The sequence below is a fragment of the Balaenoptera physalus genome, assembly GCF_965194825.1.
Source record: "Balaenoptera physalus genome assembly, chromosome: 12".
Lineage (NCBI taxonomy): Eukaryota > Metazoa > Chordata > Mammalia > Artiodactyla > Balaenopteridae > Balaenoptera > Balaenoptera physalus.
This window is the reverse complement of record NC_138897.1, coordinates 50048373-50170268: the sequence shown is the minus strand read 5'-3', so window position 1 is coordinate 50170268 and position 121896 is coordinate 50048373. Positions and strand designations below refer to the sequence as shown.

At 39.4% G+C, this 121896-nt stretch overlaps 2 protein-coding genes and 2 long non-coding RNA genes across 4 annotated transcripts; 3 read left to right on the top strand and 1 right to left on the bottom strand.

Annotated features, from left to right (window-relative positions):
• The first annotated feature begins 6769 nt into the window (after positions 1-6769).
• DSG3 (desmoglein 3) lies at positions 6770-36545 on the top strand. The gene is made up of 16 exons (XM_082415999.1): positions 6770-7013; positions 14164-14199; positions 14721-14852; positions 16518-16673; positions 17262-17406; positions 18393-18559; positions 19423-19551; positions 19834-20019; positions 22487-22758; positions 23910-24049; positions 25127-25351; positions 27023-27280; positions 30864-31003; positions 31307-31370; positions 32750-32997; positions 33930-36545. The coding sequence occupies exons 1-16, from the start codon at positions 6966-6968 to the stop codon at positions 34494-34496; spliced, it is 2913 nt and encodes a 970-aa protein (XP_082272125.1). The 5' UTR covers positions 6770-6965; the 3' UTR covers positions 34497-36545.
• A 223-nt stretch (positions 36546-36768) lies between these two features.
• LOC309639209 lies at positions 36769-45582 on the top strand. Its single transcript, XR_014251509.1, has 4 exons — positions 36769-37777; positions 38543-38616; positions 42687-43908; positions 45473-45582. It is a non-coding gene; the product is annotated as an uncharacterized lncRNA (long non-coding RNA).
• A 6686-nt stretch (positions 45583-52268) lies between these two features.
• DSG2 (desmoglein 2) lies at positions 52269-100738 on the top strand. The gene is made up of 15 exons (XM_082415998.1): positions 52269-52416; positions 69843-69878; positions 72273-72407; positions 76483-76644; positions 76790-76934; positions 77747-77913; positions 80040-80177; positions 80292-80477; positions 84245-84510; positions 86902-87044; positions 87337-87564; positions 92378-92605; positions 94539-94660; positions 95876-96211; positions 97876-100738. The coding sequence occupies exons 1-15, from the start codon at positions 52378-52380 to the stop codon at positions 98896-98898; spliced, it is 3354 nt and encodes a 1117-aa protein (XP_082272124.1). The 5' UTR covers positions 52269-52377; the 3' UTR covers positions 98899-100738.
• Positions 70067-72414, bottom strand: LOC309639229. The gene is made up of 2 exons (XR_014251536.1): positions 72321-72414; positions 70067-70305 (listed from the first exon to the last, which is right to left on the bottom strand). It is a non-coding gene; the product is annotated as an uncharacterized lncRNA (long non-coding RNA).
• Positions 100739-121896: the final 21158 nt, after the last annotated feature.

The following is a 121896-nucleotide window of genomic DNA, read 5'->3' as shown; positions in this document are numbered from 1 at the left end:
GTGTCTGTGCGAGGGCTTTCTCTAGTTTTGGCAAGCGGGGGCCACTCTTCATCGCGGTGCGTGGGCCTCTCACTGTCACGGCCTCTCTTGTTGCGGAGCACAGGCTCCAGACGCGCAGGCTCAGTAATTGTGGCTCACGGGCCCAGTTGCTCCGTGGCATGTGGGATCTTCCCAGACCAGGGCTCGAACCCGTGTCCCCTGCATTAGCAGACAGATTCTCAGCCACGGCGCCACCGGAGAAGCCCTTGGGTTTGTTTTTGTAGGCCCTTTTCCTCTCTTGTGTTTCCTGCCTAGAGAAGTTCCTTTAGCATTTGTTGTAGAACTGGTTTGGTGGTGCTGAATTCTCTTAGCCTTTGCTTGTCTGTAAAGCTTTTGATTTCTCCATCAAATCTGAATGAGATCCTTGTCAGGTAGAGTCATCTTGGTTGTAGGTTCTTCCCTTTCATCACTTTAAGTATATCATGCCACTCCCTTCTGGCTTGTAGAGTTTCTGCTGAGAAATCAGCTGTTAACCTTATGGGAGTTCCCTTGTATGTTATTTGTTGTTTTTCCCTTGCTGCTTTCAATAATTTTTCTTTGTCTTTAATTTTTGGCAATTTGATTACTATGTGTCTTGGCATGTTTCTCCTTGGGTTTATCCTGTATGGGACTCACTGCACTTCCTGGACTTCGGTGGCTATTTCCTTTCCCATGTTTGGGAAGTTTTCAACTATAATCTCTTAAATATTTTCTCTGGTCCTTTCTCTCTCTCTTCTTCTGGGACCCCTATAATGCGAATATTGTTGCATTTAATGGTGTCCCAGAGGTCTCTTAGGCTGTCTTCATTTCTTTTCATTCTTTTTTTTTATTCTGTTCTACAGCAGTGAATTCCACCATTCTGTCTTCCAGGTCACTTATCCATTCTTCTGCCTCACTTATTCTGCTATTGATTCCTTCTAGTGTTTTTCATTTCAGTTATTGTATTGTTCATCTCTGTTTGTTCTTTAATTCTTCTAGGTCTTTGTTAAACATTTCTTACATCTTCTCAATCTTTCCCTCCATTCTTTTTCCAAGATCCTGGATCATCTTCACTATCATTATTCTGAATTTTTTTTTAGAAGGTTGCCTATCTCCGCTTCATTTAGTTGTTTTTCTGGGGTTTTATCTTGTTCCTTCATCTGGTACATAGCCCTCTGCCATTTCATCTTGTCTATCTTTCTGTGAATGTGGTTTTTGTTCCACAGGCTTCAGGATTGTAGTTCTTCTTGCTTCTGCTGTCTGCCCTCTGGTGCATGAGGCTATCTAAGAGGCTTGTGGAAGTTTCCTGATGGGAGGGACTGGTGGTGGGTAGAGTTGACTGTTGCTCTAGTGGACAGAGCTCAGTAAAACTTTAATCTGCTTGACTGTTGATGGTTGGGACTGGGTTCCCTCCCTGTTGTTTGTTTGGCCTGAGGCAACCCAACACTGGAACCTACCTGGGCTCTTTGGTGGGGATAATGACAGACTCTGGGAGGGCGCATGCCAAGGACTACTTCCCAGAACTTCTGCTGCCAGTGTCCTTGTCCCCACGGTGAGCCACAGCCACCCCCAACCTCTGCAGGAGACCCTCCAACAGTAGCAGGCATGTCTGGTTCAGTCTCCCCTGGGGTCACTGCTCCTTCCCCTGGGTCCTGATGTGCACACTACTTTGTGTGTGCCCTCCAAGAGTGGAGTCTGTTTCCCCCAAGTCCTGTCAAAGTCCTGCAATCAATTCCCACTAGGCTTCAAAGTCTGAGTCTCTAGGAATTCCTCCTCCCGTTGCCAGACCCCCAGGTTGGGAAGCCTGATGTGGGGCTCAGAACCTTCACTCCAGTGGGTAGACTTCTGTGGTATAAGTGTTCTCCAGTCTGTGCGTCACCCACCCAGCAGTTATGGGATTTGATTTTACTGTGATTGTGCCCCTCCTACCATCTCATTGTGGCTTCTCCTTTGTCTTTGGATGTGGGGTATCTTTTTTGGTGAGTTCCAGTGTCTTCCTGTCAATGATTGTCCAGCAGCTAGTTGTGATTCTGGTGTGCTCGCCAAGAGGGAGTGAGAGCACGTCCTTCTACTCCGCCATCTTGGTTCCTCTGTCTCAAATCTTATTATTATATCACCTGAGATGGTGAAAAGACCAGGATGAGGTTAGATCCAGGAGGGATGCCAGGTCTTTTGGATGTAACCACGATCCAGAAGTTACTTAGTCTGGGTCCAGTTTCTTAGATTGCTATACTCAGAATCTTAACTTTATTTCCATTTATTATAATCTGATAAATTATTAGCATTTAAATGAACATTTAAATCTCTTGGTAGAGCTAAAATATATTTTTTATACAAGTACTATTTTCTCATAAAAGAAGCAGAAAAGAATTACCTATAATAAACATTATGCCTGGGGGAGGGGAGGGAGGAAGGACAATTTCTTACACTATCAGTGGGAATGTAAACTGGTATAGCCTTCTGGGATGACGACCTATTAAAAACTGTACTACATGTGCCCTTTGATCCAGCAGATATACTTGCACAAAATTTTTAAAGGTATGTTCGTTTAATCACCCTGCAAATTGCTGGGAATAAGGTACTAAATGAAATAGACATGATACCTCCCAGATAGAGTGCACAGTCAAGTGGAGAAAGGCAATATAAGCACTCCAACTAAGAAATAACAATGGACACATGGTACTAAGCCCTATACAGACAACAAATTGGGATGACAGATAAAATAATGGGGATGAGAGTGCCCACGTTAGGGAGTAGGAAGAAAGGATCCCTCTGAGAAGGTCTCATAAGCTACCAATTGATGAATGAGAAGCAGCCAACCAGGCAGGAGAGAAACTGAGTGAAGACCTGAGGCAGGAAAGAGCTGGTGGTTTTTGAAGAACAACAGAAGGTGCATGTGAGAAGGAAGGAGTGTGTGAAGTGGCTGGAGAGGAACACAGGTAATGGACCAGGCAGTTCCCTGGAAGCCACAACAGGCAGTTTTGATTCTGTTCCAAGTACATTGGAAGCCACGATCCTTTCAAAAATAGCAGTCAGGTTGCTGAGTGAGAGGAGGATTGGGTGAGAGGCGAGAAGGGAACAGGAGCTCAGTCCTAGGCCCATTGCCTAGGCTGCCTGAGAGATGCCAGGAATCTGGTGAGTGTGGATGCCCAGAGAAGGAGGGAACTAGATGGATTCAAAATAGATTTTGTAAGTAGATTCCACCTGGTCAAGTTTATCTCCAACCAACCACAAGAACCAAAGAAAAGTTTCCTAAAGAGGCACGTTGTTGAAGTGAACATGAGGCTCATTTGGAAAATTCCTCCATTCGCACTCTTTATTACCTTATAAAAATATTCCCACAAATAAGCAATTGCCTAATAAGACTAAACAAAGCCAAAAGATGTTGACCCTAATCCACGGCATAAGTAAAAAATTTTTAAATGTGCATTCACCCATATTTACCCTTCCGAAATTTGGGCTTGAATCAATATATGATAAAAAAAATTGCACAAATCTTTTGAAAGAAAGAATTCCAGGAATTACAGAACCATGGTGACCATGTTGCATACTATCTAATAGAAAATTAGATCAATAGCTCTATTTTCACTGATTTTTAAAGTTGCAGACTGTTCTCTGCAAATGCACAATTATTGCATTCTCTGACATTTCTGGGTGCCTTCAAGTGATGATCCTAATGAAAGAAGTGTATGATTTTCGTCATCTTGAATAACAAAAAGTGATGGATCACTACGTTGGCAGGCCATTTCAGGATGTATGTATCATTTTGTTAATGCATGATTTGTGGAACTCATACTTTAATTAATGAATTTGTGGACATTCAAGAACAATTAAATATCAAGAAGTAGTGATGTCTGACATATAAGATATATTATATACATGTTTCCAGTCAGAACAAACAAAAACAAGTGAAGCCTTGCCAGTGAAAACAGTCTTATTAACATCCTCTACTTGGTGAATAATAGAACTGCTGTAGACAATGAGCATTAGAAACATCATGGAAACCTCTGAAGCCACTGCCTCTTAAATAAACACTCATTTTTATTGCTTCACTTCTTATGCCATGGTTCAGTTTCCAGCAGATTGAAGAATGGTCTCTTCTTAAACCTACGATGTATTGTATCTATTGTCCAATTCTTATATTTTTAATATGATGCATCAAATGAAGCACAATACACACATACAATGAAGCTCCTTTTTAATGATTATGATTATTATTGTTATGATCCTCATTTTTATTTCAGCTTCTTGAGTAAAAGCCAGTTTCAAGTTGGGCTTATGTTTCCAAAGCCATTATCTGGAGAGTAATAACATAACCACTCAACAAAAACTATTGGAAAATCCTCCCTTCTCTCCTTTTCACAAACATAAACATCAACAAAAATAGCAAGTGAAAACACTGCTTAGTCCAGAAGGCACAATGCAAATGCACTCCCCAGCAGGAGTAACCTCCAGGCCACCTTCCTATCACCATGTGAATGTGGCCCCAACACAAGGATGCTTTATTACCTTTATTACCTTTATTACTGAGGTTCCCAATCCTGCAAAGAAAAAGAAGTGTTGGCTTAAAACACTGTCAAGAGCACATAGAAAGAAGATTAGGGGAGTCCTGTCTGCCTACAGAATGGACAATGGGATCCGTCCTTGCTTTCTACAACCTTCCTTAACAGGGACAAGTAAATGGAGCCAGCCTGAATCAGGCCAAGTCTGGTACATACTCTCCTATAACGGTGCCCATACCCTATTTACACCACCCAACCAAGAATCCTTAGATGGTATTTCAAAATACAAAAATGAAATACCAGTTAAGTCCTTAACCTGTGTTCAGGTGAGGAAAGAGTGAAGCGATAATCAACATTTTTAAGGCTAATTAATTAAAATTGTCAAAGAAGGGACTTCCCCGGTGGTCCAGTGGTTAATACTCCCCGCTCCCAATGCAGGGTGCTCAAGTTTGATCCCTGGTCAGGGAACTAGATTCTTCATGCCGCAACTAAGAGCCCACATGCAACAACAAAGATCCCACGTGCCACAACTAAGACCCAGTGCAGCCAAATAAATAAATAAATAAATATTTATATAATTGTCAAAGAACTGGAGTTTTCGGAAAGGTAAATCAGAAAAAAAAAATTGAGTCATATCTAGAATTTAGTCCACAATACAACTTATGGGTATTCCTAGGAATATCATAATTCACTGCTATCATTTTTTTTAAATTTCTTTTGTCTTTAGCACAATAATGCTTTGAAGAAATTGCAAGATATTAAATTATGGAGAAGGAAGGCATTGAAAGCTCATTATGTTTTTCTCTTTTTCCCTGCCCCAAAGTTTAGAATGTTATTCATAAAAGCTTTCTGTACTCACATTATTTTTAAAGAAGTTTCTTTTTTAATGATAAAACTAATACATTCTCATGACCAGAAATAAGAAAATATATACAACCATAATGAAGAAATAAAATACATCCATAATCACTTCATTCAAAAAATAAGTTCTAGTATATTAAGGTGGTTCATTCTAGTCTTTGCCCATATGTATGTATTTTTCATTATGCTATAAGAAAAAAGCCCCAGTATACATACATATACACCCAAAACTCTCACCAATGTTAAAAAAATTCAGATACTAAATTGAGAAGCAACCAACACTTCAATTGCTGAATTCTGCATTATGCAAATCACTAATAAGTTCAATAAAGCTCATCCCAGCTTCTATCCCTACATTTGTTAACTAGTCCAGTCACAGACTAGTTAACGTACTTAATGCCACTCATCTGAAACTTAAAAATAGTTAAAAGAGTAAATTTTGTTATGTATATTTTACCACAATTTAAAAAAAAAAATCCCACAAGATTTTTACCTATAAGGTGGTTTTTTCCAACTCCTAGACTATAAAATCCTTTCTGTCTAAAATACTCTGATTAAATGGTTTCCCTGGTACTAAAAAGCTTCCAAAACCTGATGCACAAATACTTATAATATTGTTTTTCTACCAAACATTTTAAAAAATATTCTGGAATGTTAAGAGTGCTCTTAACTCTAGTGTTATAAGCAAACTAAAAAGGTGCTTTAGTAGCTTTTTCCCATCCCATAACTTGAGTTGGAGTCCAGGAGTTTAGAAGTGCACAAGTAAACAGCAGTGAGCAAGGTATCTGCTCTAGAGGAAATGTAATTAAAAGTGCACAGAGTTAACCTACTTCACTAGGCAAATTACTTTTTTAAAAAACTTATAAATGAAAAGAAATACAATAGAAAGATGTCATCTGAGTATTATCAGGGATCTGATTTTGCAATGCACAGCTTATATATTTCAAATATCCAAGGCACCATATGTGTTTAGTCCAGTTTTATTTCCAGTTGTTTTCATTCAAAACCTGTATTAATAACCGCTTGATGTGATGGTTTTCTTCTTCAGATTTGTAGTTTCTTTCAATAAAATATATTATTGCTTAACACCTAAAATATATTTTGCTTAACTTTAAATCTACTCACATACACTCAGGCTAAAAATAAATGCTCTTCCACAAGTTAGATTTGGGGGAATTTTGTAGGTTTTGTTTTATTTTTCAGTCTTAATTGGCACCATGAGAAGCAGCCAACTAGATCCTTTTTCAGTGTAGTCAAGGTTAACTTTTTCACTTCCACACCATGATTAATTTATCAGCTGGTACCATCCTATGAAAACTGGTTTTTAGCCTGCGAACTTTTCTTTCAGCTTCCAACAGAGGATTTCATTGCTTCAGGAATTGAGGTGTGTCTAAGTTTTTACCTGGGAGCAAAAGTGATGCAAGCGTTTCAGGTTTAGGGTGGGGAGGAGCTGCAGAACAGGCCATCTGCAGACTCCTGAAGACTCCTGCTGTCCTGAAGACAGCAGAGACGCTGAGAGGGCTTTCCTTAGACATCGCATGCAGGCGGTTGGAAGGACTAAAGCAGCAGCTCCCTTGGATTCCTTCACCAAGGAAATCAGAGACAATGGCTTGGTTCCTTTTCAGAACCACAGGGGCTCTGACCATTTTAATGGTAAGTCCTATTTTTTTCTAATAATTGCAAACTTTCCCTGTTTCCTTCCTTGTTAGAGAATGCTATATTTGACTGCTGAATCCCTATTATATATTCTGAACAGAGTTCAGTGGAAATAAACATTTTAAAATGAAATTGTAAAGATTACCGATTTCCCCCTTTTGTTGTTTTGTTTAAGGTTGTATTTTCACATAAGAAAATAAGCCAGATAGAAATGAATTTGAAAGTTGCTATTTAGCATTTCTTTAGGTAAATAATTAACTAAAGAATTAAATAATCCTGGTCTCAAGTCTATTTTCCACAACACCTTGACTTTCTTCAAAGTAATGCTTTTATTCATCTTTTTATTCATGCTTTTATTCTAATACACAAACTAAAACACATAAAAGAGAACGAGGTCTATTTTCCAAGGTTTTATATCTCTTAAGCATATGGCTAAGAATTGTACATGCCTGGTGTTGATTCCTGACATGTTTTTAAGTAGTCAAAGACCATGGAATTAAAATCAAAGCAATGTTTGACTCTAGAGAAGTTGGGAGGGTTATTAAGAAAACAGTGTTTTATGTTTAGCCTTTATGTGCAAAAGACATCCAACCTTTGGGTACAAAAGAAGACAGAATATTTTATAAGCCAGTTTTTCAGAAGAGTAATACTTTTTTGGATTGGGAAAGATTTATATAATATTACATAAAAGAGAAGTGGAATCTGGCGAGCAAAGCACTAGCCTGGATATTACAGACAAGTTTTTTCCTTAAATGTGTTATTTTAGTAAAGAAGAAAACTTGTCACAATATTATCAGTTACACAAAGATATCAAAATAGTGAAATACGCCATAATGAATATTTTTTAGATTCCTAATACTGATTCCTCATTTTATCAATAATAAGTTGGGTTGGCCTACACATCAGTTTACCTCATTTCCTCATCTAAAAAAACTGAGATAATTGAACTTCAAGAAGTTATAGGGAGATAGTTCTCAAGGAAGAACGTTCTAAAAATTAAATACATTTAAAATTAGAATAGACTGCCTGTGAGCCAGTTTCCCAGCCTTCCTTCTCATGGCAATGGTCAAGCAGAAAAATTGGTATCACACCCTTCTGTTTGAGTCTGTTTCTATTATGACAGTTTTATTCATCTTTGTATCCCCAATGCCCACCATAATATCTGTCTTACAGTGAATGCACAATTGTTTGAAGAACGGATAAATGAATGATTGAATGCGGCCTCTCTCAACTATAACTTCCCCTCATGGTGCTTCTATAATGTTAGTCATGGAAGAAGCTATGAGAGGTTAGAACATTTTGCTCCCTTCAGGAAAATTTTACAGGCACACATACACAAACACACAAGCTATTTAAACAACAATATAACTTCATACATAATTGTTAAACTGAGAGGTCTGGACCTGCTCTTTCCAATATGGTAGCCAGTAGCCACATGTAGCTATCAACCACTTGAAATGTGGTTGATCTGTATTGAAATGTGCTGTTAAGTATAAAGCATACACCATGTTTTGAAGATTCAGTATGAAAAAAAAAATGTAAAATTTATCATTAATAATTTTTATGTTGATTACATATTGAAATGGCAGTATTTTGGATATATTAGTTTAAAATATATTAATAAAATTAATTTCACCTTTTTAACCTTTTTAATATGGATAATAGAAAATTTAAAATTATATATGCAGCTCACATTTGTGGTTATTATATTTCAACTGGATAGTGCTGGTCTACTCTTAATGCTATTAGTGGAAGGCGGTGTCAGTCAGAGGTGAGGTAGGCAAACAAGGCTCCATGGACCAGGTGAGATTTGAGCCGCTTTTTGGTAAGTAAAGATGGGCCACAGGGAGATATCTTCGGTTGTCAGCCCAGCACATGCAAAGGCAGGCGCAATTACGGCACTTGCCTAGAGGCAATGGACACACTGATTTGGCTGGAATGGTAGTCTGCATTGGAGAATCTGGACATGAAGTTAAAAAGGCAGATGAGGGTCAGACTGAAAAGTGCGTTCTGTGAAGGGTAATGAAACCCTTTTAGAAGTGGGGAGCCACCCAGAGTTTCGAAATAGCTTGGTGATGGGAAAAAACAATGCTTTTAAAAGCACTGCGGAGTGGGAACGCACATCTTTTGTTATTAAAGGGTGGGGTCTGAAAGTTGGAAGACCTGTTTGGAGGTTTTGAGTTAATGCCACCAACCTATGACCATACAAGTGTTGCCTAGAGAGGTAATATATGAAAGCTAAGTCACAGACTTCAATCTATGCCTGTACCACTGACTCACTCCAGGCCTTGCTTCCTCAGCTGTCAAATAAGAATAATCATATCCCCCTGACTAACGAGAGTGACCACAGTAAGAATAAAGGAGCTATGTGCATAGGAAAGTGCTCTGGAAAACATAAAGTGCTTTGTAAGACTCTAATTCCTATTATTTGTAATATTTTAGTAATAAAGATGAATCTTGATTGATGAAGCAATCCAATTTCCAGTACTAATAAATATATGAAAATAAATTTCCTCCTGATCCTCTCCAAAAGTTAAGATTCTAAAATCAGAATAACCTTGCCAAGAAATTCCATCCAGCCCTGCCTGACTTGAGCAAAACTTAGGAAAGATGTCATTACTTCCACCTATTACCGCTCCCACTTACTTAATACCCGAAACCGGTTTTCACTTAGAACACTCAGTGTCCATGACGTTTCTCATAAACCTCTTAGCCTTTGTCTCTACCTTTCCTGTTAAGAGTCATTCTGATAGCCTAAGGTGAGGGCTTGCTTTGGGAAGTTCATCACAAGAATTACATAGGCAATTGGCTACTATCCATAATTATACTATGAATAATTGAATTTGTATAATATGCACATTTTTCTTGCATGGCCACTGCACAGTTGGCCAGGCTGTACACTGCACAATGCCAGGAAGTGCATTCACATAAACTACAATGTGAACAGTGCCCCCTGGAGTTGTGCAAGGAGCAACCCACACAATTGTACGGTGGAGCGCTGGTTCTTGTCTTTTTCTGATGCTCAAAAAAGAGAAAGTCCTTATGTGCCTTGACATGAATAATAATAATAAAAAGTCACTTAATATCACAGAGGCTCTTTTACACCATTTTTTAAAAGTCTGGACAGAAGTAATTAACACTTATTAAGCAGTTAGTGTAGGCTAGGGAGCATCTCTATGCTTTAGAGGTGTTAATTCATTTAATCCTTACAATAAACCTATAAAGTAAGTAGAATTATTATTTCTATTTTACAGATGAGGAAACTGAAAAATTAAGTAATGTTCCTAAGTTATTCAGCTGGTACATGGTGAGACTGGGATTTTAATTCAGGGATTCAGGATCCAGTGTCCAATTTTCTATTGCTACATTTGACTGCATCCTACACAGTCTTTAAAATGAGCTCTTGAAAACAGCCATGGGTATTTGTTTTTCTTATCACCTCTATCATGATACAAGGCTTAACTTTCTAAATTGAGCTTACTCTAAACATCAGTTATTAAAAATTGAACCGGGGCTTCCCTGGTGTCGCAGTGGTTAAGAATCTGCCTGCCAATGCAGGGGACACGGGTTCGAGCCCTGGTCTGGGAAGATCCCACATGCCGCGGAGCAGCTAAGCCCGTGAGCCACAACTACTGAGCCTGCGCGTCTGAAGCCTGTGCTCCGCAACAAGAGAGGCCACAACAGTGAGAGGCCCGCGCACCGCAATGAAGAGTGGCCCCCGCTCTCCACAACGGGAGAAAGCCCTCGCACAGAAACGAAGACCCAACACAGCCAAAAATAAATTAATTAATTAATTAATTAAAAAAAAAAAAATTGAACCGTCCTAAATTACTTTTTAAGTAATTAAACATATATCATTTTATTTCAATTAAAGAATTTGTCTTGATTAATACAAAGCTTATTAAAATACTTTCAGGTTTTTAAATTTTAATTTTAAAAAGTCTATATATATATATAAAGCTATGAGGTATCATAAAATATAAATCACTCATTTCTTCTGAATTGTACATATGAAATTTATTCAAACATGTATTGAATGACCTCTATGATCTGACACATAAATAATCATTGTTCTTAACCAATTATAAAAATATCACCAACCTATGTATATATATTTCATGAATTTTTCCAAAAATAATAATTTAAAAAAATCAAGTTTAAAATTTGTAATGATTTCTTTGAATTACCCAATTCATTCTACAAATTTCCCAGAGGGGAGTGGGTGTGATCCACTCTTATCCCATTCTGAGAAGAGTGGCCATTCCCTAGCCTGGCTAGGACTAGCTCCGTGGATCCAATCCACAGTCTAACAGTCTGTCCTTCCCCACACTAAAGTAACAGATTACTCTAAACAAAACCTTGGCCAGCTCAGTAAAAAGCAATTGTTATTATATATGATATTTAAAAATCCAGTCACCCATATCCTCAAAATATATTTATTGTTGACCTACCATACTCAATAGGAATCTTAATGATATAACTACATACATTTTAATTAGCATATAGGGCATGTGAATATCAAATCACTTTATGTCATACGCTTTTTAACCTAATAATCTCATTTGCTTTTAATAAAATATTTCTAATTCTTACGTATGCCAAGGTATTTAGACCATATCAATGCTTTAAAAATCATGTAGTCAAAATTATAAAAATAACCAGGAAACAAAGGGAAGAAAGAAAAGTAAAGAAATTCTCAAGATATGGAGTGTTTTCTCCACATTGGTACTTCCTAGACTCTAGGCCACAAAAAAAGAAAACTTAGTTGATTTACATTGTCAAGAAACTATTGAAATATTTATTACATATTCAAAATACGTATATGAACAAAGTAACTAAAACATCTAAGTAGCCACATATAAGTATTAATTAACTAAAATAGGAAAGTTTTTTAAAAACACTATTCAAAATAATGTAAGCCTATGATTACATGTCTCAATACATATATAAAGAACACTGCATTATTCAGAAGTGCCCCCGTATTCCTAGAAATACAAAAATAATCCCATTTTCACAATATTCCCTAAAATTGGAGAACATTCTTGTTGGTCTGACTTTAAAAGAGAGGATGGGAAACAGTAAAGGTTTGGCTGAGTAACTTCTCTAGGGGCTCTGATTCAATGAAATGATTGAACAAATAAGAAACACCTGTCTGCAATGCTCATTTTCCATAGTTTAGGGTTTGTCCTTCCTTTGCTTCCCAGGAAAACAGAAATCATGTCTTAATGTCTACTAGAAGAATCATTCTCCATGGGGCTAGTACAAACATGATTCATATTTTCTGGATGACTCTTTCTGGTTTTCCTGTCAAAGAGATTGTGCCTGGTCCATCCCTCCTCTCACATGTGGCTGAGTTGTTCTTAAGAACTGAGAAAGTAGTACAGTGACTACATTGCTCTGGTCTTTTCTCCCAAGTAACTCATGATATTGTTTAATAAAGAGCAGCAAAGCTGTAAAATCATTTTGAGACCTGTTAGAACCACAGTAATGGTTCTTTTTCATGACAATTTTAACAAACACCCTTTGAAATAAAGATTTTACTGAAATTTTTAGAATGGAAGGGTCCTGGTGTTCTATGTCTGGTATGATTATTCCTTTGGTTCAGACTGGGGCCTGCCTCTTTATTATAACCTTCCAAAATAAACAATGTAATAAATCTACATTGTTTCAGGAATAACTGCAGACTTTGCCAGGAAGAAATCTAAACTGACTATCATATAACTTTCTTTCTATGACTAGTTTTTTTCTATTTATCTATGTTGACTTTGGTTAGAATCTAGTGTAGTGGTGATGTGCACGCTTTAGAGTCAGGCTGCAGGGGTGCAAATCCTGGCTCTCCTGGGGCTGTTAATTGGGGCAAAGTACTCATTCTCTCATGTCTCCATTTCTTCATCCATGAAATAGGGATTACAATAAAAGAATCTCCTTCAGATGACTGCCATACTAAGTGAGATAGTAAACATAAAGCTCTATGAATAGCAACTGACACAAAAAAATAATCATTTTTTTCTTCTGATTTATTTTTCACAATCTTTTCCCTACCAGATTCTCTTCAGATTAGGTAATCAGTGAGTCACAAAATAGTGGTTAAACATCTGCTGAGGGACAGGTATTGTACGAATTGCAAGAAGAAAAATAATACAGAAGCAATGATTTGGGAAGTTTGCAATTCTCTTGGCTCGATATCACAATGCACATAAAACCATAAGAAATAATAAATCATGGTAAACCATTACGAGCAAAACTGCATGTTATAGAATATGTGTTGTACAAACTCAGAAAAGGAGACATCAGTAAGGACAGTTTCATGGAGACTGTTGGAACTTGAAATGATCTTAAAAGATGAGTAATATTTAAGTGTGTGAAGGGAAAGAAGAATGCATTCCAGGGGGAAAATGACACAGATGAAGGTCCTGTATGCTCTCGAGAAAGTGAAGACCCTGGCCCACCTGGCTTCATTTTATCTTTATTTTTAGTTTTTTTCCGATCAGTATGAATATTAAGCTCAAATTTAAATTGAAGTAGTAAGGCAGAGATGCGCAGATCCATGTCCCACAGAAAACAACACTAGTGACTGGAATAGCATATCCCGATCTTTTACGTTTCATTCTCTAAATTAGACTAGTTCCTTTCCACTCTCTCCACTCTTATATGACTAAGAAAATGCCTTACCCTGCAATTGCAACTAACTAATACAGCATTGCCTTTGTACAAGTCAGTAGCGTAGGTCATGGCTTTTAATAATCTCCTATGGCACTTTCTGAAGTTTATCACAATGATGCTCACCATTGTTTCCCAAAGCAATAGCTTCCATAGCTCCCGGGAAGTGTTTATAGAGCAGCCAGGTAAGAAAAGTCTGGTTGCTGCAACAACTGTTAGAATTTTGAAAAGTCCAATAGATTCTCCTGTGTATCATTGAAATGCTGTAGTCAGATTAAAGAACTGAAAGAACTTGTTTATACGAAGAGTATTTTCTTTTTTTTGGAAGGATTTTGCCCTTTGAATACTGTCTCTCCAAATCTACTTCTTTTGAAATAGAAACAAACTACAATATGAACAGCAGAATGTAAAAACCAGGATTATCATCTTATATAATTGCTTATTTGAAGAATTCACATTTAATTTGACTTTATTTAAATGTCTACAGGTGGTCCTTTTGGTTCATGGAGAATGGAGAATAGAGGTAAAGTATGAAAACGTTTTTTGTAATTAAAATAATAGTTTAGTTAAAAAATTAAAATTGTACTCAGGAAAAATAAATATTTAATGTTTTAAATTATTTAATAATTTAATTGTGAAAATATAATTAAAATTCTAATGGCTAACCTAATAATATTTAAATACTAGCAAGAATAAGTGTCATTATTGTAACTTATCGCATACATTCTTCTTATCTTAAATAAATCAACAGGTTTTCATTAAACCTGTCTTTTATGCACAGAATAGTTAGATGTTGTGGAATATATATAGAAAATATAAAATATGATTAAATGCTAATATTAAAAATCATATAGCTCTGTAGCTATTCTAGTTATTTAATGTTTCTTCTTTGCTTGACAGTGTGAGGGAGAGAAAATTAGATATTTAACAGTCTTAGAGATCTTGAAACATAGGAGGCTCCTCAACCTAGGTGTCTATAATTAATACTCAAAGCAAAAATTTCCAACAATGTGCATAATAAAATGGAATCCCTTTTTACATAAGACAAAAGGGCAACATGGAGAATATGAGACAGCGGTACAACAAGGCAAAAGGAGATACAAACGTGAATGGGTGAAATTTGCAAGACCCTGCAGAGAAGAAGAAGACAACTCGAAAAGAAATCCAATTGCCACAGTAAGTATTATGAGCAGAAGTAATGTTTTCAGAATAAATGTACTAGATGTAAATTAAAATAATATGGCAATTCCAATTAGCAAAATGCAGACTGAGGAGTTCACAGAACAAATAACCTGGTATCTTCAACAAAACAAAAAACACAGTAATAATAGTAATAACAATTTAAAAGAGAGACAGATGAAGGAGCTATAGCTTCTAGAGTAATAAAACATAATTAAGAGACATTTCAATCAATTTCAATGGATACACCTTTTTGGATTCAGATTCTAGCAAACAAATAGAAAAATTATATGGAAAGTGCTTTGTTTGGGGCAGCAAATTATGCTCCGAGAATAAGATTTTTACCAGTAATTTATTTAGCACGGGTTCACTGCAGGAGTTATAATAATTTCACAAGCCAATAACATATAAGATAATGTCTCCCAATAAACCAGTAAATACCGTACTCCTAACCACAAGTAGATTAATCACACTATTGTTCCAGGCAAGGGAGAGGTGAAAGGAATAGAGTACAAATGTAGTTGAGTTGTACTTTTCTACGAGTTGGTTCTTGGGAGAGTCAGTTTAGTCAACCACAAGCTGATGTCCAGTGCAAAAGCACAAGTCCCTTATCACTAGAGCACGTTACTAGGGAACAGAGGCGGTGGTACTGGCAAGCAAGATCGTGGTTTTCACCACTGCCAGGCAAAGAGCTGCCTTGCCCAGGCAGGAGCTAATAATGCCTCAAGGTCTTCAAGAGAGCTATTTAGATCAGCAAAGAGTTGCCTTGCCCAGACTGAACGCTCTCAAGAGAGAGCGTTATCAGTAATCTCCTGATATTTAAAGCTTAAATGTCCCTCAGCCATAATGGCTGCTCCACATGTTCGTATCAATAAGCTCCCAACATTGCTCCCCAATAGCTGAGCTACTGAATGTTTATTGACAGCCACGGATGTCCATGATGACATCCTGACACAGCTTCCTCAACGTAAGCAACTTCACTCTTAGAACAAAACAACTTTATTCTTAGATTTTTTTTTTTTAAAGTGGATTTGAAATCATACCATACCAATACACAGCAATAAGATAATTACAGATGGTTGAGAGTCAACATGGGATTGGCCATGTATTCAGAATTGTTGAAGCTGGGTGATGAGATATATCAGGTTCATTATACTCTTCTAACTTGATAATATATTTGACGTTTTCCCTATTAAAAAGTTTAAAAAATAATAATAAAAGCAATGCATTCTAATATTAACACTTACTATATAATCCCTTTCCCTTTTTTTCTCCAGCTCCTCCTTTTTAAACTAAAATAAATGTCTTTTTTGTTTTTTTAATGTTACCTGCGAAGGAAAGGAGCATTCAGAAGTAGGCTTGTCAATATTAAGTGTCCTTGACTTTCTCTCAACCTTTTAACATCACCATGGTGACCACAATCCGGGCAAATATTCTAAAGCCAGAATGATTAACGACACATTGGTCCCTAGTGGTCAACAGAAGCAAAAATTTGAATTTATTTCACATTCCTACTATCTATCAAGGCAAAAAAGTAAACAGCACAGTGTCAAGAAAGTGTGAATAAAATGAATAGATTGACTTGAGAGTATGGAGGAGAGGAGGGGAAGGAATAGGCCTGAGTGATGATCACCTTAACATTTTGGGTATTTTGGGCTACAGATTACTTCAGGTTTCCAAGTAAGCCAGGATATTACCTACCACATTACTGGAATAGGAATTGATCAGCCCCCTCTTGGAATCTTCATTGTTGACAGAAAAACTGGAGAAATTAACATAACAGCCATAGTTGATCGTGAGGAAACCCCAAGCTTCCAAGTAAGTTTGTGTCCTCGATATCGGCCACCCTTCCCCTCGTGCACAGTGGCTTTAGAAGGTTAATTTAGAAGAGAGATCAGTGCATGAATCCATCCACCAACAAATAACAATATTAGTCCCTCTACAGAGAGCCTCCCCTGGACTTCCCTGGCAGTCCAGCGGTTAAGACTCTGCGCTTCCTCTGCAGGGGGCGCAGGTTCGATCCCTGGTTGGGGAACTAAAATCCTGCATGCCTCGCGGCATGGCCAAAAAATTAAAAAATAAAATAAAACAAAGAGCCTCCCCTTATGGTTGTAGCCCTGAAGGAATACCCCAGGAGGGTGCATGAGCGCTCAACTCCAGCACGCTGCTTGCCAAGAGCTTCATGCTGCCAGGAGACACGTACCAGCCTGCAGGAAGGGGCAATTTGCCCAACTGGTACGCCCAGAGTCGGCACTTTTTCCTGCTTTGTCTCCTCTCTGGGGAAATACTTTTCCTCTTTGCACAAAAGCACTGTACATGCCAGGAGAGGCCTTATCTCTACAAGTTTTAATAGTAGGCAAACTAAAGTTTGTAAAATGTTAATTAACATTTCCCCTCCTTTTCTAGATTACCTGTCATGCTCTCAGTGCCCTGGGACAAGATGTAGAGAAACCGCTTATACTAACAGTCAAAATTTTAGATATAAATGACAATGCTCCAGTGTTCTCAACAAGTATGTTCATGGGTGAAATTGAAGAAAGGAGTGCTTCGAGTAAGTCTTTTGCAGTAACTACCATTTTAAATTTTTTTTTTTTCAGATACAAGTGTCACTATAGTACATCATTTTTACAAGCTAATTTATTCTCTTAGTTTCATCAGTAATTTTGAAGAAAAATTCGTCAAGGTAACCTGAGTCTTCCTTTCTAATATTTGTGGTTGAGCTACTTGTTCACTGCCAGTGTACTATATTTCCAAATTGTGATTGTGTTATCAAGTCAAAGCTTATCCTAGTCACAAAGATAAGGAGGTGGCTTTAGGCAACCTGGATGCATCAGCTGGGCTTTTTTAGGTTATAAGGGACAGAGATATACTCATTACTTGGATAATGGGGGGGAAGGGAGAATTATAAGGCCATCCAGCAAGGGAAAAACTAAAGAGAAAATAGCCCCAACCTCAACACAACCAACCAAGGCTTAGTGAGAAGTGGAGGATTTTTACCGGAAGGCACCGCAGCTCACCTGATTGAGAGAGACAGTAAGAGATATTGCAAGTGACATGTAATATTTTTTTAGCACACAGATAGTTTTAAGATTTTTTAAAAAATTTTTTAAATAGATTTATTTTATTTATTTAATTTTGGCCGCGTTGGGTCTTTGTTGCTGCGCACGGGCTTTCTCTAGTTGCGGAGAGCAGCTTGCAGTGCGTGGGCTTCTCCTTGTGGTGCCTTCTCTCTTGCGGAGCACGGGTTCTAGGCGCGCGGGCTTCAGTAGTTGTGGCGTGTGGGCTCTAGAGCACAGGCTCAGTAGTTGTGGCGCACAGGCTTCGTTGCACCGCGGCAGGTGGGATCTTCCCGGACCAGGGCTCGAACCCATGTCCCCTGCATTGGCAGGCATATTCCCAACCACTGTGCCACCAGGGAAGCCCTCTAGTTTTAAGATCTTAAAAGACAAAAATCAGTTTGAAATTGTGCTGAACATTTCATGTGAACATAGTGTCAATCTTTACATATTCCTTAATAAACTTCTTCCGTATTCCTAGACTCACTGGTGATGATCCTGAATGCCACAGATGCAGATGAACCGAACAACTTGAACTCTAAAATTGCCTTCAAAATTATCTCTCAGGAACCTGCAGGCACACCCATGTTCCTCCTAAGCAGACACACCGGGGAAGTCCACACTTTGACCAATTCACTTGATCGAGAGGTAAAGCAAGGCACTGGGGAGCGTTCAATAACTCAGGATTCGGTTGTAAGAATGTTAAGAGAGGTGACTCCTTTCTACCTGAGAATGAAAGGAGGAAGGAATAGAGGTTCCCAGGACTCACTTGGCCCAATCTAGGGAAACTCCTTGCATCCTAGTGTGATTCTGCTGGGGTAGGATGTGTACTTGAGACCTGCGCAATCAATTGTACCTAAGGAAACAAGTGTCAGCATACCCTTGGGAGTTAAAGCGGGGGAGTGAGGGAAGGCATTGCATGCACGACAGAGACTGAACTGGGGTTAATCCCTCATATGATGGAGGAGAAGGAAATTTCTTAGATGGAGGGAGAAATTTCTATCTGGAGTAAAGCCTTCTCTGGTGTCATGCTTTTTCTCCTGACTTCTCTCAAATTTACCCCTACTTCCGGAATACTAAAGAATCCCCTTCCTCTCTCTGCTCCATTGTCCTACCACCACATCTCCATCAATGCACGCTACCCCATCAGACTCGGTATAACTTTTATACAAGTGATTTTCCAAACAGACCAGCAGGGAAGCTCTGTAAGTGAGTTTCCCTCTGATAAACATCCCACCACCCTCATTGTCTATTTTTGCTCTAAGTGTACTATCCTGCCCTAAGGAGCTCAGAGAAAACTTGTACTAGCCTCATAAAGACTTCCACCCAACCATCCAGAGCCCCACATACCTCCTCTATGATGGACGATGAACGGTGAGTGTGGTCCTTCTAGAGAATGAACCATGAACTTGAATATTTTCACCTCCTTCCCGTAGGAAGCAAGGAGTTGTCATTCGTACCTCTGGCACTAGAGATTAATCATTTTTCTTTATTTTTTTCTCCAAATTTAGCAAGTTAGCAGGTATAATCTGGTTGTGCATGGTGCAGACAGAGATGGAGCAGGACTAGCAACACAATGTGTATGTAACATTACAGTGAAAGATGTCAACGATAATATCCCAACATTCAGAAAACTGCAGGTGTGCCTTTCATTCCTTGAAAAATAATTATATATTTTTTTATGTTATACCTTGCCATCCTAATCCAGGATTTGCCTGCTTGCTGGCTTTTATTTGAGCTCTCTGCACTTTTCTTTTAAAATAAGCTATTGTAAAACATAAGAATTCAGTAAACAGCAAAGAGGCAATACATAATTAGAGAATTAATGACTAATGCCATTCAGAATGAATATAATTCATTTAGATAAAGCCTGCCAGTGAGTCTTAAATTTCGCTTTTTTTTTTTTTTTTTTTTTTTTTTAGTATTCAGCAAGTATCAAGGAAAACACTTTAAGTTCTGACTTGCTTCGATTTCAAGTAATAGATTTGGACGAAGAGTTCACAGATAATTGGTTTGCAGTGTATTCCTTTACCTTTGGAAATGATGGGAACTGGTTTGAAATACAAACTGATCCCATAACTAACGAAGGCATCTTGAAGGTGGTTAAGGTAAGGTCTGATTTCCCTTCAGTGGGAAAAATGTTCTGTATTAACCAAAACTATTACTATATTTTAACCAAAACTGTCATAAATAAACTTTATTCACTTATGAATAATAATACCACTTCTTTATAGAAAACGTAAAAAACACATAAAAGTAGATAGAATTTTGAAGACACACATAGCCCCATTACCTAAGGAAATTCTCTTAACATGTTGATTTGTTTCCTTCCAAGCTATCACACTTTCTATAGAAACACAAACACACTAATATACATATATTTATCGGTGTGCCTGTTTTATGCACAAGAAAGTAAAACGCACTTCCCGACTTAAACTCGGGAACAGACAAGAATACATGGAATAGTTGCTTGTGAATTTGTCAACTTACTTTAAATGGATTAGCTACGGTCCTCAGAGGGAAAAAAAAATGCGACTTTTTCTAGAAAATGGAAATGTAAAAACTAAATCTGCAAAATAAAAAATAAATAATTGAGTAACACTTCCATTTAACAGGCTTGGCTACAATAGACCCTTCATCTGAAATAACATAAGGCTATTTATGCCTGGGTATTGTATAGACTAGAAGAATATTACCACTATTCTGTGACATTCCTTGTCATAGAACATTGGACTATATGGGAGCTTCTCTCTTTAATTCTGTGACTCCAGTAGAATGACAGATCCATAATATTCCTTAACAGGGAGATCCCTGGAATTCTAGATTGTTGGAAGCCACATAAGCGGTTGCTATTACTCTGCTTTTCAGAGTGGGTTACAGCCATCCTCAGTTGCAAGGGTTTTGTTATAAACTCCCAACAATGCCTAGGAATGAGATATTCCCAGTCTTCTGTGTTGGTGTCACCCAGTCTCCCAAACTAGAAACCTGGGCCTTATCCTTCAATCGTGGCATTTTCTCACCACCCAGAGCCAGACATCAAATTCTGCCCTAGAAACTGTCCTTAAAGTCTAGCCCTGGTCTTCCTTCTCACAGCCTGTGCTCTTCTCAGCCTTGCCCCCTCCCCTCCTGATTGACGTACCTACCTCCTGTGTATACTTCCCTTCATTCTCCTTCGATCACATTTTTCTTAAAGCCAATTTGGACCAGTTACTCTCCTCTTTAAAAACTTTCCTTGTTCTCCATTGGCTGTGAAAATGGCCCTCAATCAAGATTGTCCATGTGAATCACCTGCAGCTTCTCCCAGCCTGTGGCAAGTTAGGAACTACTGGTTCAGTTGGTCTGCAGGGAAGGCCAGGCATCAGGCGGCTCTTAAAGGCTCCTCAGGGGACTCTTAATATGCAGCCAGGGTGATGACCACCTGCTGGCCTTTGAGAATGACCTTCAACCCCCTCAGAATTGCATCCAAGGCCTCTCAGCAGCCATCTCCCTATCACTTTCTGTAACTCTGGTATTTGCAAGTGCTTTCACTCTGCCTGAATAACTCCTCCTCACCCCGAATCACTCTGCTCACATGAAAACCTCTCGGAAGCCTTTCCTGACTTTCTCCAGTACAAGTCTTCACTCGCTTTCACACATAGACTCTGTAATCTCTTTTGTCAATTACCCCTTATATTATAATGACCTATTTAAGCATCGTTCTCTTCTTCTCCACTAGGAAACACTTGAGCCCACAAAACCGGTCATTGCAAAGTTAAAACTCAAATCTGGATCTCATACCTTAATTATTTTCAGTTATACACAAATGTAACCAAAATGAACATTTCCTTATCCCATCACCCTTAAAAAATTTACTAGTGAATGGAAAAAACTATCCTGGGATACCTCAGGCCTTGATTTGGGCCACCTCAATAACAGGGTCAAACAAATAGGTAACACACAGGACTATCTGAAAGTGGTTCTATGAAGAGTCGGTGGGCTGCCCACTCACTGCTTTGCAGAGGCCTATTTGCCAACCAAGTTTATTAAGATAATTTATCTTTGCCAACAGGGAATTTTTAAAGCCAGAAAGGATATTATTGCACAGGAATCCAATAACTATTCTGTGAATGGACGTAGCTGCCATTTACAGGAATGTATTATGGGCCTTAACTAGTTCAGTCCTTACAACAATCTGATGAGGTAACTGTGTTTTACCAGAAGCAAAAAGTTGAGGATCAGAGATAGTAAATGTGCCCTGAGTCACATAGCTATTAAGTAGCAGAATCAGGGTTCAAACCACGTTACCATAGAAAATTTGTGATTCTTCCCACTGTACCACACAGCCTGAAGAAACTATAAAGGTGTTTTGTTAGTCTATAAAGAAGTACTCTGCTTCATAAGTATCTGTTACCAAACTGAGGTTTCATGAGTTACAAATTCTAAAGGATTCTCATCACAGCATTGCAATGATCTGTGAAACCGTTTCGCTGTATAGAAATAAAGGATTCATTCATAGCACGTAGCATAGAGCTCTCTTGTCCTCTTTCCAGATATTTTTGTGACGCCTCTTTCCTTCTAATTTTATTTTTACTCTAGTCTCTAGATTATGAACAACTACAAACTTTGAAACTTAATGTCACCGTCAAAAACAAAGCTGAATTTCACACATCAATAATCTCTCAATATGGAGCCCAGCCAGTCCAACTCATAATCCAAGTAATAAATATGAGGGAAGGAATTATATTCCGTCCTCCTTTCATGATATTTGTTGTCCCAAAAGGCATAAGCGGTATATACCTGATCGGTTATATCGTGGGAACATATGAAGCCATTGATGAAGACACTGGCCAAGCTGCCCTAAATGTCAGGTGAGATTTTATTTTAATATTTTATTATTCCTTGAATTTTTTTTTTATTTTATTGAAGTTTAGTTGATTTACAATGTTGTGTTAATTTCTGCTGTACAGCAAAGCAACTCAGTTAGACATATATAATCTTTTTCATATTCTTTTCCATTATGGTTTATCACAGGATATTGAACATAATTCCCTGTGCTATACAGTAGGAACTTGTTGTTTACCTTGACTAGTTTTAATTTATAAACTATTACAAAATAACATCTAAACTATTCTGAGCCAAGGATACAAAGGGATACAAAGGCAGCCAACTCAAGGAACCATATAACTCAAGAAGAGGCATGCTATGAGCAAAGGTAGCATAAGCATAAGTTAAAGTGGAAACTAAGAAAACAATGACTTAGCCTGTCTAGAGAGATCAGGAAAAAGTTTCATGGAGACTTTCAGTTGAGCCTTAAAAAAGAGTAGAATTTCACCAGAAGACCGTGGTGCAGTCAGATAGAACAGCACATACAAGACAATATGCCTAAAATAGTAGAGCACCATGCAAAGTAGCTGCTGCAGTATAAAGAACAAGGACACAGGGACTTCCGTGGTGGTGCAGTGGTTAAGAATCTGCCTGCCAGTGCAGAGGACATGGGTTCGATCCCTGGTCTGGGAAGATCCCACATGCCACGGAGCAGCAAAGCCCATGCGCCACAACTACTGAGCCCACGTGCTGCAACTACTGAAGCCCACGCACCTAGAGTCTGTGCTCCACAAGAGAAGCCACCGCAATGAGAAGCCCGCGCACCACAACAAAGAGTAGCCCCCGCTCGCCGCAACTAGAGAAAGCCCATGCAGCAACAAAGACACAACGCAGCCAAAAAGAAATTTAATAATAAAACAATAATAATAATCTTCATTAAAAAAAAGAACAAGGACACAGTTATTTTACTGAGCAGAGCAGAAAATTGAAAAACCAGGCTAACATATACTTAAGGATTATGAAATACTGCTTGTCTGTGCTAATATGTTAAGCTTCTGCTGCTTTTATAAAAGTATGTTTCATAGTCTTATATTAAGTATAAATATATTAAATACTAATGAGTCATTTTCATTAAATAGGTAACATTCCATGTTTGAAAAAAAAAAACCTATTCTTGTCTTCTATTACAAAACAGATACATCTTGGGACGTAATGATGGTGGTTTGCTAATTATTGGTTCAAACACTGCTCAAATCGAATTTGCCAAAACCATTCATTGGGATGCTACTTTCATGGTTAACAAGACAATCACAGCTGAGGTCCTGGCCATTGATGGTAAGAAAAAATATTTCATTTTTAGAGAACTGTTACTCCAACTGGCATTTCTTGATGAATAGATGACTGTGATTATTAACATATTACCTTTATCATTAGATGAAGTTAATTATCTTAGGGGCTCTGGGTCTCAAGTCTGAGGTGGCTAAATCCAGGAGAAGACTGAGCATCCCAGCCTCTCACTTGAGTTTGTTGGACCAGTGAATTCTGTGTTTGGTCCTGTTGTTTGCTGTTGGGGCAGGAATTTCTGGGTTTGAGAAGGTGGATAAAGATTGAGACAGAAAGCCTGTCAGGGAAGCTCAGCTCAAATGTGAGGAGCCTTTGTGAGTTACTTACACACAGAGTGAGTTACTTACAGAGACCTCAAGCACTTATATCATTGAACAATAAAAATCTTTTGAAATGTTTTAAAAATAATATTCACTGACTATGTGTGTTTCCCTAAGTGTAAAATTAATTTATGCTCAAGGCGATCAGCAAACATAAAAATAAAACAAAAGAATAAACACCCAAAATCATATTATCTGGGAAAACAGAAAAAAGCACTAAGGGAAACAACAGAAATAATTCATAATCCCACCACTGAGAGATTTTTATTTTATTGTTTTTGATAGTCAACATTAAAATTTTTTTCTTCAATAAACTTTTTATTTTGGGTAATAAAAATAAATCATAGTTTATTCCAAATACTTCGGCTCAAGCTTTAGAAGCAAAAATATTTCATACAGTCTGGGCTCGTGCAGTAGGATACGTTTAAGAAAACTATTATTTTTATGTTGATTTCATTCATAATCAGTGAATTTATCACCTTATAGGTCTTGGTTCCAAGCATATTAAATTAATAGCCATGCTTCTAATCAAGACATCTGCCAAGTTGATAAGTTTAAATTTGCTCTCAACAAGGTGTGGAAATTGGGTGACATCATTTTACTTGTGGGAATAACGAATACAATTTCTCATGAGTAGATACACTAATCTGGCTGCATGTGAGAGAAATTTTAAAGGTTTATTTATTTAGTTATTTTTTGTACAACTTGTTCTGTATATTTCTCTAACTCTAAAATGTTATTCTTATAGAAATAACAGGTAAAACTTCTACAGGCACCATATGTGTCCAACTACCTTATTTTAACGAAAGTTGTCCAATAATTGTCCTGGAAAAGGAAATAATCTGTAGTTCATCACCTTCCGTGGTTGTCAAAGCTACATTACAGGGCAAGGGTGAATATACTGGCCCCTACACATTTTCGCAAAAGGAGAAAACTACAGTACTGCCAGTGTGGGAGATCACAACACTTGATGGTGAGTACTTGTAAAGCTGCTTCCACAAATGAAAGTTGCTGCTTCTTTATATTTCCAGAAGGTTAAGAGAGAGTTCATTTGGGAGCAGTTCCTTTCCAAGAGTAGTTTTTAAAATTCTTTGTAATGAAGATGAGGTCCTAGCCTCATGAATTTCTTCTCTCTTCAGGAAAGAAGAGGGATGATATAATATAATATTAGCACTATTTAATATTTTCTGCTTGTCATGTGGACTCCAATTTTTGGATAGCTTTATATTTTTAATTTTTTATCTGTACCTTCACAGCACCCCAAAAAAATAAAAATAAGATTATAGTCAGGCACCTATTTTATTGCAGAGCTGTTTAGGTTTCTAAATACAGCCTTCATGTCTGCAGGCTGTCAACAGACATAAAGCATTGGCCGTGTCAGCCTGCTCAAAGCTGTCACTAGTCGGTCACTAGTCAGGAATCTTGAGAGCATGGTGGACTGAAATTTGTAAACCTATTAGCCAATGGGCAAGAGCTAATCCATCCTTCCTTTTCTCCTAACCTTTATCATGCTAATTTCACATTTCCTCTGTTTTCCAGGAGTCTCACGGAAAAAGCCATTAGACAATAAGAATCTTCTCCCTTTTAGGATTTTATAATGACCAGCAGGCCACTTCAAATCCTTTGTAAATGAACTCACTTATCTCTAGCTCTTTTCTGAACTAATCTTGCTTCCTTTCATGAATGTGCTTACTCTGTGGTACCCTAGTCATAGGGATCTGCCATTGCCAGAGTCACCAAAGGCATCTTGTTCTCCGTGGCCTTCTTTCCTGGGGTCTTACTGATCCTGGTGTAGGGATCTAGCTCCAAATTGTGCATGTAGCCAAATGGGTTTACCAGACACATGTCCAGCGAAAAGCCTACAAAAGAAACATCATAGAGAGACAGGACTTGGCACTAGACACGCCTGTGTGGGTGAGGGTGGGCAAGGTAGCAGTGGTTGGATGAGGTGGATCGGGCACAATGTCAAGGGGCATGATGGGGTCAAGAATGATTCAAGGGATACAACCCTACAGCTTATGAGAGCTGCTGCTGGAGCCCACTTAAGAAGGGAGAGCATAGCAATGAAGAATGGAGAACGATCATTGCTCTTGAGTCAGAGAAGCAACAGGCCTTCACCACAGGGAGTCCCATACAACTGGCATTAGGCTCATGGGTTGAGGACCGACAAGAGCAGCTGAAGTAGCAGCAGCCAAAGCAGAAACTCAGTCTTGATAAGTCAGGCACAAAAGCCTGGAGTGAGGCGGAAGGGATACATTCAGAGGTCTACACCAGGGTCCAGGGGTTGGTGCAGACGTACAGAAGAGTGGTTAAGTCCCAGAAGAAGGAGGCCTGGGATTTAAATGATGCCCATCTCCCCTCCTCTTTTGGGGGAAAATCAAAATAGGACTGAGTTTTCATGGGGGAGAATAATGGGCCCATCTGGGGCAGACAGGAGGACAAGGAGGCAGTACAACCCCATACACCCACTGATCTCCGATAGCCCTCATATCTGCTCAAGCCTCACCCTACTATTTGTGACAGTGATGTCTATGGCAACTCTGGTTCTGTTCACCAAAAAGAAAAAAAAAAAACCATAGTTTTCAGAGCAAGGAGCAAGATACGCCTTGTCCTACTGCTGATTTGTTTGGTTGTTTCCCTTCAGCCACCTCTGCAATACTACGAGGCACACAGCAGGTATCTCCCGGTGTGTACAGAATCTCCCTGGCCATCATGGACAGCAAGGGCACGTGGTGCGAGACCCCGGAGAGCTTGGCTCTGGAAGTCTGTCACTGTGACAACAGTGGCACCTGTAGAACTTTGAGCACGACCAAAACCCCTAATCCGCCTACTGAAGAGAGGCCTGTTAAGCTGGGGCCTGCCGCCATCGGCCTGCTACTCCTCGGTCTTTTGCTGCTGTTGTGTGAGTATGCCGCATCATCATTCCACTTGCACCGGGTGTCAGCACATGCAGAGGCCTTCCCGCTGCATGCACAACGCATCTCCGCAGTTGTTTTACAGGCAAAGCTGGGGGAAAATGGCATTTTCAGGAAGACTCGGAAATGGCATTTTCAGGAAGACTCGGAAATGGCATTTTCAGGAAAAATCAGAAATGTTTAAAGCTAACACGTCACCTGCCAACAATCTGTATTTATAATACAGAAAAGCAAGTCATATATGTTAGACATATAGAAAACAGCATGAGAGATTCAAGAAGGAAAAAAATGAAGCATGAATAGTCTACACACTGGCCATGATGTTCATGGTCAAAATAATGACTTTATCCATGAGTGTGGCACTTTCTAAAATGTCTTTTCCGTATACAAATCTCATGAAATTCTAAAATAAAATAGTACCCTGACCAAATAAATTTAGGGAAAATATATATCATAAGCCTTGAGCTTTACAATGCACATAAATATATCACAGACTCTGAGAAGTTATTCCTTAATCTAGAATTTCCTCAGAATAGCTTTCTACCTGAAAATATACTCCTGTAAGGCTCTCATACTTAATATATTAAGTTTATTGAACACATTGAGGGAAACTACATACATGTATTATTTTTCAATAAAACTAAAATTTATTTCTTTTTAATAGGTAGGTTTCAAAAAGTTACACTTAAAATCGTGTGAATCAATTAGTATTTTGAATGTAACAAGTCTCTATTTAAAAGAACTTCATGGCAAATTCTTATAGTATAAATAAAAGAAATCCTTGATAAATTCACAGTCACTTCCCTAATTTATTATAGAACCATAGACTTTTAGAGTTAAAAAGATTATTCAACCTCTTAATTTAATTTTTTTAAATTTATGAGATATTTTTAAGCCACAAAGAAGAACAGAAAATTGCCATGACAAGCACAAATATAACCACAACTCAGACTTAACAGATATTAATATTTGCACACATATAATCATATAACATATAACCATCACTCAGACTTAACAGACATTAATATTTGCCATATTTATTCAGATCTCTTTAAAAAAAAGAAATAAATTGCTATCCATACATTTAGCAGCCTCCTACACATGCCATATATTCTCCTTCCTCTTTCCCCTTAAGTGTTTACTATTCTAAAGTTATCATGCATCATTTCATTTAATAGCTGAAACTGACACTCAGAGTTTCAGTTTTCCAATGTCATGATTAGTCAATTTCAAAACCAAAAATTTTTCAAGTACCTGTATATGAGTCTTTATGGTACCTTCCAAGAAAGGGAACTTGATTCTGGTTTTCATGTAGTAGTAGATTTATGCATGTCTAACTCTATGGAAAACATATACCATGATAGAGCTGTAATATATTTAATAATATAATATAAAATAAAAGTGAACACTAAGGAATATTGAAGAGGTTTCACAGACTCAGGGGAATCGTCCATTTGAGCCTTGGAAAATGAGTAGGATATAGCAAGTACAAAAAGAGGGAAAGGTGTTTCCAAAGGGTAACAGCATGAGCCAAAGCCAGAAAATGCTTGGCAGGTTTTAGGAAGCACACAGCCTTGGGAGGCTAAAGCAAGGGGAAATTGTGGAGAGTGAAGGAGTTGAAACTGGAGAATGCTTTGGGACTAGTTTGAAAGAGCTTACACACACATGGAAAGGAGAGTTGCTGAGAGTATTTGAATAAAAGACTAACATGATCATATTTGTATTTTAGAAAGATAACATTGGCACAGTGTGTACTGTAAATTAAAAAGGAAAGAACAGTTAGGAGGTTATTGTAATGGTTCACAAGGGATGATGGAGGCCAGGTTTTGAGCCATGGCATAAGACTGGAAAGGAAAGAATTGATGTGCAAGGCACGATGCGGGTACATGGAGAGGATCTGGAGACAAATGGATGGGAAGAGTGGAACAGAAGTCCAGATGCACCACTGAATTTGGCTGCTACTGAAACCATTAAATGAAATAGAAAATATCAGAGGAAGCACAGATAAGTAGGGTGGCAATGATAAGTCTGATTTTGAAATGTTGAATTTTGAGGTATGCATATATCCTCTAGGCTACTGTACAGGATGGCTGTATAGTAGCTGTGGCTCAGGATGACAGTCAGAGGTAATATACTCCATTATTCCCACAATCACATTTGCTTCATGTGAAATATCACCATTTGCAAAATGTCGTATCTCGAATTTTGGGCAGGACAGAACTTTCTCTGGATGCATATGTAAAAACATAATACATATTGCACACACAATGATAAACAAGATTTCTAAAAGACTATTATGGCCACCTAAAAATACTGACCATACAGATATATATTCATCACTTTTCAAAACTAATTTGTCCATTTATAATATTCAACCCTTCCCACACATTTAACAAAGTCATAGAATTAAGAATGGCAATAAGTAAAGAAAACCTTTAGAAGTATCACTTATATGAACATTATGTTAAATTTTGAGAAAATGTATTATGTCCAACTTATTTTATTTTATATACTTGGCCTAATTTTTTTCATTTATGTATATATAAAATATATAAAATTGACCTAATTTGTACAACTGATGTAGCCCATCCAAACAATACTGGCAAGTCCTCATGGCACTCAGCACCATCCTTTATCTATATTATCTCATTTAATCCTCACAGCAATCTATGAGGTAGATACTATATATTCTCCCATTCTTTGGATCAGTTAATGGAGGCAAGAAAAGATGACATAATTTGTCCAGCTGGTGTCGGGTGGAACCAAAACTCAAACCCTAGAAGTCTGACTCCAGAGGCTATATACTCTTAAATCTCTCACTAAGCTGCCTGTAAGTGAACAGAATTCAAACATTAGGATTCAGGCGGCCTCAGCAGGCCAAAGGTGGAGGTGTGGTCACTGACTACCTAGACTGAGAAGTGCCTCCTTTCTCTCTTGGCCCATTAGCCTGAGAATGATGTTAATCTTTATTGCTAAAATGTGACTGATAAGCACAGAAAGAATGGTTATTACCCAGGCAGGAAGGCCCCTCCAAGCTAAGAATTCCTAAGTCACAATTAAGAGTGCAATGATATTAGATCATCACTCTAGTTGCTGAGGGAGTTTGCAAGTTAATGGCTATTCTCTAAGAGATCATTAGAGACCAGATTACCAAATCACTATAATGCCCACCTAAAATCTTGACTCTTCAGGTGTGTATTCACTTGACACCATATACATAGCCTCAACATGTACAAATAAATGCAATAATAAAAAAATATATATGACGGAAAATGATTGAGGAACTGAATGGCCACCTTTATCATTCATCAAACAGTGCCTATTTTAAGAAAACAATATACTTGTCTCAAGAATAATCTGATCTGTCTCCTTCAGTTTCATAATCATGCGAAATTTTAGTATGCTTAATTTACCAAATTTTATTTTGTAGAAACTAATTTTGCTTTCTATTAGATTATCCATAAGCGTTAAAAAATACTGTATTTTCTTTGGAATGTTTCTGACAATTGCCATGTCAAATTGTTTCCAAGTGATTCAAATGTGCTGATATTTTGTTTTCCTATATACTAGTGGCCCTCCTTCTGCTGCTGACCTGTTACTGTGGGACCGGTCCTTTCAGGGGAGTGACCGGTGGATTCAACCCAGTGCCTGATGGTTCAGAAGGAACAATTCGTCCGTGGGGAATTGAAGGAGCACAACCTGAAGACAAGGTGAGGATACACTTCGTAAAACATTTATTTCAATCATACAGAACAAAATTCGATTTATATTCATATAGAAAAAGAGGTAATGGGGTATAAAAATGATACTCCTGACCCTCAAGGACTCATGAGAGTCAGTACTAAAATGAATGGAGCCTTTTAGGATCTTAGCTCTTCAGATGTCAAATCATAAAAATGGTTACTCCTGGAAGAATTTGGAATTCTTGTAATGTCTCCATTTGCATATCTTACTTATATTGGTGAAATCTGGATAATTTTTAAATGTATTTATTTTTTGCATATGGTTTGTAGGAAATCACAAATATCTATGTGCCACCTATAACTGCCAATGGAGTTGATTTCACAGAAAATTCTGGTAAGTGAACATAAAATTTATTTTTGAAAGCAATAATGGGTTAAATAAGAAATATTGAAAAATAAGAAATGTTCTAAATTCTTTTCTTAATAATTTGCATATTTGTGCACATACTGAGAGATGTTACCCCTGAAATAGGGTTTCAATGAAATGGTTTACTGTTAGTATATCAGTCAATTCTGTGACCTAGCTCTGGCTTCAATAAGTTCATTTGTCCACTGATGTCACCATTTTTTACTAGCTGAAGATTTGTTATACTTTTCCAAACTTTAATAAACTGAAGTAGAGCTCTCAGGGGGTTAAATTATTAATTTTTTAATAAGCAAAGATTTCACACATATAGAAAAATGTAAAGGAAAATATAACAAACACTATGTACTCACCACCCAACTTTGCCTATCAACATTAGTAATATTTGCAGTTAAAGCCTCATGGGTGCACATCCTAGGTCTTGTTGCCCTTCTTCCTTCCCCAGAACTAACAGGATCCTGATTTGAGTTCAATTACCAATTCTTATATTTAATCATTATGGGACAAGGATCGCTTATTTGTCATATAGGTGAAATTATTTATTTCTTTGGTTTACCAGATGACTATTTTATTCATCTTATCTCAATGCTACAACTAAGGTGTAAACTAGAACCACAAGACCTAATGCCTAATATTCAATTTTTTCTTAATTCCATGCTTAGCAATAGATTGTTTTTAAATGTCCAGCCTGAAAAATCCGCATAAGATCTCCCCCAAAAATGTAACTGTCTTTCTCAGCTACCTTAATCCTTAATCCTTACCTGCTTCTCCCATTATAATTACATAGCAAAAACTATATTCAGAATTTTCTAGAAAAAATAGCTTTCCATGAAAACGTAAAAGTAACAGGCAAAATAGTCACAGCTTATTAAATTTTCATTAAGCACCAAGACACCAAATTAACACCTGCTAATTTGCATGATTACATTATGTATGTTTCCTCTTTGGTTTCCATATTGAGCCAATATGACAGCTTAATTACAATTTCTTTTTTCCTGAAAACAAACAAGCATTGCATTAGAAGCTTCCCATTGCTGTGTGCTGAATATTCTGTTTTTACTTTTCCATTTCTGGCCGTTGTCACTGAAAATCTATTTCCTTTGTATATTTTTTTCAATTAGTATGTTTTCAGAGCTATTTCATCTGCTAATATCCTCTGTTACGTCCTCACCTCCTCTGTTACTCTCACATAACAGACTGCGGGATGTTCTTATCACCTCGAGTCATAAAATTGTATTTTCTCCCACACACTTGCTTTACTTGGCAACTGCTCACGGATATCAAAGACCAGGAAACAAAACAAAACAAATCACAGCATGAGATGTTATCGAATTTTCTCCTGTTTTTAGAAGTTCGTACAAATACATACGCTGGAGGGACGGTGGTGGAAGGAGCTGGGAGAATGGAAGTGGCCACCAACCCTGGAGCAGCTTCAGCATCTGGAGCCGCTGCAGAATTCGGAGCAGCCGCTGGACTTAGCAACGGTTCCACAGGACGGTCCGGAACGATGAGAACAAGGCATTCCATGGAAGACACCAACAGGGACTATGGTGAAGGGGCAATAAACATGAACTTCCTAGACTCCTACTTTTCTCAGGTAATTTGGTGGAAAACTTTGTGGCTTTGTTATCTTGTTTACATTAGAGATCTTTCTACTTGACTCTACTTCAGTTTTACAGTTCGTTTGTTTGCAGCTTGGTGAAATACAAGAAAAAAAAAGTAGAGGCTCCTTGTAGAATAATACAGATAACCTAAGATGGCTGCCCAAATCAGGCTACTGGTCAAAAGGAAGAAGGGGCCGGTAGACATAAGATGAGAGAATATGGCACCTCATTCCTCCAACTGGAATAACAACAGAAAGCAAAACCTTTTGCATTTCAGATCAGCAGCATCCTCTTTAGGAATACAAAGCAGCTTATTTTCTATTTCCAATACCATGAAGTATGTCAGAATACATCTGCAAACATTTGTCTGAGAGGGTTATAGATAGTATTCTTCACATTGTCAAGGAGTCCATGTCCAAAAATGTTGAAGAACCATTGAATTAATGACCCAAACATAAAAGGGGGAACAAGGGCTGTGGTCCAAGATTAGGTGAACTGTCAGGAAGCATAGAATCAAAATGGGACAAGGGTGCAAGAACAGAGAGGACTTTGGGAGGCAGGTTGCTTGCCTCTTGGTTGGTGCATCTTTAGAACGGATCTCACCTACAGTTTCGGTATCAGAACTGGCAAGTGCTGGCATCTAGCCTGGTAGAGCAGATGAAGGCTGACACGGCGTGTGAGGAGAGACTGGCGGGAAGGGCTTGTTTAGGATGAGGATTCTAGGAATATTCCGAGGTGTGGCATGGGCCCTATTTACGGGTCAGGCTCTCACAAGATTGCTGATATAGAGGGTGCCTTTACTTCTATGGATTACCTAAGTCACGCATTCTTGATCAAACCTTGAGTTCTAAGAATGGTATAATATTACATTCTTCCACTGGGTGTCTCTTATGATTCATTTTTTCCCACTTTTCTCCACCTTTAGAAAGCATTTGCCTGTGCCGTGGAAGACGATGGCCAGGAAGCAAACGATTGCTTGCTGATCTATGATAACGAAGGAATGGGTGCCCCTGGTTCTCCCATCGGCTCCCTGGGTTGTTGCAGTTTTATTGCTGATGAGTTTGATGACAGCTGCTTGGACTCACTCAGTCCCAAATTTAAAAAACTTGCAGAGATAAGCCTTGGGATGGATGAAGAAGCCAAAAACTCTCAGCCACCCACCAAAGAGAGCGGTTCTGGGATTGAATCCCGTGGCCAATCCGTACAAGTCCAGCAGTCAGAATCTGTTAGGTACCAGACTTTGTCAGGCAGCCAGGGAGCGTCTGTTTTGTCTGCTTCTGGCTCTGTCCTCCAGCCAGCCATTTCCATCCGTGACCCTTTGCAGCATGGTGGCTATTTGGTAACGGAGACTTGCTCAGCTTCTGGTTCCCAAGTGCAGTCTTCCACTGCAGTCTTTGATCCACTTCTCACACAAAATGTAATAGTGAGGGAAAGAGTGATTTGTCCCAGTTCCAGTGTTCCTGGCAACCTACATGGTCTGGCAGAGCTATAAGGGTCAGGTAGTAAAATCTGTACAGAAGATCCTTGTTCCCTTCTGATGTGACCAGAATGAACTGGAATTATATACTGGCCAAATATGGATATGTGAACCAAATTATTCAAAATAGCATAGCAAATCTCACAGTATTGGTCTGATTTGGCACTTATTTGCTACTCTCATAAACTGATCATGATTACAGTCTAAATCGTCTAGTTTATATCCCCAAACTGGATGTGTTGTCACTCTTACTTCTCAAATACTATTCAAGGCCTAGTAAATCTTAATGTTTTACAAAAAATCTTGAGATCATATTCAGTGGGAAATTTTCCTAATAATTTTTAAACTGCAAATGCCATGTGTTTTAGTGGATTAAGTGCTTGGAGTCAAGGGCCCCAGTTGTTGAATCTTTCACCTTTTCTTATATCATTAATAATGATATGTCATAAGGTCTTTGCTAAAGCATTTTGAGCTGCTTGGAAAAAAGGGAAGTAGTTGCAATTGAATTTTTGCTATCTTCTTGGTGCTGGGAGACCCTGGGTACATCTTTTGCTCAAGCTAATGGTATTGGTTTATGCATTAAACTCGCTGCATCTATATTCCTTATATTCTCACAATAAGACAATTTTGAAATAGAAGTATCATAGGAAACTTAGGAAAGTTTAGTATGGTATAAATATTTTGTGTTTTTTTAAATCACCTTGAAAGGATCTACCTAAAGAAAATATTTTACATTAAGCTCCTCCCTCCACACTTCTCAGTAACAGTAATCCTGTGTACATAGTCTTTGAAAATTACTCTTTATTTTTTAAATGTCAGTAGGTAGCTGTAACTTACATATCACTTACAGTGTTGTTTATCATGTTAACCGTGTCGACAGACTTCACGGGAATACAAAACATGGCTTTTCTCATAAGCAAAAGAGGCCTCTGACTAGAATAACACACAGTGAAATTTGTGAATGTGTATTATGCACAGTGTTTCTGGTCAAAAAAGGATACAGAAAGGAATTATCAGTAACTCTGTTTTATTAAGCCTCACTCCTTTTAAATTAAGCTGCTACCGCAATTTAATTCTTGAGCATAACAATGTTAGGTAAGCGACGGCTTAGAATATGTCATTTCAGGGGTATTATCCTGATGGCAACGCAGTTCTTCAAATCATTTCTGATCATTCAAGGTCTTCAGCCTTTAGCCCATAGAGAGCACCCTACCTCTTATCAACATTTGTGTCCTTAACTGAGTCTTTACAAGGTCATTGTCTGGCTCTATGCTCTGTTATCTCTAATTGTATATAAAATACTCCTTTCTGGTTTTTGCCATATTCAAAACCTATATTTGTTTTTTAGACGGAATGCAAAGTAATGAAGTGTTTGTTTTTTAACCCGGAAGGGTACCGTCCTGAGGGTTCCTGGGGGTGGGGGGGAAGAAACCCCCTAAATATCCTTACATCTAGCCTTCTTCCCTCTCCCTGGTGCCATGACCACCAGGAAGGCATGTGCTAAGACAGCCCGAGAAGCACAGACAATCTGTTCTTCCAAGACTAGGCAGCTGTGGCAACAAGGCTTGCAGGGTGCCCATCTTGAAGTGAGGGGAGCTAGACCCTTTGGAGCAGCCTGCCAGGTCCTGAGGAAGTCACCTTGCTATTACCACTAGGGCCTCTTCTCAACAGAGGGGTCTTGCTCTGGGATCTAGAACACACAGAGTTGACTTGTGACTCTTGTTTATGCATGAGAATTAAATTATAATCAGAATAACCCTTGTTCCAAGTTCAAATGTGTTTTCAGGATCCTCAAAGTATTTTAACATTGCCTCTTAAAATCCAACTTATGAAATGGGAATTTTGCTTCGTTGTCAAACTGCAGAGGAAACTATGCCATAGTAGTAAAGACTAATAAGGGAAAAATTGAAATTAAAGGAGTTTTAAAATAAAAATAGATCAATCTTGTCTAGAAGGACCTAAAATTGATTTGCCATGTAAACGAAATTCAAAGCAAAAATGTATCTGTATTTTTTCACTAAAAATAAAAATTGTTTTCAACAGAAAAACTTTTTAAAAACTGTCTTTTGACTTAATGTATTATAATTTTTAAACAGTATATACTAAAACTTTAACAGTCAAACATTGTTATAATAAAACTGTTTTGCAACAAATTTATGAGTACTTCCTTAACCATTTAGCAAAAGCTGAACTACTCTCTGCAGTTAATAACTGTTAAGAAATATGATGTAAAAAAGAGATTGCACATGCATTTTTATCAGTATTCTACATTGTTTTTCTAGCTGATACTTTTTCTGCATCCTCCCAGGCAGGAAGGAAGTACTGGGGGACTCAGGATCTCTTCTTCGGGTAGAAATAGTGCTGGATAAGGTGCTGGACGAGGTCAGGGCAGACTTATTAACCGGATGATTTAACTCATTTATTATTTGTTTGGTAATTTGGAATGGTCTCTCAGGCAAAAAAAACTGACATTCTATGAAGACTCAGAGAGAAGTTGAAGTAAAGAGAAGGTAAGGTTTCCAGCCTAACATGGTGACCAAAATGTACCATGACCTTGGTGACAGCCATCAGCCCCTGCAGTGAGTTTGTCTCCCAGTAAATGCCTATTATTTTTATGTCTTCCTTTAAAGGGATGCCACAAAACAACTCCCTTCAGAACTCAGATCTTGCTTTGGTTGACCCTCCTCATTCTTAAATGCAGACAATTCAACCTGGCCCTGGGGTATGGGGAGCAGAAACTGGATTAGAGTGAATGTTGAGTGAAGAAAAGTGGATGGCTTAACTCAGGCTTCCAAATCAGTCTCAGGAAAATGAAAGCTATGCAGGTAAATTCCAAAAAAATCACCAGTTCCTCTTCTTCACAGAAAGTTGAACAAATAAAAACAGCAAGATCAGTTTCTCTTATCTTAATTTTCAGAAACCAAGTAAGAGTGTAAAGGAGTACATTCAACTGACTAGCTTCACTGCAACTAGCAATTAAGAAACAACTAGAAATTAAGTAAAAATTACGGATCTTTCCTTCTTGTTATTAGCAATCCAGTATTTTCTCAACTCCTTTACTGAGTCTATAAAGAGTAATTCTGAATCCGTGATCACATGATTTAAGACTTGCTCAACAGCACAGTCTGAGATCATTTTTATGTAATGGGGATAACTGATGAGAAAAGAAGATAATTATTTAAATTCCAGGTGCCAGAAACAACACGTTTTCCACAAAGAACACTGAGATTTCTTCTGCTTTGCCTGATTCAGAGTGCACTACAATTCCCTCCATGACAAGACATAGGCCATTCCAGGTTGGTGTCTTTGCTTTCTTTTTCTTTTATACATGGACTCTTTTTTTCTTTTTTACAAATGCAAAAAAGAATCTAAGCACAATGCAGGTGTAGTTACAACTCAAGATAATGATGGTCTAAAAGTGTAAAGGATGCAGTTACCAGAGCAGGAAGAAACATGACATTGGTGAGGTCTACCAGATGGCCAAGAGAGTTATATTCTAATTTATTTCTTACAGTAGCCCTGAGATTATAGTCGCAAAAACAGAGACCCAGAGAAGCAAAGTAACTTCCTCAAAGTCATGCAAGTGACACAAATCTAATTGTATTATTATAATTATTAATTATAATAATTATTATAATTTATAATATATTTCAATATATTTATAGTAATAAATATATAACATTTATAATATACTTTTAAAATATTTATTATAATAAATATATAATATTTATTATATTATAATAATATTATTATATTGCTGAATTATATTATTCAGCAATAATAATACTTATTACTCTCTCGGAATAATCTGTTTATTTTCAGCTCTGACTTGAGTAGAACATGAAAAATTGGAAAGAAAACAATTAAAATTATACAATAAAAGGATTATAAATCTAGATATAATTCTAAAGATTAAAGAAGCAGTACAATGTAGGCATATATATGTATACATATATACAATTGAAAGATAGAGACAGAAAGATAAAAAGGTAGGGATAGATGAAAGAATGCAAATACATGATTTGCTGCTGTTTTGAAAAATATTTGGGTTTATTTTTCAGGCCACAGTGAGCAGTTATCCTCCACATTTAATAACAGAAACAAGCTACCTGGAAGTCATGGAATCTCTTTTGCGGTAAGCTCCTGAAGACTTACTTTGACAGCACACTATTTAGAAGAGGTTATGTGACATGTGTCTAGATATAAAAAAATAACTTTATATTTAAAAATTTTTATTTGATATTTATATATATTGCAAAATGATCACCACAATAAGTCTAGCTAACATCCGTCACCACACATAGTTACAAAAAAATGTCTTTTCTTCAGATGAGGACTTTTAAGATTTTAGCAATTTTCAAATATGCAGTTCAATATTATTAACTATAGTGATCCTGCTGTACATTACATCCCCAGGACTTATGTATTTTATAGCTGGAAGTTTGTACCTTTTGATCCCCTTCACCCATTTTGCCCACCTCCCAACCCCTTACCTCTGGCAACCACCAGTCTGTTCTCTGTATCTATGAACTGGGTTTTTGTTTTGTTTTTTTAAAATAATAACTTTAAATGGTTCCTTCCACCTCAGTGTTTCCATGATTTGTGAAAAACAACACATTTTAACGACTACAACAAATGTTTTATTCCCACGAAAGACATGGGACCACTGTATTTTTAATTTTATGCCTCGGAACATCTCTGATGTTTTCTGTGAGCTGAATTTTTATTAAATTAGCAACAGTAAATTTTGTATGAAAACAGAACATCAAATTATGATAAAAGCCAAACATTGATATTGAAAGAATATGTCCTCATTTCCTCAGAAGTCAGAGGAAGTATTTATATTCTTTCATAATCAAGAGAAGATTGCAAAGAAGTTTCTTAATTATAAAGCAATACAGAATCAGGTAATCTTGGATTTATTTAAATGACATAATGGTATGGTTTCAATTCCTGCAAGGAGGCATTGTTACTAAGCCAAAAATGAGTATTTAAACACAAAATGTGAGATTAACTTAGTCATGGCTTCCCATGTCCTACTGACTAGTATTGATAATAAGATTGTATGGTCCTAACTAGGAGGAGAAACATAGACACAGACACACACACACACACACACACACACACACACACATATGCACACATATGCATACATATTTGCCTCCAGTAACTATGTAGCTTGGTATAGCTGAAGCAGTGTCTTTCCATCATCCAACCCATGGACCAGACACTAATGCTCAGTGATACTGCAGAAACAAAGTTTCTATACATACATATATATATATATATATATGTATGTGTATATATATATATATATATATACACACACACAATACAAGGAGTCTACTCTGTAGATGTATGATTAAAAAGAAAAGAATCACCTAAATTTTCCACCTAAATTTCTTTAGGTAGGACACAATGAAGAGGCCTTGCTTGACCAAACTCTTAATTATTCTCATCCAGGGCTGACACCCACAACTTTTGATTAGTAAAAACATGTGAAATAAGAAATGGAGCTATTAGTCAAAGGTACAAAGTTTCGGTTGTAACTGATGAATAAGTCCTAGAGACTAATGTACAGCATAGAGCCTATACTTAAAAATACTGTATTGTATACTTAAAATTTTGCTAAGAGGGTAAGTCTTATGTCAAGTGTTCTTGTCACACACACAAAATAACAGTAACAAACAAAAAGGTAGGAGGAAACTTTTAAAGGTGATAAATAGGTTTATGGTATAGATTGTGGTAATGGTTTCATAGGTTTATTCTTATCTCCAAACTCTTCAAGTTGCATGCATTAATTATGTACAACTTTTTGTATGTCAAAAAATTTTAATGTATAATAAGCCCTTAGTCTAATAAATTTTGACAATATTTTTCTTCATCTTCCCTTTTCCTCTCAACTGTTATAAACTGCTATGGATTCTCCTCAGAAGATATTTTATGGCTGCTAATGTTTGAAATCTAAGTTGATTTTCTAACTAGCCACTCTTTCTATACACATTTTCTTGAACCCTGGAACTGTCCTCTTTGTGCTGGTCTTTGAAATTCGTTTGAATTGCAAACCAACAACAAAGGCATATGCTGTCAGGATGATCCAAGACCTTCTCTATGCAACACTCTCCCAGGGCCTCCAGAGCAAGCCAATGCATGCTATTGCCACCTTTGCCAGCTCTAGCCAGGGAAGGATGTCTCCACTGAAAGAACAAGTCAGGAGGTGTTATTGAATATTTTGATAGGAAACTGTGAGCTGTCAGGCAAAGAAAACCTGCTAGTTTGCATAAAATGAAAACTTACTACTGGAGGACCTAAGAGAAAATTTTTAAATTTCATTCCATCTGTTAGTCAATCAAAAATAACTGTATATTATATTTTAATGACTAACAAAAGATAAACTTGAAATTTTTGTTTCGTTTTGTTTTTCAATTGTGGGTTTTAAGTTAATGGTTAAGAGTTCAGGCTTTGGAGACAAGTACTTGAGTTCAAATCCCAGCTTCACCACTTACTAGCTGTGTGTCTTTGGCAAGTTACTTCACCTCTTTGCACCTTTCTGGACTACTGTTATAGAGATAATAACATTCCCTACCTCATGAGGTTTCTGTAAAGAAGTTACAAGAATGCACTTGGGACACAGCACTCATAAAGATTTGAAATAAAAATAATTATTACTATTTTTTCAATCTTTAAAATGAACTCAAAAAGTTGAGTGGTGACATGCAAAACTACTGAAACCATACAAACTCAAAACATCTATATTATCTGATCCTAAGTCCTGTTTTACGGATGCTCAAACAGGCTGAAAAGTAATTTGTCCAGGGCTTCCCTGGTGGCGCAGTGGTTAGGAATCCGCCTGCCAATGCAGGGGACACAGGTTCGAGCCCTGGTCCGGGAAGATCCCACATTCCGCGGAGCAACTAAGCCCGTGGGCCACAACTACTGAAGCCCACGCGCCCTAGAGCCTGTGCTCCGCAACAGGAGAAGCCACCGCAATGAGAAGCCCGTGCACCGCAACGAAGAGTAGCCCCCGCTCGCCGCAACTAGAGAAAGCCCGCGTGCAGCAACAAAGACCCAATGCAGCCAAAAGTAAATGAATAAATAAATAAAATTTGAAAAGAAAAGTAACTTGTCCATCAAAGGTAGAGTTAGGAATTAACTAGGCCAATTCTCTTCTTGTGATTCCAAACTGCCACTGTAGTATTTCTTTTTCACTAATCTTTTGCCTTAACCACAGAGCTTGTCCTGTCTACTCTACTCTGCACTGGAAATTCCTCTGAATACACAAACAAATAGAGATGAATTCATTCAAATCAAACTGTGACTTGTAGCCAAACTAATGAGAATTTGACCAGGTGGCTGCAATATTTCAGTTGAGCTCCCTTGGAAAAGGACAGAATGGGAGGCTTTTTTACCCTAAGAGTTCTAACTATGTCATTTCCACCAAGTAAAATAGGGCAGCTAGGTGGCTTTGGGCAAAAAAAATCGTTACTTCCAAATTAGCATAAAAGGAATGGTGCTACTGACCCAGCCTCCAGTAGGATACGCATGTTAGGGAATGCTGGTAGAACAGTAATTACTGTACAAAGAAAACGACCACACTTTACATCCAATTTCTATAGGATTTATGGTGCCAGGTGAAAAGAAGTTTTATTTACAAAAGCTAGTTGACCCAACATAAAATAGAAGGAGGTTAAATTGTCTTTACCTTTGCATATTTTATTACCTTATTTCTAGAATAGGATATGTTTAATGTTTTCATAATCACTACTTCCTACTTCCTTTAAAAATCTGACCATAACTAGTTGATAAGTTTTTTAATTGTTTGATAAATTAATTCACAGCAAAGTATAAATCACAGAAAATGATTTATTCTCCTCCTTGGAGTATATACCTTTAATACTTAAATATCTGCAGACTCAAAAAACAAAGCGAAACTTCATTATCATTAGGTCATAGGTCAGGAGGTGGAGTGTTTAGTGCACAGACACTTTCCTGTCAAATCACATATGTGGCACCTATCTGTCCATATAGGACCACGGAGCATACCCGAGATTCAGGTTTCACATTCTGACCAATTGACCTAATGCATCTAGTCTCTAAGAAATAAAAGTAAATAAAATGTTCCATAGAAACTCCATCATCTTTTTATTCCTGAAGCCTAGAGTAAAAATTGTCCTCTGAGTTTTAAAATTTTTTTTTTGGTTTTAGATGGCTTATTCATACTTCTAAAGTGAAAATCCGAGTTATAAAGAACAATAAACGATACTCTATGGACTTGAGATTCCAATTACTGAAAATTCCAAGGTCCAAACAATGGAAACTCACAATGGCACTTTTATGAACCATAAAACAATTCTTCCATATGACCCTTCACATGGATTTTTCTTTGTTCAACAGGTTTTCCCTGTAATACTGCTCTGCTTAACTTGTTGAGTTGTCATAAATTTACTGATTACTTCAGATGAATGTTCTAATCCTAAAGTTAAGCAAGAAGTATAAGGATACACTCTCTTCTTCTTTCATACCCACAGGAGAGTTAGTCACAAGAAGTCTTTGTTGGCTGACTTGCCTTTATTGTAGCTGATTCTGCATGAAATGGGTGTGACTCTCTCCAAAGGTATGAATCATTCAGACATTGTTTCAGTAGAAGTTAAGAGAGGTCCGCCTAAAAAAATGTTATAGCAAATTAGCAGACAATTCCCTTGTAAAATAAGAGGTCTGCTTTCAAGGCATATAGTAACGTTCATAATAAACACTATGATTTTTTAAAAATCTTTAACCACAGATGTCCTCAGACCAGCTGGTAAGTGTTACTGTGATCGTTAAAACTAAAATATCAGGAGCAATTTTTTTCCCACTGCCTTTTTTGTATCAAAGTTTTGCTTAACTGGTGTGATAATGTTTGAACATATTTCTGTCTAATAAAATCTCTGAATGGGAACTAGAGGAGGTGATGAAACTCAAACTAGGTCCACCGCAAAAAAAAAAAAAAAAAAAGTACAGTTCAAGCAAAACGGGTTTAAGAACACTTTCCTGAAATGCTCACATACCAGGGACATTTTGATTTTCTTTCTTATGATATCTGAAAGACTGCTTCAACTCTCCAATTTCCTGGGTGTGTACAGATGTAACTGAGTTAATTAAATTATTATATATCATAGTAAAAGATTTTCAATTGCTTATGCTATAAAAGCAAAGTTACATAGAAATAATTTGCATTCGTAATATCAAATTTGGGATTCAAGAATAACAATATCATAACTTTTGCTCAGCAGGGTAGTAGTTCCCAATATTTCGTCTGTGTAACATGTGTGACAAATGACATTCACAAGCTCACACCCTCCCATGGACAAGTTCACCCTCAGGCTCCGTTTGCCTCCCCCGCTGGAATCAACCCTTTCTCCACCCAAGGGGGATGTCAAAAATGCAAGTAAGTAACATCATTACTGAATAACTTTAAATGTGCTCTAATGATTTTAACAAGTAAATGAATCACAAATTTCAGAACTTGATAATTAATAAGTTACTGCATCGACTTGCATGGTACAAAAGTTTTTTAAAAACCACCACCAACGTTAGTTTTGAAAGTAAATTAAAATCAGTTAATTTCTTTGAATCCTTGTTGTTTCTTTAACATGGAAATTGTTATTTATTTTTGAAATTTTGCTTCTCTCTACTACAGTATTTACAATTATCAATCAGATCATTTTGAAAAGGTCTTTAAAGCCAGTATTTTACTTCCACCTTTGCTCTCCAAAGCCATTGCATCGCTTCTATTTCACTTTTTCTTGATATGCAAGAATGTCACTTGTCTACGTGCAAATGAATGAAGTAACTGCCGAGAAACCAGTATTCTTTTCTGTCTTCTGAGGGGTTTTTTGGTGGATCTCCCTAGGCTCATTAGTCACATTTGGGTCAGCATGATGGTTTCTGTCTGACACTCTCAGTAAACACTCTTGTGCTGCCCTGTCACAAGTCCTGTCACACAGTCCAGGGCTGCTATTAGCAACCAAACTCTCCTCCTCTCTTCCCCAGCCACTGCTACTTCCCTTATCTTTCCAAGAATTCCTATAAACAAACCCTAGGGTGAAATCAAAGCTAGAGATTTATTCTGAAATTTTTTTCAGAAAACGTAGGTGGAGAGATAAAATCAACATTGTCAAGTGGCACACTCTTGTAATGAATGCTAACTTTGTTAACCTCCAGAGGGAAAAGGGATTTTCCATATTGTTTATGGTTTCTGGTTTCGCACTTTGTTCCCCCTGTAAGGAAGGGAGTCTTGAAAAAGAGGACGAACACAGAAATGTTCTCCAATGGCCTCTAAACTCCTCAAACTTTACACTGTTCGGGAAGCCTTAGCAGGCCCATCTGTGATAAAACTGTGAGGTAGGGGGATTTTGTCCACAGTGAAGCAGGCCTCCCAGCACACCCACACCTCAGTTTGGGGAAATTTACTCGTGTCCTTCCAGGAATATAATGCTCTCTTCTCTTTTCCCCTTTACCCTCATTTTACACACACACATACACACACTTATCCTCCAAAATAACCTTGAAAATATTGGGTTGGCCAAAAGGTTTGCTCGGTTTTTTCCGTAAAATGGCTCTAGTAGCACTTAGTTGTCTTTAACGTCATTGAAACAATTTTGTTAGATTGTATGTGACAGCTGTCATGTCAGCGTGCATTTAAAAAAACACTTGTGCTCGCTTTGGCAGCACATATACTAAAATTGGAACGATACAGAGAAGATTAGCATGGCCCCTGCACAAGGATGACACTCAAATTCGTGAAGCGTTCCATATTTTTTGATTCACTTTGTTATACGGCAGAAACTAACACACCATTGTAAAGCAATTATACTCCAATAAAGACGTTAAAAAAATAAAAAATAAAAAAAGACTTATCAAAGTTGGTGAATTTTTGTGTAGCCATTTTATTATTGAAGGTGGACGAAAAAAAGCAACATTTTTGGCATATTATACTTTATTATTTCAAGAAAGATAAAAACGCAATCAAAACGCAAAAAAAAGATTTGTGCAGTATATGGAGAAGGTGCTGTGACTGATCGAATGTGTCAAAAGTGGTTTGCGAAGTTTTGAGCTGGAGATTTCTCACTGGACGATGCTCTACCATTGGGTAGACCAGTTGAAGTTGATAGAGATCAAATCAAGACATTGAGAAAATCAATGTTATACCACGCGGGAGATAGCCAACATACTCAAAATATCCGAATCAAGCACTGAAAATCATTTGCTCCAGCTTGGTTAAGTTCATCGCTTTGATGTTTGGGTTCCACGTAAGTTAAGCGAAAAAACCTTCTCGACCATATTTCCACATGTGATTCTCTACGGAAAAGTGGATACTGTACAATAATGTGGAACAGAAGAGATCGTGGGGCAAGTGAAATAAACCACCACCAACCACACCAAAGGCCGGTCTTCATCCAAAGAAGGTGATGTTGTGTGTACGGTGGGATTGGAAAGGAGTCCTCTATTATGAGCTCCTTCCGGAAAACCAAAAAGATTAGTTCCAACAAGTACTGCTCCCAGTTACACCAACTGAAAGCAGCACTCAATGAAAAGCGTCTAGAATTAGTCAACAGAAAACGCATAATCTTCCATCAGGGTAACTCAAGACCGCATGCTTCTTTGATGACTGGCAAAAACTGTTACAGCTTGGCCGGGAAGTTCTGATTCATCCGCCATATTCACCAGACATTGCACCTTCGGATTTCCATTTATTTAAGTCTTTACAAACTTCTCTTATTGGAAAAAATTTCAATTCCCTAGAAGGCTGTAAAAAGCACCTGGAACAGTTCTTTGCTCAAAAAGATAAAAAGTTTTGGGAAGATGGAATTATGAAGTTGCCTGAAAAATGGCAGAAGGGTGAATACGTTGTTCAATAAAGTTCTTGGTGAAAATGAAAAACGTGTTTTATTTTTACTTAAAAACCAAAGGCACTTTTTGGCCAGCCCAATATATTCACTATTCTTTCAGTCACATGTTCCACTAGTATATACTGAAGACCTACAATGGATCAGGCACTGTTTAGGTGCTGAATACATAGCAATTCATAGAGAAAAACCCCAGCCCTCATGAAGTTTACATTCTAATGAATGGTGACAGATAATAAATAAGTAAATGCACAGTCTTTTAAATTTTGATGTGCCAAGAAGAAAAATGAAGTAGGAAAGGGCGATGGGGAGCCCTGGGGGGTGGGAGCAATTATAATTTTTATATGGGTGGTCAGAGAAGATCTCACTGATAAGGTAATATTTGAGGGGAAAAAAGTGAAGAGTAAGTAAACCTTGTACATGTCTGGAGCAGAACCTTCTCAGGAAAAGGAACAGAGAGTACAAGGGCCCTGAGGTGGAGCATGCTTGGTGTATCTGTGGCGTCATGTTATGATGTAAATAACTGATAAGAGATTAGCATGCCACCCTCCCAGGAACATGCATGTATCAGCCAAGGGAACCTTCAGCTAAAGGATTTCAGACCTTAGTCAGTAGGAGGGAGAGGCATTCTGATGGGCCATGAAGACCTTGCTGAGGTTTTCTAGACAATCGTTGCTTTGTACACACCTCAGTGCAGCATTATTATAGTCTCATCACCTTGTAAGACTACTGTATGATTTATTTCGAAAAAAAATCTCTGACGATGTTGGTTCAGCACTCTACTTAGACCCAAGGATAGACAATTTTGTTTTCTTTGCTGAGCCAAATCTCGTTTTGCAACTGTAGTGTCTTCCTCTAATTCTCTGGCCGGTGAACACTGTGGACAATTTCCTTAAGTCATTTTGGTTCGGCACTTTGCATCTGAGGAGTCAGTCGTCATCTACTGACTCACGAGGAGGAGCCTCTGGGCAACAGCTCAGCTAGAGCCTGTGACTCACCGAGCGCGGCTCTCTTATCAGGCAGGGTGCTGGCGGTGACTGTTCACCAAGGATGAGCTGGTTTCTTTGCGCTAGACCACGGGGCTGGCAGTCTACTGGGCTTGATTATTACTCTGCAAGTTCTAGCTCAGAAAGGCAGCAAAGCTTTTCCCACCCTGCTGTTAGAGGCCCCACCCCCCAAATCAGCCAGTGCTCCTCTCTTACTGCCTAAGGCAGAGGCAGCTCTTGGTCCAGCTAACTGGAGAATCCATGAAAATTTCAACATCCTGACACCTAGAGTCTGTGATGTCCCTCTTGCCTTGGCCTCTGTGGAAAAAGACCATGACTCCTTCTCCAGGGCAAAGGGGAAGGACGATCCTCTCCCATTTCTCCACCCCTAGTGTAATACACTCTCTTCTCAACCTGACCCTGAACTCCTCCAGCTTTGCCTTGTCCATGTCCTTCCTGCCACACTCAACTCTGGAGATACTATATCCCAGACACTTTGACCTCTTAGTTATCAGCCAGGCCACTGTGAAACTCTGACTCACACCCACCATCCGCTACTCCTCTCCAGCTCCTGGGCTGCAGTATCGATGGGGGAAACCAACACCCACCAACACACGTGCGTGTGTGTATGTGCACATGTATGCATGTGCATCTCACACACACACACACACACACACACACACACACACACACACGCACACACACACAATCCCAGACCAACATTTTCTGACCAGATCCACTATTAATCCATGCAGAGTGGATATTTCAAACACCTTCCCCCTATAACTCTCCTTTTCCACTTGTAATTAGTTCCTTCCATGCGGGCTTGGTTCAACAAATCTTTTTTTTTTTTTTTTCCCTTAAGGTAAAGTAGTTTTATCTTTTTTTTAAATTTAATTTAATCAATTTATTTTTTATACAGCAGGTTCTTATTAGTTATCTATTTTATACATATTAGTGTATATATGTCAATCCCAATCTCCCAATTCATCACACCACCACCCCATCTCACCCCACTTTCCCCCCTTGGTGTCCGTACGTTTGTTCTCTGCATGTATCTAACAAATCTTTATTGATCATCTAATATGTGCTGGACACGAGGGCCTGGGCCCACTATGAATATGATATGGCCTCTGCTCTTAAAGAAGTAACAATCTTGAGAAAGGAAAACAATCGAAGCAGCAGACAGGAATGAACTAACCATAAACCACAGTGACTGCTGCTATGCAGGTTGTGTGAGTCACTTTGAACACAGCCACAGAGAATGAAAGGAAAGTTAAGTACAGGAATTGGAGAGAATGCAAAAAGGAGAACTGAGGATGACCGTCAGTTTCCTGGCTTGGGTGGCCAAGTTGACAAGGCATATGAGGAAGTAGCAAGCTTGAGCTGCAGAGGTACAGAGGGATAGGGAAATCTTTTTTGTCAGTATGCTGAATTTGATATCCCTACAAAATTATTATGGTAGTTTGATGTCCCTATGAAATGTCCAAATGGTAATGTCCCATGTTCGAAGCTCAGAAGAGAAAGTTGTGATGGATCTGCACAATGGGAGTGGCTACAGAGTCATGCTAGGTACCAAGTAAGAAGAAAAGATAGAAAGGAAAGAACTCAAAAGGCATAAACACTTAACAGGTTGGCAGAGAATAAGAAATGTATTGAGAAAGAACAGTCGAAAAGAAAGAAAATTAGGTGACTCTTTCTGCCTCCTAAATCTACCTGCAAATGTGTTCTCATTTCAAACTACTTGCTAGACGTTTCTCATTGGATATTGCTCTAATATCTCAAATTCAATTTTCACACACACAAAATAGCCTTTACTTCTGACTTTTTGCTGTTTGTGTCAACGTTATGAAAAAAAAAATGCTTTTTTCTCAGATAAATCTGAAACCCCTGACTCTTCACCAACAGCCTTTATGCTTTGAGTTACTCTGTCCTGACAGGTTCAATGTCTCCTTCACAATTATTCATCCTTTAAGAATCAGCTCACCACACCACTCCATCCCAACTTCACGGTCCAAAGCGTGAGTTAGGTACTCTCTTCCCTATGTTCGCTTTATACCATGCAAATAGTTTTACCACTGCACTTATAACAGTTTATATGTTAGGTATAGCTATACTATTTCATAAGCATCTATTTTTGTTTCTTGGACTACTTATCTTTGTATTGACAATAAAATGCAAATTAAATGTTTGGTGAACAGAGACAAACTAAATGTTGAATAAATGAACAAATGAGTGGAACTAAACCAGAAAATAAACTCCTCCTCTTTTCACCCTTCTCCCTTTACCTAGATATATGTCATAGTTTTTCCTGTATCCACATACCCTTTATTTTTTTCATTTTTAAAATTGAGATATAGTTTATGTACAATATTATACAAGTTACAGGTGTGCCATATAGTGATTCACAATTTTGAAGGTTATGCTCCATTTATAGTTATTATAAAATATTGGCTATATTCCCTGTTCCACATACCCTTTATTAATCAACATTCTATGAGAAAGCCTCTTGACCATCATAACCAGTTTTTGTTGGTCTTTATGAAACCTTTTTTTTTTTTTACATTTTTGTTTTAGATAATACTAAGAGATGATTCTAATAAGCTAATCACCTGTGTGTACATGTGAAACAAAGTATGCTGGGAAACAAAACCCAGATAGATATTTTGAATATACCTAGATGTTAAAGCTAATTATTTGCACAAAGTACGTTTTTTAACTGATGCATTATAAGTACGTGTCTTAAAAGTACATTTGCCATAATGTTCAACTAATATAGGGGGGAAAAACCTGCAAGTTAAACCTTTCACATCTTGTTAACACTTCAATTTATTTTAAAGCAATCAGCACTTCATTGGGAATGGCATTTGTTCTTGTGCAAAGAGATTTATGAAATAGATTGACTCTCATGCCAGCAGAAAAAAGTCAGGACCTAGAGAACTAGCTGTGTATGATCTGACTTCCAACAAGTCCCTTCAACTCACTGAGTCATAAGTTTCAGAATTTTTAAAGAGGAACTAATTCAAGAATGACATACTATGGCATTGGATTGTACACGTATTGACCTCTTCTCTCAAAGTCTTACAATAAATGTCTTATAGAGGAATACTTTCCTGAAACTGCCTTTGACAGCCTCCAAGAGAGAGTAAATAATCCAACAGAAATAAAATTTGCATTAGCTTTTCTCATTCTGGAAGCTACAATTATCTTCATTACTAAACAGAGATCAAACGCTAGATAATGAAGCATAAATACTTGCCTATAGGAGTCAGTTGCAAGAGCACTAATTTTAGGTAGGACTTATGTATAGTTTCCAGGGATGATTTGTGAGTGTTTTGGTAAAGCCTGCCTTGTTTAATTAGTAACTTTCCCAGCAGTGATGGGGAATGAGAATTATCACCAAGGGTGCTACCACCCTCACCTAACTCAAGAGAAAGGAGTGGAAACTAGAAGACATTCTTCCCTCCTGACTCAGCTACGTAACCAACGTTTATTGAGAGTCCATGATGGTACTCAGCACTGTTCTAGTCACTGGAAACAGTGGGAAACTAAGCAGACACTCCTCCTAGATACTTAGTCCTCAGTTTAGCCACTGATACTTAAGTAACACTATGAGAAAAGTCACTCTGCATTTCCTTCCTAAAGAGAGGAAGATGTGGTTCTCAACTCAAAGAGGGAGTGGTCCCTGGCAGCTTAGGAAGAAAGGGACTAAGGCAGAGATGGCCATTGTACTGGATCTGGAAAAGGGGCAAGATTAGAACTGGGGAAAGAAGGGTAGGAGATACTGGGGGAGGGAGAGGAAGGCACTTTTAACCACAAAAGGAACTCTGCTATTTTGGCCAACTCTGATGCCAAATGTCTCGTTCTAGTAGCAAATCAACCCTTTATACTTTTATAGGCTCTTCCAATACTTCATTGTCAATAATTAGCCTTTCTTAGAAGTTTCCTAATCTGTTGCTGATGCTAGAGTTTCTGTTTTTACAAGAAGAATCCAACTTAATATTTACACTTGCAAAAATAATTACAACACCACCGTTTGTTGAACCCGGATGTGCTAGACACTACAGAACGCATCATATAGACTTTCTGATTTAATCTTCACAACAGTCCTATTTGTTGGATGCCATTAATCCCATTTGACAGATCTGGAAACTGAGGCACAGAGAGGTTGTCCAGGTCACAAAGCTAAGTAACTATTGCAGAGAGGATTCTGACCTCGAGTGACGCTTTGTGTAGGAGATTCTGTAAATCATATCGAAGCGTATATGTTTCCCTGAACCCCACTAGAGTTTTCTCCCGGTCGAGGCTAGTTAACAAGGGGTCGAAGAACTGTCCGTTTGGATCATGTGTGATTCTTCTAATAACCGCTTCTCCCTGAGCCAGACAAGCGGCAAACCTGTGGGAAGCACTGAAGGGGCCAGGGGAAGAGGTGAGAAGCCTTCGCGGAGATAACCACCTGAAATCCTGCTCCAGAACCTTCGCTCCCGGAGAGCGGGCCCCACGCACCCGGCCGCGGTGAGGACGCGGGTCCGAGCGTCACTCGTCTTTCTCCTCCGCGCCACCTGGGCCTCGCGCACAGTAACAAAGCGCTGGACCTTCCGGCGGCCTCGGGCCGCGGGCCTCGGCTGCAGAGCCGGGCCACCCTCCGGCGACGAGCGGGGCGGGGAGGGGAGGACGGCGGGGCGGGGCCTGCCACTCCAAGTCCCCAAGCCGGGGACGTCACGGCTCCAGGTGCGTGTGCGGCGGGGGGCGGGAGTCCACCGTGCGCCTCCCTCCTCCACGCAGGTCCCACCTCAGCGCGAGCAGCTCGGCCGGCCTTCGGGCTCCCGGCTCCGGGCTCCATTTTCTCGCGGAGGCCACACCTGGAACCGCGCCTTCGGGCAGGGCCGCGCGGCCGCCGCGGGGGAGGGGACCCTCGGGGCGGGGGCGCCGGGGAGGAGCGGGCGCGCGCGCGCGCGCGGGGACGCGGGGAGCCGGCGGCGCCGAGGGGTGCTGGCGGCCCGAGACGGAGACTGCGACGCGATGGCGCTGGGCGCGGGGGGCGCGCTGCTGCTTCTCCTGGTAAGTGCGGGGAGCAGGGGCGCGGAGCCTCGGGCGGGCCTGGGCAGCTGCGGGCGCCCGGCCCGCGCCCCGACCTGCCCGCTTCCGCCGGGCAGGGATCGGCCCGCCCGGCGCTCCCTCTTTGTGCCCCGAGGTGGGAAAGGGCCGAGCAGGCGGCGGCGAACGCGGACCCTGCGGCTCCGCTGGGAAGGAGCGGGCGTGGGAAGCTGGCTGAAGTTCCGTTTTTCTTGCCGCCACGCACAAGCTCTGGCGCGTTTCTGTATCTGCGATCCGCGGGTGTAGTGAGCCCTGGAGCGGGGACACCTTTCCTGGAGGTCGAGGGCTTTGTCCGGAGTCTCCTCAGACGGCAACATGGAGACGGCGGGGGCAGCGGCCTCGCCTCCTTCCCTGGGCTCCCGCCACCTGGGCGCGGCAGTGACCTGGGGAAACACCTGTATCCCTAGACTGCAGGAAAGGGCCCCAAATAGTTTCTTTAATGTATTTTACAAAGTGTAATTTTTTGGTTAAAGCCACGTTACTCTTGAAATCACCCACATATAGTCTGAACTTAAAGTTCTCAAAGTTGGTGTTTTAAAACAGTCGCCTAGTACTAAAGGTAATGAACATATGTAATAGTTTTAAGATTTTTTTCATTTTAAAAGATTACAGAAAATCTATAGGCAGCGCCACAGTCAAACGGGATTTTCAGAGGTTCTTAAAGGAACTGGCAAACAGTGTTCCGTCTCTCGATCTGCATTTCTTATGCCTGGCGTCTGCATTCAGATGGGTTTTTAAATATGTTTGTTTTGTTTGTTAAAGGAATTGTACATAATTAAGAAATGTATCTACTTTGTAAGGGTTTGCTAGATGGGTTTTGATAAAGTGACAGTTATCCTATTCATATAGGTGTGCGTTCACCTTCCAGAGACTTAACAAATGTATGTTCACAGAGATTAGGTACAAAATCATACTGCTTCCTTATATAATGGTGAAAATAAAAACTACAAGTACATTCTCTGTATTGAAGCCGCTAACTTCCAAAAGATTGCCTTCTCTCTATCCCAGAATTACAATGAAAGAGGGAAAATATTTTTTTTCCTGTATATATATGTATATATATATATATATATATATATATATATATATATATATATATATATATATATATATATCTCACACAGGAAGAAACATGACTAATGAAATCTAGGGATTTCAGTGAACTCTCACTTGCGTGCTGTTTAGGACCTGCGGACCTTTGGCACACCAGTTAATTTTCATGCTTTTTATCCATTTCATTTTGCCTAAGTCATTGAGGTAATTTTCAATTCAAGTTTATTTTGTTAATAAAACTTTTCAAAGATAATTTGTGGTTTCCTTTTTGGCCTCCAGAGTAGCAAAGCAACTAGTTCCCTCATCATGGTACTTCCTGACTAAGGAGATTACAAAACTAGCATAGCACCTAGCTTAGTTTGAGGGTTAAATATTAAATCCTAGAAAAGAAATTGCCTTTGTTCTCAAACGATATAACAAGCAGGCCAATTCAAGTACATTTACAGAGAAATAGGTATATAATTTAGGCATATTTTTTACTTTAGCAATTCAGTATTTTTACTTTATTGAGCAGTGATTGCTCCTTTAAAAAGTGATTATAACTAACTGAATACGCAAAATTCTTGGACACTTCTTTGTATTTTCTGCAATACTTTGCATGATATAAATCTGAGTATGTTTATTTTTGGTCAAAGAACAGTGGGCAGTTCAGCATTTTGCCCCTGATGTGTTTGAAGTTGGAAGTATAGATTTTAGTGAAGAATATTTGAAAGCAGCTATGCTGACAGAAGTACTTCTCCAGGACACAGCTCATTTATAGAAGGTAATAGAAATCGTAGTGCGTATGGGTCAGAGTTCAGTTGTAGGTCACAGAATTCACTCTAGCTAGTTAAAGCAGGAAGATATTTATTTCAGGGCGTTGTGTCGATTGCATCCGTGTGGCAAGGACTGGAAACACTCCATTTTGAGCTGTCAGTAATGACTTCAAAGCCATCCAGCAGAGCCTAAGCACTTAGGGAGCTGCTGCCTCTCCTGTGATCAGGAACCAACACCGCCACCCGGCAGTGTGGAAACGGCCATGATCCGGGTGCTACTTTTGCTGCCAGCTCCAGAACCATGCCACGTTTGCTAGGATGCATACCAACGAAATGTGCCAGGACTCTGCGTCTTGGTACCCATGAATCTCGTATGGAATCTACTAGATGAACACCAGAGCCCAGAGTAAGATAGCTGCAAAAACCCAGCTCCATCCACATCTATGCTGGCCAGCAAGAACAGCAGACACGTAGCTTCTGCTTCACTTCCTTCTTTCACATCTCATGTAGATGCTGGTTGTTGAACCTAAATCACATTCAGAACCTTAGCTGCTGGGAGTCTATGATACGTGGTCTCTAGGTTTCCTCTGAAGTTCAGGGAGATAAACCAGAAGCGAGATGTTGAGTGGCACCCACACAGCTATCACACAGATAGAGCCCAACTCTATCAAAATGGGAAATAGAGGTAATATTGTAAATAAAGTCAGAGAACCTTTCCTCACCAAGAGTTCTTTACCTGGGATTTACCGACTCCCAAATGGTCCATAGATAGAATTCAGAAGGTCCTTAGACATGGCTGGGAATAAATTACGTACCTGTTCTCACTAATGTTTAACTGAAATTTAACATTTCTTTAAATTATGTGTAGGAAAGACACTGCAATAGCATAGCAGTACTTGTGACTTTAGACAATAGAAATCACAAATATTTTCACATAATACTATAGGTATCTTAAAATACCATTTTTCTCATCATTAATAGACTTTCTACTATATTTTATTACTTAATGTGTTGATAATGAAGTACATGATATGACTGCATCACAAATTGGTGTTTTTTAAAGAATTCTGCTAACTTTCAATATAATTGCGTTCATTCATAATTCGATGTTTTTTATTTTATAAATTTAAAAACATTATTCTAAGAGGTCCACAGGCTTCAACACCCTGCTAAAGAGGGCACTTGGGGGAGAGATTTTCTGGTGGTTGCCTCAATTTTGCCTTTGACTAATTAAGCTTGTCCTTCAAAATCAAACTACATTTTAAAGATTCAGTGGGAGCAAATTATACTGTGAACGGTTGTGTCTACTAATACGTTAGTTTGTTAGGGCTGCTATAACAAAGTACCAAAAACTGGGTGGCTTAAAACAGAAATTTATTTTCTCACAGTTCTAGATGCCAGAAGTCTGAAATTAAGGTGTGGGCTGAAACCTACAGGATTCCTTCCTTGCCTCTTTCTGGGGTTGGGCGGTTGACCAGCAATCTCTAGGATTCCTTGCCTTGTCGGTGCACACTCCAGTCCTCTGTCTTCACGTGGCATTCTTCCTATGTCTCTTCATATCGACTTCGTCTGTGCATGTCTGAGTCTGTGTCTAGATTTCCCTTTTTTATAAAAACACTGGTCCTGTTGGATCAGGGCTCACACTAATGACATCAACTTGGTTAAATCTGCAAAGACCCTGTTTCCAAATAAGGTCACATTCGGAGGCACTGGGGGTTAGGACTTCAATATATCTTCTTTTGAGAGACACAATTCAACCCATAACAAGTAGGTTCAACTATCTATAAATTATCAACAACTTTGGAGTTATACTTAAGGTTCTAATATGCAAGTGGATAACAGATTTTAGAATAAACTCAAGTATAAGTGAGATGGTAAATATTGACGCTTATAAGAATAATCAGTTATATTCAGGGATTTTAGAATTGTATGATTTCACATTTGTTTTTGTTTCTAAAAAATTAATAGGTAATGGGGAAATGGCAACTCTTAACAGAAGTTTCTTTAATTTTAAACTTAGGGGAAAGTACTTTACAAAAAGACATGAGCATTAATTTCATTTACATTCTCCCTGATCATTAGAAATACCTGATGAGCAAAATTAAAATCTCCAAGGTTAAAGTCCAGAAATGTATATCGCTAGAAACTTCCCAGTTAATCTAATAACTAGACAGGTGTGAGAGAATTACCAATCTAAATTTTGCAAAATAGTTTATTCATGAATGAAGCATACAAATATTTATATGGAAAAGAAATTACACATTGAATAGGGGTTCATATTTTTAAAACCGCCAAATTGCAGTAAAAGTCAGAAAGCTTAACTGAAATTGTAAATGAGCTGTAGATCAATTTTAGCATTTCTCAATCACAGCTTTTTTTCTGTCTTTCATTGTGCCACAGACTTTAACAGCTGATAACACTTTTCAAACATACAGTCCACATATGATGAAAGATTGTTTTCTCAGTTAAGTTTATCATAAAGTTTCAGATGTATACCGCATACGACATTGCACTCTTTTTGTTTACTTCAAATTATTTTAAAATTTATTGAGATTTTTATCATATGCAAAGCTTGATGGTTAGGGTGAAGGAAGCTGGAACACCAGGATTTGTACCATAGTCTAATGGTAAGATGAATGATGCCCACAAGAAAATAAACTAGGTAGGAACTAACCCCATATGACCACTACTTAGTGATTCCCTGCTCAATTCTAGACCGTGTGCTAGACATTGGGAGACCAGTAAAAAGTCAGATGGGTTCTGCCCTCATGGTGCTTACAGTCTAGTAAACAAGTAAATGGCTAAATTCCAAATGGGTGATGGTAAGAAGGGTAATGATAAAAGAAGACACGGTGCCATGGAGCCTACAGAAGGAGCCCCAGCATTGAGCATCCCAGCTAAGACCTGAGAATAATTATAAATTGGTGAGATGATATGAAGAGAAAGAGGGGGAAGAATGTTCTAGGTAGAGAGAAGAGCATATGCAAAGGCCTGAAGACAAGGATGCACGGTTCCTTGAAAAAACAGAAAGAGTCCATGTAGCTGGAACACAGTATGCAGAGCAGAACGACATGCTGAAAGATGTCTGCAGCCTTCTTGATACCAAGGGAAGCCACAGAAGGCTTAATTGACAAGTGAGTGTTTTTAGGGAGGTGTTCAAATCATAAAGAAAATGGAAAGATGAATGTTAGTTGAGTTGGTCAGGAAGGGGTGGAGAAAGAAGAGATGGTAGTCAACTGGGTACAATTTTGCCTCATTATTAAAAAAAAAAAAAAAAAAACCTTCCACAATTTGGGATGCTGTGACCAAAGACGGCAGAAAACCCCAGACAGTCCTGTGGAGGGAGGGTGCAGCCTGGCAGGAGGGTTGGTTTGGGAACAAGGGTTCTCAAGAAAATGTCGGGGTCGGGGGTGTGGTGGGAAGGGTGTGAAAGGGGCGTTTTGATTGTCACAAGGTGCAGGATGCTGCTGGCATTTAGTACTCCAAATGCAGGGTGGCTAAACCTCCAGCAACGAACAGAACCTTCAAGAAAAAATTGGCCACTCAGGAAGACTTTTCCTATCAGAAATGCCAATAGCTCCCCCGCTGAGAAATGGTGATCGGCAAATAGTGAGAGATTCTAATCAGGGATTCATCTTACTTACCTCTGTCTTTTTAAAATGCAAATATCCTCTCAGTTGATTAAGCCTTGATACATTCATTTATTCAACAAGTATTACTGAGCACCTACTCTGTGCCAAACACTTTTCTAGGTCTTACCTCAAAATCGCACATTCGTGGGAATTCCTTTCATCAGTCTAGCAGGTGCCGCCTGGCTGATGGAATGAGAAGGCAGATTTGGGCGGAGACGAGAAGAGAGAGGTCCCATTTCCCCTATTCTAAAATACCTCCATCCCACTACTCTTTAAAGTTCCCTACGATACAAACTAAAAATACACAAATAAGTGGCCCATAAACTCCCTCATGTTGGAGATCCACCCTCCTTACACCCCAAAAGTGCTAACTGGGAAATGGGGCAGGGGGCCTTGCTCAATCGTCATCTTGTTCTAACACTGTCGATCGGCTCTTCTTTCAAATATCTCCTCCCTTTGCTTCCATACTACTCTGCTGGGGGTCCTTTCACCTCCGGGAGGCTGCGGTGGTTTTCCCACCCGGCACCGGAGGATATGCTGTACTCACATCACCAGGAGGCACAGCAGGTACGTGGGGGAGGCAGAGCGTGGCCGGTAGCAGCGGTGGCCGAGGGGCGCGCCCCTGGGACCGCGCGGTAAGCCCTGCCCCTTGAGCCGCAGCGCCCTGCTCTCGAGCCTGCTGCTTCCTCCTTACGCAGAGCGTTTCCCCAGGATTCTAGCTGAGCATTTCTACAGGCTGTGCTCTGAGAATCGCATCCTTCTAGCTCCTCAGACTTAAAATTTTGATACCCTCTGATCCCTTCCCCTATCCTCCACACGCAGGGCACTGCCAAGCACAAACGTCGTCCCCAGAAAGACTGTTGCCTCCACCCACCCATCCCGGTGCCATTACCCTATTACGGGTCCTCATCACATCTGCTCTGGCTTATTTAACCTTCAAACTGTCTCCTGCCTCTCGTCGTGGAGCACTGCCCAAAAAAATCTCTCCGAAGCTCTGGGGGCATAGTATCCCTCATCAGAAGCTGACCCTTATAGGATCAGTGAAGATCCTCAGCACAACTTTTTGTCCTCATTTTCTTACTCACTACCGACCCACGGTCTAGGTGTCAAATTGCACGCCTTCCTGTTCTTTGCCCTCCCTCTGCAAGTTCTGGCCGGTGCGGTCTTTAAAGCAGATCATTTCCTTCCGCCTCCCATCTGCTCCCGCACCTAAACCTCTCCGGACTTCTCTAGAAGGAGGTCATTTCTGCCTTTTCTGAGCTCCCCAGAACTGCTTTTGCAGCTGCCCTTCATACAATGAATTTTTTCTACCTCTGTTATAGTAATTTATGTACACTTTATCTCTCCTGCTAAACTTCTTTAGAACAGGATCTACGTACCATTTATCTATCTATACTAGCTCAATGCCTTGGACACAGAAGAATCCTTTAAAAACCTAAAAGCGAATGTATCTTTCTATGTTTGGAAAAAGGTGGAATAATAATCTGAATTTCATTTGTTTAGAAGAAACATTTAACGCTCAGCTAGTGTGGGTGGTTAAGTTTTTGTTTGACCTTTAACACATTCGGCAGTTACTAGGTGTGCTTTCGCTATATGCCAAACAGCCTTCTAGATGCTTGTGAGCTGTCCCACTATCATGAAGCCTACAGTGGGGGAAAGGAGAATATAGGGAAACTAATTTGACATTTTTTGAGCACCCACTGTGTGCCAGTAACTGGATTTACTGAATGTTATTAATGGATGAATCTGGGTAGAACCCAAGTCCCCCGACACCAAATGCCTCTCTGTCAATCGAAAGGCATCACTGTGACCTCCTTTACAAGCAGTTTTCAATAGTTAGTCATATGTAAGGCCTGAACTTCTGGAACTAGATAATTGGTTCAGTTTCATTACAAGATAGAATCATTCTAGAAAGGAAAAAAAGGAGAAGAAATGTAAATTGAAATTTGCCTAATTGCACAGTCCTGCAGAAGTATTCTAAACAACTTTCTAAAACCATTGATTTTTCACTGTTCAATTTTGCCAGTCCACTTATTTGAAGCCAATTGAAAATGCCTGTTTTTCACTTTGGACCTTGGAGTCAATTGTTGGTCAGTTTCTGGTAGTTCCTGCAGTTTGACTTACTGACAGGACAGTGCCATCTAGTGATGAAAAAGGACAATTTGAAGTTCTTGGTTTTCTTAAGCTTCTGTGGGGGGAAGAAATCTGGTTTTCTTCATTCTATTTTTTAGTGTAATTTTCAGGAATATATTGCAGCAAAAGGGTGGAGACAGCCCATCATTTTTGATTAAGAAATTATGTATTATGTAGATGTATCTGAAAAGATATATTTTACAGATTGACTTGTATTTTGCCTGATTCCAAAAGCATTTGTAGCAATTATAGAAAACACCAATAAAATGGTAAAATATTTCAGAAACGATAAATGCTCAGGATCAGTAAATCTTCAGCTAGAAGAAGAGGTATGAACCAGGAGGAAACACTGTTTAAAGCAGTTTTATTGTAGTTGATTACTACTTGTAAAGTGGAAAATCTTGTGATGGGAATAACTCAGTTGCTGAATTTCCTTATTTGGAATATATCATTTCACACATCTCTGTAATTAAGGGCTAATTCTCCAGTCTATGAATTATGCAGGCTCTCCTTCCCTTTCCTTTGCTACTCTGTGATTTTACACAATTGTTTTCAAAAGTGGGGTCTCTGGACCAGCAGCATGAGCATTACCCGGAAACTTGTTAGAAATACAGATTTTTGTACCCCACCCCAGCCCTACTGAATCAGAAACTCAGAAGTCTTGTGTTTCAACAAGATGATTCACGTGCCACTCAAGTTTGAGAACCACTGTTTATTAACATCCCTATTAGAAAATAATTGGGAATGGAAAAAGAAGATTAAATATGAAAAAGCCCACTTTCAGCTATTTATTAGCAACTCTGATTTTTTTTTTTTAATGTTTTAGGGGCCAAGGAAATTGACTAAATAAAATAATGTTGACTTTTTTGGGTCTTCTGTTTATTTGTCTATGCCAAGTTAAAAATAGGAGCTGTCCATGATTACACAAAAGGCAACTTGAAAGGACAGTTCACAACATGCTCTAACAACTCAAGTGTAGCACAGCATTGCTAACTCTGTATTTTAAAATTCTTGGCACCAATAAATGTTTCCAAGGAAAATATCTCCCCCTTTAAAGTTAACTTCAATATGACTCACCCCAAATCATATTTATTACATTAAGATTAGCCCAAACATCTGAAGAGCAGGCAAAAGATGATGATCATTTTATAGAATTTATGATCAGTTATAGAATTTATGTCAGACTTAAAGTATATAATTTTCCTATCTAAAATTCAAATTCAGAGTTGAAAAATTAAAGTTCAAAATATTGGTTTTCTTGGTTGTTGAGTTTTTTTTAAACAGCAGCCATGAAAACAAATGTATGTTTAAACTAGCTGAGTGAGGCTGCCCTAGGAATTGTACTTATGTATGGGTCATTTATAAGTTGGATTTTTAAGTTGGGAATTTCTAAATATGGTATAATGTTTAGCCATAAAATAAGAAATTTTATAGACCACCTCTCCTCCTTCAAAAAAAAAAAAAAAAAAAGACCAGAGGAAAATAGTATGATAGGTGAAATTCTAACATAAGTCTAACATCAGGTTTATCAGACCTTCTTGTGGATACAGGGTCTACTGAGGACCAGTTCTGTCTATACAATTAGAAAATTCAGGATATGTAATCAGAGGAAATAAACAAGTGGCATCCATGACCTTTATTTTATCTCGTTTTGTTTCCTTTAAATTATTTTAGCCAAAGCTGGAAACGCTTTAAGAATGGGTTGGGTGTAAGCCAGGGACCTTAAGAGCAATTTCTTATTCTGCCTTCTGTACAATGAAAGGGAGAAACAGAATTTTAAAACATTCTGCGTGGTTGGAAGGGTGGGTAGGAAAGGGAAGTAACAGGTTTTTCTGTGATTGTCGGGGGTGGGCATGAGGTTGACGAGCAACAGCGGGCATGTGTTAGGTCACCTCTATTTGGGTACCGAAGATCATCCGTTGACCACCCTGCTAAAGTAGGCTAAAGTTCTTTCTGGCTGAATGGAAACAATAAGCCATTATAATGCCTCAAAGTTAAAACAATATATATATTTTTTTAAATGAACAGCTTTTTTTTTTTTTTTTTTTAATTTATTTATTGGGCTGTGTTGGGTCTTGTTTCTGTGCGAGGGCTTCCTCTAGCTGCGGCAAGCGGGGGCCACTCTTCATCGCGGTGCGCGGGCCTCTCACTATCGTGGCCTCTCTTGTTGCGGAGCACAGGCTCCAGACACGCAGGCTCAGTAGTTGTGGCTCACGGGCCTAGTTGCTCCGCGGCATGTGGGATCTTCCCAGACCAGGGCTCGAACCCGTGTCCCTTGCATTAGCAGGCAGATTCTCAACCACTGCGCCACCAGGGAAGCCCCTAAAACAATATTTTAAACTACTTTGTACCCCTCTACATCTCATCTTCAGTAAGTTATCTATTGGTCTGAGATATTAAAGTTTAAGGGGTCACCTAACCTTGGACTCATAGAATCACAAAAGAAAGCTTCAAAAGCCTCTACTTCAGGCCGACAGCCTATTAGCCAGGAAGAACTGTCATCAATGACTTGTAAGTCCTCCAGGATTCTGTTTGTTAAACTCATCAAGGTGACTTCAGAGCAGGAAGTCTTTTCTAAAGGTGCCGACCTTGGGAACAAAGAGTCATTGATTGATTGTATTTTTTCAGTGATATTTGACCTTCCCTCATGGCTCTGCCAAAAAAAAAAAAAAGAAAGAAAGAAAGAAAATTATTTTCTTTCCAGTTACCAAGAAGGCCAGTTTTTACAGGATGCATGGGATCTAACGGTAGAAATTTTTTAAAAAATTTTTTCTAAACTTCAGTAAATTGGGAAAGCTTTTGAAGGATTTTTCTGGTTCATCTAAAAACACTACTTCTTAGACTACAGAGACTAGAAGCTTACTTTTCATCTTCAGTCTTAAAGGCATGTCACACATGACATTTTTCTATCACCAAGTTCCTTGTGAGAAAAAAGAATGACAGATTTCATAATTGGGAGAAACCATAATGGTCACCTTGTCCAGACGTCCTTCCAATGCTTGAAATCCTTTTACAACATCCCCACGGGATGTCACTCAAACTTACAGAACTGAAAATGTTCAAAGGGAAGTGGGAAGGAGTGAGAATGGAGGACAGAAGACAGAGTGTGTCAGTTACTCCATTTATATTGTCTGCAATATGCTACCAGTTTGGAAATTTGCATAAATCCATGGTCCTCCAGAACTTGCATGACCTTCTTGACCCTAGCTATTACAGTAACTTGCAATCAGAAACATGGTCTAAGTTAGGGTTTCTCAACCTTGGCACTTTGCATTTAGAGCCAGATAATGCTTTGTTGGGGGAGGGGCTGTCCTGTGCATTGTAGGATGTTGAGCAGCTTCTCTGGTCTCTACCCAATACATGCCAGTAGCACTTACTTCCTCCCCCGCCCCCGACACATGCACTCTGGTTTCATAAGCAAAAATGTCTCCACACTTTACCAAATATCCCAGGTGACCACAGAATGTCACAGGAAAGGGGTGGGGGAATTTGTGTGCACAAAATCTCCCCCAACTGAGAACTACTGTCCTAAATTAAGAATGTGTGCTGTGAGATACACATTCCTAAGGAAACATCCAGATCGTTTACTTTAGGAAGGAGTAGTTAAGACCTCAACTATTTCCTTAGTCAAATAAACAAACAGTTCCACAACTGACAAAATGTTGGTACAACTCTCTTGGGTTGTTTGTACCATGAATGTGGAGCAAATATTTCAGTCTATCATGTCTTTATTAAGTGTCTGTGAAAACAGGCTATTGCAATAGATGCTCTAAAATGCAAACAGCAGAACTATTAGGTAGATTACAAAAACCCTCAGCTTTAAGGTGCACATCAATTTTGGTAACTTTTTAGTGAAGTGTACTGAATTACTGAATTTTCACAAACCGAACATACCATGTAACCAGCAATGAGATCAAGAAACATAACCGGCACGCTGACACCGTCTTCACTGAATCCCCCCCCTCTACCACCACCACCTTGACCATAGTGCTCTCATTCCCACCTCCTGGTCTGGCTATTCCTTTTGCAGGGCTCCACCTGACTTGCTCCCTCACCCCATTTCGGTCTCTATGCAGATATAACCTCTTCTCAGAGCCTCCCCACAGCCTTAAATCTCTCTACCACCTTGGCCCTGCTTTAATTTTCTTTACAACTTTTATCACACCCTACTTTCGTCTCTCTCCCCAACATGTAAGAATCCAAGAGGACAGGAACATTGCAGGAGCTTGGGAAATTGAAGGCATGGATAAATCCAGATTTCAGAAATTTTAAGATGAGGAAAATGCAAGTCTTAGAAATGAGGAAATACCATCATAATTGTATTCACTGAGTGCCTGCTATGTGCCAGTCATTGCAATAAATACATTTATGTATTATTTCTTTTAATTTGTATAATAACTCTGAAAAATGGTACACGTTAGGCTGCTTTCAAATGTAAGCACCAAAACCCAACTGAAAGGTTAATTAAAAAGAATGTTTAATATCGCATAACAAATGGTCAGGAGATGGGGTGGCTCCAGATTTGACCAATTTCGTAACTCAAAGATGTTATGGTTTCAGTTTGTCTTCTCTGCCATTTTATTAGCTTTCTACTCATGGTCACAGATGGCCATTGCGATTCCAAATGTCACATCCTTGCTCAGCAGTCTCCAGAAGCAGGTAAAAAGAGAGGCTATGCATATGTTTTTCTTCTTATCAGAGAGACGAATCTTTTTCCAGACTCTCCTGATATCTCATTGGCCAAATTCTCTTACACATTGTTATAGACTGAATGTTTGTGTCCCCCCAAAATTCATATGGGATAGTGTTTGAAGATGGGACCTTTGGGAGTTAATTAAGTTTAGATGAACCTTTTGCTACTGAAAAATAATTAAAACACAGCCTCTGGTAACGACAAAGTTAAAAAGAAAAGCTCTATCTTTATTCCCTCCCCTTTAAAGTGGCTGAGGAGACTGGAAACAATTTTATAATGTGTGTGCTACACCTACACACCCAGATCTTGGCTTCTAAATACGATTCAGTATTAGAAATCAGGGTTCCTTGATGAAATGGTTGATTCTAAAGCTAGGACAGGGAAAATACAAGATGAGCCTGGAGCATCTTGTAATACTAGACAGTAAGAAAGAGCTCAAAAAACAAAACATAGGGACATGTCAAAGGGACACAGAATCTAACCATAAAGAGCTTTCAACGGCCAAAGCTGGAACTATTTAAACAATAAAATAAATTAAATAGTATTGGATTATAACCCGCAGAATAAAATCAATATGCATGAGTCCAAGCTGATAAAAATGATTGAATTAATAACCAAATAAATGAGGGAAGAACAGACAAATCTTTCTTACTAAAGAATTCCAAATAATATATATAGATGCCCCTCCCCTCGGAAGTGGAGCTTAACCTCTCTCCTCCCGGCATCCCTACTCCAAGGATGAGCTAGACTTAATGATTCATTTCTAAAGAATACAGCATGTGAAGGGAAAAACAGCAACTTTACAGTGGAGAAACCTACAAAGCCTACTTTAACAAATATTGTCAGGTGAGTGTCATGTACCCCTGATATGCTGTGAGGAAAAGGTCACTTCACCACCACTCTGTGGTGTTCTTTACAAAAACACATCACCCGGTTCTAAACATAAGAAAAACAACAGATAAATCCAAATGAGAGAACAGTCTGCAGGATAATTGGCCAGTACTCCTCAAAACTGTCAAGGTCATAAACACGGAAAGCCTGAGAAATGGTCACAGACCAGAGGAGATTAAGGAAACATAACAACTTCATGCAGCGTGGGATCCTAGATTGGATCCTGGAACAGAGAAAGGACATTAGTGGTGGAAACAGTAAAATCTGAATAAAGTGTGGAATTTAGTTAACTGCGCATTATCTAAATATACCAATTTTGATATCTTAGTTTTGACAAATGTACCACAGTTATTTAAAATGTTAGCTTTAGGGACTTCCCTCGTGGTGCAGTGGTTAAGAATCCACCTGCCAACGCAGGAGACACAGATTCGAGCCCTGGTCCGGGAAGATCCCACATGCCGCAGAGCAACTAAGCCTGTGCACCACAACTACTGAGCCTGTGCTCTAGAGCCCACAAGCCACAACTACTGAGCCCACGTGCTACAATTACTGAAGCCCGCGTGCCTAGAGCCTGTGCTCTGCAGCAAGAGAAGTCACCACGATGAGAAGCCTGCGCACCACAACGAAGAGTAGACCCCACTTGCCCCACTTGCCACGACTAGAGAAAGCCTGCGTGCAGCAACGAAGACCCAACGCAGCCATAAATTAATTAATTAATTAATTAAAATTTTTTTTTAATAAATAAAAATAAAATGTTAGCTTTAGTGGGAAATGAGTAAAGGCACTCTTGGTACCCTCTTTACAATATTTGTGTAAATCTAAAAATATCCCTGAATTAAAAATTTATTTAAAAAGAAATGTGTGCTGAAACAAATATTGTATGTCAAATGTACTTCAATTTAAAAAAAAAAAAAACATTTAGGGAAATTCTCAAAAATCAAATGCTGCTATAACTAAAGCATTAACAATAGTAAAGTGTAAATGGGATAAAACCCCTTCAGAAGCAATGGGGCAAAGAAAAAGAAAAGTGTGTGCTAGGCAGTTGTTGAAACTGGGTGCTGGCCATGTGGATGCTCATTGTACTGTTTACTCTGCTTTTGTATATACAGTCACCTCTCCGTAACAGCAGGGGGTTGATTACAGGATTCCCCCCCACCCCCACCCAGAAACCAAAATACGTGGATTCTCAAGTCCCTTATGTAAAATGGCGAGGCGCGTCTTACTCCGTATCTGTGGGTTCTGCATCCGCGGGTTCCACGTTTGCGATATGGAGGGCTGACTGTAACTGCAATTTAAAAGTTTTTAAAGGTTAAAAATAAGTAAATTCATGAAATAAAAGATTCTCTGCTTTCAAGATATTAGCAATCAAGAGTGACAAAGTTTCTTGTGTTGAGTACTGAGATAATAATGAATAGGTGGACTTCGTTGTCTGTATCCCTCAACAAACGAATGATATTGCATATCACAGTTCTACAACTTTGCTACTTAAAGTGTGGTTCAAGAACCTGCAGCCTTGGCATTATCTGAGAGCCAGTTAGAAATACAGAGTATAAAGCTGAACTCCAGGCATACTGAATTGAAATCTTCATTTTATCATTAACAAGATCCCCGGTGAACAAAATACACGTTAAAACTTAAGAAGCACTGTTTATAGTCATGTAGTTTTCTTAACAAGTCACATCTAAAAAAGTACGTTCCAAAAAAAAATGAAGATACTCTTATAAAGAGTTTATGTTTGACTAGAAGACTATAAATTGGCCCCTTTTGCTTGCATCCTGGCACACATGGTATTTGGTCAGAATGACAACATTTACTTAAAATAACACATATTTAATATCACACCTTTGCTAGGCCCAATAAGATTCTAGGGAAGAATAAAAGTGGTAAATATTTTATCCAGCCAACTCCTCAGTGTGGCCCGTACAGAGAAAAGAAACCAGTAGTTAGGAGGCTGGGCAAGAAATATATCACTTTTTAAGAATGTCCCCTGATGATGTGACAATGAGGAATCCTGGATCTAGTCCCTAGTCTTTCCCTTCAAAAATACGCACCAGAGAAACATGCAGAGAGGAGTGATCCATTCAGCATTGCTTTCACTTGTTTTTTTATACCATGCCGCCTTTGAAAGTACATAAATTTGGGGAGCACAACTTTGGTTGGAGATATCTCTGGCCATTGCTAGCTGGTAAACTAGTAATAGAGAGGATGAGGAAGAAATAATGTATCTGACCATAAAATAGAAAATTAGCCATGGTGGTTCATCTGCCCCAGAGAAACTCATATTAGAGGCTGAACATCCACTATCCTTAAGTATCTCTTTGCAAGGGTGGAAACAAGAACACGTGCTACAAGGTAGAGGAAAGAAAGGAAGGTGAAAGATCCATGTGTAGAACAGACCCTGCAAGAAGCCTTCAAAGGGATTGTGAGTAAGCAAAAGAGACTGAAAAATTTTAGAGAAAGCCTTGCTTTCCATGATTTACCAACCAAGGCTTCATGGATCTGTGTGACCTGAGATGCACATGAAAAAAGGCAGACAAGACTGAGAAAAATCCAAATTTAAGACAGATTATAAAGAATTAATACATAAATAGCAGGTGAGGAAGTAAAGGCAATAAATATAGACAGCTATTTCAGGTTGGAATTATAGTAGAAGAAGGATATGGAGCAGTAGATTAAATGTTAACAGAAACAAGGAAGAGGTTTGTTTGTTTGTGTGTTTTTAAGATGGGGAAGATCTAACTTTGTTTGACCAACCAACGGGAAGGAAATAAACATGTTTGATTGAGCCAGCAGCAAATGAAGATAAAAGATTGGTGAAAGGAACAAGTTTCTTGAGAAGATAAATGTGGGAGAATAAGTGGAAAAGATGAAAATAAAGCACACAGATGGTGGTTAACCTTGGAAGGGCATCAGGACACCTCTTCCTTGGAGAAAGAAGGGGAGGGAGAGGGTGATGGAAGATACAATCTCAGTCAAATAAAATGTGGGATCATCTAAGAGTGGGTTCAGAAGTGTGGTCAATGTGATTGGGGTATTGCCTGGAAGTTTGGGATGGTATGATAGGGATGCAATACAAGAAGCAAAGATAGAAGCAAAGATAAGGCCGTTGTATAATTTATGGTCTGAATGAGCACACTTTGGAGAATGAAAGGGGTGCTAACAGATGGGATGCCTGCACAACAGGACTTGCCTGGGCAAACGTAAACATACATAGTCACCCTAGAAACAAACATCACCCCTGTGGAGGGAACATGGATGTGTGACGGGTCTGTTCAATCTCTCTGGCCCTCTCTAGCAATGTCAGTACAGGGTCAAAAAGAATCATAGTTAGGCTTACAGAGTTAGGGGAAGAAGTGAGGCAGGAATATTAGAAGATCAAGAGATTGAGGATCCCTGAGTCATTGGCAATATCTTTGGAATGGCTGGCAATGGTGGACGTGTTCTTAAGCCACTTGCCTCTTGCGGCAATTGAGCAAATTTATCAATTTCAAATAATTTAAGTGTAAATAGCCACATGTGGCTACCCTGTTAGAAGTGCTGGTTCAGATTAAACCAAGAGAAGAGGGAAGCCAAGAGGAGATTAATGGACTATAAACAAAGTGCCGCACAAGTCAAAAGGCAGGATGGGGGTTTGTTGTGCAGATTTAGAGTAAACATAACTGTATTTAGTTCTGTATAATGATGTGTAATATAAGTCCAGAGTGCTTCATAAGAACCAAAGAAAAGAGTTGGTAGGACCGAGGAAGCTGAGGAATGAAGTCTGAATATGGGCAGTCATGTGTGACCCGACTATGGGGCATGATGGGAGTTAGCGGGGGAGGGGGAGGGGGGAGGGCATCTCACCCTAAAGGCCTTGAGGAAAGGTATGTGGGTCCCTGAGAACATGAGGTGAAAACCACAGGGTAAGGAGGGAAGGACCAGAGAGTGGCTAAGATTTCAAAAGGAGAGTTTGTGTCTTTGTTTTTCAGATATGAGTTGTGTTCTGAGCTTCCTGGGGGAGGGAGTATGAATATAAGAGAATATGGATTCCTCTCTCTGGCCCTGGTCATGGTGGGAAGCAAAGGGGAAAATTAAAATTTGTTTCCTTTTGACAAAGATGGATAGTAGTGGTTAAACACCCCCCCCCTTTTTTAATGTCTATAATATCCTAGGTACTATGTTATTCGTTAACAAAGTATTTAAGCTGAATTGAGTGATAAATTGTATTAAACCACAAATAATTTTATTTTCCAGATCTGCTTTAACTTTGGAGATGGACTCCATTTAGAGGTAAGGAACCGAGGGGATTATTCCTGTCTTTTGGACTCAAGGGCTTAATTTCATGGCAGACAGTTGTGCCTTTCCCAGATTGAAAACACACACTCCTGCTGAAACTGCTAGGTGGCGTTTCGGGGGGGGCTCCAGGGAGCTCCGGTCCTTTATGTCTCAGTGCAGAAAGAATTCAGCGAGAGGCAAAGTGATAAATAAGAAGTGATTTATTAGAGACTAGGACACTTGTGAGGCTCACAAGGGAGCAGGCAAGCATTGCACTGCTCCGAGTACTTAGTGGGCTACATTTTTATAATCAGAGGAAGAGGAGGGAGGGGGAGAAGACCACCTTCTTTTTCATTCTTTGAGTCTTCAATCATTAACTCCTCCTACATGCTGGGCGGGGGGGTTTTTGACCCTATATGGTGCATCCGGGACCGTCATGGCACTATGGAAAAATTATTTCAGGTCTCAGTACAATGAGGGTCTTTCACTTTGAAATGTCACCTTTCCATAAATTACTGTTTTCTTGTGTGCAGAGAGCATGTCCTAGGGGTCATTAACTTGTTGACATCACTGGGCAGGTTGTAGGCCTTATTTTCCACTAGTGTTTGATTGTTTTGGGGCATGTCTCATGCTTCTGTTTTGCATGGTTTTATTGCTAAGCAAGCCGATCTGGCTTTGATGCTAAGTGACTTGCTCTGCTTTATGAGTCAAGCAAGCTTGTTTCAGGATTTTTCCATTGCTTTCCTGAATGATCATTAACTTACTGAGGTCTCCCAAAGTCCCCTAAAGTTCTCTCTCTATCTACAATCCCCTAGTGGGATTTCTGAGCTAACTACTTGATTATCCTACTCTATCCCTATAACCTCAGACTCAGCCATTCCCACTCAAACACATGCACAGGAACATCTATCCAGGGATGTCTGTGCAGCATATTTTGACAATCTAAATGTCCATCAATGAGAGAATGGTAAAACAATTTATGGTACATGGAAGAATGTCCATGATGAGGTACTGAATGAAAAATCAAGGGGCAGGACTTCCCTGGTGGTGCAGTGGTTAAGAATCCACCTGCCAGTGCAGGGGACACAGGTTCGAGACCTGGTCTGGGAAGATCCCACATGCTGCGGAACAACTAAGCCCGTGTGCCACAACTACTAAGCCTGCGCTCTAGAGCCTGTGAGCCACAACTCCTGAGCCCACGTGCCACAACTACTGAAGCCCACGCGCCTAGAGCCCATGCTCCACAACAAGAGAAGCCACCACAATGAGAAGCCTGCGCACTGCAACCAAGAGTAGCCCCCGCTCGCCACAACTAGAGAAAGCCCACATGCAGCAACGAAGACCCAATGCAGCCAAAAATAAAATTAAATAAATAAATAATGAATCACCCTTAAAAAAAAAAATCAAGGGGCACAATGAGATCTACAGTATAATTGCATTTTTATAAAAAAAGAGACCTTTTTACATGTGCAGATGTAAGGTCATAAGAAAAGATCATACAAGATATTTATCAAGCTGTTAACAGTGAATGCTCCAAAGTATGAGTGGAAAAAGTAGGAGGATGTTTTACATTTTTACATTATAAACTTTAATGTTATTTTAATGTTTTGATACATAATTTAATTTTTTTTAATTATAGAAGAATTTTTCCACTAAAAACAAAAAAATCAGTGACCTAGTGATAACCAGTGTAAATATTTTGAAATAAAATACTTGTTATATACAGCAACAAAATGAGTAAAACTGTAAACCTAGTGTAAAAATCATTTCTGATCTTAAAATACTAGGTCAGCTGTATTAAAATTTTCCTTGGATAAAATATATATTCATCTATTAAAGCACAACTGAAAATTTATAGAATAGTTTTCTACCTAAAGTTTTTGATAAACCAAAGATGGGTGATTTAATCCTTTAACATTCTTAAAACAATAAATTCATTAACTGACACTTGCACTAGTTTTAGTTAAATTGATATCTTATCAACAGGTTGCTGACATTTAGTCTTAAAACATTAGTAATTCATTTTTAAATTATAAGCCACCACAGAAAAATAAAACTTCATTTTCAGTCAGTAAGAAAAAAATTCTTGACTTGGTATGTTAATTTTAATTTGCCCATTTGTAAGATCACTCAATTACTCTTACCTTTTTAACTCTTCACTCTGGGAGATCTCTTCTAACTGATAAAAAACTGCTTTACTGCTTTACTGGTTTGGAAACAAGCTCTTCAGGTATATAGTGTTTGCTAGAGTGTATATATTTCCTCTTTGACAATGAAGCCTGTTAAAAAATTATGAAATTTATACCTTTAAATTTGCACAGCCCCTTTTCAACTTTTAGTAAATTTCAGGATGCCATACTAATGTCTTAGGGCACTTAATCATTTGGGGGCATTATTTTGTTGTTTTAGGCCTTACACTCAAGAAATGAAAATAAGCTGCTTCCTAAACATACTCACTCAGTGAGGCAAAAGCGCTCTTGGCTCACTGCCCCTGTGGCTCTTCGGGAAGGAGAGGATCTGTCCAGGAAGAATCCGATTGCCAAGGTACCTTCTGAAGAGGAACAGGAAATGCATGCGTATTGCTAAAGTGTGGTCTGAGGACTTTCATGTTCACTTAAAAATTTTAGGAAAATTATATGATGTACTTACTGAGGTTTTAATATTCCAGATACCACCTGGAAGAGCCTCTTTCCCATTCTGGAAGATGCAGCATTATTGGTGAACATATATATATAATGTAGGGCTTTGATTCAACTAAGAGTTGAATCTGGCACTAGTTGAATCTTTGTTTAACAGAGTGTTACTATGCTCAAAAGGAGATAGTATCATGTGTTGGGGGCGGGGCAGTGTTCTTTTTCCTACCACCCTCCTAGTTTCTCTGGCTGGAGCCCTGGAAGTTGGACTGACAAAAAAACAGATTAACAAGAGAAAAACAAACAAGCTTAGTAACATGTCTATCACGCATGTAGCACATGGGAGTACCCAGAGGTGAGTAACTCAAAGGTTTGGTTAGGATTTGGGTTTATATAGCTACTTAGCAAAAGAACAATAAATTTTTAGAGAAGTGACAAGACGAAAAGGACCTTGAATCTCCAGGAGCAGCAAACTGTGGGAAGGCAACTATATGGGCAACTAATAAGAGAAAAAGCTAGTTAGTCAGGTTTGTTTTGTAGATTCCTCTGGTCCTGTCTCCAGGCTGATAAGGATCTAACTCCTGTGATTAACTTTTGTCCTTCCTCATAGAGAAGGGTGGAGAGGCACCTTTACAAATTTATGTCCTGCTCTTAGGCAAATAGGGGGAGGGCAGAGAGCTTTCTTTATCTGCTTCTTCTCAATTGCTTTCGGCTTGAAATAATTCTTATACCAGAGTTGCATATTCTGCCACCCATGAAGGTAGTTTTCAAAATGAGAAGAACTGATATCTAATAGGTGGTAGGGTGACCACACATCCTGCCTGAAACAGTCTGAGTTTGTAGCCATTGTCCTAGCCTAATCATTAATAACTCCCCTTTCACTCTCAAAATGCCCGTTGTTTTGGATAAATTATATGGTAATTCTATTAATATGTATCTCAGACTTAGCATGTGCAAAGTCTGAACCCTTGATTTTTCCCAAAAGCTGTTGTCCATAAGTTCCACCCATTTCAGTAAACAGCACTATAATTCTACCCAGTATTTCAAAAATGTAGCAAGTACTGTCAGTTCTATGCCAAAAATGTATTCCAGGTCTGTCCACTTCTCCCCACTGCCACCCTCCTTGTCCGAGTCATTGTCAGCTCTGACCTGTGTTACCAAAAGCGCCCCGACTTCACCTCCCTGCCTTCACTCTTGCCTCCGCCTCCCCCCACCACAGTCCATTCTCCAGAAAGCGGCCAGAGTGATCTTTTGGGGGGTTTTTTGTTTTGGTTTGGTTTTTTTTAATAAATTTATTTATTTTATTTATTTATTTTTGGCTGCGTTGGGTCTTCGTTGCTGCACGCGGGCTTTCTCTAGTTGCGGCGAGCGGGGGCTAGTCTGCGTTGCGGTGCGTGGGCTTCTCATTGCGGTGGCTTCGCTTGTTGCGGAGCATGGGCTCTAGGCACGAGGGTTTCAGTAGCTGTGGCGTGCGGGCTCTAGACGCAGGCTCAGTAGCTGTGGCTCGCAGGCTTAGTAGTTGTGGCACACAGGCTCAGTAGTTGCAGCTCACTGGCTCTAGAGTACAGGCTCAGTAGTTGTGGCGCACGGGCTTAGTTGCTCCATGACATGTGGGATCTTCCCGGACCAGGGCTCGAAGCCAGGTCCCCTGCGTTGGCAGGTTGATTCCTAACCACTGCGCCACCAGGGAAGCCCCAGAGTGATCTTTTGAAAAGACAAATCAAAGCATCCCCTTAGTGAGACACTTTCAACAGCTGCCCACTGCAGTGGAAGGAGTAAACTCCTCACTGCGGCCTACAAGAGCTCTTGGGATTCATTGGCCTTGACCTCCTCTCTGACCTTAGCTCCTATCAGCCCCCAGCCCCCACTCTGCCACCTCCCTAAGCTGACACAAGCCATTCCAGCCTCCCACCCTTAGCACTTGCTGTTGCCTCTGCCTAGAACCCCCTCCCCACAGATATTTGCAGTATCTCACAGCATCAAGCCTCTAGCCAAGAGTTACCTCCTGAAAGAATTCCCTTCCCGGCCTCACCCCATCTCGGTCCCCTCACTCGTTCTGCTCAGTTTATAGCTCATTAGCCTCCAGGACATTATGTCATAAATTGCTTGCTTGTTGTCTGGTTCCCTCAGTAGAGTGTAAGCTCCCCCAGGGCAGGGGCTTAGACCTGAGGGCTCATAGCTCATGCCCTGTGCCCTGAGCAGTGCCAACATCCAGTAGGTGTTCAGTAAACATTTGTGTGAATGAATGATTGTTCATATGCAAGTTGTACCTTCATCTTTCCCATCTTATAAACATTATACGTGATGAGCTCCTTAAAAGAAAGAGCAGCTACAGAAGACAACACTTTCCTTTTTCCAGCAGCATGTTGTTTTCATAGAAGCCTTCTAAAATCTAAATGTTTAATTACGGTTTTACATAATAGTATGTATATAAGGAGTTAAGCTTTTCGGTTTGCTTTGGTTTGGTTTGGTTTGGTTTGGTTTGATGAGCTATCTGAGTCATTCACACATTCTTTCACACATTCTTTCCCTAAAATGCATTGATTCTTTGGGGTTCGATAAGTGTTAGCTATTCTTCTTACTAATTTTAATTATAAAAGTTGTTCATCTTATTGTGGTAAATATTTCACAATACATATGTGTATCAAACGATCACATTGTACACTTTAAACCTACACAATGTTATGTCAATTATATTTCAATAAAGCTGGAAAAAAGTGAAGTAAAAAGTTGTTCAGAGTAAAATGTACATAAAAAGCAAAAGATCTTGTATTTCCCCAACTTTCCAAATTCTCTGTCTAGGAATAATACTGTCAACAGTTTAGTATCTTCCAGATCTTGTGAAATACATAAGTATGTATATACTTACATACTCTTACATGCATACATATATATACAAACCAACTGTTATGTCCACACACAGTTTGGTTTTATTTTTAACGTAAGTGAAATTATATAATACATATAACTAGCACATAGAGATCTAGATTATTCTCTATAAATACTGAAGTATATATGTATATGCACATACACATATGTTGTGTGTGTATATGCATGTACTTGGCAAAAAAAGAGAGACAGGCAAACAGAAACACAGAGAACAAGAAAGACAGAGAAGCTCGGTGAAAAGTGATCATGGGCTGCCCCAGGATCACCGTTCCACTCTTGGAGCAGAGCAGCTGTAGCAGGAGATTGGAGCCGCATTGATCATTCTCAGCAGCAACCTCCAGCCCCAGTGCATGTTGAGAATCCTCTGGGAAGAATGTGTAGCTAATCCTGAGATTTCAGGACAAAGAATTGGCCAGGCAGGTGGGTGGTGATGGCTTCAACGATGTCTGAAGAAAAGAAATTGAGGTTCCAGCAGGAGGCCACAGAGACACACTTACTAATGAAGAATGAGAGATACAGAAATGGCAAACAAACAAACGAATTAGAGCTACAAATAAAGCTGTTTATAGAGGGCGAAAGTGTTAACTACAGAAGACCCAGCAGGTTAGAAACCCTGATTTGCTGAAGCATTCCAAGCAGGCAAACACTTGACTATTTTAACCCTTCTATGGAAGGATGCCTTATTCATACTGTCCTGATGATCGAACAGAGTTATGAAGGTGATTTTGACGCTGCAATTTTTACCTTATGTGCTAAATTTAAAATCCACCCCCACCAAGATGTACCCCCCCTAATGATACCTTAGTTTCATAACAACCCTGAGAGGTAGGCAGTAGTGTCTCTTCAGGTTACAGATGAGAGCACTGAGACACAGGAGGGTAGGTAACTGCCTCAGCATCACTACCTGGTGAGTGGCTGAGACAGGACCAGAACCAGGTCCTCTGACACCAGCACCTCTGCTCTGGAGCACCTGTGCACCGCCCACCCTCGACCCATCAACATCTGACAGCTTCAGAGCGAAATTTTCCATTGAAAACAATTACCTATAAGTTATAGAGAGTTTAACTTGAGGCATTCCTTTCTTATTTTTATGTTAGATACATTCTGATCTTGCAGAAGAAAAAAACCTAAAAATTACATACAAATACACTGGAAAAGGGATCACAGAGCCACCTTTTGGTGTGTTTGTCTTTAATAAAGACACCGGAGAATTGAACGTTACCACCATTCTAGATCGAGAAGAAACACCATTTTTTCTGGTAAGAAGAACAATTTTACATTTATTAGTTTGCAGTTCTTCTTGGGTAATAATTATGATATGTTTTATTATTGTTTTGAAACTATGGTACTTGAATGACCTCAGCTTAAATCTAATCCCTTCTATTATTTATGTCGTGATTTCAGCTAATTGGTCATGGTTTGGATGAGAAAGGAAACAACTTAGAGAAACCAATAGAACTCCGAATTAAAGTTCTTGACATCAATGACAATGAGCCAGTGTTCACACAGGACGTCTTTGTTGGGTCTGTTGAAGAGCTGAGTGCAGCAAGTAAGAGGTTATTTTTCTTACGAGTGAATATCCAAGGCCAATTTATCCCCATTGTGTAACTGAACACTGAAACCTCTGTCTTAGTGGAGGCTGAGTATTACCCACAGGACAAATAATAATAAACGTATTGCTCTAGGTTTGGAACTGCTTTTTTGTTATAAATTTTTTACCCTCAAACAGATGTGGTAGATTGATGTGATAGGTTAGGTCTCTATGGCAACCATTCAATTTTAGTCTGTATCAGGAAAGCAGCCATAGATAACATGTAAACAAATAGGCATGGTTGTGTTCCAATAAAATTTTATTAACCAAAGCTGGTGGCTGGCTGGCTTTGGCTCGCTGGCAGTAGTTTGCTGACCTTTGACATACTGTTTCAGCTGTCAGACTTCAATGCACGTGTTAAATGCTGGAGAGATTTCTCTTTGATCAGAATGTAAAGAATAGCTATGCTTCACCTGAATTGCTTAGATTTTAATAAGCATGTATTTGTATCTGTTCATTCTTCTTTCTTTGTATGGGTTATTAGATCTTTTATAAACAAATTTGTGACCCTCTTATAGCAAATGTTCAGGACTTCATCCTAAGAATTGTATGTACTAACCTCAGCCTCACCCTCACCTTATTTTTCCTACTCCTACCTCCATTCACACTTACTTCCTCAAACAATTAAATGTTTTGATCTTGGTAAACTGATTTTGATAAATACCTGGAATCCTTTTTGGAACAAGTTGATATTATAAATAAAAGAATAACATACATTAAGTGTGCTAAAGGTTGAGCTTCATCTTGGACACCTTTGTTTCTGATGCCAGATACACTCGTGATGAAAATCACCGCAACAGATGCAGATGAGCCCAACACTCCGAATTCTAAAATTTCCTATAGACTCGTATCTCAGAAGCCTGCTAATTCTCCATTGTTTTACCTAAATAAAGATACAGGAGAGGTTTATACAACCAGTATTACCTTGGACAGAGAGGTAAATTAATATTTTATGTTATTCATCTTTTCAGCTCTCCTCTGTCTTTCCAGGTTATTCTCTATTTCTTTACTAATTTTCTGACTTTGATCTATGTTACTTACTCATAGGATAACTCAGAATGATCCTTCTCTAGGGATGTGCTGTCTAATATGGTAGCCATCAGCCATATGTGGCCATTGACCACTCGAAATGTGACTAGTCCAAATTGAGATGTGCTGTAAGTGGAAAATATACACCAGATTGGGAAGACTTAGTATGAAAAAAAAGAATGTGTAAAATATCACCTTAATAATTTTTTTGTTGATCACTTGTTGAATTGATTATATTTTGGATACCATGGGTTAAATGAAATATATTTGTTTAAAATTAGTATTACCTGTTTCTTTTTACTTTTTTTAATGTTTATTTATTTATTTCTTTGGCCACGCCACTCGGCTTGCGGAATCTTAGTTCCCCGACCAGGGATTGAACATGGGCCCCGGCAGTGAAGCACCAAGTCCTAACCACTGGACTGCCAGGGAATTCCCTCTTCTTACTTTTTTAAATGTGGCTGCTAAAAAATTCAAAATTACATAAGCACTGTCCTAGGGCCTCTCCAGTCACGATCTGTTTGCTAGTGAGTTCCAAAGCAATGTTCCTTAATTTGTGGCTCTATAATGAAACGTCAGGAATCTTTCGTACTACTAATACATATACAGAGAGAGGAAAAAAGTTTGAAATAGGAGTCCTATTTAGCGTAATAGAAGTATTTGTAAAGGAAAGAGTTACTGTAAATCCCAAATTGGAGGAAAATTTGAGTCAGTTTCCTAAAAAGGGTGCTTTCTCAAACATTTCACTTTTTGTTTCTAAGTCAAAGGGAACATTTTAGTTGAAAAAGGGAGAGAGAATTTTTTTAAATGCTACATACATAAAGGTCTTAACAGCACGCATAGTAAAATGTTGATGATCCTAAGAACAATGTACTATCGTCAAATATAAATCATCATCCAGGCACAGTCAACGTGTTTTGTATTACTTTGAAAAATGATTTGACTCTGGCCAGAGACGGAGAGGATGGTGCTCAACATTCCTATCAAGGTCTTTGTAAAATTAAAACATATTATTACTCCTAAAATTCTACTCTACCTTTTTGCATAAAATGAGAATGGAAAAGTACTATTTTGAATTAGTAGTGTGATTTTTTTAATGAGCTTCTGTCTCTGGAAAGTTTAACCAGAAAATACTGGCTGTCACTTATTGGGCGCTCACCACATGCCTGGTGCTATTCCAAGCCTTTTACGTGGATTAACTCAAATTAACTTCACCTGTAAACCCTGTGAAGCGGATACAATTACCCCCACTTTACATGGAAGGAAACCAAGGACCAAACGGATAATGTGTGTCCAACACAGCTAGTAAGTCAGAATTGGAACCCAGCCAGCTGGTTCCAAAGCCTCTGCTGTCCTGCCTCTCACTGAGCACAGGGTCCCCAGGCATTGGCACTGGCTGCCCGGCTCCAGTTTGCCCTGCACAGGGTCCCCAGGTATTGGCACTGGCTGCCCGGCTCCTTAAACAACACCCACACTGAATGGAGCCATCGGAAGGGGACCACGTGCAAGAGAGGCTTCCCTTTGGAGTAATATCTGAGACGTTATTCTCTAGGACACGTTCTCCAAGAATCTAATCTCCCGGGATGTATGGACAAAGTTCACCAAGTTTTGCCTTCACTGGTCAAGTGTTCTTGTGGGATTAAGTTTTCCTGGCTTAACTTTTAGCTGAAAATGATGTGTGGGATAGAAAAAGCCAAGTCCTAGGGTCCCATCACTTCCAGTGTAGCGCAAACTACATTTTGAACGCACTCTTTTGTGCTCAGACTATTATAAGGAGAGACTCATCTCCTGATAAATATCACCAATGACATAATTAAGAATGCGATATCAACAACTGCATTGGGCTTTTCTGCACTTTTAGAAAAGCTCTGATGGCAAATAAACAGCATCTTCACAGGATTAACAGTAGATCATGCAACTTATTTATGAATAAAATGTACTGTGGTTCATTCCCTTGATGATACAGTGAACTAAAACCAGAAAGACAGAGCCATTCATTTTCACCCCAGCTGGGTATTTTTTATTGCCCTGTAGGAACACAGCAGCTATACTTTGACGGTAGAAGCAAGAGATGGCAATGGACAAGTAACAGATAAACCAGGAAAACAAGCTCAAGTTCAGATTCGTATTTTGGACGTCAATGACAATATACCTGTAGTCGAAAATAAAGTGGTAACTATTATTTTTACAACAAACATGCCTATGTATATTTTAGTCATAAGCTAAAAATATATCACCTAGGTTTGTGTTACATCAGAATAAAAATTGCCTGTTTATGTTTTGCAGTATGAAGGAACAGTTGAAGAAAACAAAGCCAATGTAGAAGTTTTACGCATAAAAGTGTTCGATGCAGATGAAGTAGGCTCCGATAATTGGTTAGCCAATTTTACTTTTGCATCAGGAAATGAAGGGGGTTATTTCCACATAGAAACTGATACTCAAACTAATGAAGGAATCGTGACCCTTATTAAGGTAAGTACTTAGTGTTCAAAACTGGAATAGGAGAGTTTGGTCCAGAGGAGGGGACTGATATATTTTGAGCTCCACATATTTACAAGTACTTTTCATAATCAGTTAACTGGCACCACAGTTGTAGAGATAAGAGCCATCCCTACTTGCCCAATTTCTGTGGTTAGTAAGTGGTTACACTTTTTGTGTTTCTAATGTCAGTAGTAGGAGGGTCACATTTTGAAACACAGTGTTTTAAGTGTGCTTAATTGAATCAATGAACAAAAATATAATAGTGTTATTAAGCATATGGGTCTTAAACAATTAAAACCCTTTTACTCCCACAGAAATTTCTTAAACAAAACTTAAAGGATGGATCTTCATCTAACAGAATAAGTAAAGAAGAATATCAGTGTATGTTTAAATGGTTTATGATAGAATTACCTTATCAGATTTTAAAAGAAAAAGCAAAGCTACAGCTTTCCAAATACTGTTTCATTAAGTCACAGACAAAAATTGATTCCAGAGGTTTCCACATTTTTACAAAACTTAATATATGGCACAGTAGGGAAACCCTAATAGCAGGAAGAGGAATGATGATAATGTATAACCGAATAGAGAAAAATTAACTTGAGGTTTCATAGTAATAATTATTGATACCATTTATCAATAGGCTACTGTATGCATTTAGATTACTTTTTGTAAAGCAAAGGAAAATAGAAAAAGATTAGCTCATGTTTGAAGGGAAGACACATTTTATGATTACTGAATACATGGATAATGGCATCAGAGACGAAATAGATTTACCTGCTTATACAGAACTAAGCACACTTTTTAGTCATAGATTATAGGTGCAACCATGCTAGATGCCTGAGATAAAAAGCCAGTCATACACATAAGGAGAAACAATCACTTAGTGATGAATAATAGAAATATCCTCAATGCCCCATGGTAGCACAAAAAGGAGTTATCAAAGGGGGCATGAAAAAAAATAGTAAATTTAGTATTAAAATGACAGCAACAGATGAAGAAAATTACAAATTTACTTTTGCAATTGTATAAAGAATTACTTCCAAATTATAAAGGCGGTAATCAGATTTCATTCAAATGAATGGACAAGGAAGTTAGATAAAGAAGATATACAAATAGCAAATGTGGGCATAAAGGATACTCAACATCATTAGTCATTAGGGAAGATGCAAATTAAGACTACGTGAGCTACCACTGCACACCTGCTAGAATGAGCTACAGTCAAAGAAAGACTGACAACACCAAGTATCAGCAAGAATATAGAACTGGAACTCCTATATATTGCCAGTGGAAACATTAAATGGTAGAGCCAGTTTGGCAGTTTTATAAAAAGTTAAACATAGAGTAGTTATCCAGTGACCTAATGATTTAGTCCTAGGTATCCACCCAAGAAAAATAAAAACATACATCTACAAAAAAAAAAAAACTTGCATGCAAGTGTTCATAGTGGCTTGTATTCATAATAATGAAAAACTGGTAACAGTCCAAATGTCCACCAACTGGTGAGCAGATAAAATGTGGTCTATTGATACAATGGAATACTCTTGAGCAATAAAAAGAAATGAAGTACTGATACATGCTACAATGTGGATGAACCTCAAAAACATACTTTATACAGACACACAATACTATGTACTGTATGATTCTATTTGTGTGAAATTTCTAGAAAAGGCAAAAAGAGCTTATAAAGAAAACAGATCAGTGGTTGCTTGGGGCGGGTTGTGAGTTGGCTACAAATAGGCAAAAAGGAACTTTTGGGGAGTGATGGAAGTGTTCTAAAACCAACAGCCTTGATATTTGCAAAACCATATAGGCTTATGAAACATCCTCATGTTTTACACTTAAAATGGGTGAATTTCATTGTAGGTAAATCATACCTCAATAAAGCAGTCTAAAAAAGATACAGGAGAAGAATAGATACTTTAAACTGTAGAAACAGAGATAGTGAATCATCACATGAGAAAAAGCCTCAGCTGTGTTAACAAATAAGTTTAGTATCTTTAATGCTATTGAAGATAGCAAAAATGGGAGTGATAAAATTTGCTAACAGTTGTAAAAATAGAGGTATATGCCCTCATACATTGCTCTTGATGCTGAAAATTTTTCCATTACCTTTGGAGCACAATGGCTATTTATTTATTTATTTATTTATTTTTATTTATTTATTTTTGGCTATGCTGGGTCTTCGCTTCTGTGGGAGGGCCCTCCCCAGTTGTGGCAAGCGGGGGCCACTCTTCATCGCGGCGTGCGGGCCCCCCCTGTTGCGGAGCACAGGCTCCAGATGCGCAGGCTCAGTAGTTGTGGCGCACGGGCCTAGTTGCTCCGCGGCATGTGGGATCCTCCCAGACCAGGGCTCGAACCCGTGTCCCCTGCATTAGCAGGCAGACTCTCAACCACTGCGCCACCAGGGAAGCCCCACGCTGGCTATTTATAACAAACACTATGAAACAGTTTTTATGTCGCTAGTACCTAGCTCATTTTTTTTTTTTTACCACTGTCTTGTTCTTCCATGGTCTTTGAATACTAATGACATATGGCTGAAAGATTTTATTTCTCATCCGGCATACTTCATACCATCAAAATAAGTGTGTGAAGCGCAAGAGCAACTTAAAAAGACAATAACTTTCACAAGGATTCTACAGTCACAAAGAGTGTATTTTTCTGTAGTCAATTTGTGTTGTGTTATTGTCCCAACACCACAGTGACCCATATAATAAAGGGGGCAGAAGTTATATATCCGGAACTCTATAGAGAGGAAAACGGATTTCGTAATAAATCATCCAAAAACAAAAGTGAACGTTGCAGTAATTCATGTAAACACATGTAATATATTTAATGATATACTGAAGAAACAGCAAAAATGGTCAGTCAGTACATCTAAATGGTCAGGACCACTAGAAATAAAAAGCAACAGGACCTACATAAACTTTGACTGGGTACTTCTTCCCTCTGTAGCTCAACAGGGGAAAAATAATTTGTATAAAAACGTTCAGAGCAGTATTAACTGCAAATAGTCGAAATGCCTAATAACAGAATGGCTAAGTAAATTAAGTGTATCTAAATAGTAGAATACTATAGAAATGTTGTAAAAAAGGAAATGGACAAATTGGAACATAAAATATGCATAGAGTGATAAACTGATTATATCAAATGTACTTAATAAATACCACAATTCACAAAGATCAAAGTATTTACAGGAGGATTAATCTTTTATGGCATTAATAGCAAACCAGATATTAATAGACATTATGCTAAAAAGGAGGGGGTTAGATTCTCTGTTTAAACAAATTTGAAAATCCCTGGGCTTAACAAAGCCAAATAGTTGTTTTTTCTACAGGAGGTCTCGGTTTTATGATATGCCATGGGATAGAGCTGGCAGTGCTGCAGCTACTTATGTAGCCCTTTTCATCAGAACAAACCCCTGGAACACATTTTAAGGAATATTAACTTATATTGGATGTCCATTAACTTTTTTTTATTAAGGAAAAAAAATCACTTCAGATTGCTAAAAATAAAAATGTATACATTTTAAATGATTTTGACCTGAAATAAATTGGGGATGCTTCCTAAACATCCTTAACATTTATGAACATCAAAATTGACAGACTTTTTAATGACATGGTACCAATATAAGAGTTGGACTACTCAGTACTGCTGTATTTTTCATGTTTTAAATTACTATAATCTGACACTAAAACCACACATGTGTGTTCTAGTTGTTTTCCCTTTTAAAAGTATTCCCTTTGATTTTGCCTTTCTAGGAAGTAGATTATGAAGAAATGAAGAATCTTGACTTCAGCATTTTTGTCACTAACAAAGCAGCTTTTCACAAATCAGTTAAGAATAAATATAAGCCTACATCCATTCCGATCAAAGTCAAAGTGAAAAATGTGAAAGAAGGCATTTATTTTAAAAGCAGCATAATCCGATTTCACACTAGTGAGAGCGTGGAAAAATCAAGCCAAAGCCAAATAATGGGAAAATTTCAAGCTTTTGACGGCGACACTGGACAAGTAGCCCGTGTAAAGTAAGAGATAGTTATGAATATTGTTTCCTCATTTTAAATGACTTTGAATGCCTATTTTCAAAAATCGTAAGGAAATTTTAACACTTCACTCTTTCGAGGCCCGCCATTATAATCCCCCAAAGGTCTATAGATTAAATTTCCTAGAGTTGTACATGTCACTGAGAGGCAAAGAGGAGTTTTCCCAGGATCCCCTTCCCTCCACCACCCGAGTATGAGGCAGAGACTGGGTTGCTCACCTCAAAACAATTCTGGGTAGAGAAGGCTAAAAAGAGAAAGAGAATTTACATCTTAGATCTCAGAGCCATGCCATCAAAAGATGACTCTCTACAGAGCTATTATTTATGAAGTTCTACCTAGCTGTAGTTATTTGGTTGAATTTAAGAATCCCCACCTGCCACCCAAGACACAACAGCTTCTATGTTTTCCTGCTGTCGGTGCCAGAGTTGTCGGTTGCTTCACTCTCCTTAAGCCTATGTCCCTGGGTGCCAGCACTCATGAAACATTGTATTTAGATGCATGGGCAACCATAGCATGAATGGGAATATGGAGGAAGCTCTTCAACAATCTCTTTCCTTTTAGTGAATCTCCTTTTCATGGAATTCATCAGCCAATAGTAGCAAGTGACCTTTTTCCAAAATAATGTTAACAAACAGCTTCCATTGTGTTTTCTGCAATGTCTTGGTGACCCCTTTTTGCCCACCTTAACTTCAGGAACCAGTCCAGCTTCTCTCGAGTTTTATAGTCTAGTTTTTATTTCCATGGCTCTAAACTTAAGAAGGCAGTCCCCACCTAAATCCCCGGAATTGAGAAAGAGTGTTCCTTATGATTCCTCACGCTGTCCCCTGAGAGGCTTAGATGTTCTAATTAATTATCCTCCAATAATATTGTGACTCTCTATTGAAACTTCTATTTCCATCTAACTATTTAATTTTGGTTGCTGTTTTTAGTAAGAGTTACAACTGTATCAAAAGATCATATGTTCTTCCTTGAAAAATAATGAACCATGTTTCTTTACTCCTCAAAAGTATTTTATTTTTAGCATACACTTACAGAACTTTAGAATAAGAATGATCTTAAAGATTAATTTAAACCTACTATTTTACAGATAAGGAATGAGAGGTACAGCTAAGTGAAATAATTTTCCAGTATTCGCCTAATTTAGAAATGTTGATAAGGACGGCAGAAGGATCAGTCTCTTGACTTTGTCATAATTTACTATTTTATTGATTATTCATATGCATCAGTTGTTATGGATATTTGACATGACATGTGAGCTGCTATCCTACTTTGAATGGTGTCTAGTTTTCACAATAGAAAACAGAAAATCCCTTAAATGAGACCACACAAAACATTCCATTGTGCAATGTGATTCTTATTACTTTAACTTTGTCTTTGTTATAAGCATTATGTGGGAAAACATTGACAGCAGCTAAGTTCAAGCTTTAAAATTCCAGCCGTGAAATTCAGAAATATTTGTGAAAATCCAAATGTATCATCATTTACTGGTATAAATATTAAAAGACAGGAAAATTTAGTTCGAGTGTATAATTGAAATTTTTTTAAATAGTCACTATAAACAAATATTGCCATATATTAGCCCCTCATTTTTGTATGCCTAAACAGCCACTTAATAGAAAATAAATCATTAATATGATTGGTTGAATCAAATTCTCATATGTTTGGTTTATATTTGTATTTGGATACATTTTAAACTCGATGGTATTAAATTACATATATTTCTGAAAATGTACTATGAATGTTCTCCTTGCCTTCCCAAAGCTGTCTCTTTTTGCACTAATTCTCCTTTGCTTTGAAGGCATAAACCCAGAAATCACCTTATCAGCATTGTTTTCACTTTTAACCATTTCTAACTGAAAGAAGCCTATTGCTCTGAACAATCAACAATATCCCAAAATTTAAAGTACTTCCATTTAAGGCAGTCATTGATTTTTTAAATTGATATTTTTAAATATTAATAATATGCTAATAAATAATAGACTGTAAAACTGCTTTTCTCCACGAGTTCTTGTTGGGTGACTAAGTTATCCTCCAAGGTTAACTCCAAATTTAAGGAAAACTAGATTGAAAGCTGTAAGACAGACTGAAGAGCAACTCGTAAACCTCCCGGGTGAGTAGGCAAGGGCGTCGCCCTTGCACGTATGTCTTGGGTATGTTACAGAAATAAGGAAGGGTCCAAAGTAGGTGTGATACACAGTAAACAGAGGGGCTTTTAGGATAGTTTCAAGAAATTTGTAAACATTCCAAACTAATGCCTGGGATAAGAACATATATAATAAAGCAGAAATTAAGCTTAAAAGAGTTGTAGATATTAGTTGTAGATAGTCTCATTTTATCCAGAACTCAAAATTAATTTTGTCTGCTTTCTAACAGATACGCCAAATTTGAAGATATAGACAATTGGATCTCTGTGAATTCTGCCACCTCTGAAATTAGACTTGTAAAAATTCCTGATTATGAATCCAGATATGTCCAAAATGGTACATACACTGCAAAGATTTTGGCTATGACAGAAGGTAAGTTATTAAATAGATTTTTTTTCTTGGTTATGTGCATTTAGATTTTATTTTCCAGCATCAGAGACCTTTGTTTTGATCTTGTAGGAAGGCCAAATGGGTAAACTGTCACATTTCTACTTATTTAGTGGATTAAAAGATATTACTTGAACTGAATATGAAAACATATCTAAGATAGAAAGCATCCTAATTTGGTTACTACCTTCTCCTTACCAAATTGGCAAGAGAATTCAAACTATGTCCATATGAGCAGTATAACCAGAATATACATTATCTTTTTCTTATTTTTAAGAATATCCTAGAAAAACCATCACTGGCACTATTACTATCATGGTTGAAGACATCAATGACAATTGTCCCACACTGGTCGACGCTGTGCAGACGGTCTGTGATGACGTGCAATATGTGAACGTGACCGCAGAGGACCTGGACGGACCCCAAAACAGCTGGCCTTTCAGTTTCTCTGTCATTGACAAACCAGCTGGAATGGCAGAAAGGTGGAAAATAGTAAGCCGAGAAAGTAAGCAAAATCACTGGACTGTATGTTTAAACATGATAGAAATCTAAAATCCTTATAATACAGGCTTTTTTCTTTGCATGAATTATATTTCCAATACAATTGAGTTTATAAAATGAGGATCTGAACCTCAGGCATAGTGTCTTTGATCTGCCTAATAATAAATACCCTATTTGGAGAGAGTGAAGGAGAATAGATATCTAATATCTTTAAGGTAACTGGGTATTCTCCAAATCGCTCTTGAAGTAGTTGTCTCATAAGCTGAGGAATATTTCCTTTCTAAGCACAGCAATCAGAGTAGGTGCCTTCTAAAACTCTTGATGTACGGTAACGATGATTCCATTAAAAATAACTCTTACCGAACATACACCATGTGCCAGGCACTCTGCTATCCCTTCATATGCATTATCTTGTTTACTTCTTACCCCATAACATTATTCCCTGATTACAGCTGAGGAAGCTTTGGCTTAACTAGAGTTAGATAGCTTGTTTGAAGTCACAAAGCTGGTAAGTGATGGACAAAACATGGAAAGGAGTCTGTCTGTCCCCTTGGCCCCCATGCCAAGAGGACGTGTGCATAGATCCGTATCTTGGGACATACCCCCTTATTGACGTGCTCTATTGGCTTCCTTCAAGGTGGTTTCAAATGTAGAAAAATCTATCCAGAAGACTCTTTTTGTCTTAAACAGGTAGTGCTCGTTTCGGAAAAGTTTTAAATGTAATACCCCAATTTTTCTTAACTTTTAAGTTTATTGTTTTCTTAGGCTTAGCAAATTTTACAGTCATTTTAAGAGGCTTTGAATCATGTTTGGTCCAATTTACAAATTAAACACCTTTAACATTTCAATATATTTATAAATTTAGTATATTTGGCATCCTTTTTATGTATTTCAATGATCTGAATGAACAAATAAAACTTTCTTGTGATTCCTATACTCTAAAGTTCCAGTAAATTTAACTTATAAATACATCAAACCTGAAATCCTCTTCAATGGTCCAATACTGAACAAACCAGTGATATTTCAACCTAAAACCATAAATCTAAATTAGTAAGATAATTACACATTTTAAATTGGAGTTACAAAGCTGTCACGTTAATAGGGCTAATTGTCCTTAAAATATTACAAGTGTATAAATATAATAGCAAATGCAAATAATTTCTTTACAATGCAAAAATATTAAAACTAAGTCTTTAGTTTGTTTAAATATTCCTATACTTAATTCTGAATCTTCTTAGGGTTTATGTACTCACTTGCAAAAGATAGTTATATTGTTGGTTAACTCAAGTGGTCTCCCCAGTAAGGGTGACAATCACCATCTTGATTAATTGAGGTTACTTAAGATCAAGTTTTCAACTAGCATGAGCCCTGGGATGCAGACATCCAGATGATTCTTCTTATGGTAATTAAGTCACAGGCCTCAAGACTCATGACAGGGTTGGTCCCCTGGCTCACATTATCTCATTCTGTACTCACAGCAGTCTGGGACTCCCACCTAGGCTGACTGCTTGATTGGAGTTTGCCTTTCTTTGACTAAGATAGTAAATGTGTTTTGCATTGAACTTGCTGAGATTCCAAGACTTAACTTATTTTTATCTAAGAAACGTGATGTTTAGGAAATGCCAGGCATTGGTCTAAGCACTTTACTAATATTAACAACCCTAGAAGTTTGGCATTACCGTCATCAACATTTTACAGATGAGGAAACAAAGGTGCAGAAAGTTTAACTAACATTCTCAAAGTTACAGCTAGTTGAAGAGCTGGAATTAGTATTTGAACCCAAGCACTCTAGCTGTGGAGTCTCTACTCACTACCTTTATGCTCTGTTGCCTTTCCAGATACACAATGGATTTTCTGTCTAAAGATAAAGATGTTTGAATCTGATGGGCTCTTGAATTTTTTCCTAGCCTTAGAAACATAAAACTCCTTAGGATACAGATACATGTTAGAGTGTTATAACAGGAAGTCACTGAGCTTATACTGTATATATCTAGACAATTGAGAGAGATAGGGTTCTGTAACCCAGGCTTTTTTCTCCTTGGCTGTATAATGAGATGATCGACCAACTATCATGATAATAAATAGCTCCTAACTGTTTTATTTATTTGGGAAATGTTTTAAGTACAGAAAATTACAGAGACTTAATAAGGCAGATACCTTTGTACCTCCCACCTAGAATTAAAAGAATATTAACAATTTGTCGCATTTGAGTCAGGCCTTTTTTTTTTAATGATCACTGACAAAGTAGAAGTCCCCTTTGTGCCCTTCCTCCCCTTTCCATCTTTCCCCTCAGAGCCAATCATGAATTTAGTTATATTCTTCCAGGCCATGTTTTCCTATACTTCTTTTAATAAGCTCATATTCCTTAAATGAATGACTAGATGCTTTCCTCAGTTCTCCAGAGCTTTGGGGATGATTTAATAAGTATAGTTCTAGCTTTGGAGATCAAATTCCATAAAATATGGACCTTAAAATGAGAAGAGGATGTCTCTTACTTCCAAAAATAAGTAAATAAAACAAAAAAACCTCCCAAACACCTCATTTTTTATCTTTGTATTCATCCATCTTTACCTTGCAAGTAAATTATTTTTTAATAAATGTTATACATATATTAGAAAAAGTTTTAAGCTATTCTAACTGATCGTTATTTTTACTCATGGGAAAACTGGTCATTATTTTTATTCATGTTGAAAGAAAATTTCTTAAATAACCACCAGTCACATTTTTAAAAAAATAAGATAAAAGGTCATTTGAACAACACTTTCTGTGTAATATTCTTGCCAAAAATGTGTAGCCTGAATCCAATCATGAGGAAACAGTCAGACAAACTCAAACTGTGGAAAATCCTTTAAAATAAGTGGACTTCAAAAAGGTCAAAGTCTTGAAAGGCCAAAAGGAAGTTAGGACTGTTATAGATTATTAATAGAGACTAAGGTGACAGCTAAATGCAGGGCATAATCTTTGATTGGATCCAGGATCATAAAAAAACAAAAAACAAAAGCCAGAGAGAGTAAGAGCGAGAACTGTAAAGGGCGTTTTTACAACAGTTGAAAAGTTTGAATATGGGTTATATATTAAATATATTATTATATCAAGAATGAATTTCTTGAGAGGGTTAATATCCTTTGGTCTTAGAAGATTTATGCTGAAGAACGTCATGAGGTCTGCAACTTACCTTGAAATAGTTCAGGGGGAAAAAAGTGTGCATGTAGAAAGTATTGTTGTAAAATGTAAACAATTTATGAAGGGTTTATCAATATTCATTGTAATAGTCTTTCAGGTTTTCATATATACAGTGAAATTTGAAAAATTTCAAATACACAATGTTGGGAACAAAAAGGATGGGACTGGATGAAACAAGATTGGCCCATTGTTGAAAATTATTAAAGCTGGAGATGGGTACCATGGGAGTTAATTATGCTCTTTCCTGGATTACATCTGTTTGAAAATTGCCTTAATAAAGTTCTTTTAAGAAATAGTAAAATATGGGGACTTCCCTGTTGGCCCAGTGAGTAAGACTCCGCACTCCCAATGCAGGGGGCCAGGGTTCAATCCCTAGCCCGGGAACTAGATCCCACATGCCGCAACTAAGAGCCCTCATGCCGCAACGAAAATCCTGGTGCTGCAACTAAGACCCAGCACAGCCAAAATAAATAAATAAATACATATTAAAAAAAAGAAATAGTAAAATAAGGGTCATTCGATGGAAATGTCATTTAACTTTCCACTTGTTTGTCACTGTATCCCAGTAATGGAAGAGTTCCTAGCATCTGGTAAACCACACAAATTTGTTAACATTAGTCATCATAAAAGGAAGGTATGTCCAGATCTGATCCTTTGCTATTCACCTGCATATGTGGACTAGTTTCATCAAGCACACAGTGTGAATTCAATAGAGAAGTTATGAAATAATAAAGCTTCTAGCTGGAGCTAACAATGATTAGCTATTAAAGAATGTTTCTGTAGACTCACAGATGTAGAGAACAAACTAGTGGTTAACCACTGGGGAGAAGGAAGTGGGGAGGAACAAGATAGGGGTAGGGGATTAAGAGGTACAATAAATAAGCTACAAGGATATATTGTACACCACAGGGAATATAGCCAATATTTTATAATAACTATAAATGGAGTATAACCTTTAAAACTTGTGAATCACTGTGTTGTACACCTAAAACTTATATAATATAATCAACTATACCTCAATAAATTTTTTTTAAAATTAATTAATTTATTTATTTTTGGCTGTGTGGGGTCTTTGTTGCTGCGCACGGGCTTTCTCTAGTTGCGGTGAGTGGGTCTACTCTTCGTTGCGGTGCGTGGGCTTCTCATTGCGGTGGCTTCTCTTGTTTCGGAGCGCAGGCTCTAGGCACACTGGCTTCAGTAGTGGTGGCAAGAGGGCTCATTAGTTACGGCTCATGGACTCTAGAGCGCAGGCTCAGTAGTTGTGGTGCATGGGCTTAGTTGATCCGTGGCATGTGGGATCTTCCCAGACCAGGGCTCAAACCCATGTCCCCTGCACTGGCAGGCAGACTACAATGAGGCATCATCTCACACCAGTTAGAATGGGCATCATCAGAAAATCTACAAACAACAAATGCTGGAGAGGGTGTGGAGAAAAGGGAACCCTCCTGCACTGTTGGTGGGAAAGTAAATTGATACAGCCACTATGGAGAACACTATGGAGGTTCCTTAAAAACTGCGCCACCAGGGAAGTCCCTATATCTCAATAAATTTTAAAAAAGAATGTTTCTGTAATTTAATCTTGCCCTTCCTTGGTAATCACTCATTTTTATTTCCTTTTTTATCTTGCCTTGCAGGTACCAGCGTGCTACTGCAACAAAAGGAACCAACGCTTGGGAGGAGTGACGTTCGCTTGCTGATTGCAGATAGTAAAGGCTTCAGCTGCCCTGAAAAGCAGGTCCTTAAACTCACAGTCTGCAAGTGTGTGGAAGGCGGTGGCTGTGTAGAAATGTGGTATGAGTCCTCCGTTGGCCTTGGGCCTGCAGCAATCGCGCTTATAATGTTTGCCCTTCTGCTCTTGCTGCGTAAGTATTTTAAAAGCTACACTTTAGCTCTTTTAGTAATGTTAGTATTTTAAAAGCTACACTTTAGCTCTTTTAGTAACGTTAGTGCCTTTTTAGGGTTTTTTTTTTTTTTAGTATTTTGTTACTACGGTAGTCATTGATTTCTTTCGTTTTTCTATAATCACACTAGAATGCTATTGAGGGTGAGTAGGGAAGCAAGGATTGATCATTGATAAATTCACCAAAAGTTATTGAAGTGCTCTTCAGAATTTTGTTTTATAAGAATGTATCATCTCCTGATTTAAATAACCAAGGTTATTGTACATGCTCTTCAACAACCTTTTAACCTAAACCTTTTTGGTGTCTCCATTTTGATAAGCTCTGCATGAGATAGTGATGTCGTCTGTTCTTCCATACCCAGTGCCGCGAACAGCACCTTGTGCATAGAAAGCTGTCAGAAAAGATTTGTTGCATGCATTTAGATTATGGTTACAAGGTTATTTTACAAACTCATCTTTTTCCCATCGATCCTTGCTTTTCACATTCATCTTGTCAGAGCTCCACCTCCCCAGACCCTCTGCTTGGCTTGCCCCTTCACCTGCACCAACAGGAGCCAGACCCTCTGGGCTCTTGTATGTTTCCCAACAGTGACAACCAACCCTGCCCTCCCTGCACGCCCTCCAACGACCTTGGGTTTCCTTTCACTAAAGAACAGAAGACTGCAGCCTGGGGTCGTGTGGAACGAGTCCACTTGACCACTGCTCATGGGCAGAGAACTGCCTCCAAGGCAGCCTCAGTTATTTCAGTGTCAGAAGACGAGCTTGTCAAAGCCATTAGTAGATGTTCAATTGAATGCACAGCACTCAACAGTTTATAGTGCACTTTTATACCATCATCTCCATTTAATGGGTAAAAATACAGACATGGTGGTAAATGACTTGTCTCAGCTTACCAAGTTTATAGGTGGGCAGGACTACATCTTTTACCTGGAGATTCCTTGCATTGCCTTCTCACCTCAGATTTCCCAGCACCTAACATGGTGCCTCGCACATGGCAGACACTTGATAAACATTTGTTGAATTACCCCTGGCTGATTTCAGTCTTTTCATTACGCATAGTAACTATTGTGACTATTACATAAAAAGGATCCTAGGGAGCAGTCAGCTCTTCCTTGGAACCTGCCACATGGGAGCGTCAATAAAAGCTAATTTGGGGTGGGCTGCTTGCAGATGTGGTTAATTCTTTACTCTGTTGATCAAGGGGCCAGCATTGGCCTTTACTTCCTCCTGGAGGTAGAATAAAATTGAAGGAGGGAGCTCTGAAATTTTATTAACTTCTAGATGAAATGTTATATATATTCTAAGGGTTTTTAATGTGGAATCATTTTAGAAAATAGTACTTAGGTAATTCAGAGGTTAACTGGAACCTCAGTGAGTCATGCCTTCTGCCAAATTCTACTCTAGGGTAAAGTGGTGCAGTATTATAGAAGTTCTAATGTTCTCGAATATTTGAATATATTAAAGCTTTTCTACCCTTAGGGACTTCTGATTTCTTTTTTAACACATATATATATTTTAGATGGTGAATTTTCTCATATTAAAAATTAAAGTGGTTTAAAAAAAAACCAAAAATTTAAGCCTTTAAGTTGGTTTTGATGATTTGGATAGTATCAAATCCAGTCTCGGTGTTCCACTTGTTGACCACAGTCTTTGTGATGGCCAAGAACCCTGAATCCGTAAGACTCCCTCATCCTGCCTTTAGGCTTAGGTATAACTCACCCGAAACAGGCTTGGTGACGTTAGATCAGAGTAAGAAAAGAAAAACAGAAAAATAGGGCTGTAAATAAGTGAAGACTGAACTCAGGAAGAGATACGCAAATTCCAAAATTATGCGACATAAATTTGAAAATCTGTCGAGACTAACCTTCTCTGTACTCAATTTTGTTTCTGTCCAGTTGTACCACTTCTACTACTGATGTGCCATTGTGGGAAGGGTGCCAAACACTTTACCCCCATCCCTGGTACCATAGAGATGCTGCATCCTTGGAACAACGAAGGGGCACCACCTGAAGACAAGGTCAGATAATCAGATGTCAACAGAACATGTCTTCTTTTCTGCTTTAAAGGGGCCTTGGGAAGTGTTTCTAACACCTTAGGTCATGAGAGAGTAAAGTGATTTCTACAGATTTCATTCACATGCCTTCGTTAAACACAGGGCTCGAATAACAACTTACTTTGTATTTGTTGCCAGGACAGAGTTGAGGTGGTTTTGCTCTACCCTGACAGGTCCTAAGTTACAGAGAATGTAGAAGAAGCATCGGGTAGTGACACCGAGAATGTAGAAAAAAGGTTAAAGAGAGGAAGAGTGTGTAGGGATTTAGGTAGAGATGTTTGTCCCGATATTAAATGGTTGTCTTCCACAGCCAGGTGCTTCTCCATTTCCATTCCACGCGATGCATAGGGCCAGCAGAGGGGCGCCCACAACCCCCATGACAGTTGTAAAATGTTGCAAAATCCCCTCCCCTACCTATTTAATAGCCATCTCCCATCATCTCTCTATTGCATCTTCACCCGGGGGTCTCTTCATCATCATCTGCCATAAGCATCCTGCCTAATAAGATATGATTTAGTATCAAGTGTCAGAGAACTCGGAGTAACAGTGGCTTAAATATAAACATGGGCCGTCTGGGACCAATGTGATGATTCCTCCATGGCATGGCCCCAGGCTCCTCCTCTCTCCTGTTCCTCCATGGAGGAGTTCACTCTCCTGCTGGCCCCACCCTCCAGACACCAGCTACCATCCCACATTCCAGCCTGCAGATGGAAGAAAAATGAGGAACCACTTTTTAAGAACACGTCCCAGAAGTTGCATGCACCATTTCCACTTGAAATCCCATTAGCCGGAACTTAGTCAAGCAGCAACGGAGGCTGGGAAAGGTAGTCTTTATTTGGGGCAGCCATGTGTCCAGAATATAAAACAAAATAAGTGTTGTAGAACCGTAAAAGAAGGCATCAAACTCTAGAGGAAAGTGGAAATGCCACTGGTGCCAGTAGAGTGAATGGACTGAGACCATACTTTAAAGTTTTTTGTTTTCTCCTTGGATTAAAATCAGCTAACAAAACCAGAAGGTAGAGCGGAGATCTTCAGAAGACTCAAACAGCAGTCATTCAAGCAAAGTTTTCCTAATTGGCCTCTGCAGAAATATCTTATTCCCTGCATACGCTCACTTAGCTCAGGTCCTTCTACCAAGCGTACTGACCATCCGGGACTCGGCTGTGTTTGCTCTCACAGGCAGTGGTGCCTCTTCTAGGGGCAGACCACAGAGACAGTGCAGCTGTAGGCGGTGAGACAGGAGCTGTGACAACCAAGGATGCTACCGTGAAAGGAAGCAGCTCCGCTCCCTTTATCAAAGGGCAGCATGAGATGTCCGAGGTGGACGGCCGATGGGAAGAATACAGAAGCCTCGTCTCAGGGGGCGCCGCCCAGGTTGCAGGGACAACAGGAGCCTTGATGACCACGGAAACCCTTCGGACCACGAGAGCCGCAGCAGCTTCTAGAGAAGTGGCCGGAGCTCAAGCAGCTGCGGTGGCAGTGAACGAGGAATTCTTAAGAAGTTATTTCACTGAAGTAAGTGTTGGGTTTTATGTATTGGCGGGGAAAGGGGGGGGACATTTCTATGTGAACGTGATGTTATTAGGGTAATCATTTTCTTGGATCTAAATGGGACATTGTTCCTTTCGTTAAGAGAAGGCTTACAGGCAATGAGAAAGGAGAGGTGTGACCCACTGGGTCAGTCAGTCAGCTCAGTTATGTGGTGACAACAAATGACCCCACGATCTTGCTTCTCACCAGGGCATATTTCCCACATTCATGCTTTTGCCCCTCGATGCAGCTCTGCTCTGCTCCATGTGGTCCGCATTCCAAGATGTGTGCTGAGAGCACAGCTTGTGCCCAGGAAGCTGGCATCCTTGGGACGCAGGGAACAGAGCAATGCCAAACCTGGCAATGACCCCCAAAGCCACTGCCTTTTCCCACTCACATTTCATTGGCCAAAGCGAGTCACATGACCAGGCTGATGTCAGTGGGTCAGAAAGTGCTGTCCCTCTGCAGGAGCGGACTTGATAGAGATGCGCTGGGTAGGGTGGGAGGGGAGAGACTATATGACCTAAAAAACACCATCTGTTATGTCCGTTTAAGTGTTTTCTTTTGAAGGCAAGTACTTGGTTCACTATTGAGGTGGTTCATAAAAAATTAGAAGGAAAGTTGCAGGAAAGATGATGGGATGCAGTCAGAAAGCTCATGCCTGGGATTAGGAATTAGAAGCTTCTCTTGAGAACCAGGTCATGCCTGGGAATGGGATGGGCAGAGTCAGATTGCTAGGGACCTGAAGGACCCTTGAGAGGAGCGAAGGGATGGGCTTCCATAGAGGCCAGTTTATTTCTGTCCCCTCCCTTCTGCATGGCTGCAGATTACCTGAGTGCTGTCCCACTTTCTGTTACCCTCCCATCCTCCCTTCTTTCATACCATCTGCCCGCCCCCAGGTAGACGGGGAAATGGTGATTTGGTCAGTGTCAAGGAAGAGCACTTCTCGTCCATTTCCTATCTCACTGCCAGGCTCCACTCTGGTGCCCTGTTTTATTTCAGTATCTTTTCCCCTCTCTGCTCTAATCATGCATGAACCAGTCTTGATTATGTATGTGTGCTCAGCTTTTAATTTGGAAATCATTTCAAACTCATCAGAAAATTTGCAAGAATAATAGAAAGTTTGAACTCCTATATACTCTTTACCTGGATTACCCAAATATTAACATTTTGCCACATTTACTTTTTGCCTTTTCTCCCTCCCTCCCTCGTCCCTCTGTCACTCTCCTCTCTCTCTCTCTCACAGACACACCCACACACCCACACACCCACACACACGTCCTCTTACATTACCACAGTACAGAGATTGAACAGTGACACATTGCGTATTTCAGTTTAGCCAGTTATCCCAATAATGTCTTTTATAGCCGCTGTTTTTCCCGTCTAGGGCCCTGCTTTCCATTTAGTTGTCATGACACTTCTGTCTCCTTTAACCTGAAACAGTGCCCTCTGCCTTTCTCATCTTTCATGATATATTTTTTTTAAGAATACAGGCCAGTCCTGTTGTAGGATGTCCTTCAATTTGTGTTTCTCTGGTGTTTCTTGTCTAACTACAAGACCGAGGTTAAACATTTTGAGCAGGAATCTAGAGTCTTGTTCTTAAAGGAAGTGCGTCACTCATTATATGCCTGTTTTTCTTTCCGTTTTAGAAAGCTGCCTCTTATACCGAGGAAGATGACATTCACGCAGCCAAAGATTGCCTTCTGGTTTACTCTCAGGAAGAAACTGACTCTCTCCAGGGTTCCATTGGCTGTTGCAGTTTTATTGAAGGAGAGCTAGATGACAGCTTCTTAGATGACTTAGGATTGAAATTCAAGACACTCGCTGAAGTTTGCTTGGGTCAAAATATAGAGATGGATATGGAAATCGAGCAGAGGCCAAAACCTGTGAGAGAAACAGACATGAAGGCAGCTTCACATTCATTCTATGAGCAAACCAGGGTTAATTCCGAGAATACTTATCCCTCTGGTAGCAGCTTTCAAGTTCCAAAACCTTTGCATGAAGCAAACACAGAGAAAGTCACTCAGGAAATAATCACTGAAAAATCCGTGTCTTCTAGGCAGGCTCAAAAGGTAGCTGCACCACTTTCAGATCCGTTGGCTTCTGGTAACGTGATAGTGACAGAAACTTCCTATGCCACAGGCTCCACGGTGCCACTGAGCAGTGTGGTCCCGGACCCCAGACGGTCCGAAGGCCTGATGGTGACAGAGCGGGTCTATGCCCCGGCGGCCCCCTTGGGAGAGCAGCAGTACGCTAGTGAGGGTAGCATCGTGGTTACTGAGAGAGTCATCCAGCCTCACGGGGGCTCACCCGGCCCCCTGGAGGGCACCCCGCACTTGCCCGATGCACACTATGTTATGGTGCGGGAAAGAGAGCGCTTCCTCGCCCCCAGCTCCAGTGTGCAGCCCCCTCTGGCCGCGCGCAGTGTAGCCGTAGGACAGAACGTGACAGTGAGGGAAAGAGTGCTGACACCAGCTTCCACTCTGCAATCTAATTACCAGATTCCTGCCGAAACCTCTGTAATGGCCAAAAAGACTGTGGTTTCTGGAGCTGGAGTCCTGGGCCCTCTGCCAGACTCGGGCTTCGAGGAGTCTAGTCATTCTAATTATACGATAACCACATCTTCCACCAGGGTCTCCAAGCCTGGCACAGTCCAGCAGTCCTTCTCCTAACCACACACTGCCCCAGAGTTTAGCTAGCAGTGACTCATTTCATGTTTTCAAAGGACCTGGCTTTTCATGAGCCTTACAGATGTAAGAGGCACATATACCTTGGGCTGCAAATTTTTCTCAGTCACTAATATGCAGAGAGCCTCACTGTCTTAGCTTCTAGGAGTGCAATTCAGAAATGCCCCAGGGCTTACTGAGGGGGCACGATGATGATGCTGTGACTTAGGTGCCTTTGAGTGACTTACGGCCGAACAGTACTCACAGTACTCACAGTACTCACAGTACTCACAAAGTAAGTTAAGTAGAGAGTAAATCTGGTTTCTAAGAATTTTATCAAGTTAACAAAATGTCCAGTTCATGAGCCATCCGATAGAGCCCCCCATGAAACTGAGTGGGCCTCTTTGCCTACCACGTTAACATTTAACATTGCTGTTCTGTATTCCATACGTTCCTGCACCTAGAAGATTATCAACAATTTACTTATCCAAAGATACATGCACAGTTTGAGTGACCCGTTTGGCTTGTTTGATTTCCTTAAAACTAGAGGCCCTTCAATCCACGTAAGGTTAATTGAATTTTGGAACACTGACACGGTAAGAACACACATTGTGTGTTTCTGTGCACGTAACTGTGTGTGTGTGTGTGCACTGGACTCTGAGTATGTGTGTGTGCGTGTGTTGTATGACCTCAAAAATAGCATTATACCTTCCCTTTGTCACTCAATAATCATGAAAATATTAAATACTTCAAATTCAGTAGAGTAATTCAGGGCGAAATTCATAAATATAAAATCACTTTATTTTTTATAGGAATAATATACTATTAAAAAACTCAGGATACATTATCTTCTAATTTAGTACATCTAAATTAACTATATACACGGTGGTAACAACCCTTTTCACTGCTATAAATCCTCAGTGCCTACCATGGGTGCCAAATCAATATTTGTAGAATTAAACTGAATTTTAGAAGCTACTCTCTTTTATCTATACTTGCAAAAAATACTGAAAGACCCTATAATTTCTATAATTATGAGTTTGAAATTATGATTTATTCCATATCTCAAAGTCATTGACTAGCTGGTCATGACTTACTACATGGAATATTAAATATTGTATAGCTGACCTCAATTTGTACATCATGCCTTTCTTTCTGAAAAGTGATTTGGGTGTTTTGGCCAAATAAATAGAGTATTTTTATTGCTCCCTGAAGAAATGATCCACTTCAGGTTTCAAAGTATAAGTGCATATCAGTAATCAATTATATAAATATCCCCCACAACAAAATAATTTCCATAAATTTTAAAGGCTGTGATTTCATGAATTTTTAATATGTTTACTAGGAAAATGAATCTCTAAAAATTCATTTTGTGGCACACTTCTAAAAATGTGTTATGCAAAAGGTTTATACTTTTTTACTCCCACTGATGTGTATGAATAAAAGGCAAATATTTTTAGACACCATAAGCCTGTGGCCAAAATGAAGGTCACTGTTCCATGCTATAAATTTTTTATTCTCTACGTACTAATTGTTTTTGCTTTTTTTTTCATTATAGACTTAGTAGTTATTTTTTGCCAAGTCTGCAACAAGAATATCACTACTGTGTGAAAATGTGAATGTGATCTATGTACTCCAAACAAAACTTGGTCTTAAATTTCCTCCTCAGACAGGCTTAAAAAACCTAACATGTCTCCTATGTATAAAGTCACCACATTTTCTAAATGATTTTCTTTGTTCCTGAAAGGGTGATTTGTATTAGTTTTTACATTTGTCCTACAGGAGAAATGTTGTATTTGTATGTGTATCATCAAAATATTTAAATAAAAAGGCGACCTTCTCTGCAGCCCTTGGCCCATATCTTCTTATTGCCCCCATCTTCTTACTGCCCCTATCTTCCTTTTTTTTTTTTCTTGTTAAATAAGGTCTATTTTTTTTTGAATTTTTGAATTTTATTTTATTTATTATTTTATACAGCAGGTTCTTATTAGTCATCCATTTTATACACATCAGTGTATACATGTCAATCCCAATCTCCCAGTTCATCCCACCACCACCACCACCCCCCTGCTGCTTTCCCCCCTCAGTGTCCATACGTTTGTTCTCTACATCTGTGTCTCACTTTCTGCCCTGCAAACCGGTTCATCTGTACCATTTTTCCAGGTTCCACATATATGTGTTAACATACGATATTTGTTTTTCTCTTTCTGACTTACTTCACTCTGTATGACAGTCTCTAGATCCATCCACGTCTCTACAAATGACCCAATTTCGTTCCTTTTTATGGCTGAGTAATAGTCCATTGTATATATGTACCACATCTTCTTTCTCCATTCGTCTGTCGATGGGCATTTAGGTTGCTTCCAGGACCTGGCTATTGTAAATAGTGCTACAATGAACATTGCGGTGCATGTGTCTTTTTGAATTATGGTTTTCTCTGGGTATATGCCCAGTAGTGGGATTGCTGGATCATATGGTAATTCTAGTTTTACTTTTTAAAGGAACCTCCATACTGTTCTCCATAGTGGCTGTATCAATTTACATTCCCACCAGCAGTGCAAGAGGGTTCCCTTTTCTCCACACCCTCTGCAGCATTTGTTGTTTGTAGGTTTTCTGATGATGCCCATTCTAACTGGTGGGAGGTGATAACTCATTGTAGTTTTGATTTGCATTTCTCTAATAATTAGTGTTATTGAGCAGCTTTTCATATGCTTCTTGGCCATCTGTATGTCTTCTTTGGAGAAATATCTATTTAGGTCTTCTGCCCATTTTTTGATTGGGTTGTTTCTTTTTTTAATATTGAGCTGCATGAGCTGTTTATATATTTTGGAGATTAATTCTTTGTCCGTTGATTCGTTTGCAAACATTTTCTCCCATTCTGAGGGTTGTCTTTTCATCTTGTTTATGGTTTCCTATTCTGTGCAAAAGCTTTTAAGTTTCATTAGGTCCCATTTGTTTATTTTTGTTTTTATTTCCATTACTCTAGGAGGCGAATCAGAAAAGATCTTGCTGTGATTTATGTCAAAGAGTGTTCTGCCTATGTTTTCCTCTAAGAGTTTTATAGTGTCCGGTCTTACATTTAGGTCTCTAATCCATTTGGGGTTCATTTTTGTGTATGGTGTTAGGGAGTGTTCTAATTTCATTCTTTTACATATAGCTGTCCAGTTTTCCCAGCACCATTAATTGAAGAGACTGTCTTTTCTCTATTGTATATCCTTGCCTCCTTTGTCATAGATTAGTTGACCATAGGTGCATGGGTTTATCTCTGGGCTTTCTATCTTTTTCCATTGATCTATATTTCTGTTTTTGTGCCAGTACCATATTATCTTGATTACTGTAGCTTTGTAGTATAGTCTGAAGTCAGGGAGTCAGATTCCTCCAGCTCTGTTTTTTTCCCTCAAGACTGCTTTGGCTATTCGGGGTCTTTTGTGTCTCCATACAAATTTTAAGATTTTTTGCTCTAGTTCTGTAAAAAATGCCATTGGTAATTTGGTAGGGATTGCATTGAATCTGTAGGTTGCTTTGGGTAGTATAGTCATTTTCACAATATTGATTCTTCCAATCCAAGAACATGGTATATCTCTCCATCTGTTGGTATCATCTTTAATTTCTTTCATCAGTGTCTTATAGTTTTCTGCATACAGGTCTTTTGTCTCCACAGGTAAGTTTATTCCTAGGTATTTTATTCTTTTTGTTACAGTGGTATATGGGAGTGTTTCCTTAATTTCTCTTTCAGATTTTTCATCATTAGTATATAGGAATGCAAGAGATTTCTGGGCATTAATTTTGTATCCTGCAACTTTACCAAATTTATTGATTAGCTCTAGTAGTTTTCTGGTGGCATCTTTAGGATTCTCTATGTATAGTATCATGTGATCTGCAGACAGTGACAGTTTTACTTCTTCTTTTCCAATTTGGATTCCTTTTATTTCATTTTCTTCTCTGGTTGCTGTGGCTAAAACGTCCAAAACTATGTTGAATAATAGTGGTGAGAGTGGGCAACCTTGTCTTGTTCCTGATCTTAGAGGAAATGCTTTCAGTCTTTCACCATTGAGAATGATGTTTACTGTGGGTTTGTCGTATATGGCCTTTATTATGTTGAGGTAGGTTCCCTCTATGCCCACTTTCTGGAGAGTTTTTATCATAAATGGGTGTTGAATTTTGTCAAAAGTTTTTTCTGCATCTATTGAGATGATCATATGGTTTTTATTCTTCAATTATTTAATATGGTGTATCACATTGATTGATTTGCATATATTGAAGAATCCTTGCATCTCTGGGATAAATCCCACTTGTCATGGTGTATGATCCTTTTAATGTGTTGTTAGATTCTGTTTGCTAGTATTTTGTTGAGGATTTTGACATCTATATTCGTCAGTGATATTGGTCTGTAATTTTCTTTTTTTGTAGTATCTTTGTCTGGTTTCGGTATCAGGGTGATGGTGGCCTCAAAGAATGAGTTTGGGAGTGTTCCTTCCTCTGCAATTTTTTGGAAGAGTTTGAGAAGAATGAGTGTTAGCTCTTCTCTAAATGTTTGATAGAATTCACCTGTGAAGCCATCTGGTTCTGGACTTTTGTTTGTTGGAAGATTTTTAATCACAGTTTCAATTTCATTACTTGTAATTGCTCTGTTCATATTTTCTATTTCTTCCTGGTTCAGTCTTGGAAGGTTATACCTTTCTAAGAACTTGTCCATTTCTTCCAGGTTGTCCATTTTATTGGCATAGAGTTGATTGTAGTAGTCTCTTAGGATGCTTTGTATTTCTGCGGTGTCTGTTGTAAATTCTTTTTCATTTCTAATTTTATTGATTTGAGTCCTCTCCCTCTTTTTCTTGATGAGTCTGGCTAATGGTTTATCAATTTTGTTTATCTTCTCAAAGAACCAGCTATTAGTTTTATTGATCTTTGCTATTGTTTTCTTTGTTTCTATTTCATTTATTTCTGATCTGATCTTTATGATTTCTTTCCTTCTGCTGTTTGGGTTTTGTTTGTTCTTTCTCTAGTTCCTTTAGGTGTAAGGTTAGATTGTTTATTTGAGATTTTTCTTGCTTCTTGAGGTAGGCTTGTATAGCTATAAACTTCCCTCTTAGAACTGCTTTTGCTGCATCCCATAGGTTTTGGATCATCGTGTTTTCATTGTCATTTGTATCCAGGTATTTTTTGATTTCCTCTTTGATTTCTTCAGTGATCTCTTGGTTATTTAGTAATGTATTGTTTAGCCTCCATGTGTTTGTGTTTTTTAAGTTTTTTTCCCTGTAATTGATTTCTAATCTCATAGCGCTGTGGTCAGAAAAGAAGCTTGATATGATTTCAATTTCCTTAAATTTACTGAGGCTTGATTTGTGGCCCATGATGTGATCTATCCTGGAGAATGTTCCATGCGCACTTGAGAAGAAAGTGTAATCTGCTGTTTGGGGATGGAATGTCCTATAAATATCAATTAAATCTATCTGGTCTATTGTGTGATTTAAAGCTTGTGTTTCCTTATTAATTTTCTGTTTGGAAGATCTGTCCATTGGTGTAAGTGAGGTGTTAAAGTCCCCCACTATGATTGTGTTACTGTCAATTTCCTCTTTTATAGCTGTTAGCATTTGCCTTATGTATTGAGGTGCTCCTATGCTGGGTGCATATATATTTATAATTGTTATATCTTCTTCTTGGATTGATCCCTTGATCATTATGTAGTGTCCTTCCTTGTCTCTTGTAACATTCTTTATTTTAAAGTCTATTTTATCTGATGTGAGTATTGGTACTCCAGCTTTCTTTTGATTTCCATTTGCATGGAATATCTTTTTCCATCCCCTCACTTTCAGTCTGTATGTGTCCCTAGGTCTGAAGTGGGCCTCTTGTAGACAGCATATATATGGGTCTTATTTTTGTATCCATTCAGCAAGCCTGTATCTTTTGGTTGGACCATTTAATCCATTCACGTTTAAGGTAATTATCGATATGTATGTTCCTATGACCATTTTCTTAATTGTTTTGGGTTTGTTTTTGTAGGTCCTTTTCTTCTCTTGTGTTTCCCACTTAGAGAATTTCCTTTAGCATTTGTTGTAGAGCTGGTTTGGTGGTGCTGAATTCTCTTAGCTTTTGCTTGTCAGTAAAGCTTTTGATTTCTCCATCGAATCTGAATGAGATCCTTGCCAGGTAGAGTCATCTTGGTTGTAGGTTCTTCCCTTTCATCACTTTAAGTATATCATGCCACTGCCTTCTGGCTTGTAGAGTTTCTGCTGAGAAATCAGCTGTTAATCTTATGGGAGTTCCCTTGTATGTTATTTGTCATTTTTCCCTTGCTGCTTTCAATAATTTTTCTTTGTCTTTAATTTTTGCCAATTTGATTACTATGTGTCTCAGCATGTTTCTCCTTGGGCTTATCCTGTATGGGACTCTCTGTGCTTCCTGGACTTGGGTGGCTATTTCCTTTCCCATGTTAGGGACGTTTTTGACTATAATCTCTTCAAATATTTTCTCTGGTCCTTTCTCTCTCTCTTCTCTTTCTGGGACCCCTATAATGCCAATGTTGTTGCATTTAATGTTGTCCCAGAGGTCTCTTAGGCTGTCTTCATTTCTTTTCATTCTTTTTTCTTTATTCTGTTCTGCAGCAGTGAATTCTACCATTCTGTCTTCCAGGTCACTTATCCGTTCTTCTGCCTCAGTTATTCTGCTATTGATTCCTTCTATTGTAGTTTTCATTTCAGTTATTGTATTGTTCATCTCTGTTTGTTTGTTCTTTAATTCTTCTAGGTCTTTGTTAAACATTTCTTGCATCTTCTCAATCTTTGCCTCCATTCTTTTTCTGAGGTCCTGGATCATCTTCACTATCATTATTCTGAATTCTTTTTTGGAAGGTTGTCTAACTCCACTTCATTTCATTGCTTTTCTGGGGTTTTATCTTGTTCCTTCATCTGGTACATAGCCCTCTGCCTTTTCATCTTATCTGTCTTTCTGTGACTGTGGTTTTGTTCCACAGGCTGCAGGACTGTAGTTCTTCTTGCTTGTGCTGTCTGCCCTCCGGTGGATTGCCCATATCTTCTTATTGCCCCCATCTTCTTATTGCCTACATCTTCTTATTGCCCCCATCATCTTACTGCCTATATCTTCTTATTGCCCCCATCTTCCTACTGTCCATATCTTCTTATTGCCCTCATATTCTTATTGCCCCCATCATAGTTTACAAGGAATATAGCTGGTCGCCAGGGAGGAGACAGCACTCTGAAGGCAGGTGTTTATGGGACTTTGGCATCTTAATTCGAACTGCTTACATCCTGCTTAGCCAGCCTCCTTGCAAGAATATATTTCCCTTCCTAAGTAGGGTAGAAAACAGAAGGCCCAGTTAAATTTGAGTTTCAAACCAATAATGAATAGTTTTTTAGTGTAAGTTATGTCCCATAGTAAAAAATTATCTATTTTCTGAAATTCAGGTTTAACTGGGAGTTCTGTATTTCTATTTGCCCTGTCTAGTAACCTTGTTCTAAGGGACCGAGTTTTGCTGTCTGCCCAGAAATTAACATTGGAGGAAACTGTGGATTTGGCTGAAGAAGGCTTGCACATCTGACCCCAAGAGATGAAATCATTCAACCAGTGTGGAGAGGCTGTTATAGTTTCTTATTATAGTTTAACAGAGAAAAGATCAGAGTTTCTGCCTATACTATATTGTCACATTAATAAGTAAGTATTTCACAACACAGGTGCATCAAGACATCCTAAAGCGTGAAGACTGTTCTGTGACCCCAGGGCTCCCACCCCAAGTGGTCCATGGGAGCAACTGTTGATTGATTTCCTGAATCGCTACAGACATATTCCAGTCACCACTACATCAAAATTTATACAGTAAGACGTTGCTTATCAAGTATCATCTAGAAAAGAGGTGTTTCACATAACAGCTGTCAAGATAATTAAATCTTACTTCTTTAACATACAGAGATCTCTTGGTTTCACTATATTAGTGTAGTTCAAATCCTCTATATCACTATTGATTTTTTTGTCTACTTTTTCCATTAATTGCTGAGAGAGGAAAGTTACAATCTCCAATTGATTGTGGTTTTGTCTGTTTCTTCTTTAACTCTTCCTCTATTTACTTCTTGTACCTTGAAAATTGTTATACCTGTGTTATTAGATACAAATACATTTAGAATTATTCTGTCTTTCCAAAGAAATGACTCATCATAGAATGTCTTTATCTCTGGTTATATTTTTTGTCTTGAAATCTGCTTTGCCTAACATTGTCACCACTCCAGCTTTCTTAGGCTTACAGTCTGCATGGTATACCTTTTTTGACTCTTTTATTCACAACCTGTCTATGCCTTTATATTTCCAATGTGTATTTCCTGTAATTATCGTATGTATAGGTCTTGCTTTCTTATGGAAAGTTTTAATTTACTTACAGCAGTTATTCACATGGATGAGTTTAAACCTACCATCTTAGTGTTTGTTTTTTCTTGGTCCCATCTGTTCTTTCATTTCTCTGCTCCTTATTTTCTGCCTTTCTTTGTGTGTGTGTTCTAGAATTCCACTGTAGCTCTTCTACTGACCTTTTAACTATACCTCCTCATGTTTATTTTTTTAACTGGTTGCTCTTGTGGAAATCTAATTAAAAACAAAATCTCCTGCCAACCCAGAAAAACTCTCACAAAGGTAGAAGAGAAAGAAAACAGATTTATTATTGAATAAGCATTAAGCCAGAATGCGATGTGCATCATAGGCAACCCATAAAGAAATTGCAAAGACAGAAGGAAATCTCTTTACCAGGCACACAACTGATTACATGCTTGTTCACAAGATGAAAAACGATAACTAGTTCTCAAGCAAGATGCGCCAGAACCATTTTCATACATAGCTCATCTTAAATTCTCCCGGTAATTGAGGTGGCCATTGTGTTTGTTGACTGCCCTTATCCAAAGAAATAAAACTTGTAATATCTATGACAGGTAGCTAGTTATGATTTGGAGCCAGGAACCCATGGAGAAGGAGAGATGGGGTGCTTTCTTCCTTGATGTTCAAAGAGATGGCTCCCAAGTCCTTGAGAAAGACATTCCTGCCTGTAAAGCTGGCAAAAGGCTTATTTAGTTTTTAAAAGATTGATATACCATCTGAAAGGGCAGAGAAAGAATTATCAATTACCAGTTTTCTAAAGTAAAGAGGGGGTGGGGGGTGGAAATTTCTTTCCCTTTTCCCATTAGGAAAAATTCCGTTTTTTCTTTTTTAAGATTTCTACTTGCCCTTAGATTCTTGGGCTACACTGTATGTGGTAGGTGGCTACCAACTGAACAGCACAAATATAGACCATTTCTATCATTATGGAAAGGTTTTTGGCACCATAGTTCTAGAAATTACAGTGTGCATCTTTAATTTATGTAGTCTGCCTTCAAATATTCTACTGCCTCACAATGTACATAAACCTTGAACTTACACATTGTGGATCTTGCTATGTCACTAGTTCTCTGACCTTCTTCACACCCATACTGTCATCAAGAGGCGCTCAAACATGGCCTCCTGTTCCTCCCACACCTTCCTTGATACACTCCATTGACTATAATGCGTTATTGGCATGAGTATTCTGAAGAATTCTGATAGAATATTCTCTATCAAGTCCATTTATGAGTGGAAATGGACTCAAAGTTCCACAGATTAGAGAAGCTCCACCAACCCATGAGCCAAGTGGGAAAAATGAGATGAGGTATGTGTACCTCTAAAATCCACATATGCCTGGAGCTGTGGATTCCCCATGTGCCCCTTCATGTCACGCTCCGCCCCTTCTCACCTGCTTTAACCCATGGATGCTTCACCAAGCATCCTTGCCCTCTGGCTTCTAGATAGGTTTGGCCAGTGGGAGGCATTGGCTGGAGATTGGTGAGAAAGAGAACAATAAGGTCAAGGCATTTCTTCCCCATCTCCTACTGCCAGCACCTGCCAGGCATCTCTCTCTACAAAGCAACTGCCTTTCTGAGTTCCAGGACCCACTCCCTCTCTCTGCACCTGGAGGCTTGCTGGTGATGACTGCCCCCTCCTCAAGTGTTGCCAGGCTCAGGATCTTGGACCGTCCCATGAGGTTTCCCCCCACCTGCCACACCTTTTGTATTTGATCCATTAAACTCTCCTCAATTCTGTCTGCTTCCTGGGGCGGAGGGGACGGCCGGGGTGGCGTGGGGGAGTTCACTCACTGACTCAGGTATTCAGCTGCTAAACAATGATTCATTTGTAAAGTTGTAAGACCTGCTCCCCTTTAAAAATCCTGTCATGTTAGTCTTCTCGGGCTGCTATGACACAGCACCTCAGACTGGGGGCTTAAACAACAGGCGTTTATTTTCTCACACATCTAAAGGCTAGAAGTCTAATATCAAGGTGTCAGCAGGGTTGGTTTCTTCTGAGGCCTCTTTCCTTGGCTGTAGACGGCCGTCTTCTCCCTGTATCTTCACATGGTCTTTCCTCTGTACGTGTCTATGTCCAAATTTCCACCTTTTATAAGGACACTGGTCATATTGAATTAGGGCCCATCCTGATGACCTTGTTTTAACTTTACTTCTGTAAAGACCTTAGCTCCAAACACAGTCACATCCCGAGGTACTAGGGATTAGGATTTCAACAGTTGAATTTTGAGGGAACAGGACGCAGCCCATAACACCTAGTAAACAAACAGACTTGGCTTGAAGAGCTGTACTATTTTTTCCCATGAAAGCCATGAGTTTCTTCATTCAACTATTTGGTTAATAATTAATACACATTGCTTGAAACAGTAATAAAATTTAAACCTGAGTTGAAAGTAGCCTGAACGAAGACACTGCAGAGTATCTACTGAACCTTTAGAGAAAACCTCAAAGGCAATCAAAGCAAAGCACACCTGGTTGTACAGATTCCAAACCCGGGGACCTAAGATCGTTGACAGCACCAAATACCCCAGCTCAGCACCATAGGACGCGGGCTTCATATAGCTTTTCTGCTTCCCCGGAGGTTTCTGCAATCCATGCACCACAAATGACTCTTCAGCTAAGCGAGGGGAAGCATAATGATCCTCTCCCGTGGAACTCATTCCAAGGATTAATTTTTTTTTCTTACTTGCTTCTGAGCCTTCTCTACCTAGCTCAGTGGCCTTTCCTGGTTTTCTTTTGTATTCTAAATTTAGGTCAGTACAAATTATTCTCCCCCTATCTTCCCTTCTAGTTTTAAAAAATGTTGATACAGAGACCTTAAAATATGTTGATCTTCTTCTTCGTCATGACTTCTGTTATAATATCTACGAGATAATTCACTTCATTTTCACTTCAGTGTAAGGTGTGTGATAAACATATACAACTTAGTTCTAATTTATTTCCAAGGTGTGCTTAGTGCTTGAAGGAGTCTAATCAGAAATTGACACTCCGGGGGTGGTTACTTAGCCCTTCAAATATCAGTATCAAAATCCACATCGGAACTACGTTCACCATCCTATGATAAACCGTAACGGAAAAGAATATAAAAAAAGATTGTATACATATGTATGACTGAATCACTTTGCTGTACAGCAGTAATTAACACAACACTGTAACTCAACTATACTTCAATTTTTAAATATATTTTAAAAAATCCACATCGGAAGATTTGCTAACTAGCATAAGGGATAGAAGTTTGTTAATTGGTGAAATGAGTGGTTTTGAGACTGGCGATTGTTGAGGCATTGGGTATACCACCCCCCAACATGCAGATCCATGAACGAGGCATGAAAATATGGGGGTCCCAAGAGTCGGATGGCTCCATTGAAGCACTGGAGCCTCACCAGTCCTGTGTCCTTCCACTCCCAGGAGATTCCTGCCATCTGGCCAACCACAATGCTGGCTCGTCCTGTCATCTGAACACGATTCCATCTACCTTTCATCAACTGCTAGTCAGAAGGGACTAGGGCAGAGTAGAAATGCCGTGAGTTACAAAATCAGGTTGTATGGCTTTCTTGAACTGTCTGCTAATAAATATTTATACATTTTGTAGACTTAGTTTAATGTTTGTTTTGTAATAAACCATTGGTACAGCCCCCTAACTATCTCTGACTAGCAGAAATTATCAATATTTAAAATCTTAAAAAGTTGTCATTTGCTAACCAGAATGTCCGCTTAATTTATTTTCTTAGAAGATGTACTGCCTGGGTTCAACCCCTTCTTTCTGTCACTCCAATTTTCTCACTTTTAAAGTGTTATTTTACCAAAACATTTTCTTGTATCATGGGTACTTTGTTGGGGGGAAAAAAGGCAAAACACAGATTAAAGAAGAAAAAGCAAACTATTTTGTGTATATTAATCTTGTTTCTTACCCCCAACCTCACTAGGAATTGAGATCACTGAAGGCTGGAATCTGTCTTCTCATGATACGCTCAAACAGGACAATTGTGAATTTTGAAAATCCAACAAAATTTTCAATGTAGATTTATTAAACCTACAGATATGTCTCATCTGTCCATCCTTCATTTAACTTGCAACCTCTAACTTGCTGCATCCTAAGCCCAAGTTTGTTCTCATTGTAAAGTCTTATCAATAAACTCTGAGAATATAAAGAGAACTATGAAGGTTTTAGTGCAGAATGGGAATTATTTGCAATGACTCAACATATGTGTTTATTTCAGAGTTCCTTTCTACATTCTGGTTGCTTAGATTGTCAAGACATTCTACTCACTGTATTAAAGACTTGTTTTATTGTTCTGTCCTTTTACTCAAGGCTGACATTGGGATGGAACCCAGATGTCCCACTTCCCCTCATCTACTGCTCTCAGCTTCTTCCAGCAGAACGTTTGGCTTCACAACACTCTTGAGTTGGACCCTGCTGGAGTAATCTTGAGCTTTGTCATTCCCAACCCCTCTAAGGACCACGCCTACCATCGCCCCAGTTTTACACGGGCTCTTTCTCAGAGGAAAAATACTGGGGTGAGGAGGAAAAAACAGCCCTTGGGGTACTGTTATGAAAAAAATAAGAAAACGCACAAAATACAAACATCATAATTGCTTCTAAATATACTCTTGGTAGATGAAGCCCAAGCTGAGTTGGCTTAGCAGTGAATTATTTGTACGTTCACCTAGTAGTAATTCACATGCTTCCCCATTTGGAGATCCTCTGGACCACAGAAATAGATGGAATAACAGAAGCACAATGACCTAAGCAAGTAGGTGCTCAAAAACCACTGCCACAGTACCATTGGACTAAGTGGGTGTTATATGCATTGTGGCCACAAGATGGCACTATGCATGCAGCAAAGGAATCAAAGTCGATCAGTATCAAAACTACGAGGGAAAAAATTAAGCAATTTAATAAATTCATTAGCAATGCAAACTCACAAAGGCCAATACCTGCCTTTGCTAACTGTGCTCCTCCCAGATAAAGTGTGATCTGCTTCAGGATTACCTGGGAAACGAGGCCCAGATTATGGAAGTCTGATGAAACCTGCAGGCTCCTTCAGTGGCGAAATACGCAGTGTCTTTTCCAAAGATAAGTCAGGAGGCTTCGGTCCTATTAAAAATGCTTCACTTTGGAGGATGGATTGGCCCATGGATTTACAAATAACGGACTCAGCCCGGTGTGGGCTAATTTTAAGAAGAAATGACTTTTTCTGCAAAACGAGATTTAATTAAACCAACATTTGTTGTCTTCTCACTGTGGGCAGAGCACTGTTTAGTGCCTTAAAGTTTATTCAAAGGTGAGTAAGACCCAGCCTTTGCCCTTCAGGGGCCCACACAGCAGTGCAGGTGGTAGTCACAAACACCTTATTCCGAAAACCAAGACGGCTTGTAATAAACAAGACATCAAAGATAGAAAACGCCGAGTCTGCTGGGCGAGATTAATTCCCCTTTGAGGTTGTGGAGATGGGAATACCTAAGGAGACTTCTTCGAGAGCAGGGCTTTTCATGAAAAGTGAAGATTATGTAAACAGGGATCAGCTGGATGAAAGGCTCACCTCACAGGGCTGCGGGTAGCTAGTGTTTGGGAAATGACAAGCAGAGGACGCAGCAGAAGGCATGGATGGAGGGGTACGTACAGATCGCAGGTGAAGGCCATGGGACCAGACTCTGCAACCGAGAGTCACGTGACATTTCTGAGCAGGACAATCTTATGATCAGGTTTAGAAAGAGACCCCCGGTTGTAGTGGGGGATGGGCTGCGGGTGGGAAATACTAAAGCAAGAGGGCGGGGGAAAGTTAAAAATAACTCCAACCCATGGGAACCTTAAACAGTAACCTTTTCTTCTCTGACGTTCATTGATTTTTCCATGTATTCCGGTGCCTCTTTCCTTGGGGTAAAGTAAATTTTAAATGTTATGTCAACAAGGTCACTGAACCAACAGAGAGGCCAGATGTAATAATAGCAAAAATGTTTTCCTAAACAAAATGGGGAGACTGCACTTAACAAAAGATTTTCTTTCCTGATTTGTGAATATATTTATATACAAAGTCTTACAAAGTTAAGCAATCAAAATAACACTGAGTTATTTACTTAATGAATCCATTAACATTTAAAAATAATGAAAGTACTTGCAGTTAGACTATTCCAAAAAATCATTGACCTGTGTTTGTCCCCATGACAGTTTGGGTTTTCTTTGGTCTCCCTTATGAAACTGTAAGCTACCTGAGCCAAGTACTTTGTTTATTCTTGTATCCTTAGTACATAACACACTGCTTTATAGATTACAGATACTCAATTATTTTTTGTTGTTGTTGCATTGACCTTAAATTAAACTGAGTACTATTGAAATTAATTGAATGGCATTCCTTGCCTCACCAGGTATTTAGCCAACATTCTATCGGGAAACTTCAAACATGCAGCGAATTTGAAAGAATTTTCAGAGAATACCTGTATTCCCATCACCAAATTCCACCATTAATATTTTACTAATTCTTTCCTTATCACATATCTATCTACCTACCCATTTCTCTATCCATCCATCAATCCATCTTATTTTTTAATCAATTTCAAAGTAAATTATAGCCATAAGTACACTTCCCCCTAAATTTGTCAGCGTGCATATCTTTAACTAGAGTTCAAGATTTGTTTACATTTTTTTCCCTCTGAGTTAAAATTACAGACAATGTAATGTACCAATTTTAAGTGTGCATTTGCTAAGTTTTGACAAATGCCTACACCTGTGCAACTCAAACCCCTTTCAAGATGTAGAAATTATCACAACAAAAATACTAATGCCTCTTCCTACCGAGGCCCCACTCCCAACCCCAGAGGCAACAACTTTTTTATTATTTTTTTAATTTCTTTAGTTTTGCCTCTTTATAACTTCATGTAAATTGGAGTCGTATATCATGTACTTTTGGGGATAAGTCTTTTTTCATTCAGAGTAATGTTTTCGAGATTCACCTGTGTTGTGTGTATCAGTAATACATTTCTTTTTGTCGGCAGTAGTATTCTATCATATAATCACGTCAAAGTTGGTTATCCGTTCTCATTATGATGGACACCTGGGCTGTTTTCCAATTTTGTGTTATCGGGAATAAAGCTACTATGAACATTCTTGTTCAGGTGTTTGCGGCCATATGTTTTCATTTCTCTCGGGCAAATAACTAGGATTGCAATTGCCGGTCACGGGGTAAATGTTTAGATATTGTCAGGAGCGCCTTTTTACAAAATGCTTGGCAATTCTCCCCCCTGGTTTGACAACCTAAGAGAAACGTTGAGTAAGAGCACCCATACAAGCTCACTGAATGCTACACACCTCGCTCAAAACTCCAGAACATCAGAGGGGTCTTTCCACTTCATGTGATACACACCAGCTATAGACCAAATGTTTGTGTCCCCCCAAAATTCAAACTAACTCCCAATGTAATGGTTTTAGGAGGTGGGGACTTTGGGAGGTGATTAGGTCATGAGGATGAAGCCCCCATGAATGGGATTAGTGCCCTTGAGACCCCAGAGAGCTCCCTCAACCCTTCCACCATGTGAAGACTCAGTCTGTGAACCAGGAAGGGGGCTCTCACCAGACACTGAATATGCTGGCGCCTTGATCTTGGACTTCCAAGCCTCCAGATCTGTGAGAATTAATTTGTTCTTATAATTTGCTTATAAGCCTCCCAGCCTATGGTGTTCTGTTATAGCAGCTCAAATAGACTGTCACTACACACACACACACACACACACACACACACACACACACAGAACTGAAAGCTGATTAGATGAGAGAGGGATGCTTAGCCCGAGAGTAGCCATCTATAGGGTGTCTAGAAGCCGAAAAGATAAGACTGATTCAAAGATCTGCTCACAAAGCGATGATGGTAACTGGTCCAGTTAATTCCTTTCTCTGCAGATTTGAAATGGAGACACTGGAAAGAAGCATTTAGTTAAAAGTGGACACAGAAGGAAAAAGAGACCAACAAAGCACTCTTCCAATTTCTTTGAAAGCAGCTAAATCGGTGGTTAAAGAGATAAATGGGGATTCTCGCTTTTCTAAGATATAAGATTTTTCATCCAGGAGTTTCCCTTGCAAATGAAGAGGAATAATCTAGAGCATTCTCAGAAAGGGTAGTATTGATATAATCCACCTCATTATTGCTAAAGCAGGATTTAAATTCTTAAAACTTAGAAAAACTGGCTTAGAGATCCACCTACCCTAGCCACAGACAATAGCTCGGTTGAAAAGGAAGTAAAGGCAATGATCAAGAGGAATATTCTCTCTCTCTCTCACTTCTGTCTCTCTGTCTCTGTCTCTCTTCCTTTCTCTCTCTCTCTCTCTCTCTCTCTCTGTCTCCAGTAATCTCTCTCTCTCTCTCTCTCTCTCTGTCTCCAGTAATGTTTGGTCACAAGTACAAATCAGGGGGTTAGAAAAAAGCAGCAGAGAAATATAAAAGAAGTAAAAGGAACGCAGAGGGAAACAAACTCTCCAGGTCTTCCCCCCTCCAGCTCTGACACCCTGGTAACGGGGATGAGTAACCTCTGCTACCAGGCACTTCCTGTGACACTGCCAGTGACCCATCAAAAGATAATCGGATTCAGCAGCTAAGTTTCTGAGATTTCACCTCAGGAGATAATCTTACAATGAGGCCCAGATGTGTGTAGAAGGCTGTTCATCACAGTGTTGTTTATCATGCAAACATTATAAATTAAAAGTCAGCTCTGTGCAGTGCCACATGTAGATTAATGAGACGCTTTAAAGTTACAAAATGGTGATATTTCTAAATTACTTTCAGTAATTGCAAGAATACAAGGGAACATGGAATCGGTATTTCCACCGCTCCATCCAAACTTCGTGACAGTGTGTGTCAGCTACAGCGGGCTTAATGGCCCACTTTTCGGATGAGCAAACGAAAGGGTGTGGCCCTGTGTACAGGCTGCCGGGCAAAGCTTTCACATGCGGTGACCTTCGCCCCTGGGTGGTCCTCACTCTGATCAAAACTTGTAACTGCAGTCAGTCTATAAGAGAAGAAAATAAATGCGCATTTCACTTTGGAATAATAGTACTCTGAAGCCACAGAGAGACACTGATACTTGACAATGGGGGTGGTAGTAATAACAGTATCCAGTATTTACTGGGTACTTTCTTTGGGCAGACACGATGTTAATTAAGCATTTCTCATACTAATCTAGTTTTATCCTCGCAACAATTCTAGAGAGACACCCTATTTTTTCTCCCATTTTATGGATGAGTAAACTGATGGTTAGTGCAGTTACACAATATGTAAAGCTAGATGATCGGTCTCATGCCTTCTGCATCATCAGAGGTTTAGCCCGAGCTAAAGAAATGATGGCAGAAAGAAGAGAAAGTCAAGTGTAAGGGGCACTTCAGGACTGCAGAAATCTGTTTATTGCACCTTCCCATCTTTGGGTTTTTTGGGACAGAGAGGGGCTCTTTAAAAACAATTCAAGAGCCAAAGAGGCAGGAAAGGTTTTTTTTTTTTTCCTCAAATACTCTATTTTTCATCATTACAAACAAAAGCACAAGGCAGAAATTTCCATGCACCTGTGATCTATGAGGGTTAATCCTCTTTAGCTATCACTTAGCAACAGGGTAACAAATGGAGGTTGGCATCCCCAGGCTGATCAGCATTTTTTTTTTTTTTTTTAGTCAAGAGATCGGAGTTATTACAAAATACAGCCAACAACCCTGAGGCTTACAGGGGTTTTAAAGGTCAGGCAAAATTGTTGTCGGTTTGCTTTTTTTCCTTCACTGCAAAATAAGTCTTCTTTGTTTGTTTGGCTTATAAAATGCATATAGTCTTTGAAAGAGACCAGAGTCTGGGCTGTGGGGAGGGTCCCCAGCTCACTTAGTCTCTGAAACCCCTGGGAGGTCTTGTGCCCATTACTCAGCCTCTGCAACTTCTCAGCTTTCTACATCCGCAGAAATCCCCACCAGCCCATGATAGTTAAGATCAGGGGCGAAATGCTCTGAAGCCTCCAAAAAAATTGTCAAGACTAGATTGCAGCAGTGAAGAAAACAGCAATGATTTGCAATAAGTGAGGAAAACACATTCACAGTCTCAGGGCTGAAGTGAGCTTGGAAGGTCAGCTAGACCCAGCCTCCCATTCAGAGGCACCTCCTGACCAATGAAAGTAGGAAAGTGGGGTGTGTGGGGGTGGGCACCATTGTTCTTTGTTTTCCACTCCCATTCACAGCTTCTGTGTCAGGAAGTTCTTCCCTAAGTCTCACTGGAATCCCTCATGGAACTGTTTCAAGCTAATCCCTTCTTATACTCTTTATAATGGAAGCATCTATTTTTCTTATGATTTTCCTCAGTCTTTTATTAATTTGACAGGCATCATGAATTCACATGGACCTTTCTCTCCTCCAGGTTCAATTTTTCCATCATTCATTAGAAAGACATTTACCGGGCCTGGCACTAGACTAAGTCCTGGACATACAAAGATCCTGACAATATGGTCCTCGCTGGCGAGGAGCTTATGGTCTCCTGTGGTGACGCAGATACTTAATGAAATAATGGCAGCAGACTATGCTGTGTGAACTGCGGGAGTGTTCTGTTTTTGAAACTTTGCATTTTGATGAGTGACCATTCAAAACCACCTTAATTTTTCCATGTCAAAGTTTCAGCTCTATTTTTATCACTAAAATCCAATTATTTCTTAATTTCCACTTGGAGAGGGAGGAGCTAGGCTGGGGAGGGGCGGGGGCCGCCATAGCAGATGGGCACGCCCTCTAGGGGCAAAATGAGATAAAAGGAACATCAAACTGTGTCCAGTTCCGTTGTTCGTGCATGGAGTGGCAGTAAATTAATATCTCTCCTGGATTTAAGGTACCATAAATTATAGGATGGACCCTTTGCTTTAATAAGAGAACAAAGAGGCCAGAAATGAGAGTGAGTACGACAACATATACACCCTCTGGATTCTAGAAACCCAAGGGGAGTGCAAGGAATACAGTGGTGCATTTTTACTGTTTTCCTTTCTGGCTGTTGCCAGCTAATGATGCCTCATGAATGTAGCTAATGATGGATTGCAGAGCACCAAGTACCTGTTGACTATTTCACAAGTCATCCTGCAGAAGGGACGTCATGGCCCCCATTTAACACCTGGGGAAAGAGAGGCTCAAAGAAAGAATCTACCTCGACCTTAGACCCAGGATTTAAACTCAGGAGGTTGATTTACAAAGTCCACGATTGTTCCCCTCTCCTGAGCTTCTTTCTGCTCTCCCCCCAAATCCTGGTGCTTCCTGGCTGCTCTCCTTGAAGCCTCTCCCCAACATGAGCACAAGGTAAGTTTCCTGTGTGCTCCGTTTCAGGGTCATTTCACTCCATCCCCACTCCTGGGGAATGTCCTCGAGTCTGTCAGCTCCAGGAACTGCTCTACCTCAGAAACCTCTATCTCAAGTCCCCGCTTTCCCAGGCATGTCTCCGTTCCCACTGCATCTACTCTTCAACATTCTGGAGACTGGAAACCTCCTCCTGCTAGTGGATTCTCCCTGAACTTCTAGACACTCCCGAAATGGTTCTGATAGTGCCCTGATTCCCGCACAGCCTGGGCACGGAACTGAGGAAACCTCTGGAGTGTCCAAGTGGGGGAATGTGGAGCTGCCAAGAGCATGGGTGAGCCAGGGTAGAGCTGGGGTCAGGAGACAAGGACAGAGAGGGTGGCCGCCTCAGCAGCCCGGGCAAATGCCAGGGGCCTTGGGGGACTTCCCTGGCGGTCCAGTGGTTAAGACTCCACGCCTCCCAACCTAAGTGCCCATCATCGGATGAATGAATAAAGAAGAGGTGGCACATATATACAATGGAATATTACTCAGCCATAAAAAGAAACGAAATTGAGCTATTTGTAGTGAGGTGGATGGAGTTAGAGTCTGTCACACAGAGTGAAGTAAGTCAGAAAGAGAAAAACAAATACTGTATGCTAACACATATATATGGAATCTAAGGGGAAAAAAAAATGGTCATGAAGAACCTAGGGGCAAGACGGGAATAAAGATACAGACCTACTAGAGAATGGACTTGAGGATACAGAGAGGGGGAAGGGTAAGCGGTGACAAGGTGAGAGGGTGGTATGGACATATATACACTACCAAATGTAAAATAGATAGCTAGTGGGAAGAAGCCGCATAGCACAGAGAGATCAGCTCGGTGCTTTGTGACCACCTAGAGAGGTGGGATAGGGAGGGTGGGAGGGAGGGAGACGCAAGAGGGAAGAGATATGGGGATATATGTATATGTATAACTGATTCACTTTGTTATAAAGCAGAAACTAACAACAACACAAAAAGACTCCACACTTCCAATGCAGGGGGCGTGGGTTCGATCCCTGGTTGGGGAACTAGGATCCCACAGGCTGCATGTTGCAGCCAAAAAAAACCCCGCAATGTCAGGGGCCTTGGAATCCAGCAGAAGATTCCAGCACATTGGCCCTAAGGACCATATGGAATTAGCCACATCTCAAGGGAGAGCAGTACAGGGCCTCCAGGGACAGGCTAGCTACACCACCGTGGAGATCAACATGCCGGGAGAGGGCCGTCCCAGCAGGAGTATGGGCGCCTTCCCTCGCGCCCAGGGACAGGGCACCCAGGAAAAAGAGGAGGGAGGGAGATGCAAAACAGTTTAAGTTAACCCAGAAAATGAGTGTTTGAAACTGTAAGAGGCAGGATTTCCTTAATTTGGCAAGTTTAAGTAGCATCCCACATCCCCTTATCCTGGGGAGAGATGGGGACACCAAACACGGCTTAGAGAAAAATAAATGAAGGCCAGCTTTGTGCACGTTTGAGTAGCATTGTGTCTCATCCAGGCTGCGTTATGAGAGGAGAGTTGCCATGTGTGTTGTGGGATAAGATTTAGTCTAGGGAGTGGACCTGACCCTACTGTGGGAGGAGCTCGGAAAGCAAGAAACTGGACGGAAGAGTGAGACAATCAGAGAAAACGCCCTGTCCAGGCCTCGTGAAGCGCTGGCTGGGTGGGCTGACCAGAGCTGGCCAAGTGCTGGTCAGTCACTGAGGAGAATAGCCGTAGGGCTGCTTGTGTGGTGAGGAGGGGCATTGCGGATCCCCAGCCACGTGCCTTGGTGCTAGATTGTCGTTCAGCTGGGCCAACAATCAGGAAAAAGAGCTGCACACCGGAGGGATGCAGCAAGGACAGGCTGAAGCCGCTGGACACCACCCATCTGGCTGCCACCATATCAGCCTGCAAAGAGCCTCAGAGCAAACCAGCCACTGCTCCCCGGCTGCCCCTCAAATCTCATGCAGGTGTCTCTGTTGGCCAACTCTCACTCAGACCATAGAGGGAAGGGCACCCTGGAACACATAGGGGATTCTGTTCCTCAAGCAAAAATGTGGCCATTGAACAATCCAGTACACTATGTATACACTTCCATCCTGCTACGGAATAGCTTGAAGCTTACTAGACACATGCACACAGAGCAGTGTCAAATGAAATCCGTGGAACGCAGAGAAAGCCAGGACAAAAGCTGACCCTGAGGGCGGATCTGATACTAAAAATCATGTTGTAGGTGGAATATCTGTCACGTGGTAGCTGGCGTGTGACAGATTCTCTGACCAGCAGTATAGTTCATGACCCACACATGTTCCATTCCTGATACCAACCCTTCCGCAAAAACCTGCACTCTTCCTTAGCAGAGAGTTCTCGACCTGGTCCTGCTGTCTCCAATTACTCCACAAACAGCAGCAGGATACGGGAAACAAGAGGATAGGAAATACCGGCTTCCTGTCTGGCTCACGTTTTGGCTTCTCAAGAATAGTTTGGGTGCGTCTATAACTCCTCTCTCAACCAGGACGGAGCACAGTCAAATGGGTTGGCTGAGATGGGAATTAGCAAATGTGGTGGAACTTTATATCTTCTGAGCGAGACCTAAAAGACCCCAGGGCGTGAAAACGCTGCAGCCGGCACTGCCTGCAGAATTACAATTGCCACTCCTTGGACCGTCTTCTTTCCTGGCTGATAGAAGCCGAAAATGCCAGACACCAGCTTTACTGCCCTGCCTTGCGGCCAGGTCCTGAGCTTGTGGCTCCATCCTGGCCGACAGGCTCAGAGGGAAAGTCATGGGAAGGCTTTTCTTCCCAATCGGCAGAAACGCCCTTCTTCTGCTCAGGTTTCTGTTGTCTGAAAACACGATGGGGACAGCCAGTGGGTGGGTGACAGCCCTCAAGGGAAACCAAGCAAGTGGCAGAGAAGCTGGGCCCAGAACGGTGTTGAGACAACCTGCATTCACCTACGTCTGACCCCTTGTAGGTGAGCAGAGAAGCTTGTGTGTTCCGGCCACCCTTGCTCAGGTGTCCCGTTCCACACAGACTCACCCCCAAGCTTGATACCATCTTAACATTCCCGGTTTTGCAAGGAATCCACTGCCCTTCACAGACTGAACTAGGACATCCGAGCACGGCTACCAGGGGCCACACACAAAGACCCCAGTGGCCTGCTCTGGGCCTCCAGGCTTTCCTCTCATTCTTCCGGTCAGATTCTGCTGACTCCTGGCTTTGCTGCTTTCTCTTGCCAAAGATTTGCTGGCCAGCTAGTGTTTTACATTGGTCATAGACCTTAGGCGTGTTAACGCATGTTGACCTTTGCTCTCCTTCTGAATAAGACGTCCAGCTCTTGCCCAGAGC

What these genes read in the sequence shown, in the direction of transcription:
- DSG3 (XM_082415999.1), top strand. Translation starts at nt 6,966, where the DNA reads ATGGCTTGGTTCCTTTTCAGAACCACAGGGGCTCTGACCATTTTAATG. An exon ending in TGAGGTCCTGGCCATTGATG is followed by an intron (nt 24,050 to 25,126) that starts GTAAGAAAAAAT and finishes TTATTCTTATAG; the next exon opens with AAATAACAGGTAAAACTTCT. An exon ending in GGAGATCACAACACTTGATG is followed by an intron (nt 25,352 to 27,022) that starts GTGAGTACTTGT and finishes GTTTCCCTTCAG; the next exon opens with CCACCTCTGCAATACTACGA.
- DSG2 (XM_082415998.1), top strand. Translation starts at nt 52,378, where the DNA reads ATGGCGCTGGGCGCGGGGGGCGCGCTGCTGCTTCTCCTG. An exon ending in GCGCGCTGCTGCTTCTCCTG is followed by an intron (nt 52,417 to 69,842) that starts GTAAGTGCGGGG and finishes TTTATTTTCCAG; the next exon opens with ATCTGCTTTAACTTTGGAGA. An exon ending in GGAAGAATCCGATTGCCAAG is followed by an intron (nt 72,408 to 76,482) that starts GTACCTTCTGAA and finishes TTTTTATGTTAG; the next exon opens with ATACATTCTGATCTTGCAGA.